At 38.9% G+C, this 121,896-nt stretch overlaps 12 protein-coding genes and 1 pseudogene across 18 annotated transcripts; 4 read left to right on the forward strand and 9 right to left on the reverse strand.

Annotated features, from left to right (window-relative positions):
- Window positions 1-3,301: 3,301 nt before the first annotated feature.
- LOC144631875 (uncharacterized) lies at window positions 3,302-4,503 on the reverse strand. The gene is made up of 2 exons (XM_078490461.1): window positions 4,320-4,503; window positions 3,302-4,010 (listed from the first exon to the last, which is right to left on the reverse strand). The coding sequence occupies exon 2, from the start codon at window positions 3,987-3,989 to the stop codon at window positions 3,480-3,482; it is 510 nt and encodes a 169-aa protein (XP_078346587.1). The 5' UTR covers window positions 3,990-4,010; window positions 4,320-4,503; the 3' UTR covers window positions 3,302-3,479.
- Window positions 4,504-13,328: 8,825 nt separating this feature from the next.
- Window positions 13,329-18,065, reverse strand: LOC144632454 (uncharacterized). The gene is made up of 2 exons (XM_078491109.1): window positions 17,980-18,065; window positions 13,329-14,027 (listed from the first exon to the last, which is right to left on the reverse strand). The coding sequence occupies exon 2, from the start codon at window positions 14,006-14,008 to the stop codon at window positions 13,475-13,477; it is 534 nt and encodes a 177-aa protein (XP_078347235.1). The 5' UTR covers window positions 14,009-14,027; window positions 17,980-18,065; the 3' UTR covers window positions 13,329-13,474.
- A 4,238-nt stretch (window positions 18,066-22,303) lies between these two features.
- Window positions 22,304-24,687, reverse strand: LOC144631873 (uncharacterized). Its single transcript, XM_078490460.1, has 2 exons — window positions 23,309-24,687; window positions 22,304-22,954 (listed from the first exon to the last, which is right to left on the reverse strand). The coding sequence occupies exon 2, from the start codon at window positions 22,931-22,933 to the stop codon at window positions 22,415-22,417; it is 519 nt and encodes a 172-aa protein (XP_078346586.1). The 5' UTR covers window positions 22,934-22,954; window positions 23,309-24,687; the 3' UTR covers window positions 22,304-22,414.
- A 2,224-nt stretch (window positions 24,688-26,911) lies between these two features.
- On the reverse strand, window positions 26,912-29,444 carry LOC144631871 (uncharacterized). 2 transcript variants are annotated; one of them, XM_078490458.1, is made up of 2 exons: window positions 29,314-29,444; window positions 26,912-27,600 (listed from the first exon to the last, which is right to left on the reverse strand). In XM_078490458.1, the coding sequence occupies exon 2, from the start codon at window positions 27,574-27,576 to the stop codon at window positions 27,046-27,048; it is 531 nt and encodes a 176-aa protein (XP_078346584.1). In that variant the 5' UTR covers window positions 27,577-27,600; window positions 29,314-29,444; the 3' UTR covers window positions 26,912-27,045. The 2 variants fall into 2 exon arrangements, with proteins under 2 accessions (XP_078346584.1, XP_078346585.1); XM_078490459.1 differs by having other exon boundaries at window positions 29,302-29,392.
- Window positions 29,445-38,122: 8,678 nt separating this feature from the next.
- Window positions 38,123-39,771, reverse strand: LOC144631864 (uncharacterized). Of its 2 annotated transcripts, none has more exons than XM_078490448.1 (2): window positions 39,567-39,771; window positions 38,123-38,805 (listed from the first exon to the last, which is right to left on the reverse strand). In XM_078490448.1, exon 2 carries the CDS (start codon window positions 38,784-38,786, stop codon window positions 38,250-38,252), a length of 537 nt encoding a protein of 178 aa, XP_078346574.1. In that variant the 5' UTR covers window positions 38,787-38,805; window positions 39,567-39,771; the 3' UTR covers window positions 38,123-38,249. The 2 variants fall into 2 exon arrangements, with proteins under 2 accessions (XP_078346574.1, XP_078346575.1); XM_078490449.1 differs by having other exon boundaries at window positions 39,555-39,771.
- A 3,879-nt stretch (window positions 39,772-43,650) lies between these two features.
- LOC144631805 (cytochrome P450 4F3-like) lies at window positions 43,651-66,564 on the reverse strand. Of its 3 annotated transcripts, XR_013566800.1 has the most exons (14): window positions 65,180-65,557; window positions 62,826-63,018; window positions 52,405-52,532; window positions 51,526-51,644; window positions 50,648-50,707; window positions 49,344-49,476; window positions 47,353-47,418; window positions 46,820-46,907; window positions 46,149-46,251; window positions 45,854-45,984; window positions 45,634-45,698; window positions 44,778-44,860; window positions 44,059-44,124; window positions 43,651-43,723 (listed from the first exon to the last, which is right to left on the reverse strand). XR_013566800.1 is itself a non-coding variant. In XM_078490369.1 (12 exons), the coding sequence occupies exons 1-11, from the start codon at window positions 65,336-65,338 to the stop codon at window positions 45,646-45,648; spliced, it is 1,233 nt and encodes a 410-aa protein (XP_078346495.1). In that variant the 5' UTR covers window positions 65,339-65,575; the 3' UTR covers window positions 44,109-44,124; window positions 45,634-45,645. The 3 variants fall into 3 exon arrangements, 1 of the variants encoding a protein (XP_078346495.1); XR_013566801.1 differs by lacking the exon at window positions 47,353-47,418 and having other exon boundaries at window positions 65,180-66,564; XM_078490369.1 differs by lacking the exons at window positions 43,651-43,723; window positions 44,778-44,860 and having other exon boundaries at window positions 44,109-44,124; window positions 65,180-65,575.
- LOC144632051 (uncharacterized) lies at window positions 53,183-59,216 on the forward strand. Its single transcript, XM_078490656.1, has 5 exons — window positions 53,183-53,794; window positions 54,177-54,650; window positions 55,020-55,682; window positions 56,646-56,909; window positions 57,629-59,216. The coding sequence occupies exons 1-5, from the start codon at window positions 53,183-53,185 to the stop codon at window positions 58,853-58,855; spliced, it is 3,240 nt and encodes a 1,079-aa protein (XP_078346782.1). The 3' UTR covers window positions 58,856-59,216.
- Window positions 57,234-60,616, reverse strand: LOC144631838 (uncharacterized). Its single transcript, XM_078490413.1, has 2 exons — window positions 59,740-60,616; window positions 57,234-57,372 (listed from the first exon to the last, which is right to left on the reverse strand). The coding sequence occupies exon 1, from the start codon at window positions 60,554-60,556 to the stop codon at window positions 59,741-59,743; it is 816 nt and encodes a 271-aa protein (XP_078346539.1). The 5' UTR covers window positions 60,557-60,616; the 3' UTR covers window positions 57,234-57,372; window position 59,740.
- LOC144632052 (uncharacterized) lies at window positions 60,624-61,714 on the reverse strand. The gene has a single exon (XM_078490657.1). It carries the CDS (start codon window positions 61,569-61,571, stop codon window positions 60,624-60,626), a length of 948 nt encoding a protein of 315 aa, XP_078346783.1. The 5' UTR covers window positions 61,572-61,714.
- A 10-nt stretch (window positions 66,565-66,574) lies between the features above and the next one.
- LOC144631872 (uncharacterized) lies at window positions 66,575-67,694 on the forward strand (annotated as a pseudogene). The gene is made up of 2 exons (XR_013566804.1): window positions 66,575-66,713; window positions 67,051-67,694. The product of XR_013566804.1 is annotated as an uncharacterized LOC144631872 (transcript).
- A 2,376-nt stretch (window positions 67,695-70,070) lies between these two features.
- On the reverse strand, window positions 70,071-85,599 carry LOC144631792 (cytochrome P450 4B1-like). The gene is made up of 14 exons (XM_078490352.1): window positions 84,894-85,599; window positions 83,603-83,792; window positions 83,000-83,127; window positions 82,006-82,124; window positions 81,643-81,702; window positions 79,074-79,206; window positions 78,145-78,210; window positions 76,376-76,463; window positions 74,578-74,680; window positions 74,303-74,433; window positions 73,905-73,969; window positions 72,020-72,102; window positions 71,251-71,316; window positions 70,071-70,855 (listed from the first exon to the last, which is right to left on the reverse strand). The coding sequence occupies exons 1-14, from the start codon at window positions 85,050-85,052 to the stop codon at window positions 70,741-70,743; spliced, it is 1,506 nt and encodes a 501-aa protein (XP_078346478.1). The 5' UTR covers window positions 85,053-85,599; the 3' UTR covers window positions 70,071-70,740.
- Window positions 85,600-92,306: 6,707 nt separating this feature from the next.
- LOC144633011 (uncharacterized) lies at window positions 92,307-94,326 on the forward strand. The gene is made up of 2 exons (XM_078491787.1): window positions 92,307-92,426; window positions 93,852-94,326. The coding sequence occupies exons 1-2, from the start codon at window positions 92,388-92,390 to the stop codon at window positions 94,230-94,232; spliced, it is 420 nt and encodes a 139-aa protein (XP_078347913.1). The 5' UTR covers window positions 92,307-92,387; the 3' UTR covers window positions 94,233-94,326.
- Window positions 94,327-102,056: 7,730 nt separating this feature from the next.
- LOC144631775 (TNF receptor-associated factor 6-like) lies at window positions 102,057-118,714 on the forward strand. 2 transcript variants are annotated; one of them, XR_013566795.1, is made up of 9 exons: window positions 102,057-102,364; window positions 103,514-103,565; window positions 109,654-109,761; window positions 110,026-110,187; window positions 110,843-110,917; window positions 111,989-112,066; window positions 113,940-114,292; window positions 114,929-117,631; window positions 117,743-118,714. XR_013566795.1 is itself a non-coding variant. In XM_078490330.1 (8 exons), exons 1-8 carry the CDS (start codon window positions 102,108-102,110, stop codon window positions 115,434-115,436), a joined length of 1,593 nt encoding a protein of 530 aa, XP_078346456.1. In that variant the 5' UTR covers window positions 102,057-102,107; the 3' UTR covers window positions 115,437-118,714. The 2 variants fall into 2 exon arrangements, 1 of the variants encoding a protein (XP_078346456.1); XM_078490330.1 differs by having other exon boundaries at window positions 114,929-118,714.
- The last annotated feature ends 3,182 nt before the right edge of the window (window positions 118,715-121,896 follow it).

Raw genomic sequence — 121,896 nt, forward strand, 5'->3', positions numbered from 1 at the left:
TAATCGAGCACTCGTTGTGAACTGAGATGTGTTTTTTCTCAGTCGGTAAACTCGCTATGTTGTCCTTTTGTAAACGTGGCGCGATTAATGAAAAATCACTGGGCAAAATTAAAGACAATTATTCCGAGCAACGCGTCACGCTTTAATAATTGCCGCGAACCGGCCGCGAACCAGTCAGAGTTGTTTTTTGATTGACAGTTGATTGTGAAGTGTAGTCGAGCACGTGGTGTGAATTGAGATGTGATTTTCCTCGGTTGATAAACTCGCTATGTTGTCAGTGTTATAACGAATTCCTCGAGAATAACCGTTGCTGGAATCATTCGCTTTGCCGTTGTTTTATCTGTAATATAATCACAGCAAATTTTCTCAAAAGCAGCACCTATAAAACAACGTCTACAAATTGTAATGTTTGCAATCTTCCATGTGACAGAAGCGTAGATCTTATGAGACAAACTGTTGAGAGATTGACTCATTTTTGTCTTGTGACGTCATGACGTAGTCATGACGACACAAGATAATACTACAGGGGACAAGGTGCATTTCATGCGTATTTGCTTTCTGAGGCCGCGGAATTTTCCCGCCATGTCAATATTTTTCCCGCCATGTCAATATTTTTCCCGCCATGTCAAAATTTTCTTTTTTTAGTAAATGCCGAAAAATGCGATCATCAGATTTAAACAAAACAGATGCAGACTTCTCAACCTCAAAGCACTGGAAATCTAGAGATTGAGGTAAAAAAATCTGAAGATTTCAGTAAAAACTGGGAGATTGATCAACTGACGGACAAAAATAACTAAAAGAGTCCTTAAACCAGGCGCTAATCAAATGACTTGTTACTCTGTTTTTTCGTGAGATTTCTGTTTCTCGTCGTGAGATTGAAGTGAAAACCGTGAGTCTCAAGACAAAATCGTGAGACTTGAGAGGTCTGCAGATGCTGTTTACACTGACAGTTGCGTTTATTTTTAAGCTTTTTGTTTGTTTTTCTTAGTGATAAAAGCAATCACACGAGATTCCCACCATTCTAGTCATATTAGTCAATCTGATAATAGCTACCGTTTCTTGAGAACAATGTGTTTTATGATTTTGGTACAGCAATAGGGGAAAAGCATGTCTTAAACAGGATTGCGCCTTACAGAACTGTAGGTATGTCGACCGACAATATGTCAGGAAAACCTTTTTTTGCCGTTTCCATTTTTGATTAGATCCTATTTCAAAGATGTAATCCGTAGTAGTCGAACCACATGTGTGCCTTTACTTCAGTTGACTAGCTAGCTTAGGCAAGTTAGAATTTGTGCTGATTAAACTAGTTCAAAATAACTGATCCCGTGGACATTATTTTCCTTGTGTGTCTTCAATTTGAGTATTACTCGAAGACACACGCGAAAGGTCAATCATGAAACTTTGCTTGGTAGTGTGCGTGAGTTTATTGAAACGTGAGGCTGAAAACGTTCTTATCAGTAACAGACACAAAACAACAAAGGAGAATCTGTGACTTTGTTGACCTTTTTAAGATATTTGAGAATTATCTGTGACAGATAAATGCTTATGAATCTGTGTGTGTCTGTATTCTTTTTGTGCTGTTATCGGAGTCCTATAACTGTTCAACGGCTACATGCTGGAGTGTACTTTGAATTTAAGTCAAGCCTACTTTCGGCTGCTTGGAAAAATCGCTTTTGATAAGGTGTCGGAAACAAGTCGCGTGACAATAATAAGTATAAACATTATCCGCCTGACAGAAATAGCAACGATCAATTAGTATGAATCAAAATGGACGCTTAATTACCGTGATTGTGATCGGAATGTATTAAGGCATCGATTTCAAAACTTTAAGCATGTAATCTTATACAATAATTAAAGATAGAAACTTCGTGGACAGTTACTCAGAGTTTCACGCACGAAGCGATCATCAGACTGTGTCGTTAGATTTGGTGAAATACAATTTAAACTACGTTCATGGAGGACGGTTGGAACGATCCTGTCTCTGATTGGCCGTGTAGTACTTGTTTTCGTTCCTGCACTTGGTAACAAGCTCAGATCTTTTGTTCAAGAAGGTGGATCTGTCAGCTGATAGTATGCAGAGCTTCTCCGTCAGACACAAATTGCAGCGTGACGGGTTTCCCCTATAAGCGCTTGCTCTCGTGACAATGGACCACTTGATCGAAAATTCGGTGTTGTTGTCTTTCAGGTCCCAAATCTTATATATATTTTTTAGTTGGATTTTAAGCCTTTCGCGTGAGAACCTTTTGTAGTTGGAATAAACCTTTGTTTTTATCTTTAGCTGTGAAATCGTGAAGTTCAGCGCAAGCATTCACGACAAAGGTTTCTGAATTGACAAGTGAATCAAGAGTTTCGTATATCGTGTTGTGAATGTCACAACTTTTATCGAGCGACAAAAGTAGCTTTAGTTTTAGTTTAAATTTTAGGGGTGAGGAGTCTAAATGTTTATGTTAGATGCACGCTTTTTAATTTTCGATATCTTTACAAGCAATAAATAGACGTGAAAAGCGATCTATTTTCAACTGATAAATTAAACTCTGAAAAGAGTCACAAGACACTAAGCCCAGAGGGCTTTTGATTCGCATTCTTATCGTTCTTGGAGAAAGGATTTTTCTCTTCCGGTGTTACAACAAACTGTCGTGATTGACACATTTTTTGCATTCCGATCGTTCTTAGTGGAAGAACAAAATTTTCAACTTCCGGTTTGCAGATAGCCTTATGACGTCATGCGACGTGGCAGTTTCGTAGAGCTCAGGTTATTTCTTCATTCTTGTAGTGTTTCTCAAAGTGTATTTGACAAAATTAGGAATTCATGGTAAAATTGTCTCGCTCTAGATCACTGTTTTGTCGAATTTTAAAAAAAAAACAACGAATAAATTGCGTTCAACTGGGGAGGAAGTACTTCCTTTTGTGCCGTAATAAGTAATTTTTACGACCTTGTCACTTCATCCATTTTCTTTCTCTCTTTTTATTTTTTAATTTTTTTGACTCTATTCTCTGCTCGCGGAAAAAAAAATTCCTTTCTTCCTTAATAGCGAAATTCGCCACGTACGCTTGGCAGATATATCCTTCATGTTTCTACGTCATCTCAGCCTAAATTTGATCGATAGAATAATGTCAATATTTGCGGAATATTTTCATAGAAATATCCTTCATGTATCAGGCATGATCAAAGTTATCATGTGATGTATGAATTGTCTTCAATTTGAATTTGCCTCTTCATGCTTTCAAACGACAGATTGCGGAGATGAATTGCGGGACGGCTTGACTTGGGTAGCAAATTTAAGTTTTTGTGAGGGGAAAATTTATTCGGAGAAGACACTGAAGTAACACAAGTTTCTTTACCTCGAGTAACTTTATTGCCGTTTTAGCTTCAATCAAGTAACTACAATAATGGCGTCTCTATTAAAAATCACCACTTTATAAGACTGTTCGAGGTTTACGGCCTTATCGGGTAGGCTTAGCTTGGTGTCGGTTGTTGGTTAAGCCAAAAGACCATACACGTCTGCGCATGCTTTACCAGCGTTGTCGCTCTCGCTGCGGTTACGATAATCCACTCCATACCACAGGCGCAGCTCGCTGTTAGCGAAGACACAGTGAGGTTTCTTGGGAGCACAGAACACGAGGACAGTCGAAGAGGAGGTGTAGCCTGCCAGATTGTACCATCCGCCGCCATTGAATGAAGCTGGAGCTAGTAACCTGTTTTGCTGATCAGTTAGGACGACAGCAAGGTCTGAGTGGTTGGGAGTACACCCCCAGTAGCTGTACTGCTTTTTGTCACAAGACACCGTTCCCGTGCGGTGCACAAGCATGAACTGGCTCACGAAGATATTCCGATTGAAGGTAGTGAATTTTCCGTACTGGTTCCCTCGGGCCCCGAAGCAAACTGGAGACTTGTTGAGCTTCACCCAGCGAGGACAGGTATTTGCTGAAGCTTCGTTAAACAACAGCACGCTGGCCATCAGGGAGATCAAAAGGACCTTGAAAAACATAGTGATATCGCTTGGCTTCGTCTGAGACAAAAGAAAAATGAGAGAATTATAAGACGTGGAGTTATGATATTTGAAAATGATGCTATGTACTCTGAATTACAAACTATTTTAGCGAAGAAATTTGGTGTTTGCTTTTGATTATGAGCGCCTTTTGAGCGTACGAGTGAATTTATTTTTCGGCTGAATTTTTGAGTTGCAATTTGAGGCTAAAAAGAAATTGTTCGAACTTAGAGGTCCCAAATTTCATTGCACGATCGAAAATCGCGAACTCGAGATTCGCCGATAGAAAAAGCGTCGAAAACCGTTTAGTACTTTGTCGTTAGAATCTACCTTTTCGCAATGAAAAGAAAATTCGATTAAATGCTACACTGAAGGTTTTCTTCGGTCGAAATGCTTCTTGTGAACAGCAACCAGGAATGAAAAACTGAGAAGTGAACTTATGATTTTCATCCAGTCTTGCCACATCAATGTAAAACCAACTCGAAAATTCTCGTCTGTAAACGGACATCTTTAACTTATCACAAAGACGAAAACAGAACTGGCGCGACATTAAAATCATGAGAAATTTATCATAAGGCTGCATTCATTATGTATTCTACAGGGGGGGGGGGGGGGGGGGCAGAGGATTTTAGGGGGGTTCTCAAATTTTAAGAGCCAAAAAAGGGGGGATATGAAAATTGTTAAATATTTACTGGGGGGATGCTTATTTTTTGTAAGATTCTGTCTAGCTTTTGTAATAGTTTTAAAAAAGTGAAAAAAGAAATGATCAGTACAGCAGCTTCTTTCAAGGATTGTAAGCAACAAGGGTACCTCTATTATTCTGAGAGACTATAGTAGCTATTTGAAGTTTTCAAGTAGTGTGCCTGGCCTGTAGATGTAATGTTTCGATACAGCATAGAAAGTAAAACATCTAAAATGGAACCATTTACCGGTAATGCAACCTCAGTCTAAGCAGTGCAACTTTATTGAATCAATGAATGCAAAAGAAAACAATGTAATTCAGTGCAGTTTAGTTTTATGAAATTGAACAACAAATGTGCACTTAAATGTTCAATGAAAGGATACGAACAATATGACTGGAAAACTATCGCGTCCACGTTTGAAAATATGAACAAGCTATACGTCGAAGAACTTAACAAATATATAGACCGTCATAAACTTTCTCTCCTTGGGAAGAAAAATGATAAGATAAGGAGAATAATGGCACATTCGCACTTGAGAGGAATGATGCTGAACGGCCGGAAAATTAGGGTGAAGAAGATGGCAACAGCGGAAATGAATCCGTGAATGAGTGTGATAGTGAGAGTGATGATGATGATGAGTTTGTTGCTTTTGTCGACGAGAGTGACAGTGAAACGGAGGTTCCTGTCAATACTCCTGGTAGTACTCGTACACAAGCTGGCAGGCTATCTACAGCTGTATACCTAATTTGCGCTACTGAGACTGACAGGCATATGCAGCATATGTATGACATAAACTGTCAAAACTCTCTTGATGTTGTTATTAAACATGTCTCCTGAAATCTCAAACATATATACCTTATTATAGAAAATAAACGATACATGTTATTAACGCGAATTTCAAAAATTCGCGTTAATTTTATTGATGTTAACTTTTTTACTATAAGGATTTAACCAGAACCTTTCTTGAATTCGCGTTAATTTTATAACGCGTAAATTTTGTTTGCGTTGTTAAAATGCTTCGTTATATTCCTATAATAAGGTAGTGTACTATTATACAGATATTAATTTTGATATTTCTTGTGAGGGAGGAGGGGGGGGGTATTTATTTTTCGGCTGATTGCATGGGGAGATTTTAAAAATTTGTATGGACCTTGGGGGGGGGGGATATAAAAAACGAGCCGCTGAAAAAAAAATCCTGTGCCCCCCTGTAGCATACATTATGAATGCAGCCTAACACAGTGACATTTTTTCATCGAAGACAAAGAACTAAGTCAACAGGAAGAAGCAGTAACATTGACTGTTTTCGATACTGACTTATAAATTCGTCTAGAAACTCTGACGCAGAGTACATAAATTGATTGGTTGTACTGCATACCTTTAATCTCACATATTTGATAATCAAAGAGGGGTAAAAAATTTCCTTTCCGCACTATGTCTTCGTTAAGGAAAAGAAAGACTTCAGAACCTATGTTTTCTGCACTAATTACGATAGACACTGATTTCACTTAAAATAACACTGTTGATATCGAAAGCTTAGTATTAAGTTTTGAATTGACACAATTTACATGCTGTTACTGAAAAGTCCCATAAATATTTACTTTTGCTTTCATCTCTATTCATACTGATGCGAAATGAATGATTACACATTTAAATCTGTGTTATGAGGCCTTTGACAGGTAGCCAAAGCTCTCAATTATACAACTACCGCATTTCTTTTTTTATTTTCACGAGGTTTAGAATTTCGCGAAAAGAATGCAAAATAAACTAGTTGAAATTGCAAGGGTAAACCGTCGTGATATGTAATGAGTAAAGCTATTCATGCGGATAATATGCGCTAAACAGTAATTTCAAAAAATTAAGTTTTCGCGACAGGTCACTTGCGGCGGACTTACGACTGAAAATGAAACCTTCGTTAAAATAAGCAACGGTAGAAAAAAACAAACGGTTTGTATGAAATAAATTAGCTCAGCAGTCAATTCTGAAATTTTAAAAAGTGTGGGCAAACAAAACGCAAAATAAATTCGAAAATTAAATATTCGCAGTTCCGAAAAAACCGGAGACATGGTCGCAAAATATTGACAAGTGTGATGTAGAAGTAGTGGGAATCGTGTAGTTGTATTTACAATTTTCCCCTTGAACGGTCAGAAACGTTTGAGACGGAAACAGATTGTGCGGGAAAAGCGACTCCAACCAACACAACGCCGGGCGGCCGGGTAAATAGACAGACTTTAACATCCGTGGGATGATCTATACTGATTTTATTTCAGTTAAGATTATGCAGTAAGAAAAAGAATAATCTAGTGTCGTTAAAAATTTTACGCAGTTCAAACGGGTAACGACCAGGATCGAATATGTAATCCTTATTCAGTTTTTCTTGCCTCTCTGTTTCTCCAAAGCTTTGCCGTCATCGTAAATGTGATCATAAGGTAAATTAGTTGAACACGGATGCCTTCGGTTTGTCTGTGTCGATGATTGTGAGGCACACCAAAGATTCTAAAAGGAATGAAGGTATACGCTGTATTAAAACCTCGCCGAAGTTGAGTCGCCATAGGTTTACATAGGTTTGCTTAGTTCGGTCCACATCCCGTTTATTATTTAATAGCTATAGAAGTACCGGTACTTGAAGTCTTGTTGCTTATGAGAGTTTCTGAATTTTAACTATTTTTCTCCAGTTGTGGAATTTAAATATATGTCGTTACGTTTCCGTTTCTCATTTGTTTTTCCGATATCGATCGTGAATTTTCGGGCGAATTTTCGAGCGAACGAGGAGTCGGGGTCTCAAAGGAGGGGGGGGGGGGGGGGGGTCCCTGGAGCCCTGGAGCCCTGAGATTTTTGCTTTGGAGCACGGAGCCCGATCGTTTTACTGACTAGAGACCTGATCCTTTTTTGGCTGTGAAGCCCGGAGCCCAAAGAAATTTTCTGCGGATCCCAGAGCGCAGCGTTTTGAAATTTGATCATTTGCTATCCCAGATTGCATTTTTTTCTTGTTTTATGACTGCATTTTGTTTGTTTGTAAATGAGCCATTCGTCCTGCGTATAACACAAGAAGATTCTCCCATTCGGAAACTGCGGTCCCTTTGTGTGTCTGTGAATTGCGATCGTAGTACTAAATTTCATTACGCCAAAACTTGTAGCCACCTCTTAAATCAAAGGCTCTATGAGCAAAGTCGTGAATGTGGTATATTATAAACTGATAGCCCAGAATTAGCCAAAACAAGACGCTAGCAGAGCGTTCACTCCGGCCCTGGAAGTGACATAGGGGTGGAGGATTAGGGAGGGGATTGGGTACGTATCGGAACTCCCGGGTATAAGAGGCTAAAATAAAACATAAAATACACCTATTGTTTTTAATGTGCCAACCAGAGACCTATTGGCTAGTGAAAAAAAGAGTTCTTTTGTTTAACTTGTTGGACATTTATCGAACATTTAAATAACAAAGACAATGTTTGTAAACAAATATCTTCCCTATAAAGAATAAAGAAAAGCTGCCTAGATAAAACTAGGAATATAGACGTGTGTATATAGACGTATACAGTGTAAAGACTTAAATGCAAACAAATAAACAAAATGACCAGTAAACTTAGACAATACTGTGGAACCCCGATATATAAATGATGTACCAAGGGACTGGCGAAACCATATCGTTATATCGGGGAATCGTTAAACGTCTTAAACCGGGATTTCGTTCCGCTGTAGTAAGGACTCGCTAATGAAGACTTGTCAAAATATGAAACCATCTCAATGTGGTACTTCTTGGTGCACAAAAGCGTTTTACGGGAGTTATTTATGAATCACGGAAGCGTTGCGTGACCACCAGATAGTGGCTGCGAAGGAGACTAGAATATTGTTTACACAACTCTGAAACTACATGGTTCCTTCAAAAAACTGAATTGGTAATACTTTCTTCATTTACTTAACTATTAATGAAATTACTTGTTTGCATTTTTCTGGAGTACTGGAGTAATTTTTTAAATCTTTTATAAAACACAAAACCAAAGTCTGGTCGCCGTTGAAAGATGATCAGATAACACCGCGTCTGTCTCGAAAACAAAGATCGATGACCCTTCAAAACCTAACATACCGAACTAAAGATAGACAAATGAAAGAAACTTGAAAGAAACATTATTTCAGATTAATTTTCATAGAAGATGAAGCAACGAAATGTATTCAAAAGGTCTCAAAAGCGTCAATTTTAAAACTCGTGAAACAACACTTGCACGCTTAATTAAATTTATTCACGCAAAAGCATTTCTTGTACTGCAGCGGACGGCTTTTGCATTATAATTTTTTACTTGACTACTTTTACTGATCCTTCTAAAAATGCCATCTAAAATTCAAAGCAATAATATACATAACATTTGCTTTCTAAAGTCTCGAGATGCCGCAGAAAGTCCTTGATCAAGTCCATGATTTGTATTCAAAACACACTGCGTCGCGACACAGTCTTCGCGGCCCCGAAAGAAAGATGGATTTCTTAACACTACCAGTGTTAAGTGAAGTTTACGTGTTTAGCATAACAAACAAGACCTTGAAAGTTTGTAATCCGTTCCGTGGAACAAAAGACTCCGCATCAAGGACTTCACTTGCAATGGCGACTTTTCCCTGTCGAGGTCAAGCAGATGGTACGCAAAGCACAATGGGATTACGTCACTCGATTGCGCAATTTTGCAGATTTGTGACTACAAAGAAATCAAGCCCATTTTACTACTCCTGGCCTCCAGCCGGAGTAATAAATTTTAAATGTCTGCTGACAAACGACAATTTTTGTAATTGTCTATGAAATCTGTTAAACGTACGTCATAGTTGAGTCATGTTTAAAATTCTAGCTGGTAAGTGATAAATAACCCCTGAGAGAGACACGTATAGTGGTAACAAGATATGAGGTACCTTAAGATGCTGCGAAGCTGGTAATGGAAAGAAGCTAGGGAATTTTTTTTCACCAAGCTGTTTCACATTTGCTAAAGGGTTCTTTAATTAATAACCAGGTAACTCAGCCATTTTATACAGGACAGTGGTATTATTCGACATACATTTTTCTCTGTTAAAGAATGGCAGACACTGTGACAGAAGGCAAATAATTAAAAGAAACTAACAGATGCCTCATACATGTGACTTCTAAGAATTGAAATTGGCAGAAAACAGTAAAGTCAACATAATTTATTATCAATTTAGAGGCCTGATACATGTAACAAATGAAAACTGCTGCTTATTTCCTTTTCTGGTATCTTTACTTGCAACCAAAAAGTCTTTACCCCTTTACATTCCACAAAAATCATCAATGCATTTTAATCAGCCTTATTAATTCGTTTTTAAATAATCTCTATACATTGCCAGCCATCCTGCATAGATTTGGTGGCCATGTTGGATTAAAGGATCTGAACCTTAAAGCTTGTTTATCTTTTACTCTTTGTTTTTCAGCAGTCAATAACAATAACTTCCAAATATTTTATTTTTCAAGCTGTACAACTGGTCTGCTAAAAGTCAATTTATAGAGAGCAATATTCACTGTTTGTGAAATGAGAGTAAATTTGAAATAAAATTCTTTTTCTGATCATGTGTTTCATACAAGTTACTGCAGGATGTTCATTCCAGCCCACACCTCTTGACAGCCTAGCCTCATGCAGAGTTCAGTGATGTGCTGTATTGCAGGATATTGTATTGGCGAATCTGTAAATTAATTCAAAATTCTATGTGCCTTGTTAAAATAAATCTGTAGCACAACACATACAACAAACCATCTAAGTGTAAGCAATTTGTTATTTATCAGCATGGCATGCAACCACTGGTTCCTTTTCGGCTGAGATAACTGCATGAATTTATTTGGGGGGGGGGGGGTAGGCATAGGACATGTACAGAAATCGACCTTAAGGTTACTATTGTTATATTAGTGGCTATTACATTTTAGCGATTTTAGTGAGTTGGGCGAAAATCGCTAAATTTAGTACTTGCTAAAACTTGTCTTGGTCAAATTTCAAGTACCTCCCCGGTACCCACTTCCCACCCTAATGAAACACAAAAATGGATACTGGTAACTTTGTTCTTTTAGGCAATGCAATTTATGTTCATTCAATGTCAAGATACGGTAGTTTTTTTCTTTTACTGAACATTTATTTTCATCTTAGCCATATGTTCATCACCGGCCAGTAAAAGCTGGTTTACACGATATTACTATTTTTTGAAGTTTTTGGAAAATCCCTATATTAAATAGTCGCTAAATCTTGCTCAGAAAAAATCGCTAAAATTAATAGCCGCTAACAATAGTACTCTCACCCTTTGAATTAAATTTCTTTGAATGTCTACCCCATAGCACTCAGTGGATGTTGACAAAGCAAAAAATTACCTGAGTGCAATGATACACCCCTGGAGAACTACAATTACCACAGTTGAACTAATATGTCCCTTTTTTGACAGACCATGTGTATGAAGAAAAAATAATTGTAAGGGACTGATGCATAATACTGTGTTTACAAATGTAGTTTTGCCTTTCAAAAACAGAGCAAATTTATCATTCACATAAGGCTTGCTACCTAAATTATGAGCTACGAATGCCAGAGGAAATTTTGATTTAAGTTTAAGTCACGAGATAGATGTACTTGGGAACTTCGTTAACGAAAGTGTGACAACGAATAGAAAATATTACTAGATACAAAAACTTGACGAACGTGCAAATGAATGATCGACCGAAAGACAAAGCAAGCCAACTATAGATGTCTCTAATTGTTTCGAAACGCATCAGTTTAATCTTGCTGAGTGAGACTAATTTGTAGCGGAAAATACAGCCTTATTTAGGGTGATTTATTACTTACCAACTATTTGATTGCATTTCAATGAAAGATAATTTCATATCCGCGGACTTTCAAAATAAGCTACTGATCGGCGAGCAAGTTTCTTGCTTCCTTGGCCATCCTTTCCGTTGCATTGTGTGTAAATGTGGATTCGAACACTGGCCTCACTAGAAAAATTCCTTCCAGAAAGGAAAAAAATATTCGTATTCTCCTGATGTACATCCACAAGTTCGCTTTACAAGTCGGGAAACCAGCCCTTGTGCACGTTCATCCGCCATTTTGAACTTAATTTAAACTTAATATAAAATTGCCAGGTTACCAAGGGAGTTTACACAAATTTAATAGATTTTTTCCAGCAGACCGCAATAAGTCATTCTTTGCATTCACGACTTAAAAAGCATGATTTAAGATCAGATACTTCTTGAATTCCGCGATTGATGTAGCCGTTCGCTCACGTTTTAACATCACACTCCAACAATGGCAGGCCTTGTCTGCCCCCAGTTTATATAAACAGAAGGTTGCATCAAGCAGATCAGCATTTTTTTAACCTGCTTGATGCACTCACCCTGACATTTTCGTCTTGGAGCCCTGGAGCCCTGCATGTTTTAGCCCGGAGCCCTGGAGCCCTAAACCCCTTTGAGACGCTGAGGAGTGTTAAGGACATGAAAGGAATCTATCTTTTAGATATATGTTCAGTAGATATTCTCATAAGTGACTATGTTAATTGTTTTTTCAAATTCAGTGAGATAATAAAATTGTGTTTTGTGATAGACTGTTCATAGCCTTGTATTTTTTTCTTATTTTTTCGATCGATGAGCGGGGGAAAGAACGGCGAAAGAACTGACCTCAGCGCAAAACGGGAGGCGCCCCCTCCCCCGCTGTTCGCGCTCGACGATTCTGTCGCTTTTTTGCGTTGAAAACAGCAATAGAGAGCTGAGGCTGTGGACAGTCTAGTCTCGCGACTGAACGGGCCTCTTTTTGCCAACACCACCCCTAAGATACTTTGCTCCCAGGCTATTGCGAAGATAGTGCGCGCAGCGACAAACGACAAAGCCCACTGTTGTATTTTTGAAGGAATCTTGCTCTTACTACAACTGCACGCGGGAAAATAAGTCCGGCTGATATTTCTAGTCGATTTAATTCATAGACCGAGGCAAACATTCGAAATGGTAATAACTCATCCGTATTTTACGGTAAGTTTCGTCAAAGAAATGTGTCTCATATGACTTGTTGTCTTCACACCATTACTTTCTGAATATTCAAAACCACAAATCATCGCCCAAACGAATGTCTTTTGGCCTCCCGGGGGGGGGGGGTGCACAGGGCGGGAGAGAAGGGGGCCGGGGGAATTCCCAATTCCCATATAAAAGGGACGAAGATGCTCGTACGCATGCCAGAGGATCCGGGTTCTATCCTGGGTGTCGACGTGCATTTTTTGTAGAAAAATTTTGATTATAGTGCAACATATTTTAAGTGTCGCTTCAATCATTCATCTCGACAGGTAACGAAAGGGAAACAAATGTGCATTGCCGAATTGTAAGCAGAAAGGAAATCCGTTGTCTTAATAAGTTAATGTTCATTAAGCTCAATAATTATTTTAAAGCAAATACGTTTTTTGCCCGATTGTAATGGGACTCAATAAAACGTAGGTTGAAAGATTACTGTAAAACCTCAATGTCTCCTAGATTGGTGTATTCTATGGCCTCGTTTGTGCATATGCAGTGGGGTAAGGAACGTGGGCTCACAAAACAACTCGAAATCAAACCAAAGGGCCTCGCCAATTCAAAAGAAGAAATGGTGAGGAGATCGAAGAACATAGAAAGAATTCCGGAAGTATATTTGTGAGGTGGAAGCAGTTTTAGAAAAGGCAATGGAGTAGTACAATTTTTTCACCTCGTGTTATTTTATTGTCTTCGTTCAAATGACTACAGTCACGTTAAGTCGCTCAACAGTATTATTTTACTACATTGTTCGAGGTTTTTTTACAAGACCACCTTGTTTTGTGTCGGTTGCTGGTTTAAACCAAAAGACCATACACGTCTGCGCACGTTTTACCAGCGTTGTCGCCTTCGGTGTGACCACGTAAGTCCTCTCCATACCACAGGCGCAGCTCGCTATTAGCGAAGACACAGTGAGGTTTCTTGGGAGCACAGAACACGAGGATAGACGAAGAGGCGGTGTAGCCTGCCAGATTGTACCATCCGCCATTGTTGACTTTTGAGGCAGCTGGAGCCAGAATCTTGTTTTGCTGGTCTGTTAGGATGGCACCAAGGCTAACCGACGCCGGATTACACCCCCAGTAGCTGAAATTGTTTTTACTGCTTTTAGCACACGATACTGTTCCCGAGCGGTGCACGAACATGAACGAGCTCACGAAGATGTTTCGATTAAAGGAAGTAAAATTTCCGTACTGGTCCCCTCGGGCTCCGAAGCAAACTGGAGACTTGTTGAGCTTCACCCATTGAGGACAGGCCACACAGCTGGCCATGGCTTCATTCTGGGATAAGAGTACTTCCACAGTGATGGCGATGATAATGAATTTGGCCAACATCTCTACACTCGGTTCTGTTCTGGAGAGAAGGGAAAAAAGCACAATACCTTAAAAACGAACTTGGATAACTGCTTTAATGGATTTCAATGGGCTCTTATCTCACAAAACAATTCATTCTTAATTAAAAACTAAACTAATCTCGCCGATATAGGCACCCATATTGAAAGATGAGAACATATTGTAAAGTACACTTATCGATATCGGCATATACGAAGCGCTTTAAATGTTCGAACAGGAGCGCCTATTTTAGAATCAAAGGTCTCTTTGAGACTACAAATATTTGCATTAGGTGAATGAATTGAATGGGCATAAAATAATGTTATGTGATTCATGCACAGAATTTTAGTATTAACAGCATCTGATGTGTCTCTTTGCGTATAAGCAGAAATGATGAAACATTTGGACAAGAATTTCAAATCTTCATCAAGGTTAGTCATGCACTGGTCAGTGGAATTAAAAACGAAAGTCTACGACCCATGAAACTGAGCTTACAAACGATATACTATACTCCTATTTTGCATATCCTGCAAATTAGACGTAAAATACCTTCCATTCCACAATGGAAAATGACGGGACCTTCAAATAAGGGGGCCCTTACTGGAATGAATCATTACGGTAGTTATAAAAGGATACCGGTGGCTAATGGTACCTCACAAAAAATACGTGTTGCAGAATTTTATTGCAATTTCAGGGGTATTGCCAGCTCGAATTTATTCCGGACACCATCTCGAAGTGTTGATTATTTTTGCAAGGCTAAGAAAGTCTCAGGTTCATTGAAAATATAGTATAAACTCGCCTTGCAAAGTCTCGAATTTAAGGTCGCGTAGGATCCTTGAAATCATTATATATGTATTTATTCAAAGAGTATGCACGAACTGCGACGAGTAAAGCCGACAACAATAGTGACCGACCGAGTCCCGACCGAGTACCGACCGAGTGCCGACCGATAGTGCCAACCGAGTGCCGACCGACACTACCTACAGAAAACATGATCCGATATATCAGCCTAATATATGTACATGAAAACGTGCTAAGCATAAATCTTGTTAAATATATGGCGAAATATTTAGTTATTCGACCTCACTAATATGAATACAAGTTCGTGCATTTTGTTTCACTAGCCAGCTGGAAAAACACCAAGTGCTGCATACAGTCAACTCTCGCCTTGCGGACACCCCGCTATTGCGGACACTCGCTATTACGGACAAAATCCAGATCCCCGGCGAAAGAAGTTTGACTGGAAATGACTCCCGCTATTACGGACTCTCGCTATAGCGGACACTTAACGACGCCCCGAGCGTGTCCGCTATATGGAGAGTTGACTGTATTGATCTCTTGGGCAGTTCAAGTGTGTCGATTAAAACTGAAATGATCTTGTAGATAACTGTATAAATATTGTCTCGAAGTCCAGTATTTTTAAGTATAATACTTGTCATGGAAAGAAATGACGGAAACAATACAAAAAACAGAAGCTAAATTAATTGCGAGCCAAAGACCGACAAGAACCACAGAATTCACTAAAATCATAACGCATGTTTTCTGGCACGAAACTGAATACTTTAGGGCTGGTCATGCGCGATATATGTGCACTACAGATTTTTTGATAAGAGACACACCCATATGGCTTCACGAAGCGAGAAAATGAGTCTTTTTAAATTAATTCCTCAAGGCTTTAGTGCCAAATATGTTTGCTAAGACAGAAAGCTAGTGAATTTGTGTGTAAGACTTTTATAATAGTTATTAAATTTCTTTCTTTCTGGATTGTATTTGCATTTCCAAAATCTCTTGCTAATTCGAGGCACAATTTTAATGTTACACTCCGCCAGTAACACAAGTGCTTACTTAAATTGATTTCACAAAAGTTGATTTAATCAGTTGTGGTACCCCTTAAGTGTAAAAGTCAATTCCAATTACTACAGATATTCCACGACAACTTAGCTATCTGCAGTACCCGTGGGGCAACTATACCCAAAAGCTGACTATCTCTGGCAGCACTATATAGTGGAGCTTAACACCGTCATAAAAAGTTTCAGTATGTCAGTACTCTCTATGCATTATTTTTTCCCACTGCAATTGACAAAAAATATGACTTTTTTAAAGCATAATGCCAATCAGTGACGGGGGCGACTGAGTGATATGGGTTTTGCCAGGGAGGGGGGGGGGGGGGGGGGGGGGGTCAAACAAAGACTTTACTTTCAAAACACTTAAACAAGTGCCTTGAAGGCACAAACGAAAGCTGGATATTTTTTTGAATAAAGTCACCTGTCAGTGTTCTGAAAAAAAGCGATTTTCAGACAGAATTTTAGCTCCATTTTGGCCGTTTCCTCGTTTTTTTTTCGTCACAGCTGCGGCCAGTTAACTTGGCACATACGCAAGCGATTTACGCGCCATCAAGTGCGAATCAACTACACTCCCACACCCGCAGAGATGTTTTTGCGCGAACCGTTTGAGGTTAATAACTTAAAAAACTGCTTTTGATTTTGATATATATTTGCCTAACGGACAAAACAAACAATCTAACAGCATGATAAGGGTTATAAGAGAGAAACAACGGACAAAGAAATATGTACATGAAAAAGTGTGAAGTATAAATCTTGTTAAATCGATGGCGAAATATTTCAGTTATTCGCCTTCACTAATATGAATATAATTTCGTGCATTTTGCTGCATTAGCCAGCTAAAAAAACACCACTGCATATTGATCTCTTGGGCAGTTCAAGTGTGTCGATTAAAACCGGAATGATCTTGTAGATAACTGTATAGAAATTGTCTCGAAGGCCAGTATTTATAAGTGTAATACTGATATCAAGCTTGTCACGGAAAGAACTGAAACAACCATAAAATCAACAGAGAAAAAATAATTGGAACTAAAACGCAAAATAATGATTGATAAAAAAGGGTTTATTAAAAGATAAAAAAAAAACAGATGTTAAATACATGGCGAGCTAAAGACCGACAAGAACCACAGGATTCCCTAAAATCATAACGCATGTTTTCTGGCACGAAACTGAATAGGGCTGGTCATGCGCGATATATGTGTATAACGATTTTTTGAGTAGAGACACACCCATATCATGATATGCTTTCACGAAGCGAGAAAATGAGTTAAAAAAATTAATTCCTCAAGGCTTTAGTGCAAAATATGTTTGCTAAGATTGAAAGCTATAGCTAGTGAATTTGTATGTAACACTTTTATAATTGTATAGAATCTATGTTTTCTGGATTGTATTTGCATTTTCAAAATCTCTTGCTAATTCGAAGCACAATTTTAATGTTACTGTTCAGTAAAAAAAATGCTGTGGTTTACCATCTCATAGCCAATAACACTGCTGAAATAAAATTTTTCTTTTCCAATTACATTCCTAGTGAACCGATCGAGTATAAGGCAAAAACCCATACTTTCAACTTAACCAAACTTTATCTGTGTTCTGTATCGCCGCAGTGCGTACTCGAATTAATGGATGGTACAAAAAGGTTTAAAACAGTACAATAAAACAGATGCTAAAAAAATGGCGAGCTAAAGACCGACAAGAACCACAGGATTCCCTAAATCATAACGCATGTTTTCTGGCACGAAACTGAATAGGGCTGGCCATGCGCGATATATGTGCACTACAGATTTTTTGATAAGAGACATACCCACATGGCTTCACGAAGCGAGAAAATGAGTCTTTTTAAATTAATTCCTCAAGACTTTAGTGCCAAATATGTTTGCTAAGACTGAAAGCTAGTGAATTTGTGTGTAACACTTTTATAATTGTTATTAATTTTCTTTCTTTCTGGATGGTATTTGCATTTCCGAAATCTCTTGCTATTTCGAGGCACAATTTTAATGTAACTATTTAGTAAAACAAATGCTGTGGTTTACCATCTTATAGCCAATAACACTGCTAAAATAAAATTCTTCGTTTGAAATTAAATTTCTAGTGAACTGATGGAATATAAGCCAAAAACTTATACTTTCAACTTACCCAAACTGTATCTGGTTCTTTATCGCAGCAGTGCGTACTCGAATTAATGGATGGTACAACGGCGGCTGTATGCTTTTATTACCGCTTTATCAGCCAATAACATGAAAGTCATTTGACACTCCGCCAGTAACACAAGTGCTTACTTAAATTGATTTCACAAAAGTTGATTTAATCAGTTGTGGTACCCCTTAAGTGTAAAAGTCAATTTCAATTACTACGGATATTGCACGACAACTTAGCTATTTACTTTCAAAACACTTAAACAAGTGCCTTGAAGGCACAAACGAAAGCTGGATAATTTTCGAATACGGTCAGTGTCCTGGAAAGAAGCGATTTTCAGACAGAATTTTAGCTCCATTTTAGCCGTTTTCCTCGGTGTTTTTTCGTCATAGCTGCGGCCAGTTACCTGGGCACATACGCGAGCGATTTACGCGCCATCAAGTGCGAATCAACTACGCTTTCTCACCCGCAGAGATGTTTTTGCGCGAACCGTTTGAGGTTAATAACTTAAAAAACTGCTTTTGATTTTGATATATATTTGCCTAACGGACAAAACAAACAATCTAACAGCATGATAAGGGTTATAAGAGAGAAGCCAGACAAAGAAATATGTACATGAAAAAGTGTGAAAAAAAATCTTGTTAAATCCATGGCGAAATATTTCAGTTATTCGCCTTCACTAATATGAATATAATTTCGTGCATTTTGCTGCATTAACCAGCTAAAAAAACACCACTGCATATTGATCTCTTGGGCAGTTCAAGTGTGTCGATTAAAACCGGAATGATCTTGTAGATAACTGTATAAATATTGTCTCGAAGTCCAGTATTTTTAAGTATAATACTGATATCAAGCTTGTAACGGAAAGAAACAACCATAAAATCAATGGAGAAAAAAAATTGGAACTAAAACGCAAAATAATGATAAGAAAAGATAAGAATAAGAAAAAGGTTTAACACAGTACAATAAAACAGGTGCTTAAAATATGGCGAGCTAAAGACCGACAAGAACCACAGGATTCCCTAAAATCATAACGCATGCTTTCTGGCACGAAACTGAATAGGGCTGATCATGCGCAATATATGTGCACTAAAGATTTTTTGATAGAGACACACCGATATGGCTTCACGAAGCGAGAAAATGAGTCTTTTGAAATCAATTTCTCTAGGCTTTAGTGCAAAATATGTTTGCTAAGACAGAAAGCTAGTGAATTTGTGTGTAAGACTTTTATAATAGTTATTAAATTTCTTTCTTTCTGGATTGTATTCGAATTTCCAAAATCTCTTGCTAATTCGAGGCACAATTTTAATGTTACTATTCAGTAAAACAAATGCTGTGATTTACCATCTTATAGCCAATAACACTGCTGAAATAAAATTCTTCTTTTGAAATTGCATTCCTAGTGAACTGATCGAGTATAAGCCAAAAACTCATACTTTCAACTTACCCAAACTGTATCTGTGTTCTTTACCGCAGGGATTACTCGAATTAATGGAATGGTACAACGGCGGCTGTATGCTTTTATTACTGCTTTATCAGCCAATAACATGAAAGTCATTTGACACTTCGCCAGTAACACAAGTTCCTACTTAAATTGATTACACAGAGGTTGATTTATTCAGGGCGGGTAACGCAATACACCGGATTAGTCGCTATCCAGTGGATAAACGCTATGCTATCCACTGGAAAGCGATTTATCCAGCGGATAGCGTTATCCGCCCTTTAAATAACTGGGCCCTGTACTTTATCGTAAAATAATTACTACCGTTATTACACGACCACTTAGTTATCTGCAGTACCCGTGGGGTAACTATACCCAAGAGCTGACTATCTCTGGGAACACTATATAGTGGAGCTTAGACATCGTCATAAAAAGTTTCAGTATGTCAGTACTCCCTATGCACCAGTTTCCCCCCACTGCAATTGACAAAACTGAAAGATTACTTTTTCAAATCATAATGCCGATCAGTGAAGGAGGCGACTATAAATCTGGGGATGAGTGAAATAGGTTTCGCCAGGGGGGGGGGGGGGGGATGTGTCAAACAAAGACTCTACTTTTAAAAAAAACTTAAACAAGTGCCTTGAAGGTGCATCACTATATATCTTCTAATAGTGGGTTTTACGATAAGATAAGAACACTGGTAGAAATATCAAGCGGAAATGCTTGAGTTATTCACAAGCATCCAAAAACAATATTATGTAGGAATTTAACATTACAAGTTATATTTTCGAAAAGTAAACCTCATGTCTGAATTTAATATTGTTTACCCAACAAGATCGTACACCAAGTCAACGATGCAAATATGTGAATCGATGATGTGAATTACACTTTTTATCGTCTCTTTCCGCGCCAAATAACATGTCGTGCATAAATGAAATTCCCACTCCGAGAAATAACAGTTATGTTCTAGTTCATCATTGTTTAAATGTTTTCAAGAAGTATGTCACGCTTCGAAACGACCAAACGGTTTGCTGAAGTGGGTCCTTGTACGAAACAGTCAAGGAGGAGTCAAATATCCGTCAAGAAATACTGATTTGTTGCCTGATATAGTTGCACGTATATAAGATCTAGATAACTGTACTCGTGTGTTATTAACGTGTCATATTGATAAAATATATTGTAACTTAGAATTAGCTTTCTGGTATCTTTAACTTATCCTTACACATGCATGTGTCATAGACAATTCTTCGTTATCTGTAACATCGCTCAAGATAGGAAATTAATATATTGGCTATAAAATCTCACAAAATTCTTTTTTCTTTCAGATTTGAGTCTTTTACTCAAGAATTCCTACAAATTCAGGAAAGCAAATAAGATTTTCAAAATGAACCATAAATTGGCCTAAATTTTGGATGCCCTGTTTTTATTTATTCACCTATACCTCGACAGCACGCTGCCTTAATCGCCCCTACACGTGGTCTAACAAAGAATTCAAAGAATTTTCTCCTCTTTTACCTCAAGTAGATCATCATATTGTGTCCAGCAGATAGAAATATTGACCTCTGACGCCCTCAGTTTTGATGACGAAATAATACTTTGCTTACTTGAAGTACCGTGCGCCCTTCCATCCCGAATAATTCTTCGTCCTACGGACTTCGCACTACAAATTGTCTCCAAAGGAAGAATTTCAAGGCGATGTATGGAGTCGTGAGAACGAATATAAGCTGGCATTCAGTGAAAAAGTTGTCCTGGGTGAAGTGAAATCGATCGTAAATCACGAAAAGATGCCTTGGCTCAGATGTTGTAGAAGGCTTTTTTACAGGGTAGTTTTATGTAAATTTAACTTTTGGTGCCTATTCAGGGCACAAGAAAGTCAATTCAATTTCATTTACCGCGATTTAACATTATGACTCGTGACGTCACTCGTGGCTGGTTTGGACGCTGAACACAATTAAAATTCTCTAGAGCAATTTAAGGTATTTTCTAAAATTAGCCACAATTAAGAGATTCTGTCCAACATTTCGTGTTTTATTAAGGTTTACTTCAAGTTATCTAAAGTCTTTTCTTTTTAACTTATTTGTATGATAATAAATTTTGCTCGAATTGCATTTTTCAGCTAGGAGTGGGTCATTGCACTGCCTATAGACGCCTCAAACAGAAGATAGTGACCTGTGACACAACGATGAGAAAAATGGTAACCTGTGGTTAGGCACTACTTTTTCTGGCCTTCAGAGTGTACTGTGCCCGCGAGGCAACATGACCTGTGCTTATGACATCTTGCGACGTGGCAAATTTAGGAGAGTTCAGGTTATTTTTTTCATTCTAGTTGTTCTCAGAGGGTATTTGTTAAAACAAAATTAGGAACTCATTGTAATTTTTTTTCGCAATGGCTACAAATAAATAAATAGCCCTATATATACTAAATTGCCGGCCTAACTTCGCCGCGACAATTATTTGTGACTTTTTCGCCTCTTCCATTTGCTTTCTTTCTTCTTATTTCTTAGTTTTCGTTGACTCAGACTGAGCTAGAGAAATTCGCCACAAACGCTTGGCAGATATTTTCGAAATCTCTAAGTCATCTCTGGCTAAATTTGATCGATAAATTAATTTAAATGTTTGAGGAATATTTACAGACACAAAGAATTACCCTTCTTGCATCATGTGCTGATCAAAGCAATCAGGTGACGTATGAATTTCTGTCTAAATGGCTTCAATTTGTAACTTGCTTTTAAATGCCTTCGAACGAAAGATTGCGGAGAAGAGTTGAGGGCTGATTTGGGTATACATTTTTGCTGCGAGTGCTGGCTTGAATAAGGTAGCAAACTCAAGTTTTGTGAGGGGAAAATTCATTCAGAGAAGACACCGAACTAACACAACTTTCTTCACCTCGAGTAACTTTATTTTCTTTCAATTAAATCACAAAAATGTCGTCTCTACTTATAATGACTGTCATAATATCGTTCGAGGTTTCTTGATACGAGCAGCATTGCTGGTTTAAGCCAAAAGACCATACACGTCTGCGCATGCTTTACCACCGTTGTTGCTCTCGCTGGAGCCACGTAAATCCTGTCCATACCACAGGCGCAGCTCGCTGTTAGCGAAGACACAGTGAGGTTTCTTTGGAGCACAGAACACAAGGATAGACGAAGAGGAGGTGTAGCCTGCCAGATTGTACCATCCATCCTTAGTGTTGACTTGTGATGCAGCTGGAGCCAGGATCTTGTTTTGCTGATCTGTTAGAACGGCATAAAGGATTGGGTGATTTGCATTACACCCCCAGTAGCTGTACTGCTTTTTGTTACACGATACCGTTCCCGTGCGGTGCACAAACATGAACTGGCTCACGAAGATGTTCCGATTGAAGGTAGTGAATTTTCCGTACTGGTTCCCTCGGGCCCCGAAGCAGACTGGAGACTTGTTGAGCTTCACCCAGCGAGGACAGGTATTTGCTGAAGCTTCGTCGAACAACAGAACGGTGGCCATCAGGGAGATCAAAAGGAACTTGAACAACATGGTGATATCACTTGGCTTCGTCTGAGACAGAAGAAAAATGAGAAAATTATAAGACATGAAGTTATGATATTTGAAAATAATGCTCTGTAACTACAAACTATTTAAGCGAAGGAAATTAATGTTTGCTTTTAATTATAAGCGCTCATGAGGCTATGAGTTAATTTATTTTTCTGAATAAGTTTCTGAACAATAAAATTTGAGGATGAAAAGAAATTGTTAGAACTTTACAGACGGACGCCCTAAATTGTAATACGCAATCGGAAATCGCAAACTCGAGATTCGTCGATCGAAAGAGCGCGAGATTTTCTAGCTGACTGAAAAACGAGCGTTGAAAACGGTTCAGTACTTTGTCGTTAGAATCTCCGGGTATCTTACCTTTTCGCAATGAAAAGAAAATTCGATTGAATGCTACACTGAAGGTTTTCTTCGGTCGAAATGCTTCTTGTGAACGGCAAACAGGTTTGAGAAACTGAGAAGTGACTTGACGTTTTTCATCCAGCATTGCCGCGTCAGCATATAACCAACTCGAATTTTCTCGTCTGTAAAAGCGGACATCCTTTAGACGAAAACACAACTGGCGTGACATTATGATCATCAAGAATTTACCATAACATGACATTATTTAAGACAAAAACTAAGTGAACAGAAAGAAGCGATCACTATTGGGTACAATTCATTTGAATTAAAACGTTGACAGAGACTTACGGATAGTGTGCCTTTGATCTTCCATGTTTCATAGTCACGAGGGGAGATCGTAGGAAGAACAAGTTTCCTTTCCTATAAATCTGTATTTATCAGCTACTTTTGGTCAATGAGAAAGTCACTTGTAAACAATATCACAGGTAAATAATGAGCTTGCTGAAATTTGGATTGACACAATTCATTCTGTTAGTGAAAGCCGTCTTATAAACAAATCTTCCCTAAATATTTACTATTGGTTCCGCTCTTGTTTTGAATTGAATGGAAGAACGAATTACACGTATACTTCTGTGCTATGTGATCTATGACAGGTTAACGAAAAATTAAGCTTTCGATTATTAAAATACCCTATAATGCTTTTTTTTTTTCACGATGTTCAGAATTCACATAAAAGCTACAGCAAAATCGTTTTAAAAATGGGTCAAGTTTCAAGGAAAAATCCCTTCAATCCGCACGAAAGGCAAAGAGTCACGCAGGCACATACATAAAACATACATATTCTTTTTGGCAAGTCTGCGGCATATGGCAACTCGAAGGCTGAATGTGCGCTTTTCTTTCTAAGTATAAACTTTTAGCGAATTTTAAACGTCTGTTATTCCTTACGCCATCACTAACGACTAAAAATAAAACCCTCGTTAAAACAAAAGGCAATGGTCGGAATAAACCAGCGGCTAGTGCGGTGAATTGATCAGCTTAGCTGAAAAATCTGTTGGCAAAAAAAAAAAAAAATACGCGGAATAGAACCAGTAAAAATCTCGCAGCTCTTCTTTTTAAGTTAACGTGTTCCGAAAGAAACTTAACTGGGGATTATGAGTAAATTTATCTTTGTTCTCGTATTCTCCCCCATCTTCTGACATTCAAGATCACAGATCAGTGTCTAAGGCCCAAGTGAATGTCTTTTGGCCTCCCAGGGGTGCAGGAAGGGGGAGGGGGATGGAGATAATGTCCAATTCCCATATGAAATGGACGGGGATGCTCGTAGTAGGAATGTTATCATGCGAGAGGTTCCGGGTTCGATCCTGGGTGTTGACGCGCAGTTTTTTGGTGGAAAAAATTTCGGTGATAGTAAAAACCTTTCTAAGTGTCGCTCAAATCGTATCGACGGTTTATACGAAACAAACGTACATTGCCGATTTGTAAGCAAAAAAGAAAAACGTCGTCTTAATGTTTTCTTTTTATGACGTGAGTTAATGTTCATTTAGCTCAACAATTATTTCAAAGCAATTTCATTTTATGCCCGATTGTAATGGGACTTCAGAGGCGGATCCAGGGGAGGGGTTGAGGGGGTTGCAACCCCCCCTTTGAGCAGCATTTGTTTTATTTGTTTGGCTCTTCATAAAAAATAATAGAACAAAATTGTTTCATACGTAGTTGTGTCACTTCCACTAATAATTGACTGATTGTCAAGTTAAGAAAAGATAGGGTATATTTCGCGACAGTTCAATATGAGCAACAACTAGAATACCATCGGTTCTCGAGCAATTTTTTAACAAAGTGCCTCTATCGCGGTACCATCTTGAAAACTGAGTCAGTGCCGTAGCAAGGGGATGGGCCGGGGGGGCCCGTACCCTCCAGTTTTTTTCCCAACAAGTAAAATCAGACCTGTATAAAAGGTTGAAAATAAAACTTTTATAGCCGTGTACGGGGATACTGACCTGCAGCAGTACAAGCTAGAAGCCCAGCCCTGCTTCCAGAAATAGTGCAGGCAATGGGGTACGACACCTCCCGATTCGACATCGCTGATCTGCTGGACTTTTTTCAGCCACTCGGAAATGCTCGCAAACTCCTACTGAGTGAGATTTGCACCCCTTGGTAAGCTTATGATTGTCATGCCAGCTACCAATGCCGTCAGCGAGCGCTCCTTCTCCGCCTTAAAGCGAGTCAAGACCTACCTGCGTTCAACCAAGGGAGAGGGCAGGCTCAGCCACCTCATGCTTCTACATGTCCACAAGGAATTGGCAGATGCTATTGACATGGTGGAGGTCGCCAATTTATTTGTGGGGGACAACCAGCGGTGCAAGCACCTGTTTGGGAAGTTTTCAAAAAACGACCTGCCGATGAAGTCTATGTTTGCCTCTAAGGCAACTCAGACAGTTTAATAACTACGAACTTACTAAGATGACTCTGAAAGGTGAAACATTTGCTGGTTTCTAGATACAGAGACAGTCGGTTTTCTAATTTGTAATTGACGTTGCAAGTATTATACTCTCTTCAATGTGCATTGGTTTGCTGAGACGGTGTACGAAGTAAATAATTCGCGATATGCGTGAATCACAAATAGCTCTTGGAGAATGCTGGAAATAGCATTTCCAAGCCTCTAGATTTCAAAATTTTCTGGGGGGCATGCCTCCAACCCCCCTAGCGGCTCGCGCTTCCGGCGCTCGCGTCCCCCTCCACTTATTTTATTCTTGCTACAGCACTGTGAGTGGCGGGTAAATCGTTTCTTTAGTTTCCGAAGATGGCAAACTAATTGGCAGTTAGCAAAGAAGGAGCTTCCAAGCAATCTTCTGCTAGCACTTGATGTCTGTGACGAGAATGCTTCTCCAAACATCCATCGTCTTCTCCTCATCGTATGCACTCTACCAGTCAGTAGTGCGGAAGCTGTGTCGTCTTTTTCGCTCATGGAACTGTCTTAAGAGCGCTTCTCATATCTCGCTGTTATTGCTATGCATTACTCTCAGAGATTCGAGGTAGACGAGATATGCGAGGGCTTTGTACATTGTTCGATTAACAAGGCATATTATAAAACGACTAATAACTATCGTTTTTACTGCTTTTAATCATGCGTTATTCATTTTGGTTTTCTTGTTGAAAAGGTAACCTCCAGATTTTACTTCATGCCTTCACAAACGCTTTTCGAGTCTCAGGAATGCTGGAAATGGCGTTTTAGAGGGTAAAATCGGAAAAATTTTCCCGGGGGATCATGCCCCCGGACCCCCCTAGAAGATCACGCCTGTGGCGCTCGCTATCCACGCAGATTACGTCGAAACCTATTAAAAGTGTACAACCCCCCTTTCAGGAATTCCTGGATCCGCCCCTGGACTTAATTATACGTAGTTTGAAGGATTATTTTAAAACCTCAATGTCTTTAGCTTGGTATCTCCTATGGCCTCGTCTGTGCATGTGGGGTAAGGAAACCGGGCTCACAAAACGGCTCAAAATCAAAGCAAAGGGCGTCGCCAATTCAAAGTAATAAATGATGAGGTGATCGAAGAACATCGAAAGAACTAGGGGAGCCTATTTGTGAGGGGGAAGTAGTTTTAGAAACGGCAGTACAACTTTTTCACCTCGTGTCAAGTTATTTTATTGTCTTCATTTAAATGACTACAGTCATTGTGTCGCTTAACAGTATTAGTTTACTATATTGTTCGAGGCTTTTGATAGGACCACCTTGTTTTAAGTCGGTTGCTGGTTTAAGCCAAAAGACCATACACGTCTGCGCACGTTTTACCAGCGTTGTCGCTCTCGGTGTGACCACGCAAATCCTCTCCATACCACAGGCGCAGCTCGCTGTTAGCGAAGACACAGTGAGGTTTCTTGGGAGCACAGAACACAAGGATAGACGAAGAGGAGTTGTAGCCTGCCAAATTGTACCATCCGGCGCTGCTGACTTTTGAGGTAGCTGGCGCCAGTATCTTGTTTTGCTGGTCTGTTAGAACGGCACCAAGGCTTGGGTTATTTGGAGCACATCCCCAGTAGCTGTACTGGCTTTTGTTACACGATACCGTTCCCGTGCGGTGCACGAACATGAACGAGCTCACGAAGATGTTTCGATTGCTGGTAGTGAATTTTCCGTACTGGTTGCCTTGAGCTCCGAAGCAAACCGGAGACGTGTTGAGTTTCACCCATTGAGGACATGGTACGCTCACACAGCTGGCCATAACTTCATTCTGAGAGAAGAATACTTTTACGGCGATGGCGATGATAATGAATTTGGCCAACATCTCTGCACTGCTAATGGTTCTAATCTTGAGGGAAGAGAAAAAAGCACAATGCCTTTAAAAATGAGCTTGGATAACTGCTTTAATGGATTTAATGAACTCTAAACTAACAAAACAAATCGTTTTTATTTCGCCGGCCCAGTAATCACTCATACAGTGAAAACCCGCGAGAAAGAACCTGTTAGGCTAAAATATGCCCGTTAGACACCCTCTTTATAAGAACCTCTTAAGCCTAAAATTTGGAAATAGATTCTTATTTTCTAACATCGATTAAAAATGTTTTCTTTTAGGGAAATAAGATAAGTCGATATTTTGGATCCTCTTTGTAGACACCTAGGAGCCTTATCACTCCAGTTGCAATGTTAATGCTAATGTTGAAAATCATAAAATATTATTGATACAATCACAAAAATATAAATAAAAGGAAAAGGTTGAATACCACTAAAAACTGTATTAACAACAATGTATTTTTTTTCTTGGAAAATAACATAAGAACCTATTAAGAATTCGAATCTAAGTAGCATAAATTTGTGCTAATTACCATTTACGTAAGAACCTGTTTGGGCTAACTTGGAAAAATGCAGATTCTTACTCGCGGGTGTCTACTGTATTGAAAGACGAGAGCATAATGTAAAGTCCACTTATCGGTATACGAAGCGCTTCTAAATATTAGTTTAGGGGGAATTAAAATGAGTGGGCCATTAAGGGATGTCTAATGGTTCCTGAAAGAAAAACCCTGCCGCAGAATTTTATTGCAATTTCACAGGTCTTGCCATCTCGAACTCATTTCGGATACCGTCTTGATTTCTTTTGCAAGCCTAATGAACCCTTAGGCTCACTGAAAATATATAATATAGTCTCGCCGCCTCGCAAAGTCTCGAATTTACGAATACAGGTACCACGTAAAAGGTTTTGAAGTGCTGATTTAAGTTTTAAGTCCAGTTAGATCTGCACTATACTGATGCAAACGAAAATCACATTATATTTGTTCATTTTTAAGTATAACTGTTTGGGATGTCTATGATTAAGCTTCCCTTAGAATTAGATTGAATTCGTTGTCCCCAGTTACACTTATTTGAAACTTATCAGCGGTGAGTTCGATGGGTTTGAAAAAATTGAATAACTCGACAGTGACAATAACACACTCCCTAAACACAGAATACACTTTTATTTGGCGGTAAATGTGGAAAGACCATCTTGTATTTTTCTTAGCAAGAAATTTCAAGATCAATTTTTTTTCGATTTTTTTTTAAAATTCGAAGTTTTCTGTAAATAAAAGTTCTTAAAAAACACTTTGTTGCCAGCAGCGAATGTTGCAGCTCAAAAAAGGTTGCCAGCGTGGTCAAAGAAGGTTTCTTTTGTCATTCGTTTTTTGAAAATTCAGCTTCGCTTCCCATCCCTGTATCAAATGTTTCCCGCTTAATGATAATATATTATATTCACTTGTTAAAAATAAAAATCGTGTGGCTATATCCTTACAAAAACAAATCTACAATTCGAAAACTTGACTAAAGCAAAATCTTTTTTTTCTGAGTGGGCAGGCATACCGTGAGCCAGAAACAGAACTAAATTTGTTAACATTAAATCTTGCCCCAATTTTCAAATGGCATATCTTTTTTAAGAGACGGCAAGGCACAGATGTAGTTAAAATTTTATGCCAAACGTTTGAGCTTATATATTCAACTGCTGGAATGAAAATACGGGACGATGAAAACTCATCAAGCTCACCTTTTTACTTACCAGTTTATGCTGTTAATGACGCTGATTGTGTTTTGAGGAACACCCTTCACCAAAGGCTAATGAATAATAGCTGAAAAATATCACATCACTAAGAACTTATTGCATGTGTATATGTTTGCTTCTATCGGGTTTTTGCAGCTGAAAACACTTAAGTGGCTGTCCAGCTAACAGCGGTCTGGCGACTTTCGGGTCGCGAGTAAACCTTCCCTTTATTTTTTGTGACAGAAAAGGACTTAATGTAAAATGATTAAAATCGATCTAATTTTTTCCAGAAACTTTTTCTGTGCTTCGCTACAGGACAAAACGTATTTTACTATCTGAGAGCGGTTTTCAGGGTTATTCGATGGCGGAAATTCGGCGATTTTAAAAGCCGTGTTTCTTCGAAACGGATAAATATCGCTAAATTTTAAATAGTACATTACATTAAGCCGCATTTACCTTGTCTTATCAAGGAATATCGAATTATTTGATGAAAAATTAAATTAGCTTAATTAAATCAAAGACAACGCGGTTTGCGGTATGTTTTCTCGCACGACAGATTCCTCAAAAGTAAAAGCTAAAATCTCCAAAGCGGTACAAAAATCACGGGTAAAATGCACTTCACAGCAAAGATCTAACCCTATTCTAATAGAAAATAAATTAAAAGGTCCGGGTATCGTTCTACTTTGGACGCGAACAAACGTTTTTAAGAGCTCATTTTGGCAATATTTACATTAGATTGCTCGTTTGACGGTTTATGCCCAGCGCATGTGATTAGATAGAAATATTTTATCCAGCAGCTCAGAGTCTTGCTGTACATCCTCGAAAAACGAGTACTTTTGGTTTTTATGGCCGTTTTAGTTTGTATAAATAAAAACGGCTGAAATGCCATAAATAGGAATCGTTCGTCCGCTCGCACAATATGCAAATTTTTGCTTATTTATAACGGGTTGTTGATTTCAGCAAGTCAAAATTTCAAAGATTAAAACTCTTTCTTCTTAAACATTAGTCATTCTTGCGTTTTGACACAGGCAACTGGAGGCTCGTTAAACAGACAGATTTTAACTTTGTTTTTTTTTATTAATAAGTTCTCTTCCCAATGTAATGATGTCAATTGCAATGTTGATGAGTTGTTATCACGCAATGTACCCGAGAGTGCGAGACATGGCGTCTTCAACGACATGTTTCATGTCGGCGAAGAATGAAATTGGATGTGGAGAATTTAAAGGAGAGAGCAATTTGGTGCCTCTAAGTGAATGCAAAAGTGATATTACGGCTCACCTGAGGAGATATCATTTAACAAAAGAAGACATTTCAGAAAGCGAACTTATTTTACTACGGGCTGGCTATTTTTAGTAAAACTGCCCAACAAGTTGAATATATGTTTGTGTGCCCAAGACATCGCGCGAACCTTGGCAAAGACTGGAGAAATCAAACTGGCCGCACAGCATGCCATTATCCCGATCACTAGGGCAAGCAGAAAAGTGTTAAAAGTGACAGAGTCGTGACTGTGAAAATTGCTCGAGAAGTGATGGAAGTTTTTGACGTTGCTATTCCTGTTGGATCACGTAAGTAATAGCAAGAAACAACATTTTGTCCATTCTTTTTTCTGTCTTCTCTAATGACATTCACACAATACTGGGATAATATACTTCATATCACGCATCATTGTCTTATTTAACCAAATTCTATATAAAGGATTAAGGAAGTTTTATGCGTTTTGAAAATTACCTGCGCTTAATTAACTCAGTGTATTTGACACTTTTCAATGTTTTCGATTTTGCGTCGGTTTTTGTTCATTCTTTTTATAGCTCAAACCGGACTATAGTTTCAGTTTATCATGCACCTACCTCATCCATGCAGCTGGGAGGGAAGTATTCCCCGTTTTTTTGCATTTTCCCATAGAGAAATGCTATCTGTTGCCAAAATTAAAACTCTCTTAATTTAATTTACCAAACTTTTAACTCCATTTGATTTCTTTTGTTTTTTCTTTTTTGTGTACCCTTGAACCAAGCTGGAAACAATAAATGGACTGGAATTCTCTGTGATAAAATTTAAAAGAAAAGATTTTCAAAGCCCATGTTTTCATTCAACTGAAAAAAGAACAACTAATTAAATTATCAAACGGTCACGAAACTGGAGAAATCAATTCAACTGGAATCATTCTGTCCGTTAAATTCGTTCTGACAACCCAGCATCAATTTAAAATTACCCATTTATGATTATTAACAAATAAGATAAGCTCTGTATTCTACAAAACCCGAAACCTTTCCTGTGATCGATAAAAAGCCGAGAAGGTCGGTGCCGGGGCCGAGGCCGGGTTGGGGTCGTGCACTTCATACACTGTTATTACATTTTCCTCTTTTATTGTTTAACTGTTTTTTACTTTTTTCCTTAAAATACTTTATATTGTTTGAAATTTCAGAAGAACCAGAATTTCAGAAATCATTTAACTTGAGAAAAATAAAGAAAAAGAAAACTAGGTAAAAAAACATGTGAAAAAATTTAAATATAACTGGCCCCTACCCGGGCCCATGCCCCGGTTAGAGTGGACTTTCTTACCGACACGCCTATTTTTCACCGATAAGGCGTTGCACGTGCGCTTCGCCCATTCTTCCGCAGGTCCGTTTGTATGTTAAAAAGATCAGTCAAAAACGTTCTACAACATGCTTCTGTTTCAGCCTTGTGCAACCGGCTGCCGAAAGAGTCACAAGGAAAGAGTAAAAAACGAGTGGAAATGGCTGTATGAGGGGGTGGTTGAAAAACCAGCTGAAGAAGGGGATCTGCTTTTGCAAGAAGAAGTATCATTTCTGAATGATAAACGTCGGGACAAAGAGGTCGAGGATATTTTCAACAACGTGGGTGTAATGCATCCTATGATGTACGATGGCTATGATATATGCGAGCAGACCAAACAAGAAGCTAAGGGCTCTCAAAATTCAATGTGAAAACACTGAAAGCCATCTGCGATCATTTTGAACTGCCATTCAAAACTAAAGATACAAAGGCTACCCTTGTAAACAAAATCACAGACATGGTGAAAGAATGCAGCTGCTGCCGCGCAACCACTGAATAGCAGGGTGCGACAAAAGGGCAAAAGCTCCATCGCATTGCCGGGCGGGGGTTGTCCAGAACTTTGATCTTATAACTTTATGGCCGGGCATTTCACGTCTTTTGAGTATGCTGTGGAAAAAGTTTCCAAGCACCAGTCGAATAAATCGCAATTTATAACTTAACAAGAACCTTGGGAAGTATGTGCCCTGTAAGCTTTGTTTACCGAAAGTTGTAAATGAGCAAGGGGGAAAAGTTGTGCACGCGGTCATGTTCTCATTTGGAGTCGTTGTTAAAGATAACAGTTTATTAAATTTGATGTTTTAACAATAAAAGAAAAAAAAGTTACAAAATGCATAAACCAGGAGCAAGGTGGAATTATTGTGTAAAACGCATGTCACGAAAACAGCAGTAGGATCGTTTTTGTGATTGTAGGTGAGCTCAAGTACCGAGTAATTTCTGTTAATTAATTAGTTTTAGCTACAAGTAGTGTGGTGTTTGCCATGTTCATACGGGTGGACCATAACATTACTGTTGAAACGGAGAGGGAGTTGCATGAATTTGATATTTTGATGTAAAATTCATTTCTTGATATTTTTCTTTATCGTTTCTTCCCTGGAGGATTTTTTTAAATCTCCGGCCCTTGCACGGTAACTTTTTCTAAGAGCTCGATATTTGTTCCAAAAATCAAAAGCGCATCTGGATATTTATTTGGGTATTTGTCCACTTTCCCTCCCCTCCCCCACTTCCCTCCGCAACGCTTATCAACGGTCCACCCGTTACTAAGAGAAAGCCATTGATATACGGATTGTCAATGATGTTTTCACGGGTAATGCGAGATTAATTTAAATACTTGATTAATTTCGTCCAGGTGATGCGATAAGGTTGGACTATAATTGAGTAGGGAAGTTTTTGCGATGTAAACAAACAAAGCTGAAATCGACAGCCCGCTGTAAATAAGATAGATCAAGAATTTTTGGCTTTTTTTCGCTTTAGTGTTTTGTTTAGAAACTGACAAAGGCTTAGAAGAAAACATGCTTGTTATTCTGAAGAGGCATAAAATGAATCTGAGATGTTAAGAAATAAATCTATTCAGTCATACAGTTTGCGTTGGACATAACGTGTCACCGTCGAACGAGTATAAATATTGACCAAGAAGCTCCTAATTAACCACTTGTTCGCGTGCAAAGGAAAATGATACCTTCACTTTGAGTTTGTTTTATGTCAGAATAAGGTAAAGGCCTCCAGTTGCCGAGTGTCTAAACTCGAGAAGGACAACGTTTGAGAAAAAGTAAGTTTTAATCTTTGAGATAATTTTGACTTTGCTGAAATCGACAACCTGTTGGAAATGAGCAAAATTTGCATATTGTGCGAGCGGACGAACGATTCCTATTAATGGCATTTCAGCCGCTTTTATTTATACAAACTAAAACGGCCATAAAAACCAAAAGTAATCGTTTTTCGAGGATGTACAGCAAGACTCTGAGCTGCTGGATAAAATATTTCTATCTAATCACATGCGCTGGGCATAAACCGTCAAACGAGCAATCTAATGTAAATATTGCCAAAATGAGCTCTTAAAAACGTTTGTTCGGGTGGTGGACAAAACACTGACCCCCAGTCCATGGACTACCCCCATGGACTACCCAAATGGACTACCTAAAATGGACTACCCCTAAAAAATGGACTACCCTTAAAGTACTATTCCGAGTGTGTACCACTTACTGAGCTGTTGTTATACACACATAATTTGCACTTACGTCTTACCTTGTTTATTTTCAAGCCGTACGTATCCCTCTAGCCGCCATTTTGAATATATTATACTAAATGAACATCCGCTGATCACGAAAGTGTAGACTCAAATCAAGCAATCAATCTTTGGACTCATAGAGACAGACAAAACAGGCACTGCACTGCACTACAGAAGATCCAAACTTTTTTGATAGTATCAGATAGTTGCTTGAGACGAATCTTAAACATTTGGTGGCCAGAGAAAATTTTTGAATGAATAACTTTGGCAGTGCAGGGAGGAGAACAGAACCGGTAGGCAGACAGATCCTGAGGAAAAAATAGTGCTGAGTCTGGGCCCCAGGGGGGGTACTCCGGGATCCAAGTGACGGGGATGTGCGAAGGATTTTTTTGGGGTCGAAATTTTCGATTCCGGGATTTTTTTCGGTAGGAGAATTTGGCACGTATTTTTTTGGGTGACTTGATTTAAATAGGGGATTTTTGGGGGGTATTAAAATCAAACTAAAGTGCCTTGGCGCGGCCTTGGCAATTTAGGGGTAATTTGACTAGGGATTTTTTTGGGCGTTTTTTTTTTTGGTCCAGGGATTTTTTTGGGTAATGTCGGGAGACTTAGGGATTTTTTTGGGTCCTGAGTTTTTCCTCCATTCGATCATCCCCGTCACTTTGATCCCGGAGTACCCCCCCTGGGGTCTGGGCATGAGTCTTCGCTTTTTGAGGTCAGCAGATGTATAGTGTAATTCATTCAAAATGGCAGCTAGAGTTGTCGAAAGTAACCGAAGTAAGTGCAAATTATGTGCGTATAACAACAGCTCAGTAAGTAGTACACACTCGGAATAGTACTTTAAGGGGTAGTCCATTTTAGGTAGTCCATTTGGGTAGTCCATGGGGGTAGTCCATGGACTGGGGGTCAGTGTTTTGTCCACCACCGTTTGTTCGCGTCCAAAGTAGAACGATACCCGGACCTTTTAATTTATTTTCAATTAGAATAGGGTTAGATCTTTGCTGTGAAGTGCATTTTACCTGTGATTTTTGTACCGCTTTGGAGATTTTAGCTTTTACTTTTGAGGAATCTGTCATGCGAGAAAACATACCGCAAACCGCGTTGTCTTTGATTTAATTAAGTTAATTTAGTTTTACGTCAAATAATTCGATTTTCCTTGATAAGACAAGGTAAATGCGGCTTAATGTAATGTACTATTTAAAATTTAGCGATATTTATCCGTTTCGAAGAAACGCGGCTTTTAAAATCGCCGAATTTCCGTCATCGAATAACCCTGAAAAACGCTCTCAGATAGTAAAATACGTTTTGTCCTGTAGCGAAGCACAGAAAAAGTTTCTGGAAAAAATTAGATCGATTTTAATCATTTCACATTAAGTCCTTTTCAGTCACAAAAAATAAAGGGAAGGTTTACTCGCGACCCGAAAGTCGCCAGACCGCTGTTAGCTGGACAGCCACTTAAGACCATTAAGAGGCTGCATCATTAGAAACTCGCGAATGTAGAAATGCACGCAACCCATAGTTTCTCCTTAAAACTTTTAACTTTTTCGCCTCTAAGAGGCAAATGTTGAGGGAGTAATTTAAGTTAAGATTTTAATCAGTTATTAAGTAATTTTCTTTGATTGAATACAAAAACGAAGGCGTTCAACATCTTGGTTCTAATACTAAACCCATTTTATAAATTAGTAAATATGATTTTTAAAACAATTTAACTAATTACAGTTAACGAATGGGTAAATAAGGATTTTTAAAATTTTCCACGGTAACTCTTTTTTATTGGTGGGCCCTTGGAATAATTGCGTAGATAACTCTCGATTGTTTAGGCTATTGATATTTTGTACAAATAATGATTTTTGGCAAAAGTTTTAGTTGACGGGGGGGTGGGGGGGACACTCAAAATTTTTTTTTTTAAATATGGAGAGGCTCCGTTCTGAGGTCCAATCCCTTACCCTTTCATATACCATTTTCGGCAGGAATGGTACTCTTTCGTATACCTTAAACAAAAAATGAGACATTTTGATTGGCTTTTTTAAATACCCTAAAGTTAGTTTTCTCTACCTTTTTTTGTGCTCTAATTAATGAAATCCCTATATGTTTTTGTACTTACAGCCTGAAAAAGGTACCCCTTTAGGGGTAGAGCTTCCCGTATTGTCCAACATGGAGAGTAGCCACCCCCGGTTCCATCGCATATTTTGAGAAAATTCACAGCTGTTGTAATGAACCATCTGTGATTATTCGAATTTTTTCTCAGACATTTGCGACGTTTGTCGCAGAAAGCAATTAGCCAAAACCAACAAGTTCATTATATCTTAACACATGGGTTGTCAATGGTTGTTTGTGTAAACTTCTTAAGATAATCCCTTTGGTTACACGTCAAGTGCAAAGAGAAAATTCAGAATTTGAAAAGAAAATTGCACCACCTCTACAGATAATCTGCGTCTTTCATTCGGAATGAAATTTGAGTTGCCGATGTGTATCTGTAAAACGTAGCCAACATTTCAAAATGAAGAGGGGAGAAGGATAAAATAACGTCTACATAGGGAAACAAAATAATACGCACCGCCAATTTAATATGCTGACTAGCATATCCATATCCGTTCGCTTTCGGCTGTTGCTTGGCGGGAAAAAAAGAAACGATGATTTTTGTCACTAATGATGGATTACTGAACCCTGTTTGTGAACAAAAAATTAAAACAAACAAACAAACATGCTGAATAACTAACACTTACTTGAGAAGAATCAGTGCAAATGCAGTTTTGATCTCGGCCAGAGCAAAACTTTGACCGATGCAGTTTCTGTAAAAACACAGAGCGTTCACCTTTCAGTTATCTCTAACTGACTTCTGCTTGTCTGTGTTCGATTTTCGCTTATTTTTATTCCTTTTTTTAAAGTAAACTATTCACGGATCGCAAATACGAATCGAAAATTTAAACTCAATTTTTCGCCCTTTCGGCGAAGGACAGGGGTTTGGGGAGGAAAAGTTCCTCATGGGGCGTTTAATAAATATGAGGCGTTCATTAGAGAGGGGCGTTTATTTCACATTAACTGAAACAACGTCTACAAAACAAATAAGACACGAAGTTTGCCGCCGCGCAGTAAAACAGATAACAGAGTTTGTGAGTAGGAGTCTAATTTATTCTGCGCTAATGCAAAGCTTGGAGATATCTTTTATAGTTCGATATCGCTGTTTTCTTCGACATCAGGGTCAACCATGTTGGTATCGTTGGCCTCTTGAATGTTTGAATCAAGCAAGAAACTAAATAAATTATGTGATTTTACTCTATGGAGCGTTGCCTTGGTTTTTAAGGAGATTCTTGGAGGGGGCGTCTATTAGACACGGGGAGTTTATTAGAGAGGGGCGTCTAACATAAACTTTGCACCTCCTGGGAGGCGTTTATAGATACGAGGCGTTTATTTGAGAGCGGGCGTTTATTAGATCATTTACGGTATTTAATTTTGGCCTCCCGAGTGCGCAGGGCGGGGGAGAAGGGGAGGAATTCCCAATTTCGATTTTAGTGAAACAGTTTTAGTGTCGCTTTACGAAAGGGAAACGAATGTGCATTGCCGATTTGTAAGGAAAAAGAAATTACGATGTCTCAATGTTTTCTTTTTACGAATTATGTTTATTAAACTCGATAATTATTTCCAAGCAAATACGTTTTTATGCCTGATTGCAATAGGACTTATTAATGCATAGATTGAAGGATTATTTTTAAAACCCGTCTCCTATGGCCTCGTCTGTGCATACGGGATGAGGAACGTGGGCTCACATATAACCGTAGTTTCAAGCGCGCGTATGGCCTTCTCGCGATCGCGCACTCTTTTAAACGCGCTAAAAACTACACAGACGCCTGCTACGCAAGCTAGGGCTCAAAAAACGACTCGAAATCAAGCCAAACGGCCTCGCGAATTAAAACGAAGAAATGGCGAGGTGATCGAAGAAAGTTTAAAGAATCCTGGAGCATATTTGTGAGGGGGGAAGCACTTTTGGAAAAGGCAATGGAGTAGTACAACTTTTTTTTTTTTACCACGTTTTAGGTTATTTTATTGTCTTCATTTAAATGACTACAGTAATGTTGTTTCTCTTAACAATATTTTCTCTCTACATTTTTCATCGAGGTTTCTTGATAGAACCAGCTTATTTTGTGTCGGTTGCTAGTTAAGCCAAAAGACCATACACGTCTGCGCATGTTTTACCAGCGTTGTCGCTCTCGGTGTGATCACGTAAGTCCTCTCCATACCACAGGCGCAGCTCGCTGTTAGCGAGGACACAGTGAGGTTTCTTGGGAGCACAGAACACAAGGATAGACGAGGTGGAGTTGTAGCCAGCTAGATTGTACCATCCGGCACTGTCGACTTTTGAGGCAGCTGGAGCCATTATGCTGTTTTGCTGGTCTGTTAGGATAGTAGAAAGGTTTGGGTTGGGATAACATCCCCAGTAGCTGTAGTTTGCTTCCTCGCTTTTAGCACACGATACCGTTCCCGAGCGATGCACGAACATGAACGAGCTCACGAAGATGTTTCGATTGAAGGTAGTGAAACTTCCGTACTGGTTCCCTCGAGCACCGAAGCAAACTGGAGACCTGTTGAGTTTCACCCATTGAGGACATGGAACGCTCACACATTTTGCCATAGCTTCATTCTGGGATAAGAGAACTTCCACGGTGATGGCGATGATAATAAATTTGGCCAACATATCTGTACTCGGTTCTGATCTGGAGGGAAGAGAAGGTAGGTAGGTAGTAACTTTATTTAAACACGGTAAATTCATCAGAAATACAATTATAAAATACTAATGGTAATAAATACAATACTAAAAACTAAACAGTACTAATCTATACTAACATAACTCTGCTTTACATGAATGCCGTGTGCTATAAAAAGTAAAAAGCTAGTTCGTGAGTAAGAAAAATGATTTCGGCAACCAATTCGAAAACCATTGAGAGTTTGTGCTTGCCGCAAATCAGGTGGTAAGCTGTTCCAAAGCACCGCACCTTGGTAACTAAAACTGTTTTTTAGATAGTTTGTGCGGGGCAAAGGAACAGCGAGTTTGCCCACTGTGTCTCTCTGTTCGTACTGAGTTATATTACTCCTATCGGTAAAGAAAAAAGCACAATGCCTTAAAAAATGAACTTGGATAACTGCTTTAAAGGATTTAATTCTTCTTAACAAGAAATTTCAAGTTAAATTTTGTTCGAATTTTTTAAAATTTGAAAACTAATAATCGTGCGGCGATATTCTCCCAAAATTTTACAGTTCACTGTGGGTATGCAGTTATACCGTGAGCCAGATACAGAACCAAATTTTATTTGACATTAAATCTTGCCCGAACTTTCAAATAGCATATTCTTTTTAAAGAGACGGCAAGGCCCACAAGTAGTTAAAATTTTATGCCAAACGTTTGAGCTTATATATCCAACTGCTGGAATGAAAAGACAGGACGATAAAAACACATCAAACTCACCTTTTTACTTACCAGTTTATACTGTTAATGTCGCTGAGTGTGTTTTGAGGAACACCCTTCACCAAAGGCTAATGCCTAATAGCTAAGAAATATCGAATCACTAAGAATTTATTGCATGTGCAGTGTAGCTATTTTCTTGCAGCTATCAGGTTTTTGCAGCTGAAATCACTGAACGCTATTAGGCGGCTGCATGATTAGAATAGAAACTCGAGCTCGCAAATGTCGAAATGCACGCACCCTGATTTCTCTTAAAGATGATAATTTTCGGGCACTTTTAAAAGGCGACAAATGTTAAGCGAACTGTTTTCGTTAAGATTTTAATCAGTTAAGTTAAGCGTTCGACACCTTGGTTCTAATACTAAACCCAATTTATAAATTAGTAAATATGATTTATTAAACAATTTAACTATTTACAGTTTATACGATATCGGTAAACACGGCTTGTTAAAATTTTCCACGGTAACTCTTTCTATTGGTCGGCACATAGAATAATTGCGTATAAAAGTCTCGATTGGTCAGGCTTGTTTAGCAAGAGTCTTAGTTGACGTGTCGAATCCATCGCCCCGCCCCTCCTACTCAATTTTTTTTTTATACGGATAGTCTCGGCTCTGAGCCTTTTTTACCCAGCTATCATATACCATTTTTGGCAGAAAAGGCACACCTTTTACATACCTACAGAAGAGTTGCTGCATCTCTTTTCTTAATTTTTCACGTGAATAACACCTTGAAATACTTAAGTGAATCAACTATTTAGTTGGTCTGTTTGAGACATTTTGATAGGCCCTTTATAAATACCTAAATGACAGATTTACCTATCCTTTACTATATTCCAACTCGTGAGATACCCACCCTTTCATATACCTACAGCCTGAAAAAGGGACCCCTTTAGGGCGGAGCTTCCCCGGTAGTCTAATATAGGGAGTACCCCCCAGTCCATCGCAAATTTTGATAAAATTTGCAGCTCTTGAAGTAAACCATCTGTGATTATTCGAATTTTTTTTCTCAAAACAATTGCGACATTTGTCGCAAAAAGCAATTAGCCAAACCCAGCTGAAAACACCGAAGACCATTAAGCGGCTGTAACATTAGAATATAAACTTGCGAATGTAGAAATGCACGCACCCTATAGTTTTTTCTTAAAGGGGATAATTTTCGGGCTCTTTTAAAAGGCGACAATTGTTAAGCGAATAATTTAATTAAGTTAAGATTTCAATTAGTTAACTAAAATTTCTTTGATTAAATATAAAAACCAAGGCGTTCTACACTTTGGTTCTAAATTTATAAATTAGTAAATATGATTTATAAAACATTTTAACTATTTACAGTTCACCATATGGGTAAATACGGGTTGTTAAAATTTTAACTCAACAGTTACTCTTTTTATTGGTCAGCCCTTATAATAATCGCGTATAAAACTCTCGATTGATTAGGCTTTGATTTTTTTTGCACAAGTAATGAGTTACAGACTTTGAGAAACTTTGCAGCTGTTTAAGGAAAACATCTGGGATTATTCGAGATTTTTCTCAAACATTTGCGACATTTTTCGTAAAAGGCAATTAGTCAAACCCAACAAATTCATCATATTTCAACAAATGGGTGTATTCAGAATTTGAAAAGAAAATTCCGCGTCCTCTTCAGATAATCTGCTTCTTTTCATTCGGAATGAAATGAGCCGATGCGTATCTGCAAAACGTAACGAAAATGTCAAAATAAAGGGGAAGGATAAAATAACTAACATGAAAACAAAATAATACGCATCACCAAATAAATATACTGGCTAGCATATCTGAGAGTACTTATAGGTTAAAAGCAGTTTATCTCAGTGCTCATGTTTCTAAAATCGTCCATTAACCATCTGATATCCCCTCGTCCCCTTTCGGCTCTTGTTTGGTGCAATAAAAGGAAACACATATCTTTGTTAAGTTGGGTAATGCTGCTTTAATGAACCATTTTTGTGTAAAACTCCAAATTCCAAATCTCCTTCCTAATTGCCATACACATCTTGAACGTTGGATGTGAGAAACTGGTGGTGTTCATACCAATTGTCCACACTGATACGGCCGAAAAAGCTCATCGTTTTTACACAGTTCAGCTTAGAGTTAAAACATTTGAAAACATCGTAACCTATCATTATGGGAGGCGAAAACGGAGGCTTTCGAAAACGCCGCGTTTCGGTCGTACCAGCATGGACGATAGGCAGAAACGCATCAACGAAAACGTGTTAGTGTGGACGGGACGTTGGTTGATGATTGTCTCTATTCTCGTCACCTGTCTGCTTGACAATGTATTGATATTGTGAGGAGAAGTCAGGTGTTGATCGAAAATCAAAAAGTAACAAACATTTATTAGCACTTTGCCCTCAGCTTGCAAATGCATGGTTACAAAATGAAAACGAAAACAAATAAGGTAAACAGATTTAGTCGTGCTGTTCACAGAGACAAGGGGAGCCACATAACCAATTCACATCTTAATCATTTTAAGCTCATTGATTTATAAGTTTAAGGTTACCTTACTTTCCTTCTCAATGTAAGCAACTTTTAATCGCTGGGAACAAGGGAACAAACTACTTGATTTTAGAGCTAAATTTTTTTTAAGGACACTGCTACAACAAGAATCACAAATGTAGTGATACGCTCATATTACATTGAAAGATTCTGCTAGCGCTAGTTTCCTACATATGCTAAAATAGTTTATCTGGCCCATTTCAACTCTAACTATACTTTTTGAAAAGACTCGCGTTCTATTTCAGCAACAGGCCAGGCGTTTCTATGGTTTATTGCTTTACCTAAAAAAATTGTGGTTTATTTAAAGTATAAAACCACAAAGGAGTGTTGAAATTGAATGACTTGGGATGTGATTCATTCCGTTGAACCAATAATAAAGTATCGAACTGCATAGTATAGTGATTATTGCTTTTATATTTAGAGTGATATTCAAGTGTCGCAAAACCAAAACAAGTAATCACTCTGGCCAATCATAAAGGATACAGACAATTCAGCGAACCAATCAAATCTCGAATTAAACACATGACTGGTTTTGATTTACTTCTGATTGGTTGAAAAAGTGGCGCGAGTATATTTTTAGACCAATCGCAAAGCGTGGTAATGAAAAACCAAAGCAAACGCGAATTACTTTCGACAATCAGAGAAAAATTTTGTCTTGTTTCAAGATACAGTCGAAGCTCTCGTAAGCGGACACCCTCGGGACGCGGAAAAAGTGTCCGTAACTGGAGCTGGCCGCTTACGAGAACCATTCTCGTAAGCGGCCACTAGAAGTGTAGGGGATAGATGGCCGCTTACGGGAGCTTGCCCAGCTAACAGTAACCGGACGGACGTGGATGACGCCAAAACAAACACTGAAATATGGAACTGTAATTACTGTAAAATCATTGTGACGAACGGCGGTGTGAAAATGATTGATGAAAACAAGATACAGAGTTTGTTAAAAGGATTTTCTTTGGGATGTCCGCTTACGGCAGCTTAAAAACAAAGAAAAAGTCTATTAAAGTCGTAATCTCCGAAAGTGTCCGCGGCCGCTTCAGATGGGAATGTCCGCTTACGAGAATGTAAAAATACAGAGTTTCTATGGGAGCGTAAAACAGGGTTTCAAACAAAAAGAGCTGTCCGCTTACGAGAGTGTCCGTTAAGAGAGCTTCGACTGTAGTCTGCCCAGAATGACTAATTTGTTAACTACAGTATATGATCCATCATCGTTTTCCTCAATTAATGCCCCCTACACGTAGTTCAAATCTCACTATTAAACATCAATTAGTAATCCAACTTCTTATATTTCATTGCGCTTGGAAATATAACTGGCTGAGCCCACTCTTTTAATTTACGAGTTTGCTAATTGATTTCTATTTCACATTTCTGGATCTCCAATGGAGCGTCTATCTGACGGTAAAAGCTTAAGGGAGGGGCACGTGTAATCGAGGAAATAAGCGGAGGGTGTACAATAAAATGAATAAGCTGATATTATGAAAGCAACGTCTGATCAAGCCATTCTAAAATAATAAGACTTTTGCCATCAATATATCTCTTTCTTCATTCTCCTATGTGTTGGTTCGTGGCGAGATGTTAACCACAATGCCATTTTTCGCTCGCAGAACTATGTGAGGTTGAAGATCTTCGTCCGTTACGATGTTCTGAGGAGAGACGCTCAGCTCAAACCTGTGTCAAGAAAGCAAATTTTATGTATGGACCCTTTCACGATCTTCGGCAACGTATTGGTTAGAGACTTGACTGTTTCACAGGCAGCCATTGCACGGCTAATGCCCTCAGGTCTCAAAGCCCCAGGCTATCCTCAGGTTAAAAAATGACTTGGATGCACCCTCTCTGGCTTTATCAAAAATATCTGTAATACCTCGAATTGGAATGTTGTCAATTGAATTCGCGACAAATTTGTTACTATGAAGTAACGTAAGAAGATAAAAGGGATGTTTTATGAAGTGGATAGCTATAAAATGAAAACAAACAAACAAACATGTTGAATAACTATCACTTACTTGCGAAGAATCATGGCCAATGCAGTTTTGATCTCAGCCAGAGCAAAACTTTGACCGATGCAGTTCCTGTAAAAACACAAAGCGTTTACCGTCAGTAATCTGTCACTGGCTTCTGCCTTGTCTTTGTTCTAGCTGCTTGTAACAACTAAAAACAGTTTTGAAACACAGAAAGTTGATACTTGAAGTCTTTCTTAGTAAAACTCAAGGTCAGAGTAATACGAAGGGAAAATTAACCCTCGACTTTTCGCCGCTCGGCGAAGAGGAAAAAATCAAAACGTTCTCACCGAAAGAAGAGCTAAGCAGGCAGTTATTACACGGCCAAACGTCTCAGTTTTCAAAACCCACAGGGCTCTCAGGTTAAAAAGTGACGAGGATGCACCAAAAGCAAAATTCACCCCACCCCTCCTAATTACAATCCCCGGGCTCGAACGCTTATGGCGTGGACAGAGCGAGGCTAATTCGATATTCGACGCGTATGAGAGAACAAAACACTAAAAAACTTAATTAACGACTATAAATTGGGACTTAAAACAGGAGAATGCACAATTAAACAGTCTTTACGGCCTTAACAATCAACTACTCTCTGCATGTGAATTTGAGACTGGGTTTTTCGACTGATCAAAAAGGATTATTTTGATTGTCAAAACTCTCGTTAAACGCCACCATAGTCTTCATTTTCAATCGCAGAACGTGTAAAAGAAGTGTTCTAATAATTTTACCTTGGTCCGGCAGAAAAAGGAACGTATGCATAAGGCGACTTTCCTTTCACATTTTCAGTGGTGAAACGAAGGGGATCAAATTTCTGTGAAATACACATGAATCAATAAATACATTTATTTTGGCTCCTAATTACTGGCCGACTGACTGACTGACTTACTGACTAACGGACTGACTGACTGACTGACTGACTGATTGACTGACTGATTGATTGACTGACTGACTAACTGATTGACTGACTGAATGACTAACAGTAACAGTAACAGTAAATCTTTATTGTGCCTTACACTCCAAAGGGAGGTATTGGTCTAGTTACAATAAAGGTGTTATAGCAACTATGCTAACAAATTACTTATAACAAACAATGAAATTACAATGCAAACGTTTACGGTAATTATTGGACTATTACTTATACAACTATTTATTGATATAACTTTCAATTTAAAACTTCTTTTCTTTTTTGAAACATTAGGAAGATATATTTAGCTATGATTCTAGAGGTAGCATAATTATCTAGTTTAAGAAGGTACCTATCTAGTGACTGATTGATTGATTGAATGATCATGACTGACTGAATGATTGACTGACTTAATGACTTACTGAACGAATGAAAGAATGAATGACTGACTGACTAAGTGACTGAAACTCAAGACTGACGGAATAAATGAATGAATAAATGACTGACTGACAGGCTGGCATTTGAACATTTTGGATAGAATTTGCGCAATACCAATGTAATGTTTTTTAAAAAATGGATGTTATTCCGTAATTCCATGTTGGAGGGACTTGTAAAATTGAAATTTCAAATATAACGAAAAAGGAACTGAAGGAATTAAATATTTAAACATTCCACCTCACCTCAGGATCTTCTCACACATGTGGATTACGATGCAAAGCAAAGATTTGAGAGGCCACCATTGTTCCTACAAGAAAAAATAATAATGTTAGATGGAGACAAACAAAGTAATATATATAACGACATGTATATTACTTTGTTTTGAGCTTCCTGATGATTTTATGGAGTGACTTCCTTCACTAAACATGATCTTAACACGGTTCTAAAATACCACCAACACACCTTTAGGCACCAGTTTTCCATCGATCTCGTACGGCTTTTCCAACAAACGACTGACTTGAGAAACAACAGAGTACAGTCTGTTGCTTTCCTTGATGCAGAGATGGACATATTTTAATTTCCCAAGATCGTTCCTGAAAAAAAGTAAAGAGTAAAACCCCAAGAACAACCCCAAAAATGAGAAGCATTTTACAGTAATGCATAATAGACAGAAAATGATTAAGTTATTAACTTATCACAGCGCTTACCATCTTTAGTTTTTTTAAATATTGGAAATTGATCATGGCTCATTACTTACCATTCAAACTCTTCATTATTTCCAAGCACTTCGTCGATTTCCTCGCGACATTTTTCCTGGTGTTCTGGGAATCTTGCCAAATTGTACAGTGTCCACGAGATCGCTTAGATTTAAAAACGAAAAGAAACATATTCAATAAATGGTAAAGCGATGCACTGGTACACAGGAGAGAATGAATCGTATTAGCAATATTTGTGTATATTATTGCTGTTTATTATTACACGATTATGCCAGTTAAAAGGACCAGTAACTTAAATCAACCAATCAGAGTGATTTATTGCCAGAGCAATATTGACGTAGTGTCGCATGTACTCTACTGAGTGGATTTGGGTAAAAGCAAGCAATATTTATAATCATGAAGTAGTCCTACTAAATATTTCAAATTTGAATTCAAAAGTTTACCGTAGCGAAACAAAGGTAGGCGTCAGTGGAGATACCAGTAGTTTCTTGTTTCGTCTGTTTTCTCTCAGTTATAATCAATGCAAGGGCCCTGCGAGGCATCATATAAGCGAGAGAGAATCCCGAGAACCATAAGCGCGCGAGAAGGCCTCGCGAGCCATAAGCGCGCGCGGACCTTTTTTTCGAGATCCGCGTATCGCCCGACAAACTCGCGCCAAAATTAAGTTGCAGTGTACAAGAAAAGCGTCGGCTGAAACACTTGTGTTACTTACAGCTCGCAGTTGTATCATGACCTGCAAACATAAATGTCATGACTTCTGATGTAATTTCTTCCTCTGATAAACCATTCCCATCTTCATCCTGAATTTAAGAACAGAAACTAGCAATGTTACGAATACAAACAATTCTGTGTATTTAATTAATGTCCGAGAGTATTTAATTAATGTGAGACAAAAGCTGGTAATTAACAAGTACTCGAAATATGTTAAGATTTTGTGATCGGAAATCCTAAAATTTTATCCCCCAGGCGGTTATAGATTATTCTGCCCTAGCTGGAAATAATATAAGGTCATATAACAGAAGTCCAAGTGCCTTTGTAATTCAAGACTTCCGTATTACTCTGGCGAACAAGATAGTCCAAATGTCTTACCTATTTTCTTTCATATTACTCTAGCCGCGAGTAAGATATCAAGGCAGTCCAAGGATCTTAGTTATTTACTTTTATATTATTCTGGCTAGACCCATAAGTGTTTCTAGTAAGATATCAAGTAAGTTCAAGTGTCTTTGTTATTAACTTTCATATTACCCTAGCTGCGAGTAAAATATCAAGGAAGTCCAAACGTTTCTTTTTCTTCAGCTTCTCTTGTTCAGCCTGTGAAAGAATTGACACAAATGAATACACAGACACACATCCCGGGTGGGAAGGGGGAAGGGGAACTTAAAAAATATACGGGGAGGTGCGGCTCCGAGGTACAAACCCTTTTCCTTTTATCCCGGCGTATCCAATCGAACGTTCGGTAATCGAACCCAATCGAACGCCAATCGTTCGATTGGGTTCGGTAATCGAACATAATCGAACTCACAATAAAATTTGGTCAATCGAACAAAATCGAACGTTCGATTACCGAACAGTCGACAATCGAACAAAATCGAACGTTCGATTACCTAACAGTCGGCAATTGTACTCAATCGAACGTTCGATTACCGAGCTCCTGTTTGTTAATATTGCGGACATTTCGTAAGGTGCACCGTCCCCCTGATTAGTCCGGCGTGTTTTACTTATCAAGAGACGGATTCCGAACAAAATCGAATCGGGGTGTGTTCGATTGGTTCGAAAACCGAACTCACAGCAAAATAGATGTTTGATTTTGTTCGATTACCGAATCCAATCGAATGATTGGTGTTCGATTGGGTTCGATTGATTTTTGGTTCGATTTTGTTCGATTGGATACGCCGGGTTTTATATACCATTTTTGACAGAAAAGGTAACTCTTTCGTATACTTGAAGTGAAGATATCGCATCTCTTTTGTAAACTTTTCCCGTGAATAACCCCTTAAAATACTTAGATAAATCACCCGATCAGTGACTAATTTGTTCGATATATTTCTATTTCAAAACCTAAATGAAAGTTTTTCCCTACCCTTTTCTCTACTCCAACCTGTAAAATCCTTAAATATATATCTCCCCTTTCGATATGCAGGATATACTGGCCCCAGAAGATCACGAACAAGGAACTCTATCAAAGGACAGGACAACGGGACATCGCCATAGTAATAAAGCAAAGAAGATGGAGGTGGCTAGGGCATGTTATCAGGAAAGGTCGAGATAGCATAACACGAACTGCATTAAGATGGACACCGGATAGTGGAAGAAGGAAGAAAGGACGTCCACGGGAGACTTGGAGGAGGACGATCGAGGCAGAAATGAAAACAGCAGGGAAGACGTGGAAAGAACTTGAGAAGGCAGCCATGGAAAGGGAGCAATGGAAATCTCTGGTCTCAGCCTTATGTGCCTCCTAGGCGCGAAGAGGATTATGTTATGTATGTATGTTTCGAGTGAAGCCTCTACGTATAGTTTACTGTAGAGAGCACCACCCTTAGTCCCGCCTGTATTTCTTCGTTTTGACACGTATTCTGAGTGGATTTTTGCTTGAGAAGCAAATCCACTCAGAATACGTGTCAAAACGAAGAAATACAGGCGGGACTAAGGGTGGTGCTCTCTACAGTAAACTATACGTAGAGGCTTCACTCGAAACATACATACATAACATAATCCTCTTCGCGCCTAGGAGGCACATAAGGCTGAGACCAGAGATTTTCCACACTGCACGAAATCCAGCAAGTAGACTAAAGAAGAACTACAAACAGTTACAAACATCATAAAGATGAGATGTTCAACGTGACACGAGCATGGGACAAAGAAAAAATTCTGAGTCCCCGACGGGAATCGAACCCATGGCCTACCAGAATACCGGTTGGGCGCTCTAACCAACTGAGCTACTAGAGACTCGTTGTGAGCTGGGCCATTTTACATCGTTCGTATATGAAAGGACTCCGTGATGTGCATGAGCAAGTGTAGACGCATTTTGTTACTTTCAAGTGAAAAAAATTTATAAATTACTTATGTCATCTGAAGCCCTAAAAAAATCAACCCAAGCAAAAAATTGGTAGGGCCCCTCGGCCCCCTCCCCCGGCCCCCTCCCCCGGCCCCCTCCCCCGGCCCCCTCTGCGGTCCCTGATTACATAACGCTTGTTTCACTCCAAGGTGTTTTTGAACAAGAAGTTTTCAGCACTCACTGTATCTTGTAAAGCAGCTCTTCTTTCTTTGATGACTTCTTTTGCTTTGGCCTGTGTAAGAGAGCAGTCTCCAGCGAATTTTTTGGCTCCTGGCGTCATTTTATAAATCGTATCTGAATACAAAAGAGGGTTCCTAAAGAGGGAAGAAATACGAAGAAAACAGAAGTTACTTTTAGACGGCCCGCACTAATTCTAGTATGAAAAAATTACCATTCTCGTCCCCATAGCTCTTTCGTTTCTCTTAGCCGGCTTGGCACGAGAAAACGAAGGGCTCTGGAGACATAGGATTTTTGAATTAATTCAAATTTTTTTGATTGGCTCTGTTTGAAATAAAGAATTCCTAAACGGAAGTCAAAAACGTAACGACTCTCTAATAAATTCTTTTAAAACATCATGACTGCATACATGAAGACCGGAAGCCCTAAAATCTAGGACTGGAAATTCTCTGTCCCCAGAGCCCTCGGTTTTCTTGTGCCAAGGCCCAGCCGGCTAAGAGAAACGAAAAGGCTATGGGGACGAGAATGAAAAATAACTTGATGCATTCACCTTTTAAATTGTTTACGTTAGCATTAATTTCTGCATTTTGAAACATTCTTATGGGGCCACAAAAACATACAAGAAACATAGGAATTACAGTAAACGTGAAATAAAGCGAAGTTTAGACATGAGAGCTTATGGCGACCTATGACAGGAGAAGGGGCGTGTGTTTGTATGCCAGCGAGAGCAGGGGAACGAGTGCGCGAGGGAGCGTGCAAGTAAGCGAGTAAGCGAATGAGCGTGGGAGTACCGTAAATGATCGCTTAAGCGCTGCGGCGCTTAGTTTATTTTGCCTGTTAAAGGTGCGGCGCTTATTCGAGAGCGGCACTTATTTCAACTACCGGTAAAACACTGAGGGGAATATAGAGAGAATTAAGTGAGGCGCGTACTAGGTATGCACAATTTAATATAAAATTATTTCGAATGAAATACAAGAGCTAACATGAACACAGTTTCTCAGTCTCTTTGTAAATACCCAAATTAGCACCGCAACTTAATTTCGCGAAAATGTAACGCGCATATTTTGCGGGACTTAATTTTCGCGATTTGGCCAAAAATAAGTAATAAACATAAACAAATACAATAGAAAACGTTTAAAGTGAATTTTCGCGGGTCTTAAATTAAGTCCCGCGAAAATAAGTAACAATAAGGTATTTGAGAGCGGGGCTTATTAAATAATTTTCCGATCATTTACGGTAATGTAAGCAAATCAAGGAGTGTCAAAACAGAAAACGTACATGTGTAAAAAAGCCCTAAAAAATACCTACATGACTCTTCTTACGATTGCGTCACACGCTGCATAAACTGCCTTAATGTAGGGATCATTCCTGAAAAGGGAAAATCAAAATCAGCAAAATTGTGTTTTAATTTTGGCTAAATTAAATTCATAAAGTAATAATTAATTAGTTGTCAACCACTCACATGATCACTTTGTGAGCTTGAGAGGATGCCGTTGACTGCGGGCATCGGTCCATACACATGCCCAACACAAAACAAGTCTATGCGACCACTAAAACTGAGTGAGTTTTTAAGCCAATCAAACCCCTTAAGGCAGCTGGTATCAGTTTTCAGCATTTTAAAACTGTTATACTTTGATGGATCAGTACTACAAAACTTTATCAGTTGATTCTACAATAATGGTATCTAATAAATGCCCAATGATTGGTGAATACGTTTTGGTAATTTTGTTGACGTCACTGGTAACCATAGCAACAGTAGTTAACATGCCTGGCTACAACCCGAACATTTATAGCAACAGTATAACCTGTTAAAACACCCTTAATTTTGGCTTTAAGTGCTTATAATTCAAAAACGAGCTCGGTGACCCCCATTTTTTATTACTGAACATTGATCAATATGTTGAGATACAACTTTCTGCAAAGTTTAAAAAATTCTACGAAGCAGTTTCAGAGCCACCTTAAATTAAATCCGCAAATCGGATTGATTATCCCATCGTTTTTTATTTGTTAGTTAGAAGTATTAATATAAGAAAGCTTTGAGAAAGTTTCAGTAATAATAATTAGTAATAGTGCACATTCATTGAAAAAAAATACTACTGTCACTTTGTTTGTGTTGTGGTAAACTTAATAATAGTTGATTATTATTGGAAAAACTAACGTACAATATACTGGAATTATTCACATACTCTTGAGTCTGACAATTGCTTTTGTAACTGAGGGCGCACTTGAGAATGGAATCCAATGTCATCAGACTCACGTGATGGAACAGCTCCACCTCACCCCTCTCCTGTGCGGACCACTTGTCCTAAAGAGTAAAAAAAATGGGTGTCCTTTTTTGGCGAAGTTACGAAATGAAATTTCCACACTTGACCCTCCGTGGGGAAATCTCTGGGAAAGAAGAAGTTAAAACTTCTTTACTAGTTTAAGGTGGCTCAAAACAGTTTCCTGCATTTGCAGTACTTCAACTTTGAGGAATCAATACTACGACTCTTTTTCAGTTGACGCAACAGTTTTGGTATTAAACAGATGCCCAATCACTGGTGAACAAGTTATGATTATTTTCTTGACATTACATGTTACCATAGCAACGGTATAACCTGTTAAAAACTCCCTTTATTTTCGCTTTAAGTGCTTATAACTAAAAAACGAGCTCGGTGACCCGTTCAGGTGGCTCTGAACCCCACGTCAGATTTTTTTTATACATTACCAAAAGTTGTATCTCAACGTTGTATCTAAAAGTTGCATCTTAAATATTATTATTCCGTCATAAAAAATGGGGGTCACTACGCTCGTTTTTAAATTTTTAAGCGCTTAAAGCGAAATTTCAGGGTGTTTTCAACAGATTCTACTAGATGGCCCCTTTTCAGAGACTTTTCAAAGTCCTTCACGTATGAAGTTTGATGAGAGTCATGGCACTATTATGCGCCCAACCATATCCCGGATGGAGCACAACCTTTTTGCGTTGTCGCATTAGTGCTACTTTCGTCATTTTAAATTTCACTTGGCTCTGGCGTGGCATTTTCCCGCGGTTTCTATTTGCGGGGGTGTCTTAAGTTTTTACTTACCAAAAGAACGTTTGTAGAATCTTGGAAAACTTTGACATATGATTTCAGAATCTCAAAGTGGAAGGCTGGAGTCAGAAGTCTTCTCATTCGGAACCACTTATCTCCATTAGAGGCTATCAGCCCATCTCCTATAAATATTAACACAATAAATATATATCGTGCCTTAACGAATATATTCAGTCAGAACGCGGAGGAGTCGTTGCAAATTCAGCACTGAGTATCCCATGGGTATGGAACCATCACGCTTGGCCAGGTCTGACAAATTGAGTTACTGAGTGGTCTGAGTATGAAATAAGATGTATTTAGGATATGGTCGAAACTTTTTTGAGGGTCTCAATGGGATGGTGGCTTTTACGGTTAATGGTTAAAATTTTGGATTTTTTACGGCTAACGGTTAATTTATTTCCATAACGGTTAACAGAGGTTAAAAGTTAATTTTCATTGTTTTACAAGTTAAAAATTAATTTCCATTATCGCAAAACATATTTTAGGTCTCAGGGCCATTCTGGGACGATGAAGTGAACTAGTTTGATTTATTTATAATTACTGGCCGATTTTTTACGAGTAACATATCTTATAGGCTCAGTTTCCAGCCGTGGGGGTTTCGGTGCGCCCGCGATCCTCTCCCCAACCACGGCTGGGCGCACGGGTTTCACTCCTTGTCTCTGACGTAATAGTATTAATATTACAGTTTGTTTTAATTATGCAATAAAAAGTTGCTTTGTGCATAATTTACTACTGCCGTGTTTCAATGCGAAGAGTTCAAAGAGTCCCTGCAATGTTGCAAGCAACACCTCATAAACGCGTGAAAGTGTTTAAAAAAGATGGTTGCTTTCTTTGTGGTAGAGAAGAACTCAACTCAAGAAAAAGGCGATCTCTAGAGCAACTCGAATTGCAACAAAAGGTTTCAGAATTGTTACCATTGTCACCGGAGGAGTTAACAAGCAACTCTCATCGTTATGTCTGCGAGACGCCTTGTTTCAGAGACATTGACAAGTTTTTTAAACAGAAAGCGAGCTGTGAAATGCTTAAATCTTCCATTGTGCAACGGTTCGAAGAAGGAGCAGAACAACGGATAAAACGATGTCTGCCTTCCGATGTGGAACCTCACCAGTCGCCCGAATTGAAGAAGCATTCTCAGGCAACAGGTTTACCGCGTGGTCAAAGTAGTAGTAGTTCTCCTGCTCCTACCTGTGAACCTGTCTGTATTGGTGACGATAAACCAGCACCACAAGCTATGGTCCAACAGTTTCTAGGCCCTTGGCCTTTATCGTCCGTAGCAAACATGATTTCCCCTGGATACATATTTTGTCCCAAGCCACCACTTAATTCAACAGTTCAGACTGTTAAAGATTCAAATATTGTTGACGACGACTGCAGTGATTTCAAAGTAAGTTACCAGCAGCTTATTTACAATATTAAATTCAGAAACGAATGTCCACATTGTATTTTCAATTGTCACTTGGTAAATATGGCGCGAAAAATGGAACTTACAGTAATAGTGAAGATGTAAAAAGTGATTCTGAAAAAATGTAATTTTAATGATCCTCGCTAAATATTTGGTTATCGTGGTGAAAAACAAGGAACATATCGAATTTACTGAAATTATCATACAATCAGGTTTTGATTTTCCATGTATTTGTCAATAATTCCCACCCCTGTTGCAGTCATCCAAGTTACCAGTAAGATTATTTCAAGTTGTTAATAGTAATTTCAAGTTATTAATAGAAATCAAAAATTCTAATGTTGAAATATTACATTCCAAACAATAGGTCACTATCAATTACTCAAATGGCAAAAAATCAAAGGAGCTACCAGAGGATCTCACTAAGCTTGGAAAAGCACTTGCAAGGGGAAGTGATTCCAAATCAATAGTTACTGCCATGCTTTCGTCATCAGAGCTGAGACAGAGTGTAGAAGAGCACATATGCAATGTCATTAGCAATGAGGCCAAAACACTTTGTTCAACAAAATCACCCTCTTGCCTAAGGACACCCACAAAAGAATCAATGTTAACATTTTCATGGAGTGCAGCTGGGAATGAGATCCAGGAAAAAGCCCCTCTGCTACACAGGGTTTTACAGGCAGCTGCAATTCCAAAATTTATGCAAGGTCAATCAGATGCAGCTAGGTACCCTGGGATCTGCCTTGCAGCTGGAATTTTGTTAAAACTTCGAGACCCTGCTATGAGCTTAATTCCTTATGTCATGAGCCTGATGTTAAAAGCTGCAGGAATAACAAAGAAGGTAAGCACTTGATATTTAAATAAATTATTGATAAAAAGGATTACATCCTCACAAACATTTTTATGCACTGTCATGGTTGTCAATGCTCCTTTTGTATTTGATTAGCCACCATTAATAAGTTAACTAACCATTGATATAGTGAACATCAGATCCCTCTATGTGTGATAGATATAGCACAGCAACATCTCTTTATTTAGGTATACCGTATTTATTCGATTAAGCGCCCTGGGCGCTTATTAACTTTTGGACCTTGAGAGTGAGCGCTTATTCGAGGTGGGCGCTTATTCGAGGTTGGGCGCTTAATCGAATAAATACAGTATTTATTTTCAGATTAATGAAGGTAACATAAAATACTTGTCTCTACTATAGGGTTTTATCAGACTTAATCATTTGGGCCTCACAATGTCACCAAAAAGCATTAACACTGCACTAGACAAAGTTGGTGAAGATTATAGCATCAAGTTAATCCAAAAGAAAGAAGAGGTGTCAGATTACTTGAAAAAAGAAATTGAGCTCAAGCATCAGGAGAAAGAGTTAAACACAAGGATAACTGAATTGGAGAAGACAATCAAGGCAAGCAATGACATAACTTCAAATGCAGACTTGGTGGGAGACCTCAATGAGTCTAGACTGACACTGCAAAATGTGAAAGACAAATTGGATGAGCTGGCACAAAGTAGGCCTTCAAGTTTCAGTATTGTTTTAGACAACCTTGACATAAGGATTGAAGCTTCTGAAATGACATCTGAAAATCAGAATAAAGATCACCACTGGTGCAACCATAATGCAGTGTTTGACAGGGTCAATCCAGTTGAACTTTCTGATGAAAAGCCACTTGCAGATATTCAAGATGTTCCAAACAGAGCCATACTGCCTTTACTGGAGGACCACAAAAAGATAATGGATGACTTTGTTATCCTGGTTTCACGAGTTTTTGTGGAAAACTTTTCTTCATTTGACATTTTCAAAGACATTGTGCCAAACCATATCAAGCACAAGTATTCTGAGGAAATGAAAAAGGCAACAAACAAGGTACGGTATACAATATTCATTTAATTTTCATATTATTTCCTTTTGTGAATTGATATGAATGTTGCAGTTCAATTTTACCTTTGGTACATACCAACAACATACCAGATTGTACCAAGGGTATATGTAAACTCAAATCACAGCATGTACACTTTCAAAACATCCCCCTCTTCTCAAATTGCACCCTTTTCCTTGCCCTGATAATTAAAGACTCTGTAGGATGTTATTAGACTCGAAAAAGAGCAGTTTTCAATTGAGTGCCGTAAAACTAAAAGCAAAGTAATTACTCTGGCCAATCACAAGACACAGACAATCCAGTGAACTAATCAGATCTTAAAGCAACTACATGTAGCTGGGATGAAGGGCAGGGAAACTTGCACGAGGGACATGATTGGTTTTGGTTCTGACTGTTTTTGTTCTAACCTTCAGAGAAAGTGCTGCAAGATTATTAAATCAATCACTTAGCGTAGTACAGTCAACTCTCTCTAAACAGACACCACTATAAGACTGACACCTCTGTAAGATGGACAGCTAGTGTCAGTCCTGTCCCTACTGTTACTCAGTTGTCTTACTGTAACTTAACTCCCTATAAGACAGACACCTCTCTAAGAAACACAGTTGGAGCTGGTCCTGACAGGTTCTGCCTTAGAGAGAGTTGACTGTAACAGAAAACCAAAGCTAACACAAATTACTTTTGACACTCAAGTGAAAACTGCTCAAATAGACCCTTTTAACTTGTGCACTCAAACTCTGGCAGACTCTTATTAATAGCAACTGCTCAGGGATGTTGGAACCGGGGGGGGGGGGGGGGGTTGGTTCGCAAGGGAAATAGTTTACACAATAAATAATTACTTGAATTACATTAATAATAACATTTCTCATTTAAAATATTAGGTCTGTTGATTTCTTTTCAGCTGAATTTTAAAATTTGAGAACTAATAAAATAGAGCATCCATTCATCTGCAGGTACATCTTGGAATGCTATTCAAGAACGAAAACCTCGGAGAGGATATGATAGATATTCTAAGAATTCTTCATGAGTGGGTGCCACACACAAATGACAATGGAGTGGAAATATTTGACAGAGTACCAGTTGTAGGGGACCAGCTCACACTGGAGCGTGGGTTAGAAGGCCAGTTCTCAGTCAGTAATGCCTACTCAAAAAGAGGGCGGTTGGAAGGCTTGTTCTTTCAGTTGGCTGACTGGCACCTTGAGAATAAATTCTTGGCGGTAAGAATCCAACCTTTTTTGGACTGTATTTTCAAAACACAATGTTGACCTATAGCAATAGGTCACACAACCTTGACCTTCGGAGCAGATACAGGGTTCTTTGAAAGAGGGAGCTAGAAATACTATCACCAAAGCTGCTACTCAATCAATCAATAAAATTTATTTACCCTCGGAGCTGAGGGGGGCTGACTAGGCCCCTAGCAAACATATGCTAATACGCTGAGAAAATACTGTAAAAACGAATAAAGTTCAAGTTCAAGTTACTCTTATATAATGGGCTGTGAAAATAGATGGCAGGAGAAATTGTATACATTTTTTTCAAGGTTTTCAAACACTACGTATTTAATGGCAATCTATTTAATAACAAGACTTCAACTTGGTTACTGTTTAATCTGATCCAGAAGCTGCAACTATTGTCAGTTATTTGCCTTGTCTTGAGTGGCATGGTGCATGGCCGCAATATCTGTAAAGCAAAGACCATCTAATCAGATTTTGTTATTAACATAAAATAAGTCACCAGCATCACAACAAGATTTTTATATTGTATATATTAATAATTGGTAGTAGTTTGTAATTCGAGCTGGGCCACTAGTTTATCAGTTTTTACTGCTTGCCATTACTCTCTTTTATTAGAGTTGATTGATTGAAAGGATGGTACAGTAATTGGGGTAATGTAACAAAATATATTAATATATTATTTGTATTTATTTATCAAACAGCTTATATTTGGAAGAGTTTATAGTGGATCATCAGCATGTGACAGAACCTCATTATTTGCCCTGCGCAATCTTGTTAATTGGCGTGATGTTGTTACAGATGCTGAACACAAGCCTGCACCATGCAAGAGATTCCTGAATTTAGTATTGGATGCTCAAATTATTGCTGCTGGATTAAAATTCTTTGGAATGAAAAATGTTAACGACAAGCCAACAGAGAATGGCTTCAGTGAGAGCATGAAAGAGAGAATTAAGCCAGTCAAGCTAAAGTATTTGCAAACGACTGTGCTGAAGTTTATTTGTACATACATTGTTGACATTGAATTGTACAAAACGCACTTCAGTAATATTGATTTGCTACAGGAATGGGAAGACCATGAAGCCAATCAAGTGGTGAATCTTGATGGAAGATATCCATGCAGATTTAGCGGGTGCCAAGCATCTTTTAGATATGATGGACGCAGCAGAAGGCAACACGAGCTGGCTCATGACCCTCCTCCAGAAATCAAAGAAGTACCACAGTTAGCAAGAACACTTCCTGACCAAATGGATCAAAATGGAGTTGTTCAAGATGATGTTCTTAACTACCACTGCAGCATAATGAACATGGCTTTACTACTTCGCAATTTCATAGATGCTGGAAGAGAAGGAGATGGAGTTCGGATTTTGAGATGTATCAAGTTTTTCTTGTTACATTTTCGACAGGATGGTTCAGGAAGCGTAAAATATGCTCTTGAGTCTCTCTATCATTTGTTTCAGGTTTTTGCCTTGTCAACCCCACGAGAAGCAGAGCGTCTCACATGGAACCGTACTGTTAACACTAAAGGAGGGGAAGGGAATAATGTTTTCCTAGATCTTAATCTCGAGCATGACAACCATTCTGTCACTGAACTCCTAAGGGCCTTAGGAGCGAATGTAAATGAAACAAGTGTTAACAGAATTTGCAGAGCATTCTTTCTTATACTTAATTTGCTTGAGAAGCTCGACTGTGAAATGCATGTCCCCAAAAACTCAGCAGAACATACAAAGAAAAACATGCATGGAGATCTAATGACTATTGTTGATGCACTGGTCACAGAAGATGTCTTCACAAGGAAGCTTGACAGAGAACCTCTAAAGCTGTTTCACAACTGTCCTCGTGACTATTTACAGTTTTTGGATACCAGTTCCCTATTTAAATGGATCAATGACCACAAAAAGAATATTGTTGAAGGCAGAAGACCTAGATAGATTCTTAAGCCCTACAATACTTTTAACTGTCTGTAATATTCTCTCATTGATCATGCATTGAATTAGCAGCTCACTAGGTTTAGGTTATCAAAACTAGAAAATATGTGCACCACTGTAAGATGAACCAGCCCAAATGGTGTAGAATAAAATTCAGAAACTTAAGGTCATTTCTTCAGCTGTGGGACACACCAGAAATTAAAGAGTGACTGTTACCAAGACCAACTTAACTCTTTGAAGTTTCAGCCATAGAGTGATCAAGATCAAATTTCTCTCCACTGTATTAATACATATTTATGAGATTGTGTGAATAAAAGTAATTGCCAAAGAGAAATAAAAATTACTTGCTTGAATTTTAAACAAATTTCCACAACCATTATTCTGTTGGATATGAGGTGGTAAATAGCAAACAAGGGGCATAGCTCCGGGGTGGCTAAAACTATCTAGTATCCCACAAGCACCAATGGAATAATTGTTTTATCAAAAACACCCAACAAATTATAATTTCGGAGCTCCCGGCTGTTCTCGCTGATACGTACATCTACCATAATTGTGACCATTCGCCTGTGAACCAATCAAAACTCAGGAATTGCAATATACCATGGCTCGTTTTTATGAAAATGTTGACTACAGTGTATGGGGGTTAGTAAAGGGTTAATTTTACCTAAGATAGAACTGAAGGTACTGTATATGTAATACATGCATTGAAATTTTAAGAATAGCTGTTGATTTTAGGAGACCAGACTTCGAGGACAATGGTTGGTAACATTAGAGTTATTGTTAATAGTAAATAGAGGGATTAAAATATACTTCTTATAATGACCAGGTGTAAGTCACAACATAATTGACATGGGAATATATTTATTACAGTTGAACAAACAGTGTACCTTAGAAAGACTCCTGCTCTTCTGGGTAAGTGTGCATGTCTTCTGCAGTAAGAAAGTCACTTGGTACAAAGTCAAGATCATCACCACACCACAAATCAATGTCTGGTACTATAAATGAGGAATCCAGTAGTTGCTCATCATTTTCATCAAAGTCATGATCACAGTCCCCAAATACCAAGTTAAGTACATACAATATTTCTGTGGCAACATCATGATGCCAGATGTCTACATATTCATAGACATTGGTCAAGGTGAAAATTTTTGATGCATGGTCCACAACTTGAGCCATCTGACAATCCCCAAAACCAGACAATAAATCGATTGGTGTTAAAAGTGGAACATTGTGCTTGAGTGCCATTTCGAGAAATGAACTATTTAATGCTCTCTTTAAATACTCCAGTTTTGCAACGAGTTTTTCCTTTTCACCACTTGTTATAAGCCTCTCTGGTGGTTTTTCGGTGCTGTGCTGTGGAAGTGTATTATCAAAATAGACAAAACTGCAAGTGTTTACATCACATTTACATCTGCTTTTGCAAATGTCACAACATTGATGTGCATGATTGTATCGTTCCAGTTCATACAAATCATAGTCAAAGTGTTCGAGCAGTAGTTTACGCCTACAAATGGAGTTGTTTCTAACATATGCCATGATGCTTTCGTCACAACTTTGCAACATAACATTTGAATACAGAATCACTGCCCTGCAATTTGCTTCTGCGCTTCTCCCTGCCCTCCCACTTTCTTGGAGATATCTTTCGAGATTTTGAGGAGGCCCATAATGTATTACATCTTTTACACCCTTGCAGTCTATTCCCATTCCGTAGGCGATTGTTGCAATTAGCACACGAATGCAACCAGTTTCACTCGAAAAAGATTTTAAAATTTCATTTGTTTTCATCGTCAATTCGAGAATGGTACATTTCCACCAAACGTTCTCGCAGGTTACAAGTCCCTCTGTCTACATACATGTCAACTCCTAGCTCAGCTTTAAAAATGCCATACAGAGTAGAAACGACTTTAATTTTTGGGCAATAAATTATAACCCTGCCACAACTTCGCCCTTTCTCTTTGATCTCTTGAATGAGTGAACTAAACGTTGTAAGTGGGTCATCGCCGGTCACTTGTACACCATAGGCAATGTTTTTCCGATTTGGATTTTCAGAAAAGACGGCAACATTTTCCATTTCAAGTGTCTTGATAATCTGACTCCGGGTCGTCTTCGTTGCTGTTGCTGTTAAAGCTACGAGTGGAACGGATCCAACGAGAGATCGAAGTTCGTTGATTCTTCTGAACCAAATTCGAAACGCTGTTTCTCCTTTCTTGGCAGAAAATCCCCAATGGGATATACAGTGCGCCTCATCTACGGCTATCAAACATAGCCTTTGTCGATACACTGTGTTTGATAGAGTTTTACGCCAGCGATTGGTAGCAAGAAAAGTTTCTGGCGAGCCATAGACAATTTGATAGAGACCTTTCTCAATACCGTTCTTCACCGATTCATCGTCCTGTCCTTCTCCTAGGAAAGCAGCCTTCACACCTTTACTTATCAGATAGTTAACTTGATCTTTCATCAAAGAAAGAAGTGGAGAAATGACCACAACAATTACCTGAGCATCTTCATTTCCTCTCATGTAATCGAAGACCAGTGGAAAAGCTTGAAAAATCAGCGATTTTCCTGAGCCTGTTGGCAGATTGACAAAGACATCTCGCCCTAACATCAACTCCTTCATAGCAAGAATCTGTTTCTCTTTGAAATTATCAAAACCGAACTTCTGAAGAGCGTTTGCACAGGCATCTTCGAATTTTCTGTCAAACCTCGACGCGTCCGCCATTTTGAAATATTTATCTCAAAATTTATGCCCCTCAAATTTCGCGGGGCTTCTACCTGATTGGCCAATTCTAACAAAGGGACACCCCGTGCGCCCAGCCGTGGTTGGGGAGAGGATCGCGGGCGCACCGAAACCCCCACGGCTGGAAACTGAGCCTACATATCTTACGGCTTTGGGTAAAAATTTTCCATTTAATTTTTTACGCTTAACGGCTAACTCTTTGGCCGTTTTACGGCTAACGGTTAACCTCATTGAGACCCTCTTCTTTGGATCGTCCTCGGAAATCTTCGGACATATTTAGTTAATAATCGCAAACGTTTGATTGACCTTTGGACAAGTTTTGAACATCTTCGGAAAGTTGATGTCGGTAACCTCGTGGGGTAGGGAGAGGGGGAAAGAGACAGGGGGTCTGTAGTTTCCGCTTCCCGTACCTTGTACTCCCGGTTCCCGCACTTTCCAAGGTGGTTCCTGCCTCTTCGGGCGTTATCTATTGCAAAATATTTCGCAATGTTGCACAATTCTCTCCTCCCCGTTTCAGTACGGATTCCCGCCCTCTTTTCTCCCGTATCCCATATACTTCCCGACCCCTTTTATACCAGGCTCCTGCCCCCCGTCCCCCTCCACAACCATTCGTTGCAACTTTTTATGCTGTTGCAAGGGTCCCCAGAGAAGGTCCACATTGAATCGCGTGTTTCTCCCCTTCCCTGAGAAACCTTGTCATCTATGGAATAAACGCGTAAAGTGATTGTTACCTTATTCTTACTAATTTTCGCGCGTACTTAATTTCGCGAAAATTCAAGAGCCAAAATTCGCGAGTATTAATTTTCGCGATTGCAAGAGAAATTAGCGAAAAAGTGTATTAAATGTCGCGGTTTTGTCAGTGTTTTATGGAGCATATAAGGAACTACTGGAAATGTACAAAGGTCTGGCTGACTGTACTAAAGAGGTTTTGGCCAATTTACAAGAGCGAAACAGTTATCAGAGGAAGGGTGCTAGTCAAAAACAAGACGGAAACATATTTTAAAAGGTAGATAGTTGCAGTTCCAAACATTTAAACAAATTTGTTCTTTTGATACATAATGTGGTATTAATTTTCGCTTGTTTAAATTTCGCGCAATGTTTTCTTCGCGCGTACCAAATTTCGCGATTATTTTCAAATCGTGAAAATCGCGAAAATTAGTAAGAATAAGGTATTTACAATTTGCTGATACAGAGTTTCACGCCAGAAACTACAAAGAATGTTTTTTCCGCTCTTACCAAAGAATGGCTTGGAAAATCGGTACGTGTCTCCTTTTGGAGCGTTACTCGATTGCATAACCTTGATTGTATCTGGATGACAAAGTGCTAAGATACCAGTTACAGAAGTCCTCCATACAGCGTAACATGTTTTGAATTCAGTTGCACATCGGACATGGAACTGAAGACGAGCAGCCCCATCTAGGTCTTGTAACTAAAAGAAAAAAAAACACAGTCAGTTAAGGCGGAGATTCACCTAAAGTGACAAACAAGACTGCAAGGCTGATCGTACTACGTGAAAAGTAGACTTTGCGAGACATCACCACGACTACCCGGGGGGGGGGGGGTACTCCCATATATGGGCTTTATAGGTATGTGCCGCCCGATAGGGTATGGTTTTTGAGGTTCTCAGTCCTTAAATAGGGTATCTTTTTTTTGTTCCTTTTGGCAATGTGTTCCCGGTGTGATCCTTAGATAGGGTACCTAAATTCTATCAGCTAAAAAAACGCCCAGCTAAACGTAAAAAGGCATCCGTTCAAGTGTTAGTAAAGCGATTTTGATTTTATAAAGATTTCTGTTTGCTGTGCACGGTTAGCCGTTATTTGCGTCGTCACAGAACGTTTCTTCTTCCCTTGAATAGGGTGTCATTTTTCAGTTTTGAGCCTTAAAAAGGGTATCAATTTTCGCTTTCTTTATCCTTAAATAGGGTCAGGGTTTAAGAACCTGGGCGGCACACCCCTATCCGAAATTTATGGGAGTACCCCCCCCTCCCCCGGGCACGACTAGAACCGATACAGCAGGATTGCAACCGCGGACAGCTGTTTCGTTCGTATTGGAACTCATCAGCATGGTTTAGCAAATCTAAATGACGCCAGCCCAAAGAGCCAACGCAAAAAATTCACCTGATCACCTGAAGGCCGTTTTTCCACCGCTTAACATGGGTTTAACGGAAATATCTCGTTCGCGTTTCAAGTAATCCAAAAAAAACAACGCTTCACTCAACTCATATATCTGGGGATGTTTGGGAGGAGATAGTTTTTCTCAAACGATTAGTAAAATTTAAAAAAATAAGAACATGATTTTGGAGATTTAATGCGATTTTAAAATTAGAAGTTGAAGTTAAAAATTGGTAGACGGACATCAGACAGTCCACTGACAAACTGGGGTGCTCTTGCGTGGGGGCCAACTGTCTAGTGGTGTTTTAAATTGTTTTCTTTCTTCTATCCCTTCTTTAAACCTCTTAAAATTTTATTGAAATTCAAGTAGAACCCCACCTTAGCGTAGTGCTTAAAAGGACTATGTCATTGATTTTACCAGATTTATGAACAACCAAAATTTATATTTGTGTCGCAGGAAACCAAAAAATAATAGTCCATTTTTATTAAAAATTACTATATTAGAGCACTGAAACTGTTAACGTTAGCGTCTTTGGCTGCGGATGGCTCGGATGGAAACGGATTGCAACTTGAAAAAGTAAGGCTAACTTTTTCAAGTTGTTTCCGCGCATTATCAAAAAATCAATATTTATAGCCGTAGATTGATTTCTATCCGCAAATTAAGGATATATCTTCCTTTAGATGTTCAAAGAAAATGTTTTTTATGGGTTTAGTTGCCTACCACTAATTTCAGAATAGTTTAGAGTTTTAGATCCAAAATCTGCGAAATCCCCGTTAATAACCGTTAGGAGACGCGATTTAACTAGAGGCCAAAGCCAATGTCCTGTAGCTGTGATCATGTATCAAAACACGGTCATGTCCCTAACAGGGTATAAGAAATCTGAAATAGAGCAAAGGCCGTACAGCGCCACCAAAAATTCCGGGATCACCTCCCCCGGGGCTACCACTTAAATCATTTCGCTTTGCCGTCTGCTCCTTTCGCCTTTCCTCCCGTTGGAGATCCCGGACCAAGGATAGAATGTGACGCCCGGGGGGGACTCCCATATGAAAGGGACGGGGATGCTCGTCGAAAATTTTGAAAAGAACCCCTTAAAAAGACCAATCTGGGCGTGGCTTAAGCTTTTTTTTACCCCTAAAAGATACCAAAAAACTAAAAATAGAATTTAAATTTGTATATTTTTCTTCGTGTGCAGCCCTAAACGAGAACTTGACGGCTAAAAATATTGGCATTTTGTCCAGAACACCCTAAGTGAGACCAAAAATCCGAAATTTACACCTCTAAGCAAGACGATGAGCATCGCCGTCCCTTTCATTTGGGAGCCCCCCCCCCCCCCCGGGATATGTGACGCCCACACATTTTTGCAGAGTCATGCCGATTGTGAAATAAACATGGCAAAGTCAATCGATGAAGCCTAGCTTATATTTGGCTTTCTTTGCATTTGCTAATGGTTAAACAACTAAAAATACTGATTAGCTTACGTATTTGAGATGCCCTGTCAGCCAGCTGCTTGGAGCTGAGGGGAACTTAGCAAGTTGTCTTGCGGCATGCAATGTCTTCACCAGGTTGATAATCAGATAACAAATGATGACTACCCCGGCAGTTGATGCAACAAGAAGCCAAAAAGAGGCTGAATCCATTGCAATATGCGTTGAAATTCCGCTTCTACGAAAACAGTCCCTGGCTTAAAGGTAAGGCGATTTAAACAGTGAACGTATTCTAAAACTGTCTGGAAGCTCTGCGAAGGCGCAAAAGACAAACAGTCTCTGAAGGGTAGCTCAGAAAGGTCAACGAAGTTTCAATGCGACTGCTGTGCGTGACTCACTAATCTCACTGTGTTGTGATTACATAGTTGTGTGACGTAAACGAACCAAGAGCATGCGAGCACTTGTACAAAGATGCGAGCACCAGCAAACGAGTCACTAAAATTTTGCTAGTATTTCGAGCAGAAGCCCTATTTTGCGAGCACTGCACAAAGTTTTGAGGGACCATTCATGACCCCTTAATATTTTCGAATCTGCTTCGTTGTGACATCACATTTTTGCCCCCAGTTTTCAATTTCTGAATTTATAGCTGAACTGATCTTTACCATACACGCCATTTTACCTTTTATTTTCGCGAAGATGTTATACAAATAAATTAATATCCATGCACGAAAATTTATTCCTAGCGAAAGAATGGCGAGAAGTGGGTCAGTATTCAGTACCTGCATGACTCGTCGCGTCAGGATTTTTACCCGTTTTTAAAACGATTTTGCAAGATTCTGAACAAAGTGAAAATAAAAGCTTTGGGATATTTTCAGTATTTTTCATGATAATCGAGAGGTTTGGTTTCCTGTCATAGACTCATAGAACACAGACATTTTGAATCAGCATTTTAAAAACAAGATCATTGGAACCAAAAGTAAATATTTAGGGAACACATTTCTTAACAACTTTAGTATGCAGTATGCTAGTTGTGTCACTGCAAACTTTAGTAAGCCCGTTATCAACCGGCGGCATTTTAAGTAAAATTGCTGGCAGCAAATAGTGGGGAAAACACAGATTTTATAGCCTAACTGCCCTAAACCGAAGACATGGCTGAAGGGTTCTACCCCTCTCTAATGATCAAACATGTATGATGAAAGGAACACAGTGTACACAAATTGATCGGTCTAAGTCAAAGTTCCCAAAGACAAGTTTTAGTCACTGGTTAAATAGACTGAAACCAGTCGCAATCGCTTCTTCTTGTTGACTTAGTTCTTTGTCTTAGTGTCACGTTAAAGTAAATTTCTAATGATTTTGATGTCGCGCCAGTTGTGTTTTTGTCTTTGTTATGAACGGAATTTAAGATGTCCTTTTACAAACGAGAAAATTCGAGTTGGTCATTACCGATGCAATGTTGGATGAAAAACATCAATTCACTGCTCAGCTCTCTCATTCCCTTTTGCCTTTCACAAAAAGCCTTTTGTCGACCGGAGAAATCCTTTGGCGTAAAAACACCCACATTTAATTGAGTATTCTTTACAAGCGAAAGGTAAGATATTCGACAGAAAGAAAGAAATACTATGCGTTTTATCGGCGCATCAGCGGTCTTCGATCACATTGCACATTGTAGTTTAGAACGTTTTAACAATCTTATCCTTTAATGCTTATTTTTTTATTCTCCATCTCCGAAGTTCCGCTCAACTCAGTTTAGTTGTATGACTGAAATACGCTCACAAGGTCTTCTGACAACCAAATTCGAAGCAACCATTAATTTCGATTCCTTCGCTAAGATAGTTTGTAATTAGGTACATAGCATCATTTTAAAATATCATAACTCTATGTCTTAAACTTTCAGCTGTAGTTTTCTCATTTTTCTTTTATCTCAGACGAAGCCAAGCGATATCACCATGTTGTTCAAATTCCTTTTGATCTCCCTGATGGCCACCGTGCTGTTGTTCGACGAAGCTTCAGCGAATACCTATCCTCGCTGGGTGAAGCTCAACAAGTCTCCAGTTTGCTTCGGGACCCGAGGGAACCAGTTTGGTCGTTTTACCTACAGTCGGAACATCTTCGTGAGCCAGTTCATGCTCGTGCACCGCTCGGGAACGGTAACGTGCAATAAAAACAGTAAAGGCCATTACAGCTTCTGGGGGTGTACTCCAAATCACTCACAAATTTATGTCGTCCTAACAGACCAGCAAAACAGGATACTGCTCCAGTTGCCTCAAAAGTCAACAATAACGGATGGTACACTCTGGCATGCTACACCTCCTCGTCGCCTGTCCTCGTGTTCTGTGCTCCCAAGAAACCTCACTGTGTCTTCGCCAACAGCGAGCTGCGCCTGTGGTATGGACAGGACTTACGTGGCTTCACCGAGGACAACAACGCTGGTAAAACGTGCGCAGACGTGTATGGTCTTTTGGCTTAGCCAACATTTTACACTAAGAGATACTAAGCTGACCAAACCTCGAACAGTGATTCTTATGATAGGGACGACTTTTTTGTAGTTGTTTAATTGAAAACAATAAAGTTATTTGAGGTAAAAAAAGTTGTGTTTAATAGCTCAGTGACCTCTCCGAATCAATTCCGCCCCTCACAAAAACTTTAGCTTGCTACCCTATTTAAGCCAGCAAGTTACAAATTGAGATTAGTTCCACGTCCACAAGTTTACGTTGATAAACACCTAATGCGTGAAGGATAGATCTTTGTAAACATTCCTAAATTATGAAAACTATCAATCAATTCAGCCAGAGAGGACGTAGAGATATGCAATGAACAACTGGCAAGTCAACAAGGCGAATTGTCAGAATTGGCTCACATACCTATCTTTCTTAGAGGTTCAATTTTTGGATATTTTCCGGGTGTAAGAATAAAACATCACATGCAGAAATAAAAAGGTGAAAGAAGCGGGAGGAAGAAGCAAAAAAAATCCGACTTTTTTTTCTTAAGTTTGGGCTATTCATATGCTTAAGAATAATAATTGATTACATGTAATAGTTTGCATTCCTAGCAGTTCAGTAGCTAGGTTAAAGACGATTAGCAACGTGGCATTAGCTTTACGCGCTGGACTGAAGTACAGCAAAGGCCCTCAATCAATCAATCAATCAATCAATCAATCAATCAATCAATCAATCAATCAATCAATCAATCAACCAATCAATCAATCAATCAATCAATCAATTAAACTTTGGCTGTTCCGAAAACGCGGAGTGCGGAGTGCGGAGTCCGAAAATGCGGAGTCTGTAAAAAAATTAAAAATTAAAAAATAAAAATAAAATAAAGGAAGTGTGATAAAAAAATTAAAATAAAATGAAAAATATATAAATATTAAACTAAATATTAAAAAAATAATACACATTTTTGCACAGCTTCGCCCGAAGCAGTGAAGCGGATCGTTCAGACCGCGGCCATTTCTTTCTTCAAAAATGACTGCAGTTCACGTTTCACGAAATATTAACAAACAGTATTTCCAATTTTTTGGAATCACTACTCGTAAACTTCAAATAACTTTAGTTTCTTTTTTACCAAAGAGCCTAAAGTCATGTTGCCTCATAAAAAATAAAATACACAGGAAACCCTCTAAACTGAAGATCCATCAGCTACGTGGCACTTGTCAACTCCGCCTTCTAAACTTTTCGCATTCTAATTGACGAAGTTCATTTTTTTTTTAAAAAAAAAATGTGTGACAACGATACGTTACGCAGAGATTGGCCAATAAAAAAGCAAAAAATAAAACTTTTCAACGAGTGCCAAAAAGCCATTCAACCGCACTGCTCTGCTTGCAAAACAATTTACCATTTCTGTGCACTAAGTGGAAGGGATAATGTATGAAGTGGATATTTCCTGTTTCTTTCTTATCAGTAGCATGTTTAACTTGCGACAATTGATTGTTGTTGACAAGAAACAGTTAGCCGCGTTAAACGGTTGCGTTTTTTACTTAAGACATTTATATCTCCAGACAATTAGTTGCCGTTATTGTTTTGTCTTTTTGTTCATAGTTAGGGAATTTTCCATGCACTATGTATGGAAACACACGAGAATGAAAGCGTTTTTTGTGTAAACAACGAACCGAGACAGTGTACATCTAACCCGTATCAAAATATACAATGTTACTTTTCAGCAACAGATGTGTCATTTGTAGTGAAAAGCAAAAGCTATTGCAAGCTTGACATAACCATTACCAGTTATCACGATTGTCCTTGACACAGACGTGTTTCCATGACACCTGAAATAAACGGTTCCCAGGTTCCGAGTTCCCAGCGAAAAGAACTTACAATCAAAAGAATTAGTATTCTTGCACTGAAAACATGATTTCAACCAAAAATGACATGTCCACAGATGGATGTAGATATCCACGGCACAAAGGCGGTTAAATGACTTTTGGGGAAATTTTTATTTATTTATTTTTTGCTTTTTTATTAAGTGCTGCGGAGTAGCGTATCGTTGTTGTACATTTTTCTTTAATTTGAACTTCGTCTAGCATAAAAGGCGGAGTTGAAAAGTGCCACGTTGCTGATGGTTCTTTTAGAGAGTTTACTGTGTATTCGTGGAAAGCCAGGCGAAGCAACATGGCTTTAGGCTCTTTGGTAAAAAAGAAACTAAAGTTATTTGAAGTTTACGAGTAGTGATTCCAAAAAATTGGAAATACTGTTTGTTAATATTTCGTGAAACGTGAACTGCAGTCATTTTTGAAGAAAGAAATGGCCGCGGTCTGAACGATCCGCTTTACTGCTTCGGGCGAAGCTGTGCCAAAATGTGTATTATTTTTTTTTAATATTTAGTTTAATATTTATATATTTTTCATTTTATTTTAATTTTTTTATCACACTTTCTTTATTTTATTTTTATTTTATTTTTTTATTTTTATTTTTTTACAGACTCCGCATTTTCGGACTCCGCACTCCGCACTCCGCACTCTGCACTCCGCGTTTTCGGAACAGCCATTAAATTTTATTTATCGAGGGTTACACGTGATAGTTTTACAACTAATAAATTTGTGGCCCTCTCTAATGTACTAAAAATTAAGAATCTACCATAAACAATAATCTAATTTACAATCTAGTTAAAACCTAATTAAAAATCGAAATGTAATCCTATCCAACGGCATATTCGCGCTTACTTCACAGAAAGCAGTACTCCTTTTCGCGTACGCGCAGTTTCGATTGCCGTACAGTGCCATAAATCTATACTTCTGAAATTGCTGTACCCCGAGACTTCATTAGACCAAGAGTGGGATAATTTTGACAGGAGCTCTTGATTTTGCTAAAAGTCTGAGAAAAAAATTCAGTTTTCAGAAAAATTTTTGTATATCAAAGGAAATAGCTCGAGCACTCTGATATTTGCCACGTCAGCATGACGACATGAGCATGTGTACGTCATGTTGGTTGGCAACCCCTTTAACTAATATTGCGGGCTCAGGAAATTATTTGTAGTACGAATGTACGGACGGGTACTTTCCAACCACAGGTTACCATCCTTCTTTTTGTTGTACAATCGATTTTATAAAATAAATGTGTAATCAAGTCATTCTAATCAGAAGTCTCTTTTGCAATCTATATATCTCTTTGCTCCTTCCTTTAAGTGTTTCGTGGCGAAATGTTAACCACAATGCCATTTTTCGCTCGCAGAATTATGAGAGGTTGAAGATCTTCGTCTGGCACAATGTTCTGGGGAGAGACACTCAGCTCAAACCTGTGTCAAGAAAACAAACGTTCAAGAACCCTTCACGATCTTCGACGTTGTATTGGTTAGAGGCTTGCCTGTTTTCCAGGCAGCTATTGCACGGCTTATGTCCCCAGGGCTCAAAACTCCAGACGGCCCCCAGGCTACAAAGTGACGGAGATACTCCTAAAGTAGACCCTCTCCTCCCCCGGGATAAAAAAAATACGAATTACAATCCCCCGGGCTTTACCTAAGCTTACGGTAATATATTTCGTATTGGAATGTGATCCATTGAATTCGTGGCAAATTTCTAACTGTGAACTAAGGTGGGAAGACAAAAAGGATGTTGTATGGAGTAGAAAACCAAATGCACTGTGAACAACGACAATAACAGCAAACAAACATGCTGAATAACTATCACTTACTTGCGAAGAATCATTGCCAATGCAGTTTTGATCTCAGCCAGAGCAAAACTTTGACCGATGCAGTTCCTGTAAAAACACAAAGCGTTAACCGTCAGTAATCCTGCCTTGTGTGTTCCCACTGCTTGTGACAAACTAAATAGTTTGGAAACAATGAAAGGCCAAATTTGAAGTCTCTAGAGGGATTCTTACCCATGTTCTACCACCCATCGGTTGATACGTTGTTATTTGAGTTGGTTTTTAACATGTGATCAGGCTTTTCGCCGCTCTTGGGAGGAATTCGTGCTTGGCTCATTTACGGAGTGGCGGTTGGTGCGTTGCTTCAAAGAGGAGGGAAAGGAAAAATACTCACAGAAAGTGATGGCTTTGAAGGGTAAAACAGACACAAAAGTGACAACGGCGCGAGTTGTAAAGAATCCGCGCGCGAATCGCGAGGGCTGGGCGAGAGGCTTTTAGAACTGTTTTTTTTTTTAATGAGTACTACCTGTAAGAGTGTAAGAGAAAATAAGAACATAGCCTGCGTGACCGGCGTTCAAAGGGGAAGGAGAAGGGGAGTTCGAGCGCGAGGCGCGAGGAGAGAGCACAACTACACTATCTTTTGAAATTTTAACAATACTTTGTTTTTCGACTATGCATGCAAAACGCTCATTTTCATGTACTTCTTTAATCCCTTTTAAATGGAGTGTAAATATTGTCAAGACGTGATTAACACCACCATAGTCTTCATTTTTAATCGCAGAAGGTGTAAAAAGAAGTGTTGTAATAATTTTACCTTGGTCCGGCAGAAAAAGGAATGTACGCATATGGCGACTTTCCTTTCATATTTTCAGTGGTGAAACGAAGAGGATCAAATTTCTGCAAAATACATGAATCAATAAATACATTACTTCATTATGGCTCCCGATAAATATCAGAAAAAATGATGAATGTATTCATGCATGGCTGATTGAAAGAATGAATTGTTGACTGACTGACGGAATGACCGAACTTCGAACGAACGATCGAACGATCGAACGAACGAACGAACGAACGAACGATCGAATGATCGAATGAACGAATGAACGAACGAACGAACGAACGAACGAACGAATGAATGAATGAATGAATGAATGGATGGATGGGTGAATTAATGAGTGATTGAATGAATGAACGAATGAATGAATGGATGGATGGATGGAGGAATGAATGAACGATTGAATGAATCATGACCCAACAAACGACCGACTGACTGACTTTTTTTAAAAATGCGATGTTGTTATTCCAAATTTATTGCCTAGAGACCAAACGTGAACCAAACTGGAGCCGAGTCATGTGCGTTGAGCGGACATCGTGGGTGGATGTTCGTGTTGAGGGTGGGGCTGTGAACAATTTGCCACGAGGCATACGTGTTGAAAGCGGCATTGGGGCCAATTGCAGCCGTTCAGAGAGTTAAATCGGCGGCAGATAGGCTTGACAAGATGCGGTTGGCGGTCGGAATTGTAGCGTGGGTTGGCGTTGGGCCTGGCCAGATTTTGATTAATCTGATTTACTGCACGACGTTTAATGAGAAAACGCGTATGGAGATGCTGCGAGTCGCTGCCCCAGCGAAACCCGTACTGGTGCTGAAGTTTGCGATATTCGTTGTCGTAGATGACAACAGAGGCAAGGGTGTGGGACTCTAGCAGTTCCGCTACTTTCACTGTATATGAAAGGTAATCTGCAATTTGCGACGTGCCTGAAAGTTTTCCGGTGTTTGTTAGCTGGTGCATAATTCTCGCGTTTGCGGCAACCCACATTGACAATGAAATGTTTTCTAATTTTGGTTTGCTTCTGGGAGCACGTAGTACAATGCGAGCACCAGTGGACCCACCAATTTCTTGCTCGTCCTCAATGGAGCCATCGTAAGATCCAGTGCTCACAAAATCGGGAATTAAAAAAGGTTTTTCCTCACCTCCTTTCTTGCCTTGCGCTGGTTGCTGGGTTCCAAGGAACACTTGGGGATTGTTGTCCATTCTTTCCAGTGGCTCAGAGAATGGCTGCTCCGTGGTTCCAAGAGTAACTAACGGGTCATCTAGTGATATGCCTCCGATCTTCTTTAGCAATTCCTCCAGGCCGGAGTCGTTTGCCAATGACTTGGTAGTCACGGGGACGGTCTCGCTCGATTTCGTCTTCTTAGACTCGTCGCTTTTCCCTTTGCTATCCAGTAGTGCCACGGCTTGCAACAGGAGTTTCCTTTACCCAAGGGTTAAATCCAGCGTCGCAACATCGTCCTTATTAACTAGCTTTAAAGCCTCCTGGCTATCAAGGTCGTTTTTCTCTAGCTGTTCTATTGTACCTTCCTTTAGACCAGAAGTTTGGCACCACTGTTTGAAGTCAAAGCTCGTCATTGCAAAAAAAATTGATTCGCTAACACGCTACTTATGCTGTTTGCTCGCTGATCGCTTAGGAATTGGAAATGAATAGAGGCATGGGACTCGCCGTCATTTTACTGCCTAGGCGTGGCGTGGAATTTCCGCCGCGGTATTTAATTGTGATAAACAAGTCTATCACTCACATTTAAATTCCGCAATTCCCTGTTGGGGATTTCTGAAAGGTAAAATTCTTTTAATGTCTCTTGTGAAATTTCAAAAATTGAAGGAAAAGAAACTTAAGGTATTATGTAATACATTTCCCCTCACCTCAGGATCTTCCCACACATGTGGATTACGATGCAAAGCAAAGATTTGAGAGGCCACCATTGTTCCTACAAGCACAAAAGTAATCATGTTAGATGGAGACAAACATTTAACAAGCGCGAGTGGAATAATTGTTTTATTAAAAACGCCCTATGCAATAATTGAGCTCTCCGGCTGTTTTCTTTGACGCGTATAGGCTGCCATTCTTGCGGTCAATGGTATATGAGATCATATTCCATTGCCTGTTAACCAATCAAAACGCAGGAATTGCAATATACCATTGCTAGTTTTTCATTAAGTGATATATATAACGACATGTTTGACTGCTTATATTAAACATGATCTGAAAAACCGTATGGCTAAACAACAATTTTAACTGTTCTAAAATACCACCAACACACCTTCAGGTACTAGTTTTCCATCAATCTCGTACGGTTTTTCCAACAAACGACTGACTTGAGGGACAACAGAGTACAATCTGTTGCTTTCCTTGATGCACAGATGGACATATTTTAATTTGCCAAGATCGTTCCTGAAAGGAAAAGGTGTTCAATAATCATCTGATCATACTGTAGCATGCAATAGATAGAGGGGATTTAGCTACTAGCCCATCAGGGCGCTTATCATCTCTAATGATTGTAATATTTTTGGAAATCGATCATTTCTCACTACTTACCATTCAAACTCTTCGTTATTTCCAAGCACTTCATCGATTTCCTCGCGACATTTTTCCTGGTGTTCTGGGAATCTTGCCAAATTGTACAATGTCCACGAGATCGCTTTGATTATTAAAGGAAAACAAACGAGGAAATTCTTTTAACTTTGCAAAAAGTTAAGTCTCAACATGCAGATCATTATTCAATAATAACAAATGGGGGTATAAAAGCATTTAAAGCTTAGATTAAGGGTGTCTTTACAGGTTATATTGTTGCTATGGCAACCCGTGAGGTTAAGAAAATAATTACAATTTGTTTACCAATGATTGGGCATTTGTTTGATAACATTTTGGTAGCGGTAACTGGTAAATATTTTTAGCCTTGATCCATCAAGGTATACACCGAATGCAAATATGGCGGACAACTCCGTCGTTACCTGGGACGAGCTGCATGAAAGCAGGGAGTCAGATTCGACCGTAACAGCGTCTTGATCCTCGTCAAGGCTAAGAATTAATGCGAGATTTTCAGACTCGTCGAAATCCTTGCAAGTCGCCATGTTTTTTCCCTCTGGATTTTCCTGGTTTCTCGACCCAGTCCGACTCGACTCCGCATCACACATCGCTCAAGAGCTCTGAGCGCGTTTCTCCGCCCTTCCTTTTTAGCGCCCTGATGAAAGCGAGGGTAGACGTCAGGCTTCGGTGTTTTGGTTTGACAATGCTTTCCTACAAAAGTCTGGCTTATTCGTCGATCTGGTGTGTTTCTTTTCGCTGCTCCTACGAGTTGCTTTGTTTCTGAATGCCACGAGAAGTGATAGAAGTGTTCACTTTTTGCCTCTAAGGGAAAAAGTGGACCGATGCAATTCGTTGAGTCAAAAGAAAGGAGTACAAAGGAGTTCACGATCGCTACGGGAACTTTGTTCGCTACATTTCAGGTTAGAAGATCATAGAAAATGTGTAAGCGATCACAATTATCTCCAAGTCGTTCTCAATGCTCAATGCTTTCACTAGCGTTAACTATGGGGGCAGTTGAATTTCATTCACTTTTTTAGTATTTGATCTTGCGATTCCGTGCGAGTGGATCGGACGCGAACAAAGCCGGACAAGAACAACTTCTTTTGAGACAGAGGATGTCTTGGATGTGGAGCTTTTCTTTACCTTGGGGAAGGTACTGGCCATGCAACTCATGCTGGAACACCACCAGACACCATATAAGCTCGTCATTTATACGAAATTTCTAAGATCTTCGAACCTGAAATGTAGCGAACAAACCTCAATAGTTCCCGCGGCGATCGCGAACTCCTTTCTTTCGTCTCAACGAATTGCATTGATCCAATTTTTCCCTTAGAGACAAACGGTGAACACTTCTATCACTTCTTGTGGCATTCAGAAACACAGCAACTCATAGGCGCAGCGAAAAGAAACACACCATATTGATGAATAAGTAAGACTTTTGTACGAAAGCATTGTCAAAACAAAACACAGAAGCCTGACTAGCCTCGCTTTCATGTAGTTCGTCCCAGGCAACGACCGAGTGGTCCGCCATATTTGCATTCGGTGTATAAGAACAAAAAAGTGCTGGAAACTGTTGTCAGCCTCCTTAAATTGCCGATGCGCGGCACGCAAAAAATTCGTTGACGCGAAGCGAAACGCGCGCGAACTTGCGTCGACGTCTAACTAGAATCCCACTCGTAATTTCCTCGTTCGTCCCAGATCCTTTTCGGGGGTCGCGTATCGCCCGACAAACTCGCGCCAAAATACGGATAGTTTAATAGTTGCAGTGTACGAGCAAAGCGCCGGCTTGAAGACTTGTGTTACTTACAACTCGCAGTTGTGTCATGACCTGCAAACATAAATGTCATGACTTCTGATGTTATTTCCTCCTCTGATAAACCATTCCCATCTTCATCCTAAATGAAAGAACAGATATTGATAATGTTACGAATACAAACAATTCTGTGTATTTTATTGATGTTGTAAGACGAAAGCCGGTAGTCAAGTGGTTTACCTGCCGTATTTACTCGAATAAGCGCCGCCCCCGAATAAGCGCCGCCCTCGAATAAGCGCCGCCCTCGAATAAGCGCCGCATTTGGGACAAAAAAGTTAATAAGCGCCGCAGTACCGATGCGGCGCTCGTTCGAGGAATTCCGTTAAACTTAAAATAGCACTACAAAACAACTCTAAAACAACAAAAGCGATGTTTTGCAGTTCTAAGTGATTGTTTTGCTGCTTGCCCATTAGTTTTCTATCCAACATTCTTACAACACGTAGTTCTCTAAATGTTGTGAATTCCTCTAACTTTGCCAGGATAGCTAGCTTCACTTCTTTCTTTAGCAAGAGACGAATACTGACAATCAAAAGACGCTATTTTCAATTACTGTAAAAGATAAGATTCTTGGTTGCGTCCACATTTTAAATAAGCGCCGCCCTCAAATAAGCGCCGCCCTCGAATAAGCGCCGCACTTGAGGCGCGAAAATAGTAAATACGGTAAGTTACTTACTTTTTTGTCATCCTAACTATGAGTAATATCACGAAAGTTCAAGCGTTTTTCTTATTACTCAGCTCGATTAGCTTTTTAGTTATTCTGAGTAAATTTACCATGTGTTTACCTATTTTTGTTTTAATCTGTTTGAATTGTACATTTTATTTATTTTTTTGGTAATAAAGCGTGTGTCGTTGTTGTTGTTCTTATTAATTTTCATATAATCCTAGCTATCTGCGAGTAAAATATCAAGGAAGTCGAGGTATTTCATATGTTTACTTTTACCTTACCTGTTAGCGGCTACTAATTTTAGCGATTTTAGCGAGTTGGGATAAAACCGCTAAATTAATATAAGTGCTCGCTAAAATTTGTCTCGGTCAAATTTAAGTGGTAGATAAAATATGAGCGGGAGATCTGTATGGTCGTTTACAATGGCGAGCCGATAGGCGAGCCATTGTAAACGGCCATACAGATCGGACGCGAATATTTTATTCTACTTGTGAAATGAAGACAATAAATTGAATGCAAAGTATTATTATGCGAATCAGTAGAGATCTGTATCAAAAGTTAATGAATACTAATTAGCTGAGCAGGAGTTTGTATCAAAAGTTAATTCTACTGTCTGATTTGTATTGGGGTTTACAGTTGTGTACATGTGATCTGAATACTGTGCTGGGATTGGTTTGCACCCTCATGAATAGTTAATGAATTTTACAACACTCGTTAAAAAGTACCTCTCCTCCCACACCAAAGGGAAACAAAATTAAGCATAGTCGACTTGAAAAATTCTTTTAAAAATAGATGCCGGTAACTTTGTTCTTTCTGGCAATGCAAATGTTCGTTCAATTTGAAGTGAGTTTGTTCTTTTACTGAACATTTATTTCCATCTTACCTATATGTTCATTAAACACTGGTTTACACAATATCACTAACTTTTTAAATTTTTCGGAAAATCGCTAAATTACATGTAAATAGTCACTAAATCTTGCTCTGAAAAAATCGCTAACATTAGTAGTCGCTTAAAAAAGTAACCTTAAGGTATATCATCCTAACTATGAGTAAGATATCAAGAAAGTTCAAGCGCCTTTGTTATTAACTTTCATATTACCCTAGCTGCGAGTAAAATATCAAGGAAGTCCAAACGTTTCTTTTTCTTCAGCTTCTCTTGCTCAGCCTGTGCCGTAAAAGAATTGACACGAATGAGTACAAACACATACAAGCTTCAGGGGAGTTTAAAATGGAACAATGTTGTTGTTGTTGTTGCTGCTGAGAACAACGCCATCTTAAATGAAACTGACAGCCTAAAGAAGAACAGAAAAATTGTTCGAAGAAACACCGCTTTCAAAAGACATGTTTTAAAGGAGATGTCACGGGGATTTCTCAAAATTTTTGGTCTAAACTGGGTAACTTTACCCATGAAATACATTATCTTTAAAAAATTAACTGAAGAAATAACCTTTATTTGGGGATAGAAATCAAACTTTGGCTATAAATATCGATTTCTTTGAAGGCGCGCGGAAACAACTTGAAAACGTTGGCTAACGTTTTCAAATTGCACTCCATTTCCATCCGAGCCATTCGTAGCCGTCGCAGCCAAACGCGCTTTTAAACAGTTTTATTTCTCTAAAATAGCAATTGTTGATAAAAATGGAACTTTTATTTTTATAATGATAATAATGATAATGATAATGCATTTATATAGCGCATTTTTCATATGTATATGTTCAAATGCGCTTTACACGTACTGTAATTTACTACACAATTGTAAAGGCCAGACCACAACACCGGGAACTTCGTGCCCTACTCTTTGCGAATAGTGTGTTTGGGTACTTTAACGTCCCCTGTTATAAGACTGAAGATACAGGAGATGGGACCTACCGTTTTAAGTTTCCTACGACACAAATATAAATTTTGGCTGTTCAAAACTCTGTTAAAATCCATGACGTAGTCCCTTTAATCGAAATAAAGTCCGGCCAAAACGCAAAAAAATCCAATTATTTTTTTATTTCTTAATATCGAAACGTCTACAGCACTCACAGTGTCTTGTAAAGCAGCTCTTCTTTCTTTAATGACTTCTTTTGCTTTGGCCTGAGAGAGACAGCAGTCTTTGGCGAATTTTCTTGCTGCTGGCGTCATTTTATAGATTACATCTGAATACAACAGAGGGTTCCTAGGTAATGAAGAAATGTTTTAGGAGAGCAAACATGTTAGACGGCCAGCATTAATAAGTGTTTACGGGGAGGAACGTTTTTTTTCTTGCCTCCCCCCCCCCCTCCCCCGTCAGGGTCACCCTATCTGCCATGCGAGAAACTCTCCATCCAGAATGAGGCGAATATGAACATAAATAAAACCAGGAACCCCGGAATAGCAACATATCAGTAACCACTATTAAACCACTAGCCGCAAAAATAGCTCACAATTAAGGGGGGTCCTTCTTAACTACAGATCTAGAGCAGTTGCTAAGGAATTTCTCAAGATGGTTTTTGGTGGCAAGCTATTTTGGAGTGTTCAGCAATGCTTAACTGTGAATTTTTGGTGGGGAGGATAACTGCATTGAAAAAATTGATATTGCACGCACGTAACTAGTGCCATTCCCAAACCGCGCGCTAGAATTTGAAATCCCTAAAACTTTTGAGAGAAAAGTAAAGTTCCGATTTTTTGCAAAGAATTAGAGATAACATATCCTTCTTCATAATCCTTCGTATGGAATTACCCTTTACATGTAAGAAAGGAACGCTACTGAAGAAAGTCCAAAAATACGAGTCTTTATTACGCCATAACTTTAATAATAATGCGAATTTCCTTAGAACCATACGAAGCATTAAACACATGGACGTTCTTAATCTGTTGACACTCAGTGATTTTAATTCTTATATCTAAAAGCCCTTTTAGTTTAAGAGTTTTTCTATTCTGGTTACGTGACTTGTCAAATATGGCCGTGTTTTGAAACTTTTGAAGGACTCTTCAATAGAACTTAGTTGTGCAAAAATCTTATCCATAGGAGGTTCGGTGTCCAAAATTTCACGGTCAATCTTTCTTAGCAACAAATTGGTAGTTAAGAAGGACCCCCCCCCCCCTTAAAAAGTAATCGCTTATCGCTCAAAATTAAACAACAAACTGCCAACTACAGATGGCGCAGTGTACGCGTTTATTTAAACATATTAGGGAGGGGATAGACCCCAAAAGCAATTCCATGGAACTTAAAAACAAATCGTATAACTTTTAAAAACGCGCAGTAACCCCTACTTTTTAACCTTGTAAAATGGAAGTGGTAAGCCGATACAACACATGACTTGTTTTAGTTGCGCGCAAAACTTCTAGACTGTATTTTTGACATCTCAGAGGAGAGCTGCAGGGACAATAATGACGCTGTTGCGACGATTTGGAATTAAAATCACTCAGCTGTTATGTTACTATTTGTGGTGTTTTGTTTAAAGAAATTTAATAACTAGTGTTACGTAAACTTGTGTATGTTAAGGCAAAGAAACATGTGGTTTTCGCTTTTTAGAAACCTTGCCAAGTCAGCGGTTTTGTTCTAGATTAAAGCTTAATTGCGGGTCTCAATGGAGGTACCTCGATAACACTAAACACCTATTTTTTGTCATTGTAACATGACACAGTAAAATTTTAGGCATTTAAACACTAACAGTAAAAGATTCACTGTAACAGTAAATTTTATCCAGAAAGAAACAAAAACGGCTCCAAAAAGACCAATATTATTTTGTTTAGTATACGAAGAAGTTTTTGGGCCATTTTCCAAAGATTTCCGATCCATTCGGAAGATTTCCGAAGACTGCTGAATATTCCCAAAGACTGCCGAAGATTTTCGAAGGCTACCGAAGATGTCCGAGGACTACTGAAGATTTCCAAGGAAAAAACTAAAATTTTCTTTAAGCTCATGAGTGATTTTATCCGATTTTTGAAAAACAGATGAGAATTTACAATGCTAAACTTTTCCACGAAAAACCCTCCAAACACTTAACAGTATTTTCTCCGGAAACAGTAAATATTAAAAAATTGGCCAATGTAACAGCAAACACTAAAAATTATGGGCAAATAACACTAAACACTAAACCCCATTCAGACCCTCTTAATTATCTCTGAAAAATGCCTGGTTACCCTCGATTTTCTTTTTGGATCCTACTAGCCCTTGCTAAGATCTGCTTTTCCCGCATAGTCATGAACCGCACAAAAGAACTTAAGACGGATTCCGCTGAAAGTTCGAGCAATGAGGGAAATTAAGTACCAAAATCCACTCATTGCACGGCAACGTTTTGTATATTATTTAAAAGATCTCATCGAAATTCATTTGTCTTAGTGACCCCGCAATCAAATTCTAAAGCATTTTCGAGAAAATTAAAGTCAAACCTCGAAAAAATGTATAAAACGCGCGCCATTTTGTTTTGAACTGGCGCAAAACGTCCGTTTTAACTGAAATAAGGACAACTTTAAATCCATTTTTCTCTCGCGGGGGAAGCTTGAGTGCTAAATTTTTGCAGGTTTTTTTAGCTGTTCTAAAACTGTTGCCATGCTAAGGGTCTTTTTGGTGACTTTATTTTTGCCTGTATTGCTCGAAAATTGTGCGGAAACCATCTTAAATACCTACATGACTCTGCTCACGAATGCGTCACATGCTGCATAAACTGCTTTAATGTAGGGATCATTCCTGAAAAGGGAAAATCAAAATTAATTTGACTGTGGATATTTGTCCATACACATGCTCACAAAAGACTGTGCGACCATTAAACTGTAGAAGTTTAAGCAAATCAAAACCCCTTTTTTAGCTAATAGAAATTAACCATTTTGACGTTTATTATTGATTTGTAGATTATAAACATTGCACATTCTTTGATAAAACAAAATCATCTAAAAAATCATTCCTTTGATTTGTTTGTATCGTGTTAACTCAATAATGGTTGATTATTATTTGGAACAATTCATGTACAATATACTGGATTTATCCACTTACTCTTGAGTCTGACAATTGCTTTTGTAACTTAGGGCGCACTTGAGGATGGAATCCAACGTCATCAGACTCACGTGATGGAACAACTCCACCTCACCCCTCTCCTGTGCGGTCCACTTGTCCTAAAGAGTAAAAAAGAATGAGCGTCCTTTGTTACTTGAGGCTTTAAATCAACTCTCAATTAAAAAACTATTAGCAACATTCAATCAAAATACAAGAGAGATGACATCATGTGCCAGTGAAATGAACAGAAAACTGTCATGAGAAATTCAGAAAGTTTCAAAAGTGAAACGGTCTGAATTTGATGAGCGACTACGAGTCGGTAAAATAGTAACGTAAAAAGGCAGTGGCTCCATGAAGTAGTCACAAATCACCCCCCTCCCCCCTCCCCCCCCACAAAGATTTTGAAGCAATATATCAAACGCGAGAGACAGTGTTCATCGGGATATCCAAACACTGAGAAGAAAGTTGAAAATACGACGCGCAGCGGAGTATTTTTGACGAAATTCGAGGTGTTTGGATAGCCGATGAAACACTGTCTCGAGTGTTTGATATATCTTCTCACGCGAAACAAAAACTACGGAGTAAACGGAGAAATAAAATCGTAAAAATCTATGCTAATTAAGACCGGGTATCCAAACCTCCTTCACGGTTGTGATTTTCTTTGTTTTAACTTGATGAAATATTTATTAGTTTGGGAAGTTAAGAAAAGGCACCGCTACACTGATTCCTCGGTAGAGAATTTTTCTGGGTACATTTCATGCCTGAAACCTTTAATAGATTGTCCAAGTTTTAAGCTGCGATCCCTTTTCATAGATGTGTTTTACAGTATTGTTTTTCTTATTTTACCTCATCTTGCATAAATCTTATGTTTTAAATTCTGTTTCCCATCGTCCATCACATACATGTGCATGATGAGAGAAATGGCACTATTGCGAACCTAACCATATATATTCCGGATGGAAAACAACCTTTCAAGTTTAGTGGGGGTACTCACCAAAAGAACTTTCGTTGAATCTTGGAAAACTTTGACGTATGATTTCAGAATCTCAAAGTGGAAGGCTGGAGTAAGAAGTCTTCTCATGCGGAACCACTTGTCTCCGTTAGAGGCTATCAGTCCATCTCCTGTACATGTAAAATGGAATACAACAAGTTGGAACAAGTGGTCAGAGGTTGGAATAACTTGTATATAGCAGTATGGTCGAAACTTCTTCGACTTCTTTGGATTTTACTCGGAAACCTTCAAAAATCATCAGACATGTTAGTAGATGATCGCTCCAACACAAACTCCGGAATGACGTTTGAACAATTGTTGGAAATCTTCAGAACGTAAAGGGCAGGGGAAACAATCAGAAATCTTCGATAGAAATTCTTCGATAAAGGGTAGTACCCTCCAGAGAAAGTTCTCACTTTGGCTTCCCCTGAGAGCCCTTCATGATCGATCCAAGCTTACTCGGGTGTGGCTGAACAAGTTTTAAGAAATATCCCTTCTTGCAGTGTTAGGCCGTAACGCGCAAAATGGTCGCGCGTTACACTGTGTCACGCCAGAAACATTGGAAAATTACAAGAAAAGTGCAATAAAATTTTTTTTCACTCTTACCAAAGAATGGCTTGGAAAATCTGTACGTGTCTGCTTTCGGAGCATTGCTCGACTGCATAACCTTGATGGTATCTGGATGACAGAGGGCTAAGATACCAGTTGCTGCACTCCTCCATATAGCGTAACATGTTTTGAATTCAGTTGCGCATCTGACATGGAACTGAAGAGAGGCCCCATCACCGCCCTTTAACTAAAAACAAAACGATTAAACTGTAGTCAAGTGCGTATGACCGGGGAACCCGTGTTAAGCGTAAAGTGTAGCTACGATCATGTATCAAAGTACGGTCGGTCATACAGTCAACTCTCTCTAAAACGGACACCGTCGGTCGCGCGTCGCGTCGGGACCTGCTCCAACTGTCTGTTTTAGAGAGGTGTCCGTCTTATAGGGAGTTTGGTTACAGTAAAATGACTAAAAAACGGCAGGGATGGGACCAACACCAGGTGTCCGTCTTAAAGAGGTGTCCGTCTTAAAGAGGTGTCCGTCTTATAGAGGTGTCCGTTAAGAGAGAGTTGACTGTATCCCAAACCAGGGTATGGGAAAATCTGAAATAAAGCAAGGGCATAACAGCGCCACCAAAAATTCGGGGATCGCCTCCCCTGGGATCCATTTGAATCATTTCGCTTTGTCCACTGTTTCTTTCGCCCATACAAGCGGCGTGTCTGTTTCTATGTTCGAAATATAAAGAAATGTATGGGAATATTGTAAGGGTCTTAATTTCGTAAACTTATTTTGAGTTATGTCTATGTTTAAGGTCAAAATAAACGTAAACCTACCACAGCTGTTGTATTTTGTCATGTTCTGTCGTTTCTGCATCTCAAAATAGCAAATTTGAGCGATTTTGAGGGTTTTTCGTTGACTGTTATGATGTTAAGACCCTTTCAATATTCCTATACATTTCTTTATACAGTCAACTCTCGCCGCGGACACCCCGATGCGGACACTCGCATTACGGACAAAATCCAGATCCCCGGCGAATAAGGTTTGACTGGAAGACTCCCGCATACGGACCCGCTATAGCGGACACTAAACGACGCCCCGAGCGTGTCCGCTATAACGAGAGTTGACTGTATTACAACTGATTACAAAGATCCACAAAAAGACAAGCCGCTTGTATGGGCTCCCTGTGGTGACGCCCACACATTCATGTCTATTATGTCTGCAAACACGATTGCGAAACATTCAAAGCGATCATCAAAATCATGGCAAAAACGATAGATAAATAGCTATCAGTCTAGCTTATATTCGACTCTTTTTGCTATGGTAAATGAACGAAGAAACTGATTAGCTTACGTATTTGAGATGTCCTGTAAGCCAGCTGCTTGGTGCTGAAGGAAACTTAGCAAGTTGTCTTGCAGCACGCAATGTCTTCACCAGGTTGATAATCAGATAACAAATGATGAATAACCCGGCAGCAGATGCAACAAGAAGCCAAAAAGAGACTGAATCCATTGCAAATCCGAATTGAAACACTGATTGATTAACTTGAAACGCGAAACGGCCCTGGCTTAAAGGTACTTTAAACAGCGAACGTATTCTAAAACTGTTGAAAGCTCTGCGAGGGCGCAAAAGGCAAACAATCTGAAAGGGTAGCTCAGAAAGGTCAAACAGAGTTTAAATGCGACTGCTGTGCGTTACTCCACTATTCCCCTGTGCGTGACTCCACTAATCCCAAACGCAAGCCTGCTTGTAGGCTTAGCAATTAAGTACTGACTATTTTTGTTATGAATGTTTTGGGATAAATGAAAACTGAGTTAAATATAAGTTGGTATTGGCTTAAAAACAGAAAAAAGAATGTTTTTGGACGTTTCGGTTCAAGTGACTTCTGTAACCTCGGCTTCAGCTTAAATATGCAAATTGCAAAACGGCGTCCCTGGGTTATGAGAATAAAGAACTTAAAAATGCAGAAAAAGTTCTTTATTTTTATAACATCAGAGGTGCCGTTTTTCAGTTTACATATTTTAGCTGTAAAAGGTTAGGCCTGAGATGTTATTTGCATTTGCGTGACTTGCCGTTATGTCGCTAGTGTGAACCAGGCCTAACAAAAAATTCCAAAAACATTCTTTTAGTTTTTAACTATGTCTGCTCATTCTCGTCCCCATAGCCTTTCGTTTCTCTTAGCCGGCTGGGCCTTGGACGAGGAAACAGGGCCGGGACGTTAGTACTAGATTCAGGACTTCCGGTCCAGCATGCAGGACGCAAAAGATGAGAGGTCGTTACGTTTTCGACTTCCGTTTGTATCTTGTTCCAAACAGCCAAAAAAATCGAATTCCGTCCCCAGGCCCCTGTTTCCGGCGCCGGCTAAGAGAAACGAAAGGGCTATGGGGACGAGAAGTGTCTGGCTACAAACCAGATATTCTTAAATGAAAACGTTCTCCTGAACAATCAATAAGGGAAAAACGTCTAGGCTTAGGCAGGGTTTTCAACAGTTTTGTAGTAGTGGACATAGTCGTGAAAACACCGGACTTGAAAGCACAAGAACCTAGGGGGGTCTGGGGAAAATTTTAAAATAGAACACTCAGAAACGCTGTTTCCAGCATTTCTGGACCCCAGGAATCAGTTTCCCTGGCAGGAGTGGTGTTCACTCAAGTTCTCTTTAAAAACTAAAATATTGAATGAAAACAGGAGCCCATGGCTCCTGATGAAAATGGACAGTTGGTAGGGGGTGGGGGAGGGAGAATGGCAACGACAGAATTTCCAGTTGTTTATCATTGCGAATTGTTTCTGTTATCCTCTTGTCAGTAAGTTCATGAGAAGTAATAAAATAGTAAAAAAAAAACTCCCAAATATTGGTATCAAAGTACTGGACGTGGAATGGGAAATGACCGGACGATACGGCCTCCGGCCTCAAACGAAATCCCTGCTTAGGGCTTTCTCTGAAATATTAGACACTCACTCTATGAAATCATACCGATGCCAATTTTACTAATCACTTGAACCAGGCTACTTGGAAGCCGGAAAACTGACCAATCAAAACGTTACTTTAGAACAATGGATTAGTATACAGACCAATGACGTGCTAGTACCACAGACGTTCTTTTGGTTCGTAACGCAATCTTTCCTTCACGAGTAGACCCTGCAAACGAGGTTGTTGGTTTGTCTGAATTTGTATACTGTCGACTTCTCTAATTTAATACTAGTTATGCAACACTTTCACGGCCTTATGCGCCTACTGGCGCGAAGAGACTTGATGATAATGTATGCAACGCTTTCGAGTGGTATGGCCTCATTTGTTGAACTTTAGGTCTTCAAAGCAGCACTGGAGCGATCGACTGAACATGTAGTAGCGTTTCTTGGGCAAACCAAGAAACTTATTCAGAATAAAAATTAAATAAGACTGGGTATATTTGATCCTGTTACACCCCTTCTTATTAAAGCGTAACACTTTAAAAAATATTCTGAATGTTCTTTTTTTTACCAATCACATGCGAGAACTCAGACCGCAGAACCACAAACAACGAATGGGTTTCCACAGTCACGAACAATATTCAGTTCTTTTCGCCCAATCATACACTTTTCCTCTGAGAACATAACTGCCCACGAAAAATATGTTTGAGTGATTTTTTTAAGAAAAAATTGAAAAACCGATGCGCCCGACGCTACGATTTGCCCCAGTGCCGCCAGTTTCAAAAATTGTAACGAATTCGTATCTGCAGTTACCGTTCGCCGAAGGATACATTGTAGAGCGTGCATTTTCCGGTTTTTATCTCACCCCAACTATTGTAGCAGACCTAAACACTGAGGGAGGAAGTTCGTTCGAACAGCGAGAGGGAAAAAAAGCGAAAATCAAACGAAACGATTGACTAGTGTACTTTGCACCAATCACGCCAACGTTTTATATTTTTTCTGGAGCTGCGTCTCATCTACGACAGCCCTATTGCCTAAGGGGAAACGTTGCCAATCGTCCCTTCACCGAAAAATACAAGTCCCCCTCTTTTTCGTATCTTACTCTTATGTCTAGACGTGTCCCCCGATCGAGCCCGCCCGTAAGGGGTTTTGGGTGGGAGGCGGGAGGAAGGGAAAAAATGCTGACGAGCCGAGACGAATCGTTTTTAAGTAAAACGCAATAAAGCAACATTTGCCCTATATTCATCCGTAGAGGGGGCGGGAGGATATTGGGAGTATTTTTTTGCCAGAAGATGGGCACCGGGGGCGGGAGGGACCGAACCCTGCGCGCTCCAACAGTTTGAGTGGGCAAAGAAGAGCGGAAAAAAATAATAAGTTGCCCGTGACCGATGGACCTTGCGCGACACATCGACTTTTTTAGTGTTCACGCTTTTATAAGAAGGAGTGTAATTAATAGAAATATATATTTAAATTACTGGCAGCAATTAAAATTGATTCAATAGCAGCCTTACTCATTTTCCAATGGAGAAACAAAAACATATCAGTAAAAAATAAAATAAAACTACTAGTGTGAAAAAAAAAACAAGGTAGTGCTTGCTGCCATTAGCATGCAAAACTCAGTGGCTTGTAAGGAAGTCACTAAATATTACTATCTTGAATCAAGACGGCTGAAATTCAGGCTAGAAATTAGAATTGACTACCAGATGGTAAAGTGATTCGCAATTTTAAACATGCAGAATATATCTCGGATAACTTCCAGTGCACTTCGAGTGTTGTCAAGTATCATAAAATTCACATTTAACTATGCAGCACTTACGTTAATGTACAAGGCTCTGGCAATTAAAAAAGTCTACAGTTTCCCTCAACTTCCATAATCAATTATTCTAATATATTCAATTCTGCTCTCTTAACTCGCACCCCACAGTTCATAATTTATACCTGTTTCGGTTTCAGTTTCGCTTCAAACTGATGCCATGTTGCACTCTTACATCTTAAAGAAATTATTGAGTCGGGCACAGAATTCTTGGCTTACACATCTAAATCCAAATACACTTTACATTTTTTTTGAATGGATGATTCCTAAACAAGCTGCCAATTGCTGTTTATGACGGTGTTAATTAATTCAGGAACAGAAATAATTTGTTTTTAATCAATATGCATGCGGCATACTTGAAGCCCTCTTTATCGAGATCTTTTTCGGAACATCGACTAGTTTAAGTAGCAAATGCACTGAAAAGTCAATCGACTTTGTAAAATTGCAGCCGAAGTTTAGTTGATCCTTTTAAATATCGATGAATTACAATACAAAGGGTATAAAACTTTACCGTCTTATTAATTAAAGCCGCCCTCTTCCTTTGAAACTCGAACTGAGTTTGACCACTTTTTAATTTCTACAGCTCAAGTTAAGGAGATCCTTTGACAATAGATGAGTTCAAGGAATATAAAGTTACTCAAAGTAGTGATATAACTTCAGAGGAAGAAATATTTAAATGTTAAGGGTTGAAATTTAATGTGGTGTCGGCGACATTATTTCTCCTTGTCAAGAGGTTGTTCAATGTGAAAACGGATCCTTGGCTGACCTGTTGTCCAAAAGCAGCTAAAATTCGTGAAAAAAAAAACATGAATCCTCCTTTTACCGACTTTCTGGGGGAGGACATATTTTAGGTGCGTAGGTCACAACAATGAGAAAGTACATGTAAGAAATTAAGAATTAAAAAGCCAAATTCTTTCAACGTTCGTTAGTTAGTAGAAAATGTTTTAGAAAAAGTTAGGAGATTTAGAACTTGATACCGACTTAGGTTACGTTTTGGTTCTTTTAGTAATTTTAACTCATCGACTTATCGACTTTCAAAAGGATCTAGGTTATACAACGTCCGCTGCAAAAAAAATAAACAAAAAAATGGCCTAAAAATAATAGATGGACAATTTTTATGCTTTTGACAGTAACTTCACAGTCTAAGTAATTGCCCGCAGAACACTTTACTAAGGGCCTGAATGGGACTAACCGACTGGCAACAAAGGGCGAAAAATATAACAAGTTACCGACAAAACGAGAAAAAAATTGCCGATTAGCGACAGGTAAATACTAACCAACAATAGACATGGTTGGACATTGCATTAACCGCGGTCAAACGTCTCAGGCAGCTTTTCTTTCTATTTCTGTGAATTTCATTCATACTGAAGTGTTAGAATGAGCTAGGATATATATAAAATAGTTGCTGAGTGTAATCATATTTCCATTTTGTTAGGTAAACGAGTGTTTTTACTTTTAAATGTTTCGCATCCGAAGCAAAGTGCTTTGACAACCCGGGGGGGGGGGGGGACCAAAAAAGTTTATACGGGGAGGCTCCGCCCCAAGTTCTAACCCCACCCTTTCCATTTTGACAGAAATTGTCCCTTCGTATACCTTAATTGAAAATAGGACCCCCATATACCTAAGAGACATGGCGTGTACAAAATAGGACGTTTTCTTGTCATTTTTATGTAGCGCTTAATAAATTAAAATAATACAACCATAAATTGCGTCCCCCCCCCCCGGGTTTGAAAAATGGCGCCGACATGTCCGCTTATCGCTATTTTTAAACACGTAGAACTTTTTTTAGTAAAGTTAAAAAAAAAAACTCAGTAAATCGTCAGGATACCGGTAATACATCGTACTTCGAACTGTACTGAAAATAAAAACTTTATTTTTGAAGTAGTTTTCTTGTTTTTTTTTTTTTTTTTGCATATTCTTTCGTTTTGACCGCGGTCGAAAGATGGTAGTTATGTTTGTATTCAGAAAGAACAGCATTTTGTGTTTGGTTCTAGCTTAGGAAATGTCCAGATCGTTTAGTGGGCTCTATTTCACTAGAGGTAATCACATTAAATTCCAAATCAGTTAATCATAGAATTTCCTGTCGTCAAATTACTTTATGGCCCCGGGCTGGGATCCTCCTTTTCGGGGAGGAGTGGGAGCTCATTTCCTGAACAGCGGACGGAGAAGGTGGGGTAGTAGTTTCACAAAAATTATTATTATCGGACGTTAAGTTTGTTTCAAGAGAAGTCCGAAAAGCTTAATTCTGATTTATTTATAAATGTAACATTATTAAATGAACTGTGTCACAGATTCTAGCCCGAGCTTAGGCATGGGAAATGGCCATCAAATTCGATGAAATACAAAAATAGCTGCTTAAAACAGTGAAGGGATATTTCATTAACACAGTAAATGCAAAAGAAGGTACGAATGGCCAAAAGTGAAGAAGATTGAAACAGATTGCGATATGAGGTTTTGAAATACTGTTGGGCTAAACATGTTTTAAGGTTACTCGTTTGCGTGTATCTTTATAACGCCAGGGAGACAGTTGGTTGAAACGAAGCTATGATTTTGTCATTTACATCCATAGAAGTAATTTGTTTGCAGATTGATACGTATTGCAGCAAAATATGGTCGAAAAAAAAAAAATCAAAAATATCCAACAGCAAAAGCACCAGAGCCATAAACCAGCCGGTTTAATTGTCGACGTCCGGCGGGGAAAAGACTTCCGTCGCTAAAAAATAATTTACGTATCCCAAAGGCTAGAGTGGGCGCTTTCCCTCTGTCTGAATTAACCTCTTTTGATTGCTTCAATGCCCTGTAATCGACAGGAAAACAAATTCACATGTAAAATGAAAGCTTTGGTAATTTTATAGAGAGGCCAAAAAAAAAAAAAAAAAATCCGGGAGAACGCCAATTTTGCGTCATTATACCTCTTCTTAACCCCCAAAACGGAGTTAAAAATAGAGCTTAACGCCGATTTATCCACAAATTTACGGCAAATGTTTCAAAATTCTCCCTCCAAATCGGCAAAAATTAGCGACAACACGTATTTTATATTCGGGAGATTTGGTGACCCGTGCGGGAAACCGGATCGAACCGGAAGTTCAAATGCAATCAGATGATAAACTATTACAAGTTTTTTTATAGGAGGGTTGAAAGTCTTAAAACTGCGTGAACTACATAACTAATATGAAAAATTAACTTGCGTTTTTACTTGTAACTGAGAATTATTGACAACCGACGAAGATCAGAAATTTTAACTGACAACGACATGTGGACCCCCCCCCCCCCCAATTCAGAACCTCTTTCCTTTAATAATAGAACTTGCTAAAATCAATCAGTTAATGCGCCTTTCGGCATTTTTCCAACTCATGTTAAGTTGTACATCCTTTTGAAAATCATTAAATTTAAGAAACAAAAATCATAAATTGTTCCTGTATTATTTACAGCCCACTTTACCTAAATCCTTTTGAAAATCGTGAGTTAATGAAGCAGATGCGTAAAGCTTGATGTGCGTTTATTCAATTTCTTGCAGCCTACGTTGAACTACCGCCATCCGTTTGAAAGTCCACGAGTTAAATTTAAGCGTCAAAAATGTAAAAATAGTATTTCTTTCTTTTTCTCAGCGCAAGTTCAATACCCTGCCGTATCTCCTTTTGAAAATCGATGAAGCATGCATCCTAAAGCATACTGGCAAGCCTTTAAATCTCCCAACTGTTTATAACACATTGTCTATAACTCACTATGGGAGAATTTAGCTTTTCTTCTTAATTTCCTCAGATCATCATGTACTTCCTCATTCTTGTCACCTACGCACCCAAAATGGGCCATAAAAAGGTCAAAAGAGGCCAAGAATTAGTCACTTCTGCGACAAGGTCGACTAAGGATCGATTTTCAAACAGAACAACCTCTTGACCAGGATCGGAGACTTAATGTCGCGACATCACATATAATTTCAACTCTTAACATTTAAGTATTTTTGTTGAGGCTTCATCACTACTTAGCAACTTTATATTTTACCCAGCTGTTGTTTTACAACTGTGAACAATATAAAAACAACGATATTGTCGACGAAACGAGCAGCGTTTTTCAACAAAAGAATTTTTGCAAAAGAGTTTCAATACGCTAGAGAGAACAGACAGAAAATGAAGCCACTAAAGGTCGCGCTGTGTTTAGCAATACTGGTGAGTAATTTTATTTTCCCCTTTTTTTATAATACATATTGGATACTGCGCGCTTTTTGAATGGCTAAAAACTCTGTTTCATCGAACCTTGACAGTTCAGTTCTGTGAGCGCCAGTGCCGAAGTCACGAGGCGTAGGCCAGTTTAGCTGTTTACCGCAATAGAAACGAGGGCAACAGGCACTATCAAATGCACGGATTCGTAAGTTTCGCAAGTCAACAATCATGAACCAAACTGTTGAGTCACTTGGCCGTAATTTCCACCTTTTTTAGTAACAGCTCATTTTTTTTCCAAACCCCCACCCCCCATTTCAATGTTGTCAATGTTTTTCGTGTTATGAAAACAAAGCCGGGTCAATGCAAACCCCATAAAACAACATTGAGTTGGGAGAGATGGGAGAAACATATTTTAACCAGCTTGTAAGTCAAGGCATTCGCAAAAATGCGTGAAATGCATTTTTCTCAACTAGTTTTGTCTAAGATTGTAGTTTTTTAAGACATGAAAAGCATAATATTTTTTAGTCGCGCGTAAAGATCGAAATTGCAATGGAAGGCGAAGTTTGAAACATACGGCATTCAAAAAGAAAAACGTTTAAGAAAACTCGTGCTCACATTTCTGCCTTGTACGCAAATATGGTCCATCTTTTTACCACAGTATAACACATGGCTTGGGTTTTATTTTGGTAAGTATTACGTCAACCTTAAACTCGCCGGAAATTCACAGCGTGATTACGGTCTCACTTGGAGAGTTTTGTTTAGCAAAAGCGCATGATCAACTGTTTGGTCATTCATTGGCAAGAGGAAGTCTTCCCCTCTCTGCGGGTCTGATTTTAGAGGCCCTTTCATTTGCATGTGATTTCAAAAGAGTTTAATCATGATTTATCGCTATAACTGCGTTTGAAATAACCAGCTTCTCTACAGGCTCTTTACGAAACGAGCTCCCCATGCTGTAAAGATTTTCTGGCCATCACTATTAATAACATTTTTTTCCATTTCGGCCGAACTTGCAATGTAACAAAATTGCTCGCCGTGTTTTAGAGCGAACTTCCTCATCATAACGTCGATATATCTAAATAGCTCTTAAGAATTTACTTTCAATCAACGACATTAATTCGAACTCGTAGGAGCAAGTTATTAATCGAAAGGAGTGGGACACCGGCAAGTCTTACCGGAAACAGACATTTTAGAACACAACCTTTTTCGTGTTTTTTTTTCGGAGCAGTGTTAATCAGGGTATTTAACGTAACTTAGTTCTTAATTTTTATGGTCAACGCTATACTTTCAATGCTTTTTTCCTGTTGTTAACCTTCAGGCATTCGTAGATAAAGCTATAAAAATAGCGCAAAAATTGCATTTTTATCAAAAACTATAAGCTTCTAAGCAAAATATCACACCTTCATATTTTACATTATTGTGATTACTTCTCAGATTGCTCTGTCAAAGAACGGATATTCTGAAGACTGTAAATTGAAAACGCTGCCCGACCTAGGCAAAGACAAAAGCGAGGATTTTCCAAGTACTCTGGTTGAAAAATTCACACCATGGCAAATCATTGCTGAGAAATATCTGACCAAGAGACGCACAGGGGAAGAGCGAATAAGTCACGTGACCAGGTCTCGTAATCCATGCGTAAAGGAGTTGACGTCAGTAGTTTATAATGGTAATGCTATTTACTGGAAGGCTGTGTGTCGCACGCACTCAATGATGTGTACTGGGCCTAGATTCATGCGAAACAAATGTGGCCCTGTTTATAAATATATCACTGCTCTTGGTATAAGCGTGATAAGTGATTGCGAATGCAAGGCGTGATAAATGTGGGGGGAAACTGATTTTGATGAGCGAGATGCTCTTTGGAAACCGATAATGACCTGTAATATAAAAGCAAAAATAAGAATTAGTATGTGATGTCAAACAAAGACTGCTTTTGAAATAGAAACTCGCTTGATTGGTCTAATTTGTTTATTTGTGTTTTGAATTTGCGCCATAAAAGTAAACGTACTTTTTACTATTTTATTATTCAGTATTTGAGCTCCAATGTTTTTACGTTTTTTTTTTTCATTGGTGCCTATTTTATAAGTCGGCTCTTTTTAATCGACACAGCTTGCTGTGAAAAGCACGGAAAATTGCCGAGCCAGCAAACTCAAATACGACCATAAAATTTAAAATATAACCCCACCCTCTATCCTTAAAAACCCGTAGTAAGAGATGGCAGAATCCAGAGTTTTTCGTCAAAAATGAAATTATAAACAATTATTGGATGAGATTTTTCGTTATATTCAAAATATCAAGAGCGAGGCAAGTGTTGTCAGCCGAAACCGAAAACACTTACAGACACCTTGATTATTTTGAATATAATGAAGAGGGGGTGAATAGGTTCTTTCATTGACGGATTTAGCCTTTTATAAAAAGCGCACTGACTGCGGACGTTTGAGATAAATTGAGCGGTTTCGCGGATTTCCAAAGTCCGGCGGATCGTGGATCAGCTAAGAATTCTGGGCCGGTTTCTGGACTGTGACTGTCCTCAGCTGAAGTTCGGATCGTGGGAACTTTGTCTAGGGATTATATCGATGTTTTACATATCTGCAACGTTACCTTCGTAAAAAGAAACGATCGATGATAGAAAACAACTTAAAACGGCAGTGACATAAAGTTTCAAGGACTGCAGATCCGGATTTGAAAGAAAATATCACGGATAGACGGAATTTGCGTACCCCTATTCACCGCCGGCCCCTCGATCCACGAAAAATCGAATCCTGTTTTGTTACGGTAATGATTCGATTTAGCGCCCTCTTTCCAATAAGCGCCCCCCCCCCCTTCGAATTTGTTTTTGTCAATGCGCGCCTTTATTCCAATAGGCGTCCCCATTCTAATGAGCGTCCTCATTCTTATAAGCGCCTCTACTGTGGATAACTTTCCCAATACTGAAGTCATCGACGTCAAATAAATAAACTCATAAACATTCACCGTACCGTACATCTATATATTTACTGCTAAAATGAACAATTCTTTTAAAGTAACTGAACTTTCAACAAATGGTTACTATTACAGTTTCTGTTACTGTTAGTTATTTAAATATTTATTTAAGTTTTGTTTTGAACATTTGGATGTTTCTCAAAAAATTGAATAAGCGCCCTGTCCCGAAAAAGGGCCCTGTCTCGAATAAGCGCCCTCCTTTGAGGTGCCAAAAGTAAATAAGCATGCACGCCGGACGCTAAATCGAATCATTACGGTATGCATTGTTGCAATAAAAGTATAAACATAACCTATCTCGTTACATTTAGTTGTGAGCGAAACTGAAAGTGAAAACAAAATTTATAGTCTAAACATGTCTAAACACTGAAGGGAGACTGCATTCGTTTCTAAGTATTGTCTATGATATCCTTACAGTTTTGTCGATCATTTTCGCCTTCAGACATTCCTCAGTTTAATATTTCCTCTGCTACTCCCGTGGGTTTTTGCTTTTCCGCATTTAAATCATCATTTTGCTATAAAGCAAGCCTATATCATCTGTTTTCCCCTGCACCATGATTCCACGTACACCTGTGTACGTTCTCAGCAAAAATTTATGGGAAACTGAAAACAACCCTGAAATTCAATCAGTATTTCTTGACGTGGTATTTCAGTAGTATATGATTCAAAAATAAATACTGCGCCATTTTGCATATGGGCCACTTCCAGCTGTAGGAGGATTGATAACGCTTCCTACTGACAACTCATTTTTCATTGGTACCGTAGTTAGGATTGTAAGCGATCAACCGTACCCTGGATGCTACGTTTCAGAAAAGAGCGCACACGTACTGACAAAAACATCAAAGACTAGAGGATATGCAGCTGAGTAAGAGAAGCAAAATTAACTATGTATTCGATATCTAGCTAGCGGGTTTCCGGTGGCATGTTCCTCCAGAAAATGTTATTATTTGAGTCTTCCTAAAATTGCTGGAAACGCGTCTAAAACGGCTACCCATTTTAAATTTTTTAAATTTACTTTGATGATTTCAGGCATCAAAAGCAGTACGCTCGGAAAAAATCTCCGGCATGAAATTCACCATGAATATACTATGAGGTGAAATAAATGTCTTCAAACTTGGTACACCCCCTTGCTTTCTGTCTTGTACTCCCTTTCACTCCTCTCGAAATGAAGTGAGCCCTCGATCCTCGGACCCGTTTAATATAAAAAAGCGTAAAGTTTCAAATAATAGATTGTTCTTTTTACTTCCGACGATTTTGTGTTATAAAGTTTTAGTAATAACGGTTGTTTTGGTTTATTACCGTAGCTCATTACCTAAGAGTTCCGCGTTTGTCGCATTTCTAAAAAGTGTTACATTTTCTCAATATTTAATTTAGTTTTCTGATTACTTTACTAAATGAGTCTCTTGCCGATCTCGCCTCTGCTATTCACTTGAATAGGAGTAATTAACAACCTGTTGGTCGCTCATCTTGTTTTAACTGTGAATACATTTGCTGACACATCCAGTTTCTTTAATTAATGTTTGGTTACTTAATTTACTAGAGGTGCGATCGGTCGGCAAGAAACCGCTCGTTAACACTTTCTAGCTATTCACTAGTTTAATTTTGTTCGGTAGTTTTAATTTAGTGTTATTTTAGTTGTACCTTTCTCCGCCAAGCAACGAACACTTTTGACAATAAACTCGGAAAGTTAAGTTAGAAATTTTATTAGGTTGCGCTATCCTCAAAGGACTTTATATTACTTTTCACATCTTGGTGTTAGCGCACTTATTATACTCTGTAAACAATAGACGCTTGTACAAATCGTATATAAACAACCGCTCTTGTAATGCTTTTTGCGACTTTTTTTGCTTGTTTACAAGCGAAAATAGGAGAATAGCAGTTATGTGGGGCAAAATTTGGAACATTCTTGTCTACTCTCAAGGGACTTTTTTAATTTCTCAAGGGAATATTTTAATTTCTTAAGGGATTACTTTCCGCTGTGGGTGATCACGCGATCTCGTGGAAAAAACGTGACTTGTCACATTTACAAACGTTATATAACAATGTTAAAAGTGACATGTCAGCTTTCTTATCTCAACGCACGTGTGTCTGAAAGGCGATCTATAAAAAGCGTCGCACAAACAATGGATTGCGTAACTAAAACACGAATAAATAGCCACTAGCACTTACATCGTTTAAAAATTACAAACGTCAAAAATAAACCATACCAAAAAACTTGCTCTTTTCAAAGATATTATTGAAGTTAAAACAAATGCAAGAGATGGGGGCTTCTTTTAAGGCTTCTTTTTTAGGCCAAATTTGGTCGCTACAAGCGCCCATTCTATTTCGTCATCAGCCTAGGTCGTTAGGGACGTGACCTCGCGTTGACAGCAATGTTGCATGAATCGGCTTTACAACATGCGATCGTATCTACGCAGTTCGAGTGGAATTCCAGTCAAAGACAGCAAAATTCCTTCGTATTTCATCTTCAAATATAATTCGATAGCATTCACTGTATATATGGCTTTTGTTTAATCCTTCTTAAGCCCACGAAGAAGCTGTCTTGATATCCGACCCTCGCATAGACTGTCCACAGCCCTCTATTTTTCGTGTTTTTCGATCGATGAGCGCTCGGTGAGAACGGCGAGAGACCTGGACGCCAGCACAAAACAGAAGAAGCAAGAGGGTGGGGGCGGGGAGCGAAAAAACGCCTGACTCGTCCCCAGTCGTCTTCATACAGCACGCGGCAAATATACAGCGGAGGGAGAGATTGCCGCGTGCTATATGAAGACGACTGGGGACGAGTCAGAAAAAACGCAGCTTGAGTGTATCGATTTGTTTACGCAATGTTTTCTCGGACAGTAGTCGGAAATATCCGTATTTTTTCGTGCTCTTTCGTGGAGCAATCGTAACGATACGGCCTTGAACACATTGAACAGCGGTCTACCTATAACAATTCAAATATGGCGTCACAAAAACAAAGCGTCGAACGCATATTTTGCTGTTTCATTTGCTAATTTCGCTGCCGTAATCGACTGCCTCGAAAGGTCCTTGCAATTTTAAAGTATAGAATTGTCAGATCTCGGTGAAATTTGCACTGTTTATTTGTGTAATGTTGAGGAATATGTGTATAAATACCCGGCGCGGACGAGCCATTTCTGACAAAATTATATGGCTGCATTTCCTCCGCGAAGATAGGAAATTGTTAAACTAAACTACAAAGCAACCGTAATGATAAGTTCGAAGAACAATGCGCAGGATAAACCTTCGACTCATACTTCATGCAAAAAAAGTCGGTATCTCGAAGAGACTTTGATTCGATTACATTGTCGATTACGAAGTTAGTAAGAATAAACCGCTGTTGGAACCAAGCTGAGTTGTTGCTGTTGCTGTCCGTCCAGTTCGTGGTTAGATCCCGGTACCCAAGAGTGTAACGGCTCTTCCTTGCAAAGCGAGTGCCCCGTTTGAGTCTAATCAGTCAGTCTCGCCCGTTCCTCTATACGCTCAGACAAGGAAAACCTACCGTTACAAGTGACCGGTCCCGAATGTATAATAATACAAAAATAAATAAAAAAGAAAAAGTTCAAAGCTTTTATTTTTGAATAGATTACAACGAAATCACAGTGTCTATTTTTGTCCCTTTTAATTCTAGCACCCATCTACCGGCTTGGCGGCTTTTCCCTCGAGGAGTCGAGGATATGTCAGTCTCTAATAATTATAGGGAAAAGGAAGTTGTATCTAAGGCGCTCCAGGATATTTTAAATTCAGTGAATTTTATTTTAATATCGTCAAAGGAAAAGCTGCCATGTCATCCGTTTCGGTCGCAGATTTTGCGTCATTACACTCATATATATTTTTTTAACTTTCCTCATTGGGACAGTCAGTGACGTATACATGCCATTAATTACTGGTCTTCGATTAAAAGGAACTTTTTGGCGATATGTACATGATTTATTGCACAGTGCGTTTAAAAATGTAAGTCATCCACGGACGTGGATTTTGCTCACGGCTCATATCTATGAGGAAAAATAATTTGAACTATGTTGAACTTTTTGTCCGGACGTTTAATAGTCGAAACCGCAAAGCCGTTCTGACATTTTGCCTATTTTATTTGCGCACGTAACTGACAAGTTAGAATTTGTGTCTGTCACGAAAATATTACACACCAGTGGAAATCAACATTATATAATATTTTTAACTGTTTGTGTTGTTCACTGTTACGCCGAAAGAAGCTAAAAAAGCCTTGCCATATGCGGTCTAACCTGTGATGGCGTGCTTTTTTGTCACGAAAATTAGGCTAAACTCATCACCCCTTCACAAGCCAACACAGCAGTCAAACGTATTCAAATTTATGAAATCCGCTACCTTCAATCAAGCCACAAACTTAATTCACCGAAAAGTGAAAGTTTTGCCAGCGGTACACCGAAACGCAAAACCGGAATTTCATCATTGTTCCTCAACAGTTCTGTCGTCTTCGCCGTAAGTGGCATGGGTTGTGTCGTAAATTATTAAGCCCCGACCACGAACCTTTCAGTTTGCTAAAAACATTTTCCTCTGCCCACGGGCTGATGTCTCATAATTTATAGGTCTTGGATTTCGATGTTGACAGGTTGTTTCATTTTCTGAATGTTCTGTTCGTTTCTACTAAACTGCTTGTGAGCTAAAATTCCCTTTTGACGGTGCCTTTTACATGGAACCCCTTCATGCCGTTTGGTCCTAGTTCTGATTTTAAGACATTAAAGAGTGTACTTTACATATTTCACTGACAAGACAGCTCAAAGCAATTTAAAAAGCAAGGCACTGTGTAAATACAGTATAGAGAGTTTTCATGGCCAATATTGGTAATTTTTATTTTAGTATTATTTTGACTACGACCCTTTGCCCTTTTGTGGCATAAATGTTTATAGAGATTATAAAAGGGGTTTACCCTAGCCTGCGCTGCAGACGTAACTTAACCCCGGTCAGATTAAATCAGGATTTAGTTTCGTCGGCGGCGCAGGCTAGGTTTACCCCCTCCCCTCGGAAGTTGCGGAAGTGGAGTTTTGTTTTTGCGCTTGACCGCTGTCACCGACGTTGATCACGCGAAAATCGCGCGGAATCGCCTGATGTTTGGTTGACTGACGAGGCCGTGCGTAACCTGATTTGTCGGAAGGTCCGAGTTCGACTTCCACTTCGTCGTCTTTCCAGTCAGTGGCTAAGTTTGAAAAGGCTATTCCCCAGTTGAAGAATAGTTGTTTTGTCAGCGAGACGAATTTAGCAGTTGCAATTATCAACCAAAACGTTATCGTGGCGAAAAAATTTTGCACAATATAACAAATTTTCACTTGAAGAAAAATTTCACATGTTTACTTGCAGTTATACCCGAGACTAAAGGTCGGCACACAAGTCTTCATGTGAGCTCGAGCTAAACATTTTCTTCCAAAATTGTGTCACGTGGACAAAAATTTTGTCCCGGCGACTCTGTGGACGAGAGTGTGCCACGTTCAATGATACAGGAAGACTTATTCATTTTACTCTAAAACTAAAAAGTATTAAATACTTGAAAAAATGCACATAAATCGACGATGGCGAAATAACACTTCAAAAGAAACGTGATCGCATGTATAACGCTTAGGGAATGTTGCAACGTGGACACATTCCATAAACGACGTGTTGTCCTTTAACACGTTTATGTTCTCAACAGTCTCAAGCGCTTCAATATTCGTAACATTTTCAGTAGGTCAAAGATTTTATACATCTTGGCGAGAAACTATCAAATGTTGATCAATGTTGCGTTATTTGAAGTCCGGCCGACGAGTTGGCCGAATGGGAGTATGGGTCTGGTCACCGATAAGACGAAACCACGAGTAGAGTACTTGGGCCATGGCCGCGCCCCGGGGGGGGGGGGGAGTACTCAAAAAAGTTTTATACGGGGAGGCTCCGCCCCAATTGCAAGTTCTAGCCCCTTACCCATTTATATACCATTTTTGACAGAAATTATACCCCTTTCGTATACCTAAGAGACATGGCGTGTACTTAAAATAGGACGTTTTCTTGTCATTTTTATGTAGCGCTTAATAAATTAAAATAATACAGCCATAAATTGCGTCTGTTCGAAATATTTTAATAAAAGGCCCTTTTAAATAGCCAAATGACAGATTTCCGTACCCTTTCATATACTTAAACTCGTGAAATCCCTACCCTTTTATATACCCGAAGCCTGAAAAAGGTACCCCTTTCGGGCGGAGCTTCCCCGTATAGGCCATTATAGGGAGTACCCCCCCCCCCCGGGGACCGCGCGGTTAATAATTACACTTGGAATTTAAAATATACGACCGTACCGTTATCTTGATCCATTAATTACGCTCCATCGAGTGAGGATTGGCTCTGGCTGATCACTAACAAAAGAAGAAAGTCGGGGTTCAGGAATGATTTGAATTTCCTTTTGCTTTTATTTGAGCTCAGTAATCTTATCGGTAGCTTCCCACGCAGTCGTTCTTAGGGGCGATCGTGTTTCACTCCTCCCCACTAGGAGTGAAACACGATCGCCCCTAACAACGACTGCGTGGGAGGCTAGCTTAAAAGGCTTCCGTACCAAATATGGTCATCATGACAATAGAAGACAAGGAATTGTGGGATAGGGGACTCCCCCATGTTTCGCTTTCAGTTCCGTACCTGCTTCGACTTCGTGGTCGTTGTACGTGTGTACTTAAACGTTGATACGATGGTGCCAAGTCAGCACAATGCACGTTAACTATGACTCGTTCTTTTTCTCTCGAGGAGCAGTCCTCTCTGTTTTCACGTGAAAGCTCATTCGACCCAAGTTCCATCGGTCTAAGCGAGTTACGTTTTTCATCACATGAGGAACCAAGGTCTGAGGGCTATGACGAGTACTTTGATCCGCCGTTGGAAAGCAAATATGAATGTCCAATTTGTCTTCTGGGGCTGCGAGAACCCGTGCAAACAAGTTGCGGCCATAGGTTCTGTAGAGGTTGCATTGTACGTTCTATAAGGTAAGCTTTAAAAGTAGACCTGAGTTAAGTTTGGTAATTTTGGCCGACTCAACGACAAACAACTTCATTTTAATAAATTAAGCTTATTTCGTTACCTTGATGCAGTGTCACCATCTACCACGTCTACCACACTGGCCACCAAATGGTTACACCCAAGACATATATTTTTTTCGGGAAAGATTTCCATACAGGCTACATGTACAGCCCATACTTAATTATGCATTCAAGTTATTATTGAATAGAACGAAAGTCGCACGAAAGTGTCAAAATTGTATGCATATAGGGTTATACGGAAATCTTGCTAAATTTCGTTCATCTACTGCCAAGCCAAGCAAACACCACACCTCTACAAAAACGGCTGTCTGTTGTGGCGCCGTTGGTTTAGCTTTTTTCCGCTGGGCCACTAAGGAAATGATGAACATGTGTAATGTCTAAAAACCTCTGTCAAAATACACACTGCATATAGATACAGTGGAAGGCTTTTTGGTGGTTTTCTATGGTAACCATTTTGAAAGTAAGGCAAAGTAGTAGGGCAGTGGTAGTCAATCGATAAATCAATAATCGAAATTAAACAACCAATAGTAATTGTACATGTAGATATCAGATACACAGTAGTCAAATGATTTGGGGTGATGGGGTTTACCCCTTTTTATATGCATGCTTGGTTAATTAGTACTACACAAATAACTGTAAATTTTGGACTCTTGTAACTAAAGAGTTTTCTTTACTTAATCACAGGCTAATGCAAATGTAAGTCCACCATCAATAAAATGTCAGACTTGTGCTTATTCAAGCACTGTTCCTAGAAACTGAAACTGCAATATCATCTTTCAGTTTCAAATAAAAACATCATGCCACGGGTACAGAATTATAAGGCTGCCCAATGAAATTCTTTTCCCTCTGGTTTACTGTCACTATTTAAAAATGTGTCAATTGCTCACCAGTTATTGACTTGTTTAGCAGGGAAAACCCCAAGCCATCTACATGTTTTCGTTTCTAAACGGGACTATCAGATGGGATTTTTTTTCACACAGTATTTTTAGATCCTTATTGTTTTTTAAATAATTTTATGGTTGTTAGTTTTAAACATTTCACAGGCTTTTCTTTGCATTGGTATACTGTTAACATTGCCCTTTATCACTTTTTAAGGGATGCTGGTCCAAAATGCCCGGTAGATAATGAGCGTTTAAGTGAATCACAGGTCAGTGAATGTTGTCGATAGTTGTTGTGATGTATTTAAGGTCATAATAACCTTATAGTTAGCCAAAACTTGATCAAGTTAAAACTTTTGTATGAAAGACACAAGTTATCAGAAACTTAAACTTGGAAAATTCCGTATTCTCTTAAGTGTAGCTCTCACTCAGTAATTTTATCTTGAACAATCATACCTTCTGAAGGAAAATACTGTATTCAAAATAATTGGTGTTCACATCCATATTTAGTCAAGGTATTCAACTAAGTTCTGAAACATGTGATATGACAATTTTACTGCGAGTCATCGGCAACAGCAACTTTACTGAAATGCAGGTGATATTTGATTATTCTCTTAAATATTCTTATGATCACATCTGAGTTAATGCCCTTATAAATATAGTTATGTATTTTTCATTTTTACTGTATTCGGATTGATTATTAGAGAAATACTAACGTAATTTTAGAAGTGTATTGTGTGGTTCCAGAAAATATCCATATCCCCACCACGGAGGGAATTGGAAATTCCAGAGGGGTGGGGGGGTCAAGGGCCCAGGAAATTCCGAAGAGGAGGGGGGTTGCCAGTGGAATTATGTTTCCAGACGGTCAAGTTTGATGCAGTGCAAACTAATTTCAAAAATCGTTTCTTACCTACTCTACAAATGTTTTACATAGCAAAAATAGCACTCTGGGTTCTTGATTCACAATCGCTTTACATTTAAAACGGGTTTTCTTTCTCCTGAAAGCACACTGAAAGCAAATAATTTCACTGAAATCCTCCATGTTCGTTCGTCCGCCATTACTTGTTACCAGTCCCCCGAAACTTGTCACGTGGTTTGACCGAAAGGCACTGGTGTCAAGCGTTGCTTGTTTCACGTTCGATCGAAGGAAAATCGTCCTTGTTTGTGAAAAGTTTCATGTTTATTAGCGATGAAAATATTGTTATGATGTCAGAAACTCGAGATTAACATGGTTTTGTTATTTCTGGCTATTTGTTTGTAATTTTCCTGTTAAATTTTGCTTTCTCAGCGAGCATTAGCGATTTTGCGATCACGTTTACGGTGAATGTTTATGGTTTTAATGTATCAACACTTCAAATCCGTGTTCTGATACATTTTAATTGCGGTTTTCTAAAGCGATTGGAATGAAAAGGGATGGATGGTTATACAACAAGGTAATTTGACAAGTGACTACCAGATATTTTGTTTGATTACTTTTGAGGAAATTTCTTATTTTGTCTTCAGCAGTATATGTAACGTATGTATCGTTCTAACATATCTTCCGATCGATCAGTTATACACTGTAACTGTTTACAAGAGAGGTGGCCTAAAATTTAGAGCATTGTACAATTTATCTTTTTTTCCAGAGGGGCTGGGGGGTACGCAATATACTTTTGGAAATTCCGGAGGGGTGGGGGGGTTTATTTTTCTTAACAAAAACGGAAATTCCAGAGAGGTGGGGGGTCTTACGTGAAATACCCTCCGTGGTGGGGGTATGGATATTTTCTGGAACCACACATTATTATTGTCATGATATTTTGACTTCCTCTAGCTATATTCTGGTATAGGTCATCTTGTTGTTTTGATTTTTCTCTGGGTTAAAATATTCAGAGTAATGTAAAAAACCCACATATTATAACCCTGATTTTTTGGCAACAGGCTTAAATGGTTCTTATAATGGATGTTTCTCTTGAAATCAGGCTGAACAGGTTCCTATGACAGGATTAAAACAGTTCTTTCTTTAATATATAGTGTATGATTTTAAAATCTGTTGTTATTCGAATCTGTACTACCCGGTATTTCTGTTGCATGGATTTAGTTTTTGTACTCTATTATATGTTTCCAGTGGCTCCAAAAGCACACTTTGGCCAGCACCGGTGTTTTCCGATCTTTAGTAATTTTTTATATACAGTAATTAAGAACCTCTTTCATTTTTTCAGGCTGCAATGGTTCTTATATATTATTTGGCCCAATTTCAGCGTGAAGGTTTTTAATCTGCAACTTTTAAAAGCTGTGTTTGTCAGTGTTTGGCATTTTAGAAATTCCTCCACCAAATCAACAGTCGGGACTCAAATTATTTGAAAGTGAACGTCTCGGAAGCGTTACCGAAAAAAGTGCTTACAGCGATGTGTTTGAATCAGGCAATTTATAGTATGTGTAAAGCTGGCTGATTCCGGTTTTGCAAACCATGGTTTGGTAGAATGTTACAGTTGTGCCAAGCGAAGCATGCCCCCCTAGATATCATTATGAATCCGTTAGTCAATTTCAAGAATTCATAACTGCTGATCAATGTTTGAATCAAAAATTAGTTTCTGATCACGGCCACCTGATTTGAAACAAAGAGAAGGCGAGAATTTAAATTTGAAATGATCTCTAGTGGGACATGCTTCGCTTGGCACAATAATTTGGATTTGATTTAACCTTCTCACAAGAAAATCGTCTGACAGGCTGTTTTGTTTTAGTTTGAAAATCATCATAAAGTGCCTGTCAACATAAATGTGAATTGATGTTGGCCACAGTTATCTGTCTCACTCAGTTTCATGTCACGGGGGGTGGGGGGGGGGGGGTGTTCCAGATGGGTGTCTGCATTCAGAAAATATTTATTAAAACAACTACAAATGTAGCTACAAAAGTTATTCTCAATCCAAAATTAATGAATGAAGAAATTACTTTCATCTATATTGGAGTAGAAGTTTTACATTCTGTCAAGTATTTAAGATGTAATTCAATTTTTTTTAATTTACCACGATAGTGTTATTGTATTGCTTCAGTGAACATGCTTCACCGATTTGCATTAAGTTTCTCGTCTGGTTTAACCGCCCCGAGAAAAATACAAGTTATTTTGTATGCATGCATAGTTCCTTTGAAAATTATCTTTCAGTTTAAAATAAACCAATTTCGATATATTAGCATTCTAACATGGCATCAAGAAATTATTTATTCATCCCAAATCCTTGGTGTGATTTCATTTGTTTTTGTAACCTAAGCCTTGGCGTCATGTTAGAATTTGAAATGTGTGAATAGTATTAACGCCTGAACTAAGCCCCTGCACATGAAATCATGCCAGCTAGCAGGTTACTGAATTGAGTTTTTGTCCACTTGAATCCACCACTGGAGGGATATGGTAAAAAGAAAATCCAAGTTATATAATTAAAACAAGCACATATGTGAAGTTACATGTAGGTTTGAAAATTTCAGAACTGAACTTCTGAACATGCTCTTGCATCTTTTCCACTGACTGTAAATTGAATTTAGGATTAATGGAAATCCGGCAGGAGCTTCATTGACTTGGAAATCTGGTTGGGGGTGGTGGGTGTAGTTGTCCTGGAAATCGGGTAGGAGGGGGGGGGTGAATTTTGTCTGGGATAACCCATATTGAAGATAACAGTCAGTTTTCTTTTAGATATTTTAACCAGAGAAAGTTTTCTATTTTTACTGTAATAAATACTGGTTACAGGCTTTCGACTTTCTTGGTTTTTGTTTTGCTCCTATTTGGCCTCAATTTTTGTATGAGACCAACAAATTAATTGCAAAACATTTCCTGCAAAAAAACCCCTGCGTTTCTGACATATAGCAGCCTATTGCAATTGTTTTCTTGAGCCAGAAACCAATATTAAGAAACCTGTTGCTCATCTGAGCAATGAAATCAGTGAAGGATGTCACCCTCTGGTTATTTGTTCCAGTAGAGTTAATTTGTTAATTAGATAAAACTTTCTGTGTTCAAGTTACATGTATACTGTTTTTTAGGTTATTTCGTACTAAATTACCATTTACCACAAGCACTAATTAAAAATAAACTGCCAAAATGACGGGGAGGAGTATTGTTGAAAACCAAAGATTTTTTTCAACAGTTCTCTGCTTTCAAAGTAATAAAAGCATGAATACCTTTCATACTTCTGGAATGTTCATTGTGCACATGCATGCACAACCACAAACAAAAGAAGTAGAAATTTACTTGGGATTTTTAGCGATGACATCAGGCATCGCTTATGCCATCAGGCCGTGGTGTCTGTTTGCCTGTTTTTCTGTCGCGATCTACCAATCAATAAAATGAACAGAAATCAAGTTTAACTCCACAAGAAATTGTCTCGAATAACGCAAAAGCAAAATAAGCAGAATCTCTAAAATCTGATACAATGGGCCAGTGTTAAGCACTGTTTGACCGTACTTGCATGTGTACCGTATTTACTTGAATAAGCGCCGCCCCCGAATAAGCGCCGCCCTTGAATAAGCGCCGCATTCGGGACAAAAAAGTTAATAAGCGCCGCAGTCCCGATGCGGCGTTTACTCAAGGAATTCTGTATAAACAAAAATAGCACTACAAAGAAGCTCTGAAACAGCCTTGGAAATTCCTTTTCATCATAAGCGATGTTTCGCAGTTCAAAGTTATGTTTTACTGCTCGCCTATCAAAAATTCTAACAACGTTCACAACGTTAACGTTGTGAAGGCCCTAAACTTTGTCGGGACAGCAAGCGTAACTACTCTCTTCTGTAAAATACGAATCCTGACAATCAAAAGTTCCTTCTTTTATTTACTATAGAAGTTTCGTTTAGATTAGATTCTTTGTGACGTCCGAATTTTAAATAAGCGCCGCCCTCGAATAAGCGCCGCACTTGTGGCGCGAAAAATTAAATAAGTGCCGCGGTGCTTATTCGAGTAAATATGGTAGTCATTTACCAGTTGACATGCTACAACTTGATAACACAACTTGTAATGAACAACAACAACAGGCAGTCCAAAAATTAAAAAAAAAACTTAAAATAAAAAAAAAGAAATGAAATAAAGTAAAGTTAAATGCGTCTCCATAACGGGTCTATAACAACCGATCGCATTAATTTGAATTTCAACAGATCCTCACAATGCTGATGTGTGTAATCACTAACATTGCTTCTGATATCAAAAACGTAAGCTGTTAGTGGTTCGCTTCCCCCCCCCCCTGCAAGTTGTCAGCTCCCTTGTGAAATGTCACTGCTTCTGCATGCGCCGCATGCTGTTTATTTTTTTTTTAAGTTTAGTGGCGAGTAGGGGTTGTGTATGCCATCACAGAATGTATCTTGGTATTAACCAGGTGGTCTGGGACAAGCTCCTGCAATCTTTAGTGGTCATAAGTTTTACCCATAAGACCAGGAAGAGAAGGAGGGAAGGGTGAGATGTCGAATGTGTTAAGGAAGGGCTTGGTAGGGTGAAAGGCTGAAGGGAGGGGAGGGTAGGATAATATTTTCACTTGGTTGAAATGAAGTAATTAATTAATCAAACTTGATCATGCGTGCCATAGTTTTTATTTTATAGGTGCCTCAATTTTTAATTCTTTACCTTTGACTTTAAGAAACATTAATTCTAGACTTTTATTTAGGAAAGCGTTGGGAGATTTTTACTTGTAATATTTTATTGTGGTTTTTTTTTTAAGGTTTTTAACTTAGTGCATGATCCGCTTTTTATACAATTTTCATTATATATTATATATTTAGTATTTTAGTAATTTTAAATTTTAAATTTTTAATTAGCAGGACCCCGTTGATAACAGTACGCATGTACTGAAGGGTTATCCTGGATAAACATTCGATTATTATTATTATTATTATTATTATTATTATTATTATTTATTTTTTAGAACTACCTTACAATAAAAGGAATATATGTGAACTTGTGCAGAGAATTTAAATTATGAAATTTGCAGAAGAATTTCTTTCTAAGAATCTGTTCATTTGTTATGGGGTGGGATGGGAGGGGGTGCTGGTGCAATTTGATAGACAGTGCCTGTAATACATAATGACCCCACTCTTCATTAGACATTTTTACCCCAGCCCCTTGAAATTTTAAAATTATGTTTGATATGATCCCCCTCCCCCAAAAATGATAAAGTGAAGTTAAAACGTATACAGCTTAACTTAAAGAATATCAAGTAAAATTGCAGTTCAAAGTGATAATGCTAGGAAGGTCAGGGAGGGGGGGGGGGCTGCTCAAAACCCAAAAACTCTCTGTGGAATAGGTAGGGAAGGTTTATGGCAACAATAGGTTCATAATTATACTGTGAATTCAAATGGACGTGTGGTTTTTGTAAATTGTACAATTATTTGAATGGCTTGCTCTTATTGTAGCTCTATCCGGACAATTTTGCAAAGCGAGAAATGTTGTCTCATGAGGTGTTCTGTCGAATGAAAAAACAACATGGCTGTCCATGGAAGGGAACCCTTGGGAAGTTGGAGGTATGTAGCAGAAATAATAATAATAATAATAATAATAATAATAATAATAATAATAATAACAAGCTAAAAACTGGCTACCCTTTAGTGCCCCAGGACCATGGTTTGGTCTCGGCGCTAAGGACTTTAAGCAAACATTACATAAAGAACATAACAATAATAATAATAATAATTTGGGTGGCTGTAAGAAGGGGATCCACTGTTAAGATTCTATGTCATTTGTACATGTAGTATGTTTAGTACTAAGTTACCATTTCCACACTACAGGAACATTTAAATGAATGCCCATTTGTTGAGGTGGATTGCCCCAAAGGATGTAAACAAAAACTAAAAAGAAAAGATCTTCAACAACATTTGGAAAAAGATTGCCCCCTCAGGACAATACCTTGTAAATATTGTACAGAGGATGTACCATGGAATACACTGGAGGTTTGTTTAAAATTTGGTTTGATTACTATTTTATCCTGGAAAAAATTGGCTTTAACCCTTAACATCCCAAAAATAATTGACATGTATCTTCTTCTGTACATTACTCATATACATGTATTGTCAAAGAGACTGTTGATACAGTGGTAAAAACTATGTTGTCTTGATTTATCACCAAATGTTAAGATAGTTTTTTAATTAAAAAATGTATACATCTGTGATGCAATACATCAAAAGAGAGAGAGAGTGTGTGTGTTTCATCACACTTCAAAACACAGAAAAGAGTTTGATGTGCAGTAGAGTATTTTTGACGAAGTTCGAGGTGTTTGGAAATGATGGGATGAAACCCTCCAGTGTTTGATATACATGTATCTTCTCATTCGAAACTAAAACTTATAAAAATCTGTGCTAGTTAAGATTACATACGCAAACCACTGTCCCACTTCATATTTCCTTTGTTTTACCTTGAGTTTGAGTTTGAGAAGTATTATTTCAATTTGTATAATATTATACACATTCAATTTACATGTCATTACATTTTGGCCTTTCACAAGTTCACTCTGCCTTACAAATAACTAGTCTATTGGTTAAAATATTGCGTTGTAATATTGTAAAAGTTATAGCAGAAAAACTTAACTTTAAGTGGTCCCTTTTTCAGGATCATTATGAAACTTGTCCCAAATACCCACAACAGTGTGAAAATTGCAAAAAGGAAAACATACCAAGAGATAAGGCAAGTTATTTTATGTCAACCAAAAGTACATGTAACAGAAGGACTGCAGATCATATATCAGATATCTTTTTATTTTTATGGCTTTTAAAGTGCTACTACGATCAAATTTTCGATTTCCATATTTTTACATTTTCGTGTTCAATATATTTTATGGCCGCCATTAAACAACCTTGTTCCAAGGCTTGGTTGCGAATAGGAAGAAAATGACGTCAAAGGCTAAAATACCTCACGGGTTGAAATTATAATAACAATATGTATTGAAAATCACGCGAAAAGTAACAAAAACTTTGGGCTTGTTTTTCGTGCAATTTTCTATGCTGATTGTTATTCTAATTTCAACCCGTGAGGTATTTTAGCCTTTGACGTCATTTTCTCCCTATTCGCAACCAAGCCTTGGAACAAGGTTGATTAATGGCGGCCGTAAATTCTCTGGAATAAATGTTATAATACAACGACTTCTGATTTTCGTAATGGATAGAAATTTGGCAAGGTGAGTAAGAAAGTCTAATTGTTCACGACAATGTAAAATATGAAGATCAAAAATTTGATCATAGTAGCACTTTAATAGCTGACAAGAACTTTCAGAATATGTGGCGAAGTTCACCAGCTGCTGGCTCTTATATACCAATCCTGTACATGTATTTATTTTACAAATTCGCCCTACGGCAGGTGAGTTCACAAAAGAACACTAAGTCCCCTACAAGGTGGACCCACCACCAAACCATCCCCCTAAATGTATTGTGATGGGAGACGCAGTGGCCTAATGGTTTGCGCACTGGACTTCAGATCAAGTGGTTCTGCGTTGTGTTTTTGGACATGACATGAGTTCACACTTATAGTGCCTCTCTCCACCCAGGTGTACAAATGGATACGGGCAAAAGAATGCTGGGGTAACCCTGCAATGGACCAGCGTCCCATCCAGGGGGAAACTAGGATAAGCTCCAACTGCATTTCCCACTTGGCTTGATGCAGACTTTACATGACTTTACCTTACCTGTATTCTGAGAATGACAACTTTTGAGTGGGATTATATGAAGTAGTGACATGATTATATTACTTTGCATTTCATAGATGAAAGAGCACTTGGAAAAAGAATGCCCTGTAGTGGAAATCAGATGTCCTTTCCACATTGTAGGATGTACATTTGAGGTGAGTTAACTAAATTCACATTGCGGCTGTGAACTCTGTTCATATCACTCTGAAAAAGAATGCAAACTATAATTTATCATAATTATTATAAGAGGTGCAGTGGCGTAATGGTGGTGTGCTGGCCTCCAGATTGAGTGATCCAGGTTCTAGCCCTGGCTGGGGCACTGGGTTTTGTTCTAATCTTGGACAAGACACTTTACTCTCAAAGTGATTCTCCCACCCAGGTGTTATAATGGGAACTAGTGAATTTCATGGTAACCCTGACTAGCATCCAATCCAGTGGAAAGCAGAAATAATCCTAGACACTTCATGCTACAGAAACTGGGATAAGCTCTGGCTTGATGGGCCATTAGTAGGCTCAAACACAGACTTATTATGATACATGTAAATTATATTTTCCTCGCGAAGCGAGGCCGAAGGCCGAGCGTAGCGGGGTGTATAATTTTGTCCCTCAAAGGGATCAGGCGGGATGAAATCTCGTGTGGAGTTTACGGTCATATATATTTCTATATATATTTGTGAGCTTGGTGTGTGGCGGAAATGACGTCACACGGCCGCCGCGCGCTGGTGGCCTAATGGTAAGGCGTTGAACTTGAAATCAGATCTTCGGACCTGAGGTCGGGGGTTCGAATCCGGCTAGGGTTTTTTTTTTTCTTTTTTTTTTCTTTTTTTTTTTTGTGGGTTCGAATTCTGAGCCTTTTATTTTTATCGTTTTTCTTTTTGAATTAAAATAACATTGATTTCCACATAATACTCCCTCAACGCCTATTCAGGCTATAAACCTTTCATCACCATCAGGGGCGCGCGGGCGGAGGCTTCGAATCCTCCTGCCGTTCGTTCTTTTTTTTTATGCCATCAAATAAATGTCCAAAATGCGACTATCCAATAATTTGTCGCTGATTTTGAAAATAGCCTGCGCTTCCCAACGCTTTCTACCTCTTTACGAACCAGAAAAAGCCACCATCTTTAAAGCGGAGTAGACCCTGGGAACGAGGGTGTCGCGGCCATGCCCGTTGAAATAAAATTCCTAACAAATATATCTTCCTGCCTACTGTGGAAAATTGAATATGTACAATTCAATTAATGTTCAACTTCAAATAATCCACTCCTTATTTATAACATCCCCCCCCCTCCCCAACCCAGAGCTTCGCGAGGCCCTGCGAGTCACGTATTACTAGTTATATATATGTACATGTACTGTGGAAAGTACTGCTTTGAGTTTTCCTTACCAGACTTATACATTGTCGAGTATGCAAGTGATAAGAATAAGATCAACAAATAGGTTACATTGTGTAATGTGCTATCGCAACAAGATTCTCAATCATCCTGCCATAAGCCCATGTTTGTTGACTGCAACTACAGTTTTAACCAAAGGGTGTCATGTCTTACTTATGCTTGCCGCTCCAAACAATCATAAAACATACTTGGCTGTTGAGACTTCCTGTAAAAACCCTTATAAGTTTGTTCCATATGTAATGGTAATATACTTATCTACAGTACATTTTTGCAATTTAAGTTAGCAGTGAGATCAGACATCAGCATGTAAAGGCGCCTATGGCAGCAGCTATCAGTCTACTTATGGTCTCACCCCTCCCACCCAACCCATGTACATGTAAACAGGCCAGACCACAACACCAGGGACTATGCCCCTACTCTTTTCAAATAGTGATATGGGGTGTAGGAGAGGGAAGGTTTGGGTTGGAACCCACAACCTCCTGCTCTCCAGTCTGGTGCCCCCCCCCCCCCCCCCAAAAAAAAAAAAAAAAAAAAAAAAAGAGAGACTGAGCAATGATCCTGAGCATGGAACATCTGCCTTTATGTTGACTGTTGTCCAATAAATTGAAAACTAGCTTCAATTAAAATCCCCTTTTAGGGAAAACGATCAGACGTCTTTAAACATGTCAAGGAACAGATGCCCAACCATATGATGGACATGGCCAAGAAAGTGGCAGAGGTCATATCAGAGCCAAGCAGTGAACAGGCTGGAGCTCACAGAAGTGCTCCACAAAGGCGCACAAGGGGTGGAATGTTACCTCATCCTCAAGAACAGGCCAGCCAGGAAGGATATTTGGTTGAACTATCAACCAGGACCCAGCATCAGCGAAATGAGATTGATGAAATGAGGCGTATTATCACCGCACTTTCTAACACAGTACATCATCTGGAGAGGCAGGTGGAGGAAGCTCGCATCAGGCAGGAGAGACCAGTACAAGAACTGACTCTTCGGTAAGTGTTATTTTGCAGATAAGTCTAAAAGAAGTTTAGTTTTCAAGAGAGTTCTGAAATACCGTAGAATTCCGGTTATAAGCCCTAGGCTTATACAACTTCGTAAGGGTTTTTGGGTGGGCTTATAAGCGGAGGGGCTTATATTCGGGAGGGCTTATAAGCGGAAGGAAAAAAACGTTTCGAAATAAGCCTAGAGAGTGTTGATCGAAATACGTTTTTAAGTTAAAAACGCACAAGAAAGCAACATTTAGCCCTGTTCAGTACTGTCATCGGGTAGAGGGGAGCTTTTATCCGGGGGGGGGGGCTTATAACCGGATGTATTTTTTTGTTTCCAGGTTGATGGGCCTATAACCGGGGGGGCTTATAAGCGGGGGGGCTTATAACCAGAATTTTACGGTACTTGTTTCAATGCTGAAAGGGATTAAATGTCAACAAGACGTTTTCTATGCTACAAGCTTTGTTCTGATGAATTTCAAAACAGATAGATTAAAATGTCAATCTTCTCTTCGTTCTGGAAGCCAAACCATGTTTTTCGGAACCTTTGGGTTGAGGGAAGAAGAACTGACCATCATTCCAGGCTACAATATATAAACTACTGTACCCATAATTTAAATTGTTTCCTGGTTTTGTTTGCAGATTTAACCGTTATGAAACAAAGCTGTTAGAGTATGAAGGACGTGTTTGCAATGGATCTTATATCTGGAGGATAGAAAATTATCGGCAGTGTCGTCAAGATGCAATAAATGGAGTAATGACCGCTATACACAGCCCAGCTTTCCACACCAGCCTGTATGGATACAAGCTATGCATGCGAATCAACTTAAATGGTGTTGACAGCGGCGTGGGTAAGCATGTGGCATTGTTCGTGCATATGATGCAAGGCGATTACGATAACATATTGGAGTGGCCCTTTACTGGAAGAATTGCTTTATCAATCCTGGATCAGTCCGATGGAGCTGAATATCGCCAACACATCAGTGAAACTCTTGTTGCCAAGCCAAACCTGCTGGCATTCCAAAGGCCAACTGCCCCACGTAATTACAAAGGGTATGGCTATGTAGAATTTGCACCCATTGAGCAGATCCGTGAGCCTCAGTATGTTAAGAATAATACCATGCTAGTCCGCATTCAGATCTTTCATTAATTATATTCTGGTGCGGATGTAGGGAGGAACCTTCATGGCATGGAGGTGAAGGTTATAATCCATACCATGCCATTTATCACACAAGTTGAGACTGACTCTCGATTGTCCTGGGTAATGGTCTATCTCCACTTGTTTTGTCATAAATGATCTTTTCTCCATCCACAGAAGAGTACAATTAATGCAAAGTTTGTTTGTGGAAGTTCCAGTAAATTCTCTTAGCTTATGTAACCCATTGGGACATACACCTCAAAGAAGCATTGTATCACAAAATGATTCGGTGTTTTAGCTAAGACAGGGGTCTCAGGTCAAAATACCGACAAAATTGGTTACCTGACCTGACAAATAAGTAAAAAACTGGAACCATGCTGTTATTTGATGCCGAATTGTTTGCTTGCTCAGTTTTTGACCAGAGTTTGCTTTGTTCAACAAGTGGAGTGTTAAGAAATAAATTAAATTCATCCTGCTTGATCTTTTTATCACCTTTTTCTTGCCAAGACTTCGAGAGCTCATGTACTTAACAAGTGTGGTACCATCTCGAGTTTCAAGAAGTTAAGGTGGCTTCATAGTTAGTTAAAAGTGACACAATTAAAAATAAAGCGTTGGCTAGGCCCTCTAGTGGCCAGATCATGTGTCATTACGTAATAAATTGCCCTAAGATTGAAATGGTCAGGGTCAAAATTCATTTTCAAAAAAACAAAACATTGGCAGTTTGTATGGGGCTCACACCTGTTTTAGAACTATGAAGTCATTATTTTTCAGTAATAACTAGTAATAGGGGCTTGTAGTTGCCTACGTTAAGAAAGAGTGATAGCCTGGGATGAGCGAGGGTTTGCGAGGAACAAATCAAGACGTGTAGCAAATAAAATATGAGTCAAGATCGTGAAGTGTATGATCAAAATAAAGATTCACAAGGTGTAAAGATAATGCGAGGTTTACCCTGAGAGATATAAATTTTGTACCTTCTTTCCAGTTTTTTTCTACTACGCAGCAAACCATCTTTTCAAACTTTCCCACTCGCCCAGGCTGTCACTATTTACTTCAATGAGCTAAAAACGTTCAGGTTTTTGCTCTGCTTTACTGTTTAAGAAATGTTTAATTTGTGTTGCCTACGCCGTTTACTCTGAAAAGTGGAAGTTATCATGTTTGGAGGTCACAACTGATTTAGGTCTAGGGACAGTGAAATGAAGATCATGGTCAAGTAAGGAAAAGTAATCTTCTGACTCTCGTGCTCTTTTGAAATTTTCTTACAAAATAAACTGTAAAACTCAAAGTAGATTGACCAATCCACCAAGAGAGGCTTGTGAGAGAGGCGATGCCTTTCGTCACGGTTTTTTTTCAAACAAGCCATCATATCTGCTGCATCCTGCATCTTCCAAAAGCCGTGGATATGCATAGGATAAGCATAAGCTGTCGATACGCAGTGGATAAGCTGTGGATAAGCAGTGGATGCGCAGTAGATACGCAGTGGATATGCATAGGATAAGCATTGGATAAGCTTTGGATACGCAGTGGATACGCAGTGCATAAGCAGTGGACAAGCAGTGGATACGCAGTGGATACGAAGTGGATACGCAGTGCATAAGAAGTGGATAAGCAGTGGATATGCAGTGGATAAGCCGTGAATACGCAGTGGATAAGCAATGGATACGCAGTGGATATGCAGTGGATAAGCAGTGGACAAGCAGTGGATATGCATAGAATAAGCGTTGGATAAGCTTTGGATGCGCAGTGGATACGCAGTAGATACGCAGTGGATACGCAGTGGATAAGCAGTGAAAACGCGGTGAATACGCAGTGGATAAGCAGTGAATACGCAGTGGATGCGCAGTGGATATGCAGTGGATTCGCAGTGGATACGCAGTGGATTAGCGATAAGTAATGGATATGCAGTGCATAAGCAGTGGATACGCAGTGAATAAGGAGTCGATACGCAGTGGATAAGTAATGGATATACAGTGCACAAGCAGTGGCTACGCAGTGGATACGCTGTGGATACGCAGTGGATAAGAGTCGATACGCAGTGGATAAGTAATGGATATGCAGTGCACAAGCAGTGGATAAGTAGTGGATACGCTGTGGATACGCAGTGGATAAGGAGTCGATACGCAGTGGATAAGTAATGGATATACAGTGCACAAGCAGTGGCTACGCAGTGGATACGCTGTGGATACGCAGTGGATAAGAGTCGATACGCAGTGGATAAGTAATGGATATGCAGTGCACAAGCAGTGGATAAGTAGTGGATACGCTGTGGATACGCAGTGGATAAGGAGTCGATACGCAGTGGATAAGTAATGGATATGCAGTGGATACGCTGTGGATACGCAGTGGATAAGAGTCGATACACAAAAGAAGTGGTAGGTGACCCTGTGGAAGAAAGAACGTATTGGAATTTTGCCAATATTCAAAGAAGTACAAGTTAGGGGAAGGATAAACATATCGGACATTCTTGCCGATGCCTTTCGTCACGGTTACTTGAAACAAGTCATCATAGAATACCGCATCTTACATTTTTAAATTGCAAAAGAAGTGGTAGGCGAGCCTGTGGAAGGAAGAACGAATGGAAATTTTGGCAAAGTCTTGTAGATTTCCAATTCCCAATGCTTTTCACACAACATCGATCTGAAAACCATAAAGGAGTGAGGTCAGTGTTCATATGGCGATTATGGCATTGCTTTTCACAGTCGTGGTGATTTCAAACAAGCGTGGATTAAAACCTTAAACTTTAAATTGCCAAAGAAGTGGGAGCCAAGGCTGTGAAACAAAGTGCTTCAATGGAAATCTTGGGAGACAAGCAAGTTTGCAGAAGGATGTTCTTATGACAATCTCGACAATACTGTTTTATTCTCAGTAATTTTCATCAAGCTATAGATCACTGCAGCCTGCAGCTTAAAATTTCCAAAGATGAGTCGCTTTGTTTGCCCGTCTATGATTTCAAAATACTGCATACAACCAAAAACTGCAAGTACATGATGATCAGGAAGATGGAAATGGTGATCAGGTGCGTACCCTACCAACAGCGACCTTCGTGTTGAAGATTCCTTGGCTGTGAAGGTATCCTTTATTTACAAGAGCGTTCAACAATCAAGAGTGACTGACTAGAAAAACCAAAGCATTTGGCAATGTTTCAAAGGCAGAGAATTTTTTTTATTCATGAACCACACTATTGACAATAACATACTGAATCTAATCACAATACGATACGTAACACTACTTAAAAGATACTTGAGTTGCTTTAACACAGTATTTTTACTTGACTAATACTACAATATTTACATTATGATACTTCGTGGTACACTTCTAATTAATTAAACGTCACAGTTGTTTATAGGGCTGCACAATAAGGTTGCACAGAGAGATTCTTATGAAGTTATTGGTGATCGCAAATAAAAACTTGAAAAAAGTGGCCAACTTTTTCAACAACGTCCTTGAAGAAAAGCTTTTGAAAGGTATGGTCTTCGCGTATAGGAGAACTAATAATTTGCTGTTCCTGCTGTTTCAATTCAACCGTTAAAGTGGAACTACATGGCATTGCTTTGACAAAATTTCTGGTTGGTGGCGTGTGGTCATTCCATACCAGAGAAGGAGATGAAGTGTGCCAGCAAATGGGAACTAAAAGGAATAGTGAGGAAAGGTTTGGTGAATGCATAAGACATGAACACATTTACAAACCATCCTTACGTGTTTTTCCAAAACTGTGCTGAAGGAGGGAGGATCAGAACTATCTCCTGTGGTAAGGAACTGACCTGTTGCAAATATCCTCAGTGAAAATACCACATACGGAATACGTCCACAAGCAGATGCAGCAGGGAGCTGTTTAAGGAAGTGTAGTAAATAGTAAAGATGGCCGGTAAGGATAAAGGATTTATTAAGAGTGGAAGTTTTCAATGTTCATAAAAATGGCCGGTTTGGATGTCTCACTACAGTTGTAAAGACGGAACGATTTAGCTGTGGTCACGTAATACTGGTAAGCAAGTCAGTAAGCAAGTAACCTGCGTTCATGTGCTCCTATTCGTCGAGTGTGATAAGCCCCTGTGCTTCCAGAAAAAGACAGCGCCTGGTCAAAGGTTGTGTTTGAAGGAATGCGAAAGTCAGGAAAACAGCTCTTGAAGTGTCTTCATCCTTTGAGTGTACTGGTGCGATCTATTGTAACCGGTGATTAATGACAACAGTTCTGAGGTGTTTATCGCAATATAACCCTAGATGGAAGCTCCGAGAATTTTAAGTTTCTCAGTGAGTGAGATCCGATATGCTTTCAGTTGTTTTACACTAAAAGATTCGAAGTCATCCAACAGATTTTGCACCTTTTCCTAAGTCGTTGTCACGTAACTTTTGTGACCTTCGCGGATTTTTCTTTGTTTCTTCAATTCCTCGTCAGCCATGTTGACATTCGCAGAATTCCGAAGACAAACTCTCAAAAATAATCCAGTCACCTTGCCATCCCGGGTCTCGGCACCACGTTAGAAATCAATCCATGAAATTTAAGGGCTCAGTCTCCGAGTAACACAACGATTTATTCTCAAATATTACAATGTCAGTCTCAGATTGAAAGACTCTAAACTCGAAGAGCGAATTCCTAACAGAAGGCGAGCGAAGGACTACATCAAACTGATTCCGAGAAAATACAAAAGGCAAGAGACGGCAAGAGCGAAAAACAATTCCGGGAAATCACATGAAAAATTTCTCAACGCGCGCACGCGCGTGCCAGTCCGCGATTGGCTGTTCATTAAAGTTCACGTGCTCACATGCTCACGTGCATAGTCTCCGAGGGAGGGAAGGATAAGTTCCAACAAGTTGAAACAGTAGCCAGCCGTTTGGAATGTTATTGCCATTACGTTGCCCCCTCGTTGTCAATATTAATTGTTCTTCCGCTAATATATTTTTTTAGGCCAGCTAAATTAATGCATCAGCTCTTTTTTGATACATATTTTCATTTTCCAGTCAAGTTAGGCCGTGAACGTGCCTCGAGAGTAGAGTAATAAATTATCTATTTAAGGTGGCTCAACTGGATTTTCAAGGGGTAACACCGCTCAAGTTTGATAATTAACTACGTCGCCATTAACAATGCTATCGAAAAACGATCACCACAGTTGTATTAGACAAAGATGAAATTTTTTTATGATCAGTGTTATATTGACATCAGAGTTGCCATAGCGACGAAATAACGTCATTACGTCTTTTACTTTCGCTCGTATTACTCGGCACCAAGAGATTTTTACGAAAATCGCTCAAAGGAGTTTGTACCACACATAGCTGCCTCGATGTTGGCAAAGTTTGAACAAATTCTATGAGAGCGTTTTCGAAATATTTGGGGATGAAGTTTTCGGGGCAATAAAAACAGTCAAAAACATACTAACGAAAAAATGAGGTAATATCTAAAGAAAACGACGCGCCTGTGAATTGCAATTTCATCTTATGGTAGTTTGATTTCGTTTAAAATCGTGTGTAAAACAGTGGTGGGGATTGCTTTGGTCGATTACGAGAAAAAAGAATTTGATGAGCGTGCGTTCCGGTGCTCTTGTTGCCATTTTCGTTTATTTATTGGTCTATGCCTACAAAAGTGATAATAAATTAAAAACCGCTCGATGAATTTTTTTTAAAATTTGACAAACTCGAGGTTTGTCATCTATTGATAAAGCTTGCAAGTTTCAAGCTCATTGAAAACATTTAAGGCAGTAAAATTGGGCCTCCAATGTACTGATTTTTTCTCGCAGATTTCATGTTTACAAGCGAGTGTCCTCATTATTCACGGGTATTGTTTTCAAGTTTCATATCTTCGTGCACCACTCCAGTAAAAAAATTCATTTGCATTAAACAGGACGCTCGTTGCTTTCCGAAACATTTTCCGAAGCATGCTAATCTGCCTTGGGGTGAGAATAGCAATGACAATATCTGAAAAATAATAGCTTTCGTTTTCTGGACAGAGGCCCTTGACATCAATAGCTCGACAAATGCTGTTACAATTTTTTAAGCAATGTAAGCATGTTTCGGAAAATTGTTCGGAAAGCAGTCGAGCGTCCTATTTAATTCAAATGAATTTTTTGCTCAAGTCGTGCACGTGGATATGAAACTTAAAACAATACCCGTGAATAATGAGGACACTCGCTTGTAAATACGAAATCTGCGAGAAAAAATCAGTACATTGGAGGCCCAATTTTACTGCCTTAAATGTTTTCAATGAGCTTGAAACTTGCAAGCTTTATCAATAGATGACAAAACTCGAGTTTGTCAAATTTTAAAAAAATTCATCGAGCGGTTTTTAATTTATTATCACTTTTGAAGGCATAGACTAAAATATAAACAAAAATGGCAACAAGAGCACCTGAACGCACGCTCATCAAATTCTTTTTTCTCGCAATCGACCAAAGCAATCCCCACCACTGTTTTACACGCGATTTTAAATAAAATCAAACAACTATAAGATGAAATTGCAATTCACAGGCGCATCGTTTTCTTTAGA

This window comes from Oculina patagonica, chromosome 12 (assembly GCF_052425735.1).
Source record: "Oculina patagonica isolate OP01 chromosome 12, crgOcupat, whole genome shotgun sequence".
Classification (NCBI taxonomy): Eukaryota; Metazoa; Cnidaria; class Anthozoa; order Scleractinia; family Oculinidae; genus Oculina; species Oculina patagonica.

Bases quoted from the DNA above. Each gene is read 5' to 3' on its own strand.
- LOC144631838 (XM_078490413.1), bottom strand. From the start codon at position 60,556: ATGGGAATAGACTGCAAGGGTGTAAAAGATGTAATACATTATGGGCCT.
- LOC144632052 (XM_078490657.1), bottom strand. From the start codon at position 61,571: ATGGCGGACGCGTCGAGGTTTGACAGAAAATTCGAAGATGCCTGTGCA.
- LOC144631864 (XM_078490448.1), bottom strand. From the start codon at position 38,786: ATGTTGGCCAAATTTATTATCATCGCCATCACCGTGGAAGTTCTCTTA.
- LOC144633011 (XM_078491787.1), top strand. From the start codon at position 92,388: ATGAAGCCACTAAAGGTCGCGCTGTGTTTAGCAATACTG. The intron at 92,427-93,851 runs GTGAGTAATTTT...ATTACTTCTCAG, and splicing joins CGCTGTGTTTAGCAATACTG to ATTGCTCTGTCAAAGAACGG.
- LOC144631873 (XM_078490460.1), bottom strand. From the start codon at position 22,933: ATGTTGTTCAAGTTCCTTTTGATCTCCCTGATGGCCACCGTTCTGTTG.
- LOC144631792 (XM_078490352.1), bottom strand. From the start codon at position 85,052: ATGGATTCAGTCTCTTTTTGGCTTCTTGTTGCATCTGCTGCCGGGTTA. The intron at 83,793-84,893 runs GTAAGCTAATCA...TTTTGTTTTTAG, and splicing joins TTACAGGACATCTCAAATAC to TTAAAGGGCGGTGATGGGGC. The intron at 71,317-72,019 runs GTAAAATTATTA...GTGTTTTTACAG, and splicing joins CCTTTTTCTGCCGGACCAAG to GAACTGCATCGGTCAAAGTT.
- LOC144631805 (XM_078490369.1), bottom strand. From the start codon at position 65,338: ATGGATTCAGCCTCTTTTTGGCTTCTTGTTGCATCAACTGCCGGGGTA. The intron at 50,708-51,525 runs GTATGTGAATAA...TTCCCTTTTCAG, and splicing joins AGCAATTGTCAGACTCAAGA to GAATGATCCCTACATTAAGG. The intron at 45,985-46,148 runs GTAAGTAATGAG...ACTTTTTTTCAG, and splicing joins AATAATGAAGAGTTTGAATG to GAACGATCTTGGGAAATTAA.
- LOC144631871 (XM_078490458.1), bottom strand. From the start codon at position 27,576: ATGTTGGCCAAATTCATTATCATCGCCATCGCCGTAAAAGTATTCTTC.
- LOC144632051 (XM_078490656.1), top strand. From the start codon at position 53,183: ATGTTGCAAGCAACACCTCATAAACGCGTGAAAGTGTTTAAAAAAGAT. The intron at 54,651-55,019 runs GTAAGCACTTGA...TCTCTACTATAG, and splicing joins CTGCAGGAATAACAAAGAAG to GGTTTTATCAGACTTAATCA. The intron at 55,683-56,645 runs GTACGGTATACA...ATTCATCTGCAG, and splicing joins TGAAAAAGGCAACAAACAAG to GTACATCTTGGAATGCTATT.
- LOC144632454 (XM_078491109.1), bottom strand. From the start codon at position 14,008: ATGTTGGCCAAATTCATTATCATCGCCATCACTGTGGAAGTACTCTTA.
- LOC144631775 (XM_078490330.1), top strand. From the start codon at position 102,108: ATGACTCGTTCTTTTTCTCTCGAGGAGCAGTCCTCTCTGTTTTCACGT. The intron at 103,566-109,653 runs GTCAGTGAATGT...CTCTTATTGTAG, and splicing joins AGCGTTTAAGTGAATCACAG to CTCTATCCGGACAATTTTGC. The intron at 109,762-110,025 runs GTATGTAGCAGA...TCCACACTACAG, and splicing joins GAACCCTTGGGAAGTTGGAG to GAACATTTAAATGAATGCCC.
- LOC144631875 (XM_078490461.1), bottom strand. From the start codon at position 3,989: ATGTTTTTCAAGGTCCTTTTGATCTCCCTGATGGCCAGCGTGCTGTTG.